We start from the raw sequence: 144179 nt of genomic DNA on the forward strand, positions 1-144179 counted from the left end.
AAGGGCATGAATCAGGAAATTCATTCAGAATCTAAATCGACATACAAAAGGGGGATGAGAATAACCAAGGGTGCTTTGCTGGGAAACGCTTGAACATGTTCTGCTAGGTTGGACCCATATGATGGCCTTCTAATCCTAATAATGGGTTGGGAGGCCTGGGGGGTGGAACCACGGGCTTATGGTGCTGATGTGAAGGTTGCAGGGTATGCATATCCCTTTTTGAAGTATTATAACTAACCCTCTTATGTTTCTTTCCCTGAACGTACAAGTGTTGAACTCCCCTAACAAGCGATGCCAGGTGTGGCGATACCTATTTCACCAATACCCTGATGTCGTTTTTATTCAAGAGACTCACTTGCTTCTATTTGACACTAACCTCATGTCACACCCCAAATATACCCCACTCAATCTTGGGCCTGCTCTTCTTCTAAAATTGGGGGGACGGGGTTGCTATCTTTTTTAAACCAGGTTGGCATGCGGAGAATCCTAAAGTCACGACAGACAAAGGCGGAGGTTTATTAAAGCACACATGGCCTGAGGTCAGTGGACCTTAACCTTTGTCAACATGTACGCCCATAATCAAAATCAGGATTCTTTCTACATCTCCACCTCAGGGAACTCCTGCAGGCAGTCGAAACTCCTATTGTCCTTGGGGGAGATTTTAATTTGGTCTGGAACCCAGAAAGGGATCGCACTGCGCAAGCTCACCAAAATGCTTGGGCGATGTCGGCGACACTGCGGAATGCCATCACCAACTCAGGTTTAGTTGATGCCTGGAGACACCTACACCTGGATTCCAGAGACTATTCCTTTTTTCTCTGCATTGGTCATATTCTCGTATAGACTATTATTTCCTTTCCCTCCCCCTGATACATGTGCTGTATAGTCCAGAGATCTCTGATATATCCTTATCAGATCATACGCATGTCCTGATCCCTTTCCAACCCCCCACTTCATGTAAAGAGCCCTTATCTCGATGGAAACTGCCCCCTTAGGTCCTCTGGGACCCTGTGGATGTAACAGTTGTTCAAAAGGAGATTAAGGCCTTCTTTCTTGCTTATACCCTCACTGACACTTCTGAGGACATTGGATGGGATGCTTTCAAATCTACCATCCGAAGGATGATCACGTGTATATCGATCGCCAGAATACGAGACGCTCGGCTGGTCTAAACCACTCTTTCTAGAGATATAAAAACCTTAGAGTGCAAGAACCACTTACAACCGTCCCTTCACTATAAGCAGCTCCTTGCCAAACTACGAGGCCAATTGCGCTTGCATTGCACCAACAAGGCGGAGAGACTCCTACTTACCCTCAAGCAGAAATTCTACACAGGGGGGACAAGGTCGGGCATGTCTGGCACAGTGACTCCAATCACAGACCGCGAGCGGCCACATCTCTAAGCTGAGGCGTCGGATGGCACAAGGGCCATTTTGGAGGCGGATAAAAGCCTGGAATTGGAGAACTTCTACAGGGATCTCTACGCAATAGCTCTGTGTCCTCACAAAGCTGTCTCTGCTTTTCTGAACTCTTGCCCTTGGGATCGGATTGATTCTCACTTTATGAAATTGTTGGAAGACCCCATTACTCATGACGAAATTGCTAAAGCCCTGAAGCAACTCCCAATTGGTGAAAACCCCGGTCCTGATGGTTTGCCAGTCACTTTTTACCAGGTTTTTTACTAGCAACTTTTAGATCAAATGCTCCATCTTTTTTATAGTTTAACAGACAGCTCGAGTCTCACTCCAACAATGTATGAAGCAGAAGTAGTGCTCATTCCTAAGCCAGGTAAAGATCATACCCGACCCGCTTCCTTTCGCCCTATCACTTTATAAAACACCAACGTCAAGATCTACACAAAAATCCTAGAAAACTGTTTGGAGCCCCACCTTTTGGGTCTCATTGATCCCGATCAAGTGGTGTTCATCCGTCATCATCAGGGAGCAGACAACATCTGTTGGATATACCACCTGATGGAAAAAGCAATCTCAGAAATATTCCTGCCTGTCTGGTGTCCCTCGATAAGGAAAAAGCATTGGATCGAGTGGACTGGGGATTTCTTAAAGAAGTCTTACGGAGGATGGGATTGGGACCGGGGATGATCTCCAAATTGAAGGTACCTTATGCGAAACCCACTACCCGTATTCGTTTCAATGGACGTCTCACTGCCCATATTCCCCGCTATCGCGGCACCAGACAGGGGTGCCCGCTATCCCTTTTACTATTTGCCCTAGTTGAGGAATTCCTGGCCATCGCTATTCGTCGAGGCCAGGATGTACGGGGTATCCCCATGGGTGGTTATGTACATAAAGCTTCCTTCTTCGTTGACAGCCTCCTTCCCTCCCTATCCTCTCTACCTACTTCCCTCCCTACTGTAGCTACTCTCCTAATGTCCTTTGAAGATGCGTCGGGATACCGGATCAATCTTGCTAAATCTCATGCCCTTAATCATACTCTTCAGGCCTAGGAAGTCCAGGAATTGCAAGACCTGATCCCGGTACAGTGGATGGATGTGTCAATTCGGTACTTGGGCCTAGACTTGACCTCCACACTCTCAACCTAGACCATGTCCAATTGGCCTAGATATAGTTAAGCCATCCGGTAGGAACTGCACAGATGGAAGGGCCTTCCTCTTGCATGGTTAGGACACATCAATACCAATAAAATGTGTCTTCCCCCTAAAATCTGATATCGCTTTCAAATCCTTCCCACTCCAATACCACAGTCTGATATTCTTGCCCTACTGCAGGACTTTACAAAATTTATATGGGGGAACTCCCAACCAGACTTCTCCAATAAGATCCCAAGGTTGCCTCATGATTGAGGTGGGCTAGCATGCCTCAACCTTTTGGAATACTATTGGGCTTGTCACCTGTGGTTTATATCAGAATGGGTGGTTCGTGAAAATGAAAAGCATTGTTTCCACTTGGACCGGGTGGTATCCTGTAGACATTTGTGGGACTCGGCACGGCTACCGCAAGGGGCCCGCCCCGCAGTGCCTACTAAGCCACCCCTACGAGAACAGTACTAGAGATCAGGGACAAGTTGGCAATACCCCAAAGCCTAAAGATATTTCCCTCCCCTAACACACCTATAGCATGTAATCCCATGTTTCCTCCTGCTCTGCAAACTCAGGCATTTAGTGCATGGACAGAAGGGGAATACCAGACCTTTTTCATGGCAATGACTTCCTTGCATTTGCACTATTTAGGCAAACTTTTCATCTCACACAGGGGACACATATGCAATATTACCAGACACGTCATTGGCTTAGCTCCCAGACTTACGCCCAGAAAGCCACTAGACAGCTTACCACCTTTGAATCTCTGGTACTTAAATTTGAGGGTTCGAAGGGTCTGATTTCTAAAACATACTCCGTCTTACAGCATTCTCAGTGACCCACGCCCCTTGGATATCAGACGCAGTGGGTTGTAGACCTGTAAGAGGATATACCTATATTGGGGTGGGTTTGACTATGGCGGGATATCCCAAGGGTATAACGGAGCATGCCGCAACGCAAGTCAGCATACAAATAATGACGCATACTACGCCCCAACCTGCTTGCATTAGATGTTCCCAAATAATCCCCCGACTTGTTGGAGGTGTCAGAGAGCTAGAGGAGACTTAATTCACATTTGGTGGTCATGTCCTAGTCCCATGATGTTCTGGATGGAGGCCCTCAGTCACATCAAAAAGGTGGTGGGATTTCCTATTCCTCACTCCCCATTAGTCACAATTTTAGGCATTAAACCATTAAAGCTAAATGCTATGACATATACAGAATGGCACTTGATTCTCCATTTGTTAGGAGACGCTAGGCAGTCAATAGCCTTATTTTGGAAGAAGCTGCACCTCCCCCCCCCCCATAGCCACTGGTTTCTTCGATTATGGAATGTTCTAGCCCTAAAATTGCTTTCAGCCCGCATCAACCACATGGATGCAAGATTTGACTGCATTTGGCAGCCACTTATACACTTCGTTACCATGACTAGACACTCCCGGTTGGTCCGCAGAGATTATGAGCCTTGCAGGTATTTGAAGACTGCCTTGCGCCTTTCTCTAAGGGTCGGAAATTGGAATGGCTCACCCAAGTCAGAGGGCCTGTTCTCTTACCCCCAATGACCCTTTAGTTCCCAATTTGGAGTCTAGACCCTCCAAGTGCATCAGTCTTTTTCTCATACCTTCAATGAGGGAATTTCTCTCTTGTTTTCCTTTTGTTTCATTATTTCTATAAAATTGCCGACAGTTTCCTGTTGCTCTCTTAGTCTAAAGAGCTATCTCAGACAATTCCAGTTCTATCCCTTTACGCTCCCCTTGAAACGGGTTTATTGTTAGGATGATTGGGGACATTGAGTAAAGCATGTATTGTTCTCCCTCTATCTCTAGCTATTTCAGACAATTCCAGTTCTATCCCTTTACACTCACCTTGAAACGGGTATATTGTTAGGATGATTGGGGACAGGGAGTAAAGCATGTATTGTTCTCCCTCTACTTTGGCATACTTCACAATAGAAGATTTGGTGATATTTTGCATGATTTCGACTACACGTTTATGTTTGTATTATGATATTTACCATGTAACATGGAATGTGGACTTATTTGGTGCTTCTCTTACAGGGACATGTGTCCTCAATTTTTTTGGCCTTTGCTTCTTTCCTATATTCATTAAACACACTTTACAATAAAAGCTAGGATTGATAAAGCTAAACAGGTTCACAAAGAATATTATAAGGTTTGGGGACTGTGTTAAACTGAATAAATCTAGTATCCTAATGAGTGTACACAGTAGGTTTTCTAAAACAAATGTTTTTGAGCAAATATTCTGCAATTCTGTTTTGTTGAGCAACGGTAAAGTTCGCCATATGAGTTCCTTAGTGGTGTGTAATAAAAAACGGGGCAGGTGTACGATTATGGGGAGAAAACATTTGATTGCTCATTTGATGAGGAAGGAAGCTTCAATTCGATACCCGAAATTGGTAATCCCGCTCAAAGTTCTACACCATAATCTCCATTTGTGGAAAGGAACATCTTAAATGGACAGAAAACAGGAAGGTTTTGAAGAGTTGTAAAGGAACCAATCAAACTAAGATTATACATGTGAATACATTCTTGCTTAACAAATGGTTATTTATGCTTGTGCACATGTAATTCAAATACATCTACAGCATGTACAATATTGTATATTTTTAGGGCTAACAGCAGAAACATGTAATGTTAGATTTATGCTTATGGTTGTGCAGTTTATTGATTTTTTTCTTGTTTTTCAAAGGGGAACATGATTAGTGAACGCAAAAAGAAGAATGCTTACTTGTCATGACAGGCTTAGAATGCTGTCTCCTGGGGGGTGGGGGGGGGGGGGGGGGGGTACGAACATTGTACGGGTAGATAGAGACCGTTAGTGGTGCTTGGGACGTGAAGCAGCAACTGGGCACTGTGCCAGGATCATAAATAAAGTTACATGAAACAGTAACGCTGAGTTGAACTGGTCTTTATAGGATGTTAGCTAAAATAGATGGGAAAATGTAAAACTGATGAATGATCTATGTGTTAGGTTGCTCACAGCTATTACTATGTAGTGCACCCTATGAGTCACCATAATTTTGTGCCAATATTGAGTGTGTTTATAAATATTATACATCACTCTGTATTGGGGCTAGTATAATATTGACTAAGACATTTGTGAATGGTAATATGCAGTGTTATTTGGGCGATTCAAACATGTGACTTTATAATATGCTTATAAAAGTTCGGAACTGCTCAAGATTTTCCCAACAAGATGACTGCTTTAAATTGTAGTTTTTTTTTTATTAACTGTACAATTAATTAAAATCTTTACAGTAAAAGAGAAAGTACAAAGATCGATAATTCTAAAAAAAAAACTTTCTTTCATGTTTAAAAAAAGAGTAGAGGAGTGTACCTATGCTGATTAGGATAATGGTATATAAGGAGAGAACAATATGGGTAGAGAGGAATACAACTCCCACAGTCTTAGTCCCATTGATTAGGAGTTCCCAGCATTTGTATTGGTTCGGATAAGTCTTTACGTTATTGTTACAAGGGCGAGCAGGAGGCTTTTTCGGTGAAACAACGGGTCTGGTTCAGTTCAGCTCGTGTCAGTTCTTGTTATGGTAAGTATCCTGGATGAAGAGATACTCTTGTTACAAGTTTTTAGTGCTAAACTAGTTTGGTGAACAAATTTCACTGATCTCGCTAGGAACATGGTGTTAGTGGTTGACAAGCACAGGGCTGATGCTTCTGAGCATGTTGTTATGCTCTGATTAAGGCAGATCGGGCGCAGCAGTCGCCGACGTTCGCTCTTGAAATGAGGACAGCAGCAAAAAAGGTGCAGCCAGGATTCCCATTTGTACGTGCAAAGCCTGCAGGATATGGAGACCCCTTTTTGGGCCCAAGCGGGGTTGAAATCATCTATCCCGAGCGTGATCAGCCTCATGGATCGAATTTTACTTTGGGCATGTGTTGTGATGGCCTCGCTTAGATATGGTTGTGCTTTGCCCACTGTATAGGAGTTGTTTAGGGGTTCCAGAATAGAGCTTCAACAAATGGATCTATAATCAAGTTCAAAGGAGATTTAATTCACTTGTTTGTTGATAGCTCTCTTCCAAAAATTTAGCGGGATGTCCTGCCGCGATAGATTTTCTTCAACTAACTTAAGGGCTTTGGTTGCTTTTCCAAGCCTAATGTGCCATGTCGATGCTGGGTCTTCAAAGATGGGTCTCAGGTGGTATTTTAGGGAATTAGCCAGGGCCTTTAATGTCCTTAGGTACAGTTTGATGAGCTCCCCCTGGCCGATCACGTCAGGCCTTGCTAGGCCAAGCTCCAATCTCAGCCAGGTTCTCCTTGCAGACTTTGGGATATGTAACACCGACTTATATACCTTAATTTGGGCAGAGGTGAGAAGTGCGTCCAACTTCCCTGGAAATGCCAAGTGCCCGTAAGAGATTGCGGGCAGAAGTTTTGCTCTTAAAGCTATCAAAATTGGGCTAGCAGAGGGGCTGATCAGGTCCCGGTTTAGTTGTCTTAGCAGGTGTATTACCTTATTGGCTTTTGAGGTCAGATGATTGAGATGGACATTTGCTTTAGTCCGTTCCGAGAACCAAACCCCCAGGTAATTGTATAAGGCCACTGAGTGTATTTGAGCGTTCCCCAACTGCCACTGTGCGTGCCGTTTATGACGGAACGATCCGAAGATGATGACCTTGGTTTTCCCTTTGTTGACCGTCCGGCTATTGGCAATGTTGAAACTGTTTAGGGCCATTAGAGCTCTTTGTAAGCCTGTCCTCGTGTGATCCATTATGGCTGTATCGTCGGTGTACTGTAAAAGTGGTAGCCTTATGCTTCCTAGTCTGGGTGCTATTAAACTGGCACCTTTTAGGGCCTTTCCCAAATCTGCGGTGTATAGATTAAATAGGAGGGGGGCCAGCACGCACCCTTGCTTCAGCCCGTTTGCTGTAGATATTTTGCGAGTGACAGTGTGTGTACTTGTTTTAACCCGCACCCAGGTGGCCTCGTAGAGTGCCATTATAGCCTTCAAAAGGTTCGGCGTTATCCCCCATTTTTCTAACTTCCACCAAAGGCGTTTTCTGTCCACTTTGTCAAATGCTGTACTATAGTCCACAAAGCAGCAGAATAGTGGGGGGTGGTTCTTCTGGGTTGCCTTGGCTGAAAGATGTGCTAGCGCCAGGACATTGTCCATTGTAGAGACCTTGGCCCTGAAACCAGTCTGATATGTTGGTATTATTTATTCCTCTTCAGCCCATTTTTCCAGATCACTGAGTAATAGGTGTGCATATGCCTTGGCCTTCAAGTCGAGCAGGGCAATGAGCCTGTAATGCGAAGGCTCAGAGCGGTCGCCTTTTCTGAAGATGGGAAACAGTATGGAGCCCCTCCAAGAGTCGGGGATTATTGTGGTCTGGTAGGTGTAATTAAAGAGTGGAGTTAAAAGTGTCGCCCAGAACTCTGATGCCTGTTTAAAGACCGGCGCTGGAATCCCATTGGGCCCCGTCGCGCCGTCATTCCTCATCCGCTTGATGGTATTGATGACCTGTCTGGTGTTTGTCCAGGTTGATGTAGTTGTGAAGGCGGCGACCGGGGAGCTATTACCCCTTATATTGTTTCTTGGGGTTGAGGTGGCTGTTTCTAGCGGGAGGCAAGGCTGTTGGACTTTCTTGGTTAGCTCCGCCTTTTCCGTTGTTGGGGGTTCATGGCTGGGGGCTGTTTCGTATAGCTGTTTCACATATTGGATCCAGACTTTTTCAGCTAACCCGTTTTCCCTCATTGGCCCTCGGTTACTCAGCTGATTGATGAAACTCCAGAGTCGAGCAGGGTTCTTTTGTTTGAGAAGAAGGAAGACTTTTAGCCATTTGCTTTCTGTATCCATTTTTTTTTGTTCCCATAACTTCTTCCTTAAGGAGGTTCTCAGTTCCGATATTGAGGGCCCTTCTGCTTGGCGGCCACCTCTTTTCTTTACTGCGTGGGCCTTGCGCAGGAGTCGTTTAAGTTCCCGGATATCCTGGGGGCACGTTTTCTGATTCTTGAAGGGCACTTTTGTCGTAGAATTTTGTGATTTAGGATTGCCGAGTTTATTTTGTAGGTCCTCGATGATTTGCACCCATCCTGTTGTGGGGGGACCAAGTGTGAGCAGACTCCCTTGCTGTGTCTTAAATTATATCTCTTTTTCTTTTTTATAATTATGTACCATACTGGTCAACAATAGCCTCACTATATAATATTTTCATCATACTGCACATTAAGAAAACAATGAGTTGTTACTTGCTAATCTCGAGTAAGGGGCCATACAGTGCTAATATACTTTTATATTTGCTGGATATTACTAAATATACATTATATCTTATTATGGATTAAAATAAACTAGGTGCGGTGACCAACTTTGGCTTGAATTACCATTGATGAACCATACCACAATTATGGATGGCTCATCACCATCTTATTAACAAGGTACTTCTATTAAGATATAGGTGGCTGCATGTGTAAACAAAAGAGTAATATTTAAAAAATATACTAATAGAAGATGGTGCTCTTCATTACAGACCAAATCCTGTGACTTTGTTTCCAGAAAAGATACAGTGTATCATAAACAAGAATCCAACATATACTATCAAGGCAATAAATCCCCCAATCTTGATATGATGATAACTCATAATGATGATAATGATTTATGCTTCTTAGCCCCTTCAGAATAGAAATCTAATAAGTATTTATCTTGAAAACGTATAAGAAATATGAGATATTGCCAAAACTTAATAACTTCTGTGTTTCCAGTAAATACTAATAAGTATGTTTACTAATTATTCAAAATAACATACCAACTTCACCAGCTAAGCAAGCATGGAATTCAAACATATAGAGCTCAAGAATTAGAGTGTTTGGATGCTGCTGGCAGAGCGGATTTGATTTAATTGGACCTCTCTGCCGCCTTCAACACAGTACCACACTCCCAGCTTCTTGCCAGCCTTTCCAACATCGGTATTTCAGGCCGAGCATGGAATTGGCTTTTTTTTTTTTGCTGAGTTTTATATAGCGCGAACTAGACCCGAACCGAATCGGGTGTCAGAGCGCTTTACATAGCACCAGTTATGTTACATGAGGACACACTTTCATATTAGGCACGGAGCGATTAAGTGATTTGCTCAGAATCACAGGAGGTTTTGGCGTCTTTACTGAGACTCGAACCCAGATCCCCAGGTCCGAGGTCGAGCGCCCTAGCCGTTAGGCCAACTCCTCATTCCTAGAAGATCAGTCACAGGAAATATGGTTTCCCCCCTCCTCTTCGGTCCAGCAAAAGGTGTCTACAGGAGTACCACAGGGATCTACCTTAAGTCCTCTGCTGTTTAATATTTATGTCACCTCATTGATTCATCTTGCTGAGAAGCTGGGAGCAAAGATCATCGCTTATACAGATGACACCCAGCTCCTCTTCACCTGGAGGGAGGCAGAAGCATCTCTGGTCCAGGCCAAAGCCTGTCTAATGACAATTTTCGAATGGCTGGCCTTGGCCCAGTTGAAGTCCAAGGAAGAGAAGTCAGAGGTTCTTCAATATCGGTCCTCTCCTCCACCATTTAGGCAAGCCCTCTGGCCGACAAACTGCCCATTACCTAGCTCTGTGGGTAAGCCTGTAAAAAAAAGGTTTTTGGTTTGATGAGGACCTTATGTTCTCCACACAAATTAAAAAAATTGGCTGGACAATGTTTCGATACACTGAAGACTCTCAGGAAGTATCTGCCCATGCTACCAAGGGCAGCCAAGTAAATGCTCACAAGGGCACTAATTCTGTTGCACCTAGACTATGCCAACGCACTGTATATAGGCCTGCCAGACTTCCAGCTGAGGAAGTAGCAAGTTGTACAAAATGCAGCAACCAGAGCTCTTTTAAACATCTCTGGAAGAACGAGTGTGAAGCATCATTTACAAGACCTACACTGGCTTCCCATGGCCCAACGGGTCAAATTTAAGGCCCTCACCCTGGCCCATGCAGCCGTCGATGGTCTGGGTCCACCGTATTTGAGGAAACGCTTCCACTTCTTTGTGCCACAAAGCCTGCTGCCCTCTGCCTATAAGCGGTTGGCAGTGATCCCTCGGTTCCGTCTGGTACGAATGGGGGGCAGCTCCCTCTCTTTCAAGGCGGCTCGAGCCTGGAACTCTCTGCCCAACACACTACGGAACACTACTAACAAAAGGCTGTTCAGGAAACTTCTAAAATCTTGGCTGTTTGCATAAAAGTGTTGCTTTGTCCAGCTCCTTTCATCTATCAATTGGCTTCCGCACCGGGACACTCTTGAGTAGCCGTGCGCGTTATAAATGATATTAGAACATTGGAATGTTGGGAGCTACATTGAAAACAATAGAGTGCTCTGGGCTTATAATGGCTGGTATAAGCCTGGAGCTCCAACATTCCAATGTTTCTTTGTTCACAGCTCTGGCTGTGAATAAAGGCTTCAGGGAACCTGAGGGGATTCCAATCCCCCACGCTCCCAAAAGGCTTTGTTTTTTTTGTTAGAACATTCTGTCCTCTAGTGACAGAATGTTCTAATAGCCTTATAGCCCTTGGTAGATGGGCTATACCGCTATTAAAGTCCCTCTCCCTTGTTAAAGGCCCTCGCCTTCGGCTCGGGGCCTTTAACGCTGGAGAGGGCCTTTAATAGCCGGTATGGCCCTCTATGGCGGGCTATAAGGCTATATTAACATAACATCACATAACATAACATGAAAGCTTTTTGGACAATACATTTATTCAAGCAGTCCAGTAGAGAATGGACCTTATTGTTTAAAGTCTGTGTATATGTATATGTATAGCACTGTATAATAATGTTTGTATATTTGTTTGTGCTTTAATGGAGCATTGTAAATATTGTGATTTTAAATATGTATTTATTATCTATGTTTTGTAGCCCTGAAGAAGTCCCGAGATGGGTCAAAAAGCGCTGGCTACTTTTGCAAGTCTTAATCTTTTAAAAGAAGAAAGAATTTGAAAACCTATAAAGGTGTCTCCACGGATATAATTCTGATCAAATCGAATGTGATACCTTGACTTTCATGCTCTATTGAAATTGCTGGATAAAAGTGGGTGCTGATCATACTTTTATTGATACATGTGTGTATTCGTTTCACTATTTGAGGCTTTTCCCCCAGATCTTTGCACCACTTCGATACTATCCCTATAACATAACAGGTGCAGTATTTTAAGTCTAAAGTCTCTTTGTAAATCTTTTTCTATGTGTAAGGGATTGGTCACTGAATGATGGAATGGCAAGAGGATTGATGGATAGATGGTTGAAAGGTTGGATCTATGGATGAACAACAAAATGGACCAATGAGTGAAAGGAATGTTAGTGGATTGATAGACTATAAAAAAGGCGTTAAGGATCAACGAATGGAAGGTTCGGAGGAAGAACGGATGTATTGGGAAATGTACAGGTGAAGCTCCCTAATATAGTAAGTGTTGGGCCAACTGTTTCTCTAATTCGGTGTCGGTGTTTTTAGTTCAAAGTTGGGAATATTTTACTTTTCTGCCACTCCCTTCCTTGTCTATATCCCAGAACAGGTACGGTATGAGCAGCTGTAGCAGGTTCCTAAGAAAAATCATGTCTGTGAGACTGTACGAGAACGTCTTGAATTGGAGAATTGACGCCGCAGCAGACATTTTTGGATTAACTGACTGCAGAAGTTGGCTGCCCTATATATGTCCGTCACTGTGCACACCCACAACGACGTCATGCCTGGCTGCATTCTGGCCGAAATGTTCAGAATGTAGGTGAATGGAGCTCTTTTCATAAAACAATGTCCTACGATATACAAACTTTCTTAATGGTTTCATTGAATAATTACAGAAGGAAAATGTATGCTATTTCATATTATAAAGACAGATTGAAAGATCTTAAAATTACTTTTTTTCTCTTACGGGTTAGCATTACAGTGTTTTAATTATGTCTGTATTGGTGTGTGTCCTGGAGGCTACGTTGCAATAAAAATTTGAACAGCATGTTAAAACTAATATGAAACATGCCCATATGTTTATTCTGAAATTCGTATCCGAGGTCCTATTTAATTTTCAATACACATGTTTGTTCCAGCTTTGATCAGTGTGGGGTTCAATTAAGAAGCATAGATCCATGTTCAGGTCCATAAAGAAACCCGCAATGACTTAAAAGCTAAAATTAGCAAAATGTATGTCACCGTATGGTACAGTAATTCGTGGCTCGACATGGTACACATAAGGCAGTGCGGGTATTTGTTAGTTACAGCAGCCGGCAGGATGGAATTCGTTGCCACGTTGTAAAAATAATTACTTTTGGCAACACGTATGATAAATGGCAAGCCATTATTTACTACTTCTGTCTTCACGGTAATAAAGTTAATCTCTCTGAGCTTGTTTTACATTATGTAATTATTGAATCATATTATAGTTCTGGAGCATAAGAGAAACAATATGCAAAGCAGTAACCCTTGTAGGCGCCCGTCGCATGACTCTATTTAAATTAACTTGAGTTTCACATAATTTACAAGCAATCGGAAAAGAACGGAACTATTACTTTATTTTCAATTTCGTCCCTTTTTTAGAGGCCCTTCTCTAATATATATACGAAACCGGTGCCAGAAATAGAGGAGCTATTAAAGAAATGGAAGTATAGGAATGAGGTGAAGGCTACACAGAACTATTTGCCCACCATGGGAGACGCAAATCATTTATTTGTCCAGTTTTAGACAGAGTGCCCAAGGACAAAGGCCTGTGTCGTGATGGACTATTAAGGTATCTGAAGGGTGCGTTAGCCAGTAGGTAGTTATAATTAGGACCTAGGGCCTTATTTACAAGCCCCTTGCCCCATCGAAGCATCACTGTTTGCGATGCACCGGCGGCGCATTTCACTGCACCATATTTACAAGGGCTGGAATAGCCACCCTGCGTGGGTTTTCCTGTCCTTGTAAATATGGCCCCTTTACACTCAACACTTTGTGTGATAGAAGTATTCCTTGAGTGTTCTCACGTAATTCCCATGGAACCTCACACATTCCCAGATGGACAAGAAATCCCAAACCTGGAAAGGAGTCTGAATGCTGTAAGGATGCCTGCTTCAGGGGGATGATTGTTTATGTGCCGCGCTGCAGCACTTTTTTGTAAATGAGGCCCCTAGTTTCAATAGGGAGAAAGTATTTTCATTGCCAAAAACTTTAATGTCGTTTGCTGAATCCTTGTGAAATTTCCAAAACTAATACGCCAGTCACTTCAGCTTCAGTTTTGAAAGTTTCAGGGCGATCTGTCAAGTGGGAGCAGAGAAAATGGGGGTCCCAAAATGCTTTTTCTCCATGTTAATTTCTGTAGGAAACTTTTGATACGGCTACAGCTCGAACTGCATGGAATGACACCAAATTTGGCAGAAATGTACCACTTGAGGCGTTGCTAGGACAACCATCATGACAGACATCAGCTAGGCGAGCTCGGCCCCATCGAGTCACTGAATCCACCAAAATCCGACTATATAAGAGGTGGATCATCAGCCTGCGGATCCGGCAGAGGAACCCAGACTCCACGACTGGGCGCCCGAGAGGCGGCACATTAGACCACTGTGCGACCTGGCCTGAGCTGGCAGGGAGCGGCCTGGACACCGGAGACCTGAGTTGCAACGTGGTCGCCCAGTAGGCGTGGGCACAAGGCGCCTCTCATGGCCTATCTGGACTCGCCTGAATGGGTCCGATGTGCGCGCGGTCCGGTCGGAGCTCCTGCAGCAGGACTGCAGGAGGAGCAGGACGGCATGGGGTGATCTTGTGGGGTTGCTGCTCCTGTGGGGCAGGATGGCTGTAGGGGAGGCGGGCCCAGCGCAGGCTGCACTACTTCCCGGCAGGCCTCGAGGTTGGCTGCTGGCCCAGGCGGTGATATACAGAGCATCAGCCATGGCCCTCCTCCCCCCTTGGAGCCTTGAGCAGGGGCTCAAGGTACCATACTTGGGGGGGGGCTGTGGCATCGGCCCATCCATTGTGGTCGCATCCAGTTCGCCGGAGTCGTACCCTCCCGACCAGAGGACTCCTGAATGTGACCAGTTAAGATAATCTACCCACATCTACTTGAGGACCGTTGTGCGTGCATAGTCAGTCCGTGGCCCCATTCTGACTACCCGTGCTGGGGCCTAATGCTGTGTCCTGGGAGCTCCTAAATGTCTGCAGCAAGGTAGGCCCGCAGTGCAGGGACAGATTTCTTCATGGCCTGGGGTGCTGAAGGGCGGCCCACCGGGTGTTTGGAGCTGGACTTTGGCCATGTCCTTGGCGGCTGTGTGGCACGGGGCACAATCTGCCTTGAGGTGCCTGGTGCCCATGGCCAACTTCCTCTCTGAGAGCGTGCAGAGGAGCTCCTGCGGTGACATGATCACATAGGGTGGACGCTGGGGGCTGCAGGTTTTGCGAAAGTGGTCACTGCAGGAGGCCCATTTTGCGTCTCCTCCCCTGTGGAGTCGGTCGGGCTACGCCCGGTGCAGCTTGTTGCCTGGGGCAGACTGGTTCTGTGAGGCCTAGTTGCTCTCCTAGACAGATCCTCGGAGTTCCCCGAGAGTGACCTGGCCTTCGTGGGATCCACTGGTGGTGAGGCGCAGGGAGAGTGACATTGGGATCCTGAACAGGACCTTTGTGCACCATGGTGAAAGATAAGCCCACTGGACCTGCCATGATTCAAACCACCATTTATCATTTCACCACTGCCCCGGGTGGCGCCAGAGGTGTGGAAGGTGAGAGCCCTGTTCTGGACAATGCTGCCCTGCTGGCCGCGATCACCCAGGCCCCAGATGCATTGGATGCTATGATCAGCGTGGTGAGCTTGGAGGTTTCATTTTTGCGACAGGACTTCAGGAAGGCCATCAACTGCATTACGGAAACCGAAACCAGGGTCTGTTCAGTGAAAGATACCATTGGAACTCTACAACAAAATGTCAATAAACTCATGGTGGTGACTCAGGAGCTGGCCTCCCGGACGGAAGATGTGGAGGGCTGTTCATGACGAAATAACATCTGCTGAATTTGCTTCCTGGTGGGATGTGAAGGTACCTCCACAGATCACTTCATCAGGCAATGGCTTAAATCCATCATTCCAGATGACTCTTCCTTTATCCCTGCTTTGTGGTGGAGTGGGCCCCCTGGGCGCCGTCTCGTAGCCCCCCACGGAAGAACGCCCCGTTCCGTCATAGCTAAACTATTGAACTATATGGACTGGGAAACCATTCTCCAATTTACCAGGGTGCGCAAAGAGAAGCTGGTCTAGAACTCTCACACCATTATACTTTTCTCCGACTATACTCCGCTAGTCCAGCATCAGCATTAAACCTTCGCCGTGGCTAAGCGCAAGCTTTGTGAGCTTAACATCCAGTATATGTTGTTGTACCCGGCCCACATGCACATTATCTACAAGTCCAAATCTGTGTTCTTCGATGTGCCAGAAGCCATTTTTGCATGGATATACGAGTCTGACTCATCTCAATGTGCCCAGAGACCACGGTCAAAAAAGGCCACCTCCGAGAGGCAGCACAGATCACAATCCAATCGGTGCTCTCAAGCGCAAGAGGATGAGTTCTATCTGCTTGGATGATGCTATGGACTTTCTAGGAACAATACACAATATCTCAACTGGTATTATTTTAAAAAGGCAATTAGACATGTATGCATCAAGCATTACGTGCAGAGACAAGGAGACTCAATCTGCAGTTTTGAAATGTGCTCATGGCATCGTATAATTAAAGAACAAAGAAATAAACAGTATTCAGTTGTAGCAGCACTGTACGCAAATAAATACCAAACAACCCGAATTGGACTTGGTGCCCTAATTGTGTAAGTGATACAGGAAGTGGCGACGCAAGAGACAATTGTGATCAGCAGTAATGGCGCATGGTGTGAAGGTGCTAGAATATATACAGTGAATCAGGTGAACAAGGTGGCTCAACACAATGAATTATAATGCGCTTATCTTGGAAGATTGGACGGATTATTTAACAGAGCCACATTGGGAGATGCGCCAACTATTGCGCTGAACGGTCGACGACGTTTCGATCCTCTTTGGTCAGGATCATCTTCAGGACCGGGTTGTCAGTGAAAACGGTGCTGTACTTGGAGGAAAGGGAGAGGGTAAGGGCAGGGGAAGAAGGGAGGAAGGCGAGCAGTAACGCAAAGGCCTGGAGGGGTGGGTGTGGGGGGAGGGGGAGCCGAAATGGAGGAGCCATGAACAGGACTGAATCCGTGAGTGTGGGGCGGAGGAAGGGGTGGCCGGTGCAGGTCGTGAAGCAACAATACATGAGACCGGTGGAGTCACAGATTGATCTTAGCTGTGGAAAGCTTGACGCTGTAGACACAAGAGACCCAGTTGAGATGCTGGGTGTGTTTGGCGCAAGTTGGACAGAGGGCAATGGCGGCTAGTGGTGTCATCTGGAAAGATAGGAGCAGGCGTGTGGGCCGGGGGAACAAAAAGAGGGGTTGGAGTGATGCAGGTGGAAAGGTGGGCCACAATGTGATGGCTTATGAGCGGAGGTTAAGGTGCCTGTGATGACAGTTAATGCTGGTCTGAAAACGATTGCCAAAAGAACATGGTATTGGGAGGCCTGTACCAGAAAGGACAGCCGGTGCTAGGGGGGTGTGTGTGACCAAAGTAGGTGAGGAAACTGGCGCCAGGTACCTGATGGGTTCCATAGGGGCTCATAGGAATGGTGGGAGGCCGGCGTCTTGGGAGAACCTTAGGGATCCGGGAACAAGGATGGCAGTGAGCAAAAGAACAAAAGTATAGGGGTTAGCTGAGGCAGAGTGGGAATATCATGTTACCTGGCTGCAGGAGTAATTCTCGTAGCGGGTGCCAAATGGCTCTGGACTGTGGGGGATCAACAATTATGCCGGAGTGGCTGGATTCCCTGGGCGATGCCTGGATACTCGGAAACCTAGAACAGTGAATAAAGAGAGCCGGGAGCTTAGGGAAGGCGCCATTCGTGACAGGGCATGGTCGCATGGGGATACGGGGCGGCAGGGGAGGCTTACATTAAGCTGAATGAATGCAGCAGCAGGAAAGGCATGGACTCGCCACGTCTGTGTGCTGAGTACCGTAGGTGGGGAGCCGGTCGTAAAGAAAGCGCAGCCGCTTTGGGGGTGGGTACGTCACGGGGTCACATGATTGTATCGGGGGCGGGGATGTGAGTAGTGAGTGATACGGCCAGGCGGGGCGAAGGAGGAGGGAGGGGAAAAGGAGGTGCAAAGCAAAACCAGGGGAGACATTAGGAACAAAACTTTTAAACTCCGATAACGATTAGCCTATGTAAAATCAAGCAAAATACATTACGTAGATATGGAAAAACAATTACGGTTGCTTGTCACAGTGGGAACAAAGGGCAGAAGCTGAGCAACAGTTATGTTTAAAGACAAATGAATACGAGAGGGTAAAACATACTACTCGGAATGCAACAAGGGAGAGGAATCGTACGGAAAGTGACAGTCAATCATGTTAAATCATTTGGGTAAACAAGATTAAATAAGTAATTAGCTTAGAATGGAGAGTGCATAAGACTGTTGTCCGAACAGGGTATAGGAAGGGTGGTGTATAGGAGGAGTAAGGAGCTCAGAGCAATGAGAATATCCATGAGGGGTGGAGGGCGCAGAAAGGAGAGAGGAGCCAGATTTGTGCTGCAGGCAGCTAGGTGTGACAGTCAACTTAAATGTCTGTGGAGCAACATGATATCAGATAGCAATAGTACTGTTCCATTCATCAATGGTGTTAAGGCCTTGGTTCACTGAGTTGCATAAAATGATCCATTTACATTCACATCTGTTTAGGAGGGTTTTGATATCGCTTCCTCTGGTAGGTGGGGTAAGTTTGTCCATATCGCAGTGGTTCTTCTCCAGATTGTGCGTGACCAAGTGTGCAGGGAGGACTTTACAAGGGATTCATCTTTTGTGTTGAATGATCCTCTGCTTGACCATCTGGGTGGTATGGCCAACATAGATCAGGTTACACGGGCAGCAAATGGCGTAGACAACATTTTGTGACCTGCAGTTGGTGTAGTTTTTGAGTTTGTACGTTTTGTCATTGAATAGTAAATCCTTGGTATTGAGAGTGAGGTCACATACACTGAAGTTTTGGCATTTGTAGTGTCCAATGATTGATGCGATTCCCCAGGAGGCGGTGATGGTATGTTTGTCCGCTGGTTTATCTGGCCATGTGATGGCATGTACGAGGTGCAAGGCCAGATTGTCTCCTTGTTGATGGCAGAAGAGGGGTGGTTCTCTGAATGGTTTGAAGGGGCATAGTAATGTCCAATTGTGTTTGATGATCTTGGAGATTTGGTTACTGCATGGGCTAAATTTGGAGACAAAGGGTATTCTTGCAATTGTTGTCTTTGGTTGGGGTGTAAGGAGATGTTTCTGATGGCAATACCAGGCCCTTTTCTATGCTCTGGTGTTGAGGCGTTTGGGGTAACCCATATTGCTGAGTTTGCTGATGAGGATGTTGGACTCACGAAAGTAGTCTTTGCGCCATTTGCAGTTCCTTCGAATGTGTAAGAATTGGCCATGGGGAGGCCATCACGGAGACCACGTGGATGATAGCTGGTATATTGTAGGAGGGTGTTCCTCTCTGTTGGCTTGCAAAAGAGGCTTGTTCCTAATTTGTCATCCTTGGCATGTATAAGAACATCCAGAAAAGGTAAGACATTGTTTTTGGAGTTGCTGATAAATTTGAGGTGGTTTTGTGATTGAGTGAGCCAATCGATGAAGGGGTTCAATGTTTCTGTGGTACCATTCCAGAGGAGAAGGATGTCATCATTATAGCGACGCCAGAGATTAACATTGCTGAGGAAGGGGCTGTGGGCGGTAAGGATATGTGTCTTTTCCATGTTGTGGACGAAGAGAATAGCAAAGTTTGGGGCAAAGCAAGCGCCCATTGAGACACCCTTGACTTGCAGGTAGAAGGTGTCACGGTAGAGAAAATAATTGTTCTCAAGGGCGATTTGTAAGAGGTCCATGATAAATTCAGCCTGGATTAAGGCGGGTTGGGGTCTGGTTTCAAGGACTGATTTGATAACTTCAAGGCCTTTGCTGTGCGGGATGTTTGTGTATAATGATTCTATGTCAAGTCCTACCATCAGATCCGATGTTGGTATCGAAAGGTCTGTCTTCAATGGTGACAATGAGATCCATGGTATCCCGGATGGAAATATCGGTGGTGGGGACAAACTCTTCAATGATGGCATCAATATACTTGCCCAGCGGCTCAAGAATAGACCGGCAACCAGAGACGATGGGGCAGCCTGGGGGGTTGATGCTGTCTTTGTGGATCTTGGGGAGTACATATAGTACAGGAGTCTGCAGGTGTTGGTTTTTAAGGAAATTGTATTCCTTTTGGGATATGATATTCAAGGATCTGGCTTGCCCTGTGTTTTGTTGTATTTTGGTCCTGATGTACGGTAAGGGGTCCTTGGTAAGAGGACAGTAGTGATTGCAATTGGCTAGTTGTCGTTTGATTTCTTGATCATATTTGTCAATTCCCATGACCACTATTCTACCGCCTTTGTTCGCAGGTTTGATTATACGTTCGGGATTGTTCTTCAGTGTAAGTAAAGCTTGTTTCTGTGCAAGAGGTAGGTTGTAGGGCAGGTATTCAAATTGGGATTTGAGGTTTGCAACGTCCTGCGTGACCTAGCGTTCGAAGGCCAATATTTCCGGTGGCATGGTAGATGAAGGTGGGGGGAAGGTAGAGGCTGGGTGGAACCGAGGTCCAGAAGGTTGGGTGGACTCAGGTTTAATGGCGAAGAGTTGTTTGAGTCGAATCAGGCGGAAGAACATCAGTAAACTAGATTGGAGTTCCAGAGAATTGGTATGTTCCGTAGGCACAAACCTCAAGCCCTGGAAAGGAGTTGGGTCTCATCATGGGTGAGGATATGATTCGAGACGTTGAATATTGGTATTGACTGGATGTCCAGGGTGGAAGTAGCCAGGGTGGTGAAGGTGGAATGAGTGTCACCTTGAGTGGTTATTGTTGTGGACCCCATTGGTAAAACCTGTTGCGGGTTTGTTTTTCCCCTGCGAATTGAGGTTGGTATTGTCGGCTCATGGGTGGTCGTGTTTGTGGTTGCCCGTGTCCGCAGCTGCGTCCTAAAAAACCTTGTGGTAGTAATGGCTCTGGTCTGTTCGTTGCTTGTGATGTACTTGGTCGTTCGCCTATGTCAGTGTCCTCAATTGAGGTGTTTGATGAGTCAGAGAATGTAATTTGTTGGTTATTACGATATCTGCCCCAGTTGTGAGCTCTTGGTAGGATGTAGGGGGTGTTATAAAATTCGTTGCTATGGACTTTCTGACACGATCTTTGGTCATGGACATTTTTATTTTCAAAGAATATGGTCCACTCCGGGTTCATTGGTTAGTCATAAACCAACGCCCCCTCCACACCCTGAACAATTCTGTTTGAGGACAAAAGGAATTTGGGGAACCAGTGACAATGGCTGTCTGGGGTTCCCATTTGGGACCCCAGAAGTTCTATTGCAGCAACAGATACTTCAGGTTTAGGGGGGTATAGGGGTGGGGGCTGTTGCTACCATGGTTTTTATGTACAAACGTTTCCACGGTTCATGTACAGGCACACAGCCACAGCTGCTCCTTCGCACAGGCCTTACTGCTAGCATCCCCTTTGATAAGGAGGTGTCCACACATACTATTAATGCTCACATGGAAGGGCTGACCATGTGTTCTGACCGACTTTTTCGGCCCTCCTTTGAGGGAGGATGATTGGATGTGACTCTAGTCTATTATCATTCTAGTGCAAGGATTAGAAATATAGACAGGGCCTATTCATAAGGCACAGTAATGCACTTTCATACCCTTTTCCTTAGATCAGGGCTCATAAACTTATGTTAGGGGATAGATTAATTAGTATTAGTGATATATCCGTCCTTTTGCAAGGATGTTAGTATACCTTCTATGGAGTTATGCTTATTTCGGGCCTTGTAGGCCTCAAACGGGAGAGACTCCATCTTGCTTTCTGCCCCGGCAGCTTGAGATGCTTCTAGGTCAAGTGTAATGTTTTAGTTTCAAAGTGTTGTTCGCTTGGAGAGAACCGGCTCAGGCTGGCCCTTATCGAAAGACTGTATTTTTCTCCACTCTGAAGACACAACATCAGGCCGGCCTGCTGGGAACGTGTCCTTGGTACGGTGAGGTACAAGAATTTGGTGGGCGGCAGGTTACTGGCCGTAACTTTCCATGAAAGGACAAGCTTCCATATTAGCGAAAGCATGAGGCAGTGAGTCAGTCAGTTTGTAGGCGGCAGCTAGCCGTTAGCATCAATGCCATTAATTATTTCCAGGCAGACAGTCGCCATTTTGAAGTCCGAGAAAGATCAAGAAGCTTATACTCTCTTATAAAGATCGGAATTATTTCAGTTGGAGCAGCTGGCGAGCTTTGACCTATAAGATCAGAGCATTCCAAATGAAGCAGTTAGTCAGGAGAACGACTACCAGAGTGGCCGAAACTGATTTATAAGATTGAAGCCGAGAAGTGAAGACTGTCCGTGAGTGAGAGGAGAGAGGAGTAGCGCAGAACAGCCAGAGAGAGAAAGCAGCTAATGAAAGGAAGGTTCCAGTGACTTGGAGGGAAGCAGAGAAGCCAGAGCATAGCGGTGCAGACGTGTACCCGTGACTGCTGAAGGGTGAATTTAAGACGAGCCAAGGCACAGACGAGAAGGGAACCTAGATGACTGCGGAACCCCGACTTCACGTTAATAAGGTGAAATCTGCTCTTATTCTATAGTGTGCACATTCTAACCTTTCACTTTCCTTTGCAGCATATATATATATGTTATAGTGTAGCATTGTGTTTTTATGATCATTGTAATAAAGTACCCCAGTTCTCCGTGAACCAGCATGTGCCTCGTATTCTTGTTCAATCAGGGTAACCTGTTCTTCTAGTCAGGCATTGTTTTCATGAACGGATGTAATTCCCGGTCAGGTAAGAAGTGACTGAACAATGAGGGAGAGAGGGACCCCTCGATGTAAGGAATAGATTGCACATCTTCTAATTTGGTAAGTTGTGGTATAATTCCTAATATTGTAGTATCATATCCCGAGTAGCCAATGAGAGATTCCTTCAAAAGGTATTCATAGGAAAGTGATCGTCGTTGGTAAGCGGCGTTAATGAGAGCACCAGGTGGGAGCCTGGTGTGTAGGTCCGCCGGATTGTGGACCGGGCTGTGAGGAAGAGAGCACTAGGGCTGCAGACTAGTGTGTAGGCACGCAGGATTGCGATTTGCCTCTAAATCTATTGATCGGGCTTCTTTGGATGCTCGTCCGGAGGTTTCTGCGCATCCGGTTTTTCGACGCAAATTACAGCAAGCTCCTGGTAATCCAATTGGTATTCCTTTGGATAGTTTAGAAGACTTTACTCAACAGGAAGTTAGTGACATTTTGCAACGATTTCGACAACGGCCTGATGAGGCCTTACTTACTTGGATGGTGCGCCTTTATGAACTGGGTGCTGCAGGTATTATGTTAGATGCTGGAGATGCCTTGAAATTTTGCTCTTTGAGTTCCGATTGTACTGTACAAGATCATTTTCGGAATTTTAATGGTGCTGGCCAAATTAGTCTACTCCAGTTAGCGACTGATGGCTGTAACCATAAATACCCTACTGAATCTGATTGGCCTGTCACTGACAAGCCGTGGTACACTTTGCGCGATGCGCGCAGCGATTGAAAGAGGAAGTGATGAAAACTGCGATTTTTCTCAGTACTGCTGACAGGTTGTTGGATGGTTTATTGACATCTTCTGTGCGGAATCGCATTATCCGTTCTTCCCCTGTTGCTTATAAGCAGGTTATGATGACTTTGTTGATCAATCAAACTGGCAATGCTTTATCTATGGTGCTTGAATCTGTCCGTCAGCTTGGTGAGTTGGGTGACTGGTTTCTCCGTGAACCAGCATGTGCCTCGTATTCTTGTTCAATCAGGGTAACCTGTTCTTCTAGTCAGGCATTGTTTTCATGAACGGATGTAATTCCCGGTCAGGTAAGAAGTGACTGAACAATGAGGGAGAGAGGGACCCCTCGATGTAAGGAATAGATTGCACATCTTCTAATTTGGTAAGTTGTGGTATAATTCCTAATATTGTAGTATCATATCCCGAGTAGCCAATGAGAGATTCCTTCAAAAGGTATTCATAGGAAAGTGATCGTCGTTGGTAAGCGGCGTAAATGAGAGCACCAGGTGGGAGCCTGGTGTGTAGGTCTGCCGGATTGTGGACAGGGCTGTGAGTAAGAGAGCACCAGGTGGGAGCCTGGTGTGTAGGTCCGCCGGATTGTGGACCGGGCTGTGAGTAAGAGACCACCAGGTGGGAGCCAGGTGTGTAGGTCCGCCAGATTGTGGACCGGGCTGTGAGAAAGAGAGCACTAGGGCTGCAGACTAGTGTGTAGGCACGCAGGATTGTGACTTGCCGAGCGAGCACTGACTGTGGTCAGTGTGTAATGGTAACTAATCAGAACTGCCCTAGGGTAGACTAGTCTGGGCCTAAGTCGCCGTGAGACTAACTGGTATGAGTGGGATATTGTAGAAAACCTATGCATGCATATTGCTAATTCCCCATCCTTAGGTACAAGACATATATATATATATATATATATATATATATATATATATATATATATATATATATATATATATATATATATATATATATATATATATATATATATATATATATATATATATATATATATATATATATATATATATATATATATATATATATATATATATATTACCTACTGGCTATCGCCAGTAGGTATATATAGTTAGGATTAATTCCCTATGGGATTTTTGAAAATTCTATGTCTAATAACTTGCCGTTTGTGGACGGAATCGGCTGAAATTTTCAGGAAAATGGCACATTTTGTTTCTGAGCAGCCCCTGAAAATTTGGTGGGGTTTCGTCAAGGGGGGGCTGAGAAAAAAAGGGGGTCCCAAAACGCGTTTTTAACATTGAGTTTTCCATAGGGCGGTTGGACTCCCTTTTAGCTCGAACGGCTGAATGGATTTGCACGAAACTTGGCAAAATTGTAGGGACTGTTAGCCCGATGTGCCTTTGCTAGGTCTCAATATATGTGCTTCAGTGGATTTTGAGAAATTAACGTTTAAATCAAGATATATATCTGTAACAGCGCTCCGGTCCGCTTACTTTTCGCGTTTCGGAACTTTGCGCGCAGAAAGCTGATTGGCTCTCCGGTGTCTGTCAACATTCTAAACAGTCCGGAGCGGCCGCCATCTTGTCTCTCGGTAGGATCAAGAGAGAAGAAGAGGTGAAAAACGAAGGGGGAATTTAATGAAAGGGGGCAAGGTATCCCCCTCTTGACCCCCTAGGAATGTTGTTGGGGTTATTAAAGGGTCCCGTGGGGAAAAGAAAAAAAAATGATTTTTCACGGTAGAAGCGCTTCACGGGCCGCGAACTGGGCCGCAAACTGGTAGCGAAACGGGAATTCGCCATTTTGTGCTTCGTTAATTAAATTACTAGGTATAAGGGGGTGCGGGAGACGTATCCTAATCCCCTATGTTTCCTGAGGGTGGCTGAGGAGGCTGATATATGTTGATACATCTCTTCCAGCGGCTGTGCGTGAGCTTTTTTTTTTTTTGCTGCGTGACAGTCTGGAGCGGCCGCCATCTTGTCTCTCGGTAGGATCGAGAGAGAAGAAGAGGTGAAAAACGAAGGGGGAATTTAATGAAAGGGGGCAAGGTATCCCCCTCTTGACCCCCTAGGAATGTTGTTGGGGTTAATAAAGGGTCCCGTGGGGAAAAGAAAAAAAAAATGATTTTTCACGGTAGAAGCGCTTCACGGGCCGCGAACTGGGCCGCAAACTGGTAGCGAAACGGGAATTCGCCATTTTGTGCTTCGTTAATTAAATTACTTTAAATTACTAGGTATAAGGGGGTGCGGGAGATGTATCCTAATCCCCTATGTTTCCTGAGGGTGGCTGAGGAGGCTGATATATGTTGATACATCTCTTCCAGCGGCTGCGCCATCTTGCCTTTTTTCCAATGCCACAATTTTGTCGTGCACGGCAGCCATTTTAGATGCCAGGCTGGTCCCAGGCTATCACCTACCCCTGCGGATGTAGTTTATGGCCCCAGCTGTAGAGAATTCAGACATGCCAACCCTCCCGATTCAGGCGTGAGACTACTGATTTCAGTGCTAGTCTCCCGCCTCCCGATTTCTGCAAGCAAAAACCCGGGGGCATATTACGAACAACTAGCGATAATTTTTGTCTCTAACTTGTTTAGAGACAAAAATTATCGCCGCACATCGGCGATTTTTATCGCAGATAAACCTTGCTATTATCGCAGAAAAGTCAGCGATATTCATGTATTATCGAGCAAATGCTCTTAGCCATGTTATCCACCTCCCATTGGATAACATGGCTAATAACTGCTCAGGGCAGGTGTTAGATTTTGGAGATATTCGCGCTTAGCCCGAATATCTCCAAAAGTTGGTAATAGGAGATAGCGATGTTAGGGACTGTTTCCAGTCGCTAACATCATGGCACGCCACTTTGCATGTCATTAGTGATAAGTATCACTGACATGCAAAGCGGGGCCCAAGATGGTCGCTATCTCCTTTTAGCTGTCACTGAACGGGCCTCCCCAGGTGGCGGCCATCCAGCTGAGTTGCGCCCGCTCTTGCGGCTACAGCGTCTCGCTCACCATGTTGTTGAGTTGCTCCCACTCTTGCAGTGCAGCGATAGGCGGCTGCCACATGACTCTCAAAATGGCGGACGGCTCCTCGGTTTTGGGCCTGGTCCACTGAAATGGCCCTGGGACACCTTGGAACTCGGACGCTTGCCTGCTAGGGCTTGGGCTCCATTCTCGAAAAGCGTCCCCTCAGCCGTGAAGATTCTACAAAAGTCTTGGGGGCCCCCGACTCCCGCAGGCTTCCGGTGGGGAGCGGCTGCCATGATTGCTCGCGGAATGACCAGGACGGAGCCACGAGATGGTGGTGCTCTCATGCTGACGCCAGCTTCAGTCTGAATGATCCAGAAACAAGGTGGGGCTTTCATCGTTTGGGAAAAAAAAATGTTCTAAACCAATGAAAAGTGTTATTTTTAGGTCATATGACCAAGCCTTCCATCTTTAGGAAACCAAAAGTAAAATGAACCAATGAAAAGTTTTATAAACAAGTCACATGACCTGTTATGCGGCATAGGGCTACAAAAAGCGTAGAAAATCCGTTGGCACGTGAGGCGGCGTCAGTAGCGGACCGATGTGCGAATAGGCCGAAGGCAGCACAACGCGCCGAGATCCGGATGGCACCGAGGTGGTGTCCAGCAAATTGCCGCACTGGTGTGGCCATCCTACAATGCTGCGCTGAAAGACGGCGTGTCCAGCTGAGTTGCGGTCACTGTTGCGGTACAGTGACTCGAACGCGCCGAGATCCGGATGGCACCGAGGTGGTGTCCAGCAAATTGCCGCACTGGTGTGGCCATCCTACAATGCTGCGCCGAAAGACGGCGTGTCCAGCTGAGTTGCGGTCACTGTTGCGGTACAGTGACTCGAACGCGCCGAGATCCGGATGGCACCGAGGTGGTGTCCAGCAAATTGCCGCACTGGTGTGGCCATCCTTCAATGCTGCGCCGAAAGACGGCGTGTCCAGCTGAGTTGCGGTCACTCTTGCGGTACAGTGAGTCGAACGCGCCGAGATCTGGATGGCCCCGATGTTGTGTCCAGCAAGTTGCCGCACTGGTGTGGCCATCCTACAATGCTGCGCCGAAAGTCGGCGTGGGGTGCCCCGTTGGCTTATGAGGTGATGTCAGTAGTGGACCGATGTGTGAATAGGTCGGAACCAGCACAAGGCGCCAAGATCCGAATGGCAAGTTCTGGATGTTGAGTGCCATAGTTGAGAGTTCTGAGCAGTGCTTGTAAGACTATCTGAAGTTTATTATAAGAATCAGAGTAAGTTGAAGACTGTCTGAAGCTTATTTGCACCTTTTGCAGCTTCACTATTGCCCAAGGAGGTGTCCAGCAAATTGCTGCACTGGTGTGGCCATCCTACAATGCTGCGCCGAAAGACGGCGTGTTCAGCTGAGTTCCGGTCACTCTTGCGGTACAGTGACTCGAACGCGCCGAGATCCGGATGGCACCAAGGTCGTGTCCAGCAAGTTGCCGCACTGGTGTGGCCATCCTACAATGCTGCGCCGAAAGTCAGTGTGGGGTGCCCCGTTGGCTTATGAGGTGATGTCAGTAGTGGACCGATGTGTGAATAGGTCGGAACCAGCACAAGGCGCCAAGATCCGAATGGCAAGTCCTGGATGTTGAGTGCCTCAGTTGAGAGTTCTGAGCAGTGCTTGTAAGACTGTCTGAAGCTTATTTGCACCTGCTGCAGCTTCACTATTGCCCTGGTGTGGCCAAAGGTCGCACATGACATAGGCGGCCGGCTCCCGAGGTCCGGCGGAACTTTTTTCCTTTTCCTTTCTGCTTCTTTTCCTACAATCCGTTTCATCTGAAGACACGACCAGGTCCCTGAATGTGTGCAGGGGGACGCTATTGATTGAATGAAAATGGCGGCTTGACACAAAGCTGACTCAAGCGTTACTGTTGATGCTATACAGACAAAAATTGGTTTTCAGTTTGTACATTCTTCAGGTTTTTTTTTTCCATCCAAGTCTGATTGAGAGTTTGTAGAAAAAGGGCTTCAGATTTTCCACATACTACTCTTCAACATTCTTCCTAAATGTAACAATGTGAAACTCACTAGGAGAACGGCTGTTTCTGTTTCCTTTCAAAATGCTGCCAACAATATTTTCTGAATGGAAGACACCATCTTGTAGCATAAAGGGCCGAAAGGGGTTCTGGTCTGGCTGATGGTTGGTGGAGACATTTTGACTATATCTTGGACCTGCCCGGCCTCGCCCAAAATGGCGCCGGTATAAATGGGACTCGTAACTCCTTGCCCGCAAATGTATATCTAGAAAATGTTATTGTAAGTGGCCCTGTCTTATTTTAATTACAAAATGTACGTCCACCGATTCCGCAACTGTTAGACACCTTTGTTCTTGCAACTTAATGGCCCGCTCGTTACGTTCTTCTACAGTGTAAATGTCTCCTCTTCATATACGATTTCAGTTTGCTCCGTGGCCGGCCCACGTGGTTATAGGCCCGTATTTGTATACTGACATTTTCACAATAAAGGTTTTTAAAACAAAACACGGTAGTAGTATTTACATTGGTAAAGTTTTTACTTTTAGTCACTGTTTTCGAATCAGTAAAAGGCAAGTGAAATAAAGCAGTCCAATTACATGACGGATAAAAGGTATAATATGTAGGAACGCAGTAAAGATAAATGGTCAAGGGCAGTTGTGTTTTTCATGTCTGCAACATAAAGTGATCGATAAGAATCTGATAATCAGGCGTATCGGCGACTAAGACAGCAGGCGGAATCTCTTTTACTCAACGGCTCCGTCATGGAAGGAAGAAACGCCCTTTTTCTCGAAAAAGGAATATATTTTACTTGCAAGACAGTTGTAAATTTTCCGGGAAAGTACATTAGCCTGGAATATTATAACATATGTTTGAAAAAAAAATATTGTTCGAAAACAATAAAAAGCGTAATTTTTAGGTCATATGACCAAGCTTTTCATCATTAAATTAACAAAAGTAAAATGAATCAATGAAAAGTTTTATTAACAAGTCACATGACCTGTTATGCTTACGTTACGCGCTGCGCGCCGCGCCTCGGATCACTTCCGGGTGCGCTAACGCGGCGTGTCATATAACGCATTACGCGACAACGTAGGTCAAGAATATAGTCAAAATGTCTCCACCAACCAGCGTTCGGAACACAACCCCTTTCAGCAGTCCAAAAAGTTCTGTTAAATGACAACAGAGGGGACAGGCAACAAGAACCATCAGTCAAAGAGGGGAGGGCAAGTTCTTCTCTTCCGGGTCATGTTGGGGCGCTACCAGAACTGATCGAATTGGTAGTCTACAGTGTTTCTGGATGTTTCAGACTAAAGCTGGCGTCAGCATGAGAGCACCACCATCTCGTGGCTCCGTCGTGGTCATTCCGCGAGCAATCATGGCAGCCGCTCCCCACCGGATGCCTGCGGGAGTCGGGGGCCCCCAAGACTTTTGTAGAATCTTCACGGCTGAGGGGACGCTTTTCGAGAATGGAGCCCAAGCCCTAGCAGGCAAGCGTCCGAGTTCCAAGGTGTCCCAGGGCCATTTCAGTGGACCAAACCCAAAACCGAGGAGCCGTCCGCCATTTTGAGAGTCCTGTGGCAGCCGCCTATCGCTGCACCGCAAGAGCGGGAGCAAGTCAACTACATGATGAGCGAGACGCTGTAGTCGCAAGAGCGGGCGGTAAACAGCTGAATGGCGGAAGAGGCACAGTGTAGCAAAAGCGGGCGGAATGGCAACTGAAACGGTAAAGGGGCGCCCCACTACAGCGTGTCTTCAGGTCAAACGGATTGTGGGACAAGGTTCAGAATTGAAGAGTCATCAAAAGGCAAAAAGTTCCGCCGGACCCCGGGAGCCGGCCGCCTATGTCGGGGGCGATCTCAGGCTACACCAGTGCTATAAGACTTGGGGAGGGTGTCGGAGCCAAGCGTCTTCTCCGAGTCCATGGCCATCACACCGCCCCTCAGGGGCTTCCGTCAAGCTGTTTAGGAAGGTAACATATCACATTGTTTTCTAATGCAGTCAGGTCCACAAACGACACTCATTTACTTTGAGAATAGTGAAGCTGCAGTAGGTGGAAATAAGCTTCAGACAGTGTTACAAGCACTGCTCAGAACTCTTAACTATGGCACCCAACATCCAGAACTTATGCCATTTGAGAATGGCAGTGACATCGAAGCAACTCAGGGACCAAAACCATTAACGTACTTTCACATATGAAAATCTTACTTGGGGAGGGGGCAGGAGCGAAGCGCCCCCTCCCAGTCAGCGCCACCACACCGTATGTTGAAAATTTGAAGCCATCGTTCTACAAAGTCAACCAAACTTGGATTGAAAAATCTAGAAAAATGTACAAACTGAAAACCAGTTTTGGTCTGCATAGCATCAGTAGCAACGCTTGAGTCAGCTTTGTGTCAAGCCGCCATTTTGATTCAACAAAGCACAGGCTTTGAAAAAGGTTCAAACTCAGAACTCTGAACTATGGCACCCAACATCCAGGAGCTTGCCATCCGGATCTTGGAGCCTTGTGCTGCTTTCGACCTATTCACACATCGGTCCACTACTGACATCATCTTATAAACCAACGTTATGTAAATAGTTTTTTAATAAAATGTTTTACCCTGTTTCTTTGCTGGTGTGTTGTCTATATTTTTAATATTTGCATAGGGTTTGTCGTTATTTTGTGCGGGATGGGTGATGGAGCCGAGCTGTCTTGCAGCCCTCATGGTGTGGAGCTCAGTTCATCTCACTATTTTCGTATTTCTCATGAAGGGTTGTTCCTAATATTTCTATTTTAGCGAGGTCAAAAAGAGATCCAATTAGTGGCCTACTGATTTTGCTCGATTACTTTTATTTTTTTACACGATTTTTCACTATCTGCAAAGACTAAACAGAGTATTGCGACTTTGTGCTTGTTTGTAAATAGAGAATGATCCAAAGAGAACCAATTCTAAAACAGTAAATGCTTGGACAACAATCAATCAAATGGAGAGACAAGCAGGCACGACGGATTACAACGGGGGCAAAGGCTTGCGTTAACTACCGTTCACTATCTGCAAAGAGAGAGTACTACTAAGACAAAAGAGGGGAGGGGGGGGGTGCAGCGTTCAAAGCACATCAGCGTGCATAAATACGAAAATGTTTTTATCTATCACGTACTTGACATTTTAAAGCTTTTCATATTTGCTATTAAAAAACCAATGAAATTCACAGAAAAAACCATAGGTTATAGTGGATATATAGTTAGGGATTTGCATTTACAAAACCTTGAAAATTCAATGAAAAAACCATTGGTTTTAGGCCATATATAGTTAGGGATTTGCATTTACAAAACCTTATTTTACTCGCATAAAACCATTGAAATTCCATATATAGTTATAAGCGCTAACTATATATCGCGCACCCGCAATCCACTGCTGATAATGTCACATATTACATCATTCATGACATGGTCAGTGACATCACTGATGACATCACTGATGACATCTCAAATGACATCACTGATGACATCACTGATGACAACACCCAGTGACTGTATGTTTCTGTAAAGTTAAAATATGTCTTACATATTGAAGAATGAGTGGATGTATAAGTGTCTGGATGAAGGATTTAGTAGGTGCATGACTGACTGTATGAGTGAGTGATTAAATGTGTCTCACTGAGTGCATGGGTTAGTGACTAAACTGTCTTAATTTGTGCATCATTATGTCTGTTGTTCTGTAAACTGTTGCATGTGTTGATAAGTAGCTATATGAGTAACTATATGGGTTATTGATTGGTTGCCCAAGTATTTGTATGGGAGACTGAGTGTGTGTGTGGGTGGCTGGGAGGTGTATGACTCTGTGCATAGATGTGTGAGCAGTTGATTCACTAGATGTATGGTTTCAAAAGTGCATGTGGAAACAGCTGTATGGGCGGTTGACTGTGTGCATGAGTGTATTGGTGAGTGAATGGATATCTCAGTGCTACATGTCAAAGTAAGTACATATGTAAAACACAGTACATGTGAGAGTTGACATATATAAATAACTGTGCATAAGAGCCAGTGAATGTGTGAGTGGCTGTATGGATCATTGTGAACTTGTATCAGGGATTGTATAAGAGAGTAAATATGTGTTAGTATATGTTTGAATAAGTAAAGTTTGTATAACTGTATAGTTGAGGAAATGGAGGTGTGATTGATTCTTTGCATGACTAACTAGGTGTGTGAGTAACTCCATGGATGAGTGACAGTCTGTGAGTGTCTGTTTACACTGATTGTATCTAAAGTTATATTAGAGTCTGAAGAGGTTCATCGTATTATCACATGAATGATATCATCAGTGATGTGATCAGTAATGTCAAATGAGATGTCATCAGTGATGTCATCAGTGATGTCATTTGAGATGTCATCAGTGATGTCATTTGAGATGTCATCAGTGATGTCATCAGTGATGTCACTGACCATGTCATGAATGATGTAATATGTGACATTATCAGCAGTGGATTGCGGGTGCGCGATATATAGTTAGCGCTTATAACTATATATGGAATTTCAATGGTTTTATGCGAGTAAAATAAGGTTTTGTAAATGCAAATCCCTAACTATATATGGCCTAAAACCAATGGTTTTTTCATTGAATTTTCAAGGTTTTGTAAATGCAAATTCCTAACTATATATCCACTATAACCTATGGTTTTTTTCTGTGAATATATATATATATATCTATTATGAATACGTTCTAAGGAGGGAGGTGATTACGTTCCGGCTGGGTTGGGGGTGCTCTGAGGAGCTGATCCTATCTGGTCCGAGAATCCGGCCGTTACACCATGATGACCTGGAATGTGTGGGGGTCCTGGACAGGATCAAATGCAACACTGTCCTGCAACAGGCCATACGTCTTGAGGTAGATGTACTCCTCCTTCAGGAGACCCATTTGATCGGCAATAAAGCCCCTTGTCTCACACGCTTTGGATTCAACCAGATATATCACTGTCCAAGGGTCCAATGGGACAGCTTTTCTTATACACCATTGAGGTCCATTTCTCATGTCTAAAGCATGGTCAGAGATCCGGTGAGCATTACATCATCGTGCAGGCGCATTACACAGGAAAGCACTATCAATGGACAGCGTCTATGCCCCAGCAACCCTGGGTCAATTGTTTGTGGACAGGGCTACGAGCCTGTGGGGGGAACGCCCAGGGGACATGTCTGTGATGGGGGATGATTGGAATGCTATTATGCACCTATTGACTGATGGCGGGAGACAGGCCCAGGCCCACACACTGGAGACTCTAAATTACATCAGCTGGTCACAAACTTGGGGTGGGCAGACACATGGCAAACGTACCACCCCACAGACCTAGGCTTCACATATTTCTCAGCAGTGCACGGATCCCTTTCCAGATTGGACAGTCTATCTGTTTCTCCCTCGTATGTTTATTCACAGGGCCTCAGCTGTCTCCATTCTGCCCCAGGCCTGTCGGACCACTCTACTATCACTTGAAAGCTGCTCATAGGTCCCCATAGACTCCCCTTCAGATGGCGCATTTCACCTGGCATTTGCTTGACCCAACATATCACGTTGTCATCCGGCAAGGATCACAAACTATTTAGAATCAAATGCCACCACTGCCCTTAAACCCACAATCCAAGGGATAGATATTAGTAATTGTACAAGGGAAAAGAGCCGCTGCCTAATGCAGGTGGTTGAGCTAGAAAATTGCCAGTGAGAACTGGAGACCAGAGTGGGGGAGAGCAGGGACCCCGAGGCAAAGTGCTGCTTTCTCCTCATCAATCAATCAATCAATCAATCAATCAATCAATCAATCAGTGAACTTGTAAAGTGTGCTATTTACCCGTGAGGTCTCAAGGCGCTGCAGGGGGGGGGCTGCTACTGCTCGAAAAGCCAGGTCTTGAGGGGCCTTCTGAAGGTGAGCAGGTCTTGGGTCTGCCGTAGATGGGTGGGGAGGGTGTTCCAGGTTTTGCCGGCGAGTAAGGAGAAGGATCTGCTACCTGAGGTCGTTCTTTGTGTGCGCGGGACGGCAGCTAGGGCGAGGCTGGCGGAGCGGAGCTGGCGGGCGGGGTTTTGAAAGTTGAGTCTGTCATTCAGGTAGGTTGGTCCGGTGTTGTGGAGTGCTTTTTGTGCGTGGGTGAGGAGTTTGAAGGTGATCCTCTTGTTGACGGAAGCCAGTGCAGGTCTCTTAGGTGGGAGGTGATGTGGCTGCGGCGGGCCGACGTTGAGGATCAGTCGGGCTGGAGTTCTGGACTTTTTGGTTCCGTCCAGAGGTGTCAGGGAACAACACCCAAAGACCCCGGAGTTCCACCTGCCTTGGTGCACAAATGAACAGAAACACGGGCTTCTCGATGGTGGCGTCAAAGACCAAAGGTTTATTACTGCAGGGACACAGAAGTCACAGAAACTACACATGGGCAGTAACTAGGAGCCTGTTCAAATTGTACAAAGAGGGTTGCTCCTTATATACTGATTTTTGGCCTTCAGGCGAATTCTTCACATGTTGGTACATTCCCAAAACCTTTGTGTCACAAACAATAAATATTTGGCGTACACAGGAACCGTTGATAAAATCTGATACAAAACATCTACGGAGAGGGGTTCTCACTAGTTCATCACAATCCCTTGTCAATATTGCATTCAAGAGCCGGACCGCCTCATCGTAAATTTCGTTACCTCCCCCTAATAAAGATTCAGAAAGAAAGAAACGGAGCCAGGTGTGGAAGATAGAAAAGCAGGATAAGAGATGTTTGTGGGTTGTAAATGGGCAAGGCTACCGGCTTCGGCCACCTAATCGTGATCAGGACAATGGACACGAGAACCAGTTCAGGTGGGCTGGCCTCGGGCAGAGGAGGCAACCTTTGTTGAGTCATGTAGCTACAGCGTGATCTGGTTTAAGGTGCACGTGTCATGAGAGAGGTGAATCTCCGGCTAAGGCTACGTGTCCTTAATCGAAATGAAGTGATCAGAGGTTATTGCGTATGTGAGGGCAAGAAACACAAAATGGCGGCCATGATCTAAGATGGATGCCGTGGGTAGATCAGAAATGTGTTTGTAAAAGGAGTGCTCTTGCTCGTAGCATAGCGAAAACACCAGGATATGCTAAATGGATCATTTGCGGTTCGCTGATACCAATATTATGCATTTCCGACAATATTGAAAACACGGGTTCAAATCGTCACGGAACCTCAGACCCTCCTTTTGCCCTTACATAGGCAATTACTCAGTCTATGTCAGAGTCTAGTTCTATGCTCATCAGGTCAGTGACATGCTGTTGTATCATCATCCTTTCTCGTGCCTTTTCTCCAAACGCAGGTGATTTCCCAAAACAGGTTGCAGCACAAAGACTACACAAAGCGGGACCACACTGGATAATCAGGCAGCATGAGAAGAGGAATACTAAGATGACACCAATGATCATTAGAACCTTCCATCCCCACGCTGAGATCAGAGTCCAAAACCACTCCATGAAGGACCAGTTTCCCTTGTCTACGTGTATAGAGTCGGAAATCTTGTGTAGCTTAGAGATCGCCTCATAGACTGTTGGAGCATTATTAGGAATAAAGACACAGCAGCTCGATTGGATCATTCTGCATACCCCACCTCGGTCTGCAAGGATAACGTCTAGAACCATACGGTTCTGTAACGTCATGAGTCTATCCGCCTGAAGCTCAGCGGTCAAATTGCTAAGGGCACCAGCAGTTTCGGTAATAGTAGATTCAACTACCCGTGTTAGCTGACGTATGTTTCTACTATTGGCCATAGGCCCCCAGAACGGAAGGAAGCCTTTGAAAAAGTCTCCAGCTTCCTGACCAGCGGTATCTTCCTTGCTGAAGACACCTCTCGCTACTCTGGTTCTGTGGTAATCAGATGAAGCAGTGTATGTTGGGGGCAACAATCGAGCAATATAACATGAACCTGAAAAGTCGGCAGGCAACCATGTATACGCTCTATCTTGACAGATGAAGTAGGTACCCCTAGCAGTAAGGAAGGCAGGGGAAGAGTTAGCCGGAAACACATAAGTCTCAACGCACTCACTCCTCCCTAGCTGAGCTCTTGGATTTCTCCCATTACCTTGCAAACAGACCTGACCTCGGTGAGGTACGACCCAGATTGGAGTTGAGCTTTTACGCTTGCTTTCTCCTAAACTAAGGCGATACTCTGAAGTATTCCAAGTTAAATACACTCGCAGTTCGTCTCTAGGGTATGATGGAGTATTATTGACGTCCTTGATCATGTCAATAATTCCCTGGACTAAAGCTTTGTTGGCAGAGTTATATTTAGTGGAACGTGGGGGGCGCGGAGGATAGGTTTCAAGGGCATAAGCAAAGATGGTTTGTAGGGCCTGAAATGATCCATTGTAGCTGAAAGGCAAAACCAGATAAGGAATACCTTTATCCATAGTGTGGGGTATCAAGCCACACACCCAGCAGTCTGTAGTGTTAACTACCAGTTGGTGTTGGTGCAAGAGCTGTACAAAAGTGTTGTTAATGAACTCTGAGCGTCCGGCTTGCTCATGTTCCGGAAACGAATGAAAAGAGTGTATTGAGGAAACAGTAGAAGTAACAGGATTAAGGGGAGGTACTGTAGTTACTGGTTCATAAATCAAACTTATACCAAAAACGATTCCACCCACCAACGTTATCAAAACAATTAGAATTGTAATGGCACATTGCGTCAAAAAGCATTTGCTATGAAGAATTCTGTAAAGTCTGTTTCTGCGAACGTAAATCACATTTTCTCGTTGCAGCGCAGGAAGCTCCATCTTCTACAATCCGCTCGCGACCACTGATGATGTGTACGTAGATGAAAATGCCTCTATCAGCCCTGGGAGTTCCCAGAACCAACAGAAAGATCGACCTTGTGTCAGACCCCTGCAAATCCAACTAGGCACACAGCCACGACCCTACGGCTACCCAGACGGCAAGGCAATTTTAAAATAACAAAACAATAGCAAACTTCCTGGCTGAATACAAAAGTTCAAAATTTCAAAACATCACAATATGCAGTTGCCTGCTTTATTTGTCCATTTTACGGTTTCGTAAATTATATCTTTGCTTCGCAGGTACTGTCTGATCGGCAAATAGCGTTTCACTGGTAGCGGTTGCAGTGTTCAAGTTCGCAGATGGCAGAGTTTCTTCTGATGCAGGAGACAAATGTTCAGTGTTCGAAGGAGTCTTTTCTGAAGGAGAGTCAGAGCTTGGAGTGTCAGTGATTAATTCGGCATCGCTGAAAGGGATGAATTTTGGTGTGCTTTCAAATTCGGAGGAACCAATTCCCTTCTTCACCCAGTCGTCGTAAGGAAGCGGCAAAGGGACACGCTTAACATGGGATGCGTGCACCCAATGCTTGCGTCCAGCTACACGAACTGCTGTTCTTGTTGCAAGCAGGACTTGGAAGGGGCCGACGAATCTCGGCTGAAGGTTCTTCGTCCTCGCGAAGTTTCTAATGACTACTAGGTCTCCTGGTTTCAGCTGATGCCCTGGACTCTCCGGAGGCTTTGGTAAAGCATCGAAAACCTGTTGATGAATAAGACTCAATTTAGCAGTCAAGTCGTAAAGATAGTCTATCAACATAGGATATTCTAGAGAACAAAATTCCTTAGGCCTTGGCACACCCCAGATATTTGCCGGGCGGCCAAAGACTATCTCGTAAGGGCTAAGCCCTACTCTAGAATGTACAGTTGCTCTCGTTGATAACAAAGCCAAAGGAAGTGCGTCTGGCCAGGCTAAACCTGTGGATGCTTGTATTTTAGCTAATTTCAGCTTGAGGGTGCCATTGTAACCCTCCACTAAACCAGCAGACTGGGGATGATTTGCACTGTGAAACTTCTGTTTCAAACCTAGGCCGGCACACACACTCTGCATAACTTTCCCTATAAACTCACTTCCGTTATCTGACCATACAATCCGTGGCATTCCATACCTAGGGAAATATTCTTTGAGAAGGATCTTGGCAGTTGATAGGGCAGTATTGTCCTTTAGTGGGTATGCTTCGATCCACCTGGAAAAAGCACAGACTACCACCAGGACATATTTCAAATTATTACAGCGATCCATGTGAATGAAGTCTAACTGAATCACTTCAAAGGGGCAGGAAGGAGGAGCGAAGTGACCAGCAGGAGTTGGAGTTCCCTTGCCAGGATTATGCATCAGGCATACCATACAATTTTTCACCACTCTCTCTGCACACTTACTGATCCCATCATTCTTCCAGACTGGAGCCAACATCTTACAGATTCCTTTAGAACTTATATGCGCTACTCCATGCGCCATCGTCACCACTGCAAGCACATACGCGTCAGGCAACATCCAACGTTGCTGTTCTGTCAAATCAATCCAACACCCATTTGAATCTAACTTGCCCGTACTCTCTCTCCATACACGTTTCTCTTCCTCAGTTGCTTCTTTCTGAATCTCTTTCACACTTTCCATTGTATCCTCACACATTCCAGATTCAGCAATCCATCTTGCAGACGTAGCAACATACATTCTGCTCATTATGTCTCTAGCTGTCTGTTTAGCGATTTCATCAGCAAAAGCATTTGCTCGACCAACATCCTCCGTGATTGCTTTATGAGCACTGCACTTCACAATCGCAACTTCAGTCGGCAAGGTTAGAGATTCCAACAAGTCGTTAACTAGCTGACCATGTTGAATCTTAGTCCCATGGGACGTAATGAAACCTCTTTCTCTCCACAAACGGCCAAAACTATGGGCCACGCCAAATGCGTACTGACTATCTGTAAAAACATTCACTCTCTTTCCCTTAGCTAAAACACACGCTCTGGTTAAAGCTATTAATTCTGCAGCTTGGGCAGAATTCTGACTCACTCTTGCAGTCTCCACAATCGTTTTCAAAGTCGTTACTGCGTAAGCAGCGGTCACATCACCATTCTCCAATTTAAAGCATGACCCATCCACATACAATGTACCATCTGGATCTGATAATGGAGTATCCTTCAAGTCAATTCGTCCTTTTGTCTCTTCCTCCGTTTTAAAACAACAATCATGTGACTCGGAATCACTCGACTCTTGATCAGTCGGCAACAGTGTTGCTGGATTCAATACATTACATCTTTTGATCTGAATATGACTCGCTAGTAATGTCAGCTCGTAACCAGATAGTCTCGCACTGGTAAGGTGTTGTGTCTTGGTTCGGTTCATGAGTGTATCCACCGCATGAGGAACCATGACCACTAGCATGTTGTTCATCACCAAACCAGCAGATTGTCGAATGGAAGCCGCAGCTGCCGCTGTAGCTCTCAAACAACTTGGTAACGCTCTAGCTACCGGATCTAATGTTGATGAAAAATACGCACAAGGGCGTTGTTTATCACCAAATTTCTGTGTCAGAACACTCAACGCGCAACCTTCTCTCTCGTGAACGTAGAGCGTGAATGGCTTACTGTAATCAGGTGTACCCAATACAGGAGCTGAACACAATGCTTTTCGTAACTCAGAAAAACTCTCTTGACATTCATCAGACCATGGTACCGGACTCGGGACATTTTTCCCAGTCAAAGCTACCAATGGTTTCGCTAAAAGAGAAAAATTTGGGATCCACTGCCTACAGTAAGAGGTAATACCTAAAAAGGCACGTACTTCTCTCTGTGTGCGTGGAACACTCATTTGCGTGATTGCTTTTATTCTCTCTGGGGTCAACTTCCTTCCCTCCTTTGACAAGAGATGACCTAGGTAGGTCACTTCTTGGCAGCAGTATTGCATCTTAGAAGGTGATACCTTGTGATTCAAATTAGACAAGTGATGTAATAACGAAACCGTAGCTGCTTTGCAAGTTTCCTTGTCATCAGCAGCCACTAGAAGATCATCTACATACTGTACTAGAGCAGAACTTGGAGGAAGGACAAAGGAATCTAACTGGCTTTTTAATGCTTGACTGTAAATAGATGGGCTCTCACAGTAGCCCTGTGGAGCACGTTTAAATCTGAAACTGCGACCTCCTAGACAGAAGCCAAAAATATCTCTGCTTTCCTCGGCTATCGGAATGCTGAAGAAGGCATTCTTCAAGTCGATAACTGAAAACCAAGTGGCTGTAGCAGGAATCAATGTTAACAAGGCAGTAATGTCTGGAACCACAGGAAACTGTGGAACTACAATCTTATTAACTTCTCTAAGGTCAATAACAAACCTGTATACTGGAGGCTTTGTGGGATCAGTTCGTTTCAAAATCGGTAATACAGGACTATTACAAACGTTTCCTCTAGTTTCTTCAACCACACCTTTCTTAATCAAATCTTGCACAATTAATAAAAGTGCACGCTCACCTTCACTAGATATTTTGTATTGCGGAATTCTTGGAAATTTCACATTGGCTTTCAAAGTTACTACATATGGTGGTATTTCTAAAAGGCCTACATCATTAGGACCAGTCGCCCAAAGAGAATCAGGGAGTGAATGCAGCTCTGGCGGGAGTGCATTCATTGACAAGTACATCGGAGAGGTGATTCTTTTACCCAACGTAAGTTGTATTCCTTCCGGAGAACAGTACAATGTCGCATATAGTCGTTTTAACAAGTCTAAACCAAGCAGATTTTCATTACAACCCGTCGTCAAAATCAAAGGTGCTTTCAATTGACACGGTCCAACAGAAATAGGCAAAGGACCAGATATAGGGTTGTAAACAGGGGCGCCTGAAAAACCTACAGAAACATTTGTTGAGCCAGACAAAGGTGCGCCAGGGAGTTTCGCATGAATGATAGAAGTTTTTGCGGCACCAGTATCCAACAGAAACGGTTCGACTACACCTGATGTTGCTACTGCGACATAAGGCCCACTCTGATCTACTGGAACTGATACTACTCCCTCTCTCTGTCCATGGCTGTCCTAGTACCCATTTTGCTGAAATCCTTCATCCACTTCACAATAGTCTTCAACAAGATATTGTTGAGATCTATTTTGCTGGGCTGACTGTCCATTTCGTTGATCAAAGTGATTGGAAGGACGATCATTTGTCTGTGGAGGCATAGCACCTCGCCCTCGACCTCTAGAATTCTGCACAAAACCACCACGACCTCTTTGAGCTGCTGCTGCATTATTTTGCGCTAAGACCGGACATTCATTCTTGTAGTGACCCTCTTTCTTACAGTACGCACACTGGTTCCACTGATATTGAGGCCTCGGTGAACTATAATCTGTCCTCTGATACGAACCCTGTTGCATATTAGTCTGATTTGTGCGAGGCGGATACGCCTGTTGCAAAAGAACTTTAGTCTTTAAATCTTTTGTTTTCTTGTCTGATTTCTCCTTTTCCTCTTTATCCCTATTTTCATAATATTGTGCAGTTGCAAGTATTTGCGCAGTTGTAGAAACAGCCCACGCACTCTCTGAATCCTTTAATTTATTGCATAACTCAGGTAGCAAATTATGCACAAATTTATCGACAAACAGTCTCTGTCCTCCTTCTGTGCTCATATCCTGACCACTATGATCTACAAAAGTCTCTTCGAACCTCGTGAAGAAGTCGGAGACACTTTCGTCTTTCTTCTGCTTGCATGCGGATAACTTATCCCAATTAACACGCAATGCGGGCATCAGAGTCTTCATTAAGTCAATTATCCTACCCGGAAGATTAGCAATTAGGGGTTCAGGTTTTGCACCACCCGTTTGCTGACCATCCGCTGCAGTGATAGCTGCCCAATCACCACCTAAGGCAACCTGATGATCTTCTCTACGAATTTTGGCCCAGACTGGTTGCGGAACTACATTTCCAAATAACATATCAATGTCTGCTAAGTTCATTATACAAGCCTCAACCGTCTGTGTTAATTCCTTGTAATATCCAGCAGGATTCTTACGCGGATCTGGCAATGCCTGTTTCACTGCTAGCACTTCGGCTCGCTTCCACGGAATGTGTATCCACACTCTCTGGAATTGTGCCGGAGCGGCAGCAATACCATTAATAGCATCAGCTTGCACAGCATCGCGCCAAATCGGAGGAACCTCCCTCATTGGATATTGGCGACTCAGCTTCGTCTTACCTTTCTCTAAATCTCTCGGTGAACGAAGAGATGGATCATTCCTAAAACTTAAGATCAGTTCCATTGCTTCTTCTATATTTTCACCTACTATCATACCAGCAGCAAACTCCTTCTGAACCTTAATTAAGTCTTCTAAATCCGATTCAATATCATCTTCCTCTATTTCCTCACGTAACAATGAGCACATCTCGTCAAAGACGTACCGTTGCGTTGGTTCCTTCCACTGCATAAATGTATCTAACACATCTTTCGTACTATATCTCCTACTCTTCGAAATCCATCTGAGAGCCGTGGAATCTAAAATTCCCCGTTCCTCAGTGCTTGGATGCTGACTACGTCTCTGAACAGAGTCAGAAGTAGGAGTCCTAATTAAAGTTTTATAGAAAGGAGACAGCATATTAGACACAGAATCAGTGATTCTTCGACGAACAGAAAGTGGAGTCAACACACTCGCAGACGTAGAAAACACAGTGGAAGTAGGAACAGATAGCGGGGCAGTAGGAGTATCGAGAAAAATAGTTTGTGAGGCAGTAGGTGTAAGCGAGACAGATACAGGTATAGAAGTCGGCAATCCAGGAAGAGGAGGTGCCGTAGGAACATTCACATTAACCACAGGAGGTACAGGAACTTGATTCTGAGGGGCAGGAGCAGGAATACCAGGTTGTCCAGCAACCGGTAATTGAACATTTGGTACAAGTGGAGCCGTAGCACCTTGTGCATACGGTGGAGGTGACCGTAACAGATAAGACAACAGAGGATCGTTTTCGGGGTCCTCTAGTATCTTAGCCGTTTTCGATGGCAAGGCAGGATAGCACTTGTCGATCGCTAAATTATGCTCTCTAATGGCCACCTCTATGGCCTTCTCACACTCGTTATCTTGCAGCTGTTTAGTTGCTTGCTCTAGAGTCAACTCTTCTTTCTCTTTCTGTTCTTTCTTTAATCTCTTCATTTCTCTCTGTTTGGATTCTTTTCGCCAGTAACGGAAAGAATCAAACATTGCCGGCCGGGCTTTCTTCCTAAACAATTTCACTTCTAAATTATCAAGAATTTCGGGTTCAAAACTACCATGCAGTGGCCAACTAAGGACACCGTCTTTCTCAGTGTAGCGGACCCACACCTCATTATAGGATATAGGACCCACACCATGTTTACAATATAAATCATATAGGGGAGTCCCAATCGGAGGAACCAGACACGAGTCCTCCAATCGTGAGTCACTGGTGCAACCAAAGCACGACAACATACAATTTCTCCGACTTACCATTTTTCAGTCCGGAACACAAAACAAACAAAACACAAAACAAATATGTGCACTTGAACCAAGAACTTTAAGGCCTACCAAAACGAACTGATGTATCGATACCCAAACTAAACCAAATAGATTATCGTGACCAGAACAACCAGTGATAATCTTACGAAACCAAACCAAACCAAGAACCAAAAAGGATTTTGACAACCCTTACGAAGTAACCAACTAGCAACCACTAAATACTTAACTGAGGCACTGAAGACGTCACCAAGGAGAAACCCGTCACGTTTCGCTGTACTAAGGACTGCACCTCGGGTCCAAGACAGGGCGACGGTCAAGGCAACGGCCCACTGCAGCCGTCCTGAACGGGAACCCTCGTGGAAGAGAACTTCGGGCCACTTTTGCGATATGCCGGGATCGATGAAGTGGGGCGCCTCCCTCAGGAATCTTCACACGAAGCCTCTCGAACTCTTCAGGCTTTTGGACCGGTACCGAATGACGTCGAGCCCCACGTTGGGCGCCAATTGGAGTTCTGGACTTTTTGGTTCCGTCCAGAGGTGTCAGGGAACAACACCCAAAGACCCCGGAGTTCCACCTGCCTTGGTGCACAAATGAACAGAAACACGGGCTTCTCGATGGTGGCGTCAAAGACCAAAGGTTTATTACTGCAGGGACACAGAAGTCACAGAAACTACACATGGGCAGTAACTAGGAGCCTGTTCAAATTGTACAAAGAGGGTTGCTCCTTATATACTGATTTTTGGCCTTCAGGCGAATTCTTCACATGTTGGTACATTCCCAAAACCTTTGTGTCACAAACAATAAATATTTGGCGTACACAGGAACCGTTGATAAAATCTGATACAAAACATCTACGGAGAGGGGTTCTCACTAGTTCATCACAATCCCTTGTCAATATTGCATTCAAGAGCCGGACCGCCTCATCGTAAATTTCGTTACCTCCCCCTAATAAAGATTCAGAAAGAAAGAAACGGAGCCAGGTGTGGAAGATAGAAAAGCAGGATAAGAGATGTTTGTGGGTTGTAAATGGGCAAGGCTACCGGCTTCGGCCACCTAATCGTGATCAGGACAATGGACACGAGAACCAGTTCAGGTGGGCTGGCCTCGGGCAGAGGAGGCAACCTTTGTTGAGTCATGTAGCTACAGCGTGATCTGGTTTAAGGTGCACGTGTCATGAGAGAGGTGAATCTCCGGCTAAGGCTACGTGTCCTTAATCGAAATGAAGTGATCAGAGGTTATTGCGTATGTGAGGGCAAGAAACACAAAATGGCGGCCATGATCTAAGATGGATGCCGTGGGTAGATCAGAAATGTGTTTGTAAAAGGAGTGCTCTTGCTCGTAGCATAGCGAAAACACCAGGATATGCTAAATGGATCATTTGCGGTTCGCTGATACCAATATTATGCATTTCCGACAATATTGAAAACACGGGTTCAAATCGTCACGGAACCTCAGGGCTGAGGCATTTTGGATGCATTGTAGTCATCACAGGTGTTTGGCCGGGATTCCTGCATAGAGTGCGTTGCCATAGTCCAGCCTGCTGCTGACGAGGGCTTGGGTCACTGTTCTTCTTGTTTCGGTTGGGATCCACTTGTAGATCCTGCGAAGCATGCAGAGGGTGTTGTAGCAGGATGAGGAGATGCCGTTGATTTGCTTCGACATGGAGAGTGAGGAGTCGAGGATGAATCCTAGGTTGCCTGCATGGTCCGTGGGTGTTGGAGCTGCTCCCAGTGTGGTCGGCCACCAGGAGTCGTCCCAAGCAGAGGGTGTGGGACCTAGGATGAGGACCTCCATTTTGTCCGAGTTCAGTTTCAGATGGCTGCTCCTCATCCACTCAACTACGGCCTTCATTCCCTCGTGGAGGTTGGTTTTGGTGGTGTGCGGTTCCTTGGTGAGGGAGAGGATGAGCTGGTTGTCATTGGCATAGGATATGATGTTCAGGTGGTGGTGGTGGGCCACTTGTGCGAGGGGGGCCATGCAGATGTTGAGCAGGGTCGGGCTGAGGGATGAGCCCTGGGGTATGCCGCAAATGATGTCGGGAGGCGGACTCTCGGGGTTCTGCCGGAGAAGAAGGATGTGGTAAAGTTCAGGGCCTTCTTCTGGATTCGTGCTTCTTGGAGACGTGTTCTTAGTGTGTGGTGGCAAACCGTGTCGAAGGCGACCGACAGGTCCAGGAGGATGAGGCTGAAGTTTCGCCGTTGTCTAGCTGGCATCTGATGTCGTTTGTGGGGGCGATAAGGGCAGTCTCAGTGCTGTGGTTGCATCTGAATTTGTACTGGGATGGGTCTAGGATGTTGTCCTCAAGGTGTCGGGTCAGTTGCATGTTGGCGATTTTCTCGATGACCTTTGGCGGGAAGGGGAGCAGGGAGATGGGCCGCAAGTTCTTGAGGTCTTTGGGATCCGCCTTGGGCTTCTTGAGAAGTGCGTTGATTTCGGCGTGCTTCCAGCTTTCCGGGAATGTTGCTGTGTCGAAGGAGATGTTGATGATCTTCCGCAGTTGGGGTGCGATGTTTGCTTCAGCTTTGTTGAAAACGTGGTGTGGGCAGGGGTCTGACGGAGCTCCTGAGTGGATGGAGTTCATGACCTTGCGTGTCTCTTCGTTGTTGACGTGGGACCAGGAGGTCAGCTGGTCGGTGCAGGTGGCATTCGGGGTGTGGACTGTTGCAGTCAGGGCGGATAAGGAGTTGAAGCTCTTGCGGTGGAAGAAAGTGGCCAGTAAGTCACACAGATGTTGCGAAGGCGGGATGTCATTGGTGTTGGTGCTGGGGTTTCAAGAGTTCCTTCACTATGTTGAAAAGTTCTTTGCTGTCGTGTGCGTTGTTGTCCAGTCAGGTTTTGAAGGATGATCCCATGGCTGTTCTGATGAGTTGGTGATGTCTGCGGATGGTGTCCTTGTGGGCTGCTTGGCTGTCTGGTGTACGGTCTTGGAGTCATTTCTTCTCCAGTTTGCGGCATGTTCTTTTGGAGATCTGGAGTTCTTGAGTGAACCAGGCGGCTTTCTGGCTGGGGTGCTAGATGGAGGGTTTCTTGATCGGGGCGAGGGTGTTGGCGCAGTCATCGATCCACTGTCTGAAGTTTCAGGCGGCGGCGTCTGTGTTGGTGGGGTCGGTGGGTGGGTTCTGGTCGAGGGTGGAGGCCAGCTGGTCTTCGGTAATTTTGCTCTAGCAGCGGCGAGGCAGCTGTTGGGTGCGGTGGTGCGTGGTTGGTTTCTTGAAGGCGAAGTGGATGCAACGGTGGTCAGTCCAGTGGAGTTCGGTGGTGTGGTTGAAGGCGACGTGGGTGCTTGTGGAGAAGACGGGGTCGAGCGTGTGTCCGGCGGCATGGGTGGGTTCGGTAACGAGTTGTTGGAGGGCGAGGTTGGTGAGGTTGTCAATCAGGGCAGTGGAGTTGGCGTTGTTGTTGTTGTTCTCGAGGTGGAAGTTCAGGTCCCAGAGGAGGATGCAGTCCGTGGTGTAGTGCATGGGTGCTGGCGAGGTCGGCGACGGAGAGCTAAAGAGGGCCCGGGGTCCGGGAGGTCTGAAGATGAGTGTTCCTCTGAGGGTGGTGTTGGGGTCGGTGTGGATCTTGAATTGAAGGTGTTCGGTGGATTTGAGGGAGTTGTCTGTGAGGGTGTGGATCTGGAGGGTGGACTTGTGGACAATGGCTATTCCTCCTCCCATCCCATTGGTGCGGTCTCTGCGGGAGATCTTGTAGCCATCCGGGATGGCTGGGGCGATGTCCGGTGCTGAGGAGTCGTTCCACCAGGTCTCGGTCAGGAAGGCAATGTCTGGGGTGGTGGTGTCGAGCAGGTCCCAGAGCTCGATGGCGTGTTTGGGTGCATAGCGGGTGTTGAGGAGTATGCAGCGGAGGTGGTTGGGTCCAACAACACTTACATCTGTTGCTGACTGATGAATCCTGTGATATTTGATTGGCAACCCAATCTAGAATTTATCAATGGGGAGACAAATCGAGAAAGTTGCTTCACCGCCTGTGCCAGGCGGCGCATGCACCTACCCTGGTGCCGGTGTTGCGAGCCACTGAGGGTGCTCTCTGCACTTCCCCTAACTCGGTTGCTCAGGTATTTACAGAATACTATACATTCCTCTATTCCAAATGGGAGACCATCTCATCGGACCAGATATGAGAGTTTCTGAGAGATATCCCACCCAGGGCCCTACCAGATCATGTCTGTGACCAACTCGATGCTCCAATCACCTTGAAGGAGCTGGGTATGGCCCTAACGGGTATACATCCAGGTTGTGCACCGGGTGCCAATGGGTTCCAGAGTGACTTCCTACAATCTCATATGACCCTCCTGGTCCCTCAACACCTAAATGTACTGCAAGAAGCCCTGGAGCCACATATTATCCCTCCAGACTGGTGCCATGCTGAGATAGTAGTTTTCCACAAACCAGATGTCCACCGGAGGAGCAATCCTCAAACTTCCCCATTTCTCTTCTAAACTTTGAGGTGAATCTGTTGGGCAAAATTCTTGCAAATGGCCTCTGTACACTGCCTCTGTACACATATCCATGAGTTAATCCATCCCGATCAGGTGGGCTTTATGGCTGGCAGATCTAAAAGGCACATTATAAGGCGAGTTCATAACGCCATTGCAAAGGACCCTGAACTTGGATGCCCTACAGCCCTCCTGATGGCTAATATTTATAAGGCATTTGATTTGTTGAGCTGGGACTATCTCATCTAGTTTCTCTGAGCTCTCAAATTCGGACAACGTTTCCTTGCCTATGTACAGCTTCTCTTTACCGATTTCCCAGCCTCCGTCTGAGTAGCTAGTGCACGGTCTTGGCAGTTCCCAATTCGCAGGAGCACAAGACAGTGCTGTCCACTTTCCCCACTGCTATTTGCCATAGCCATAGAACACCTGGCCACATGGGTGAGGCGGAACCCCCTGGTGTGGGGATTTGACTGGTCAGTCGACAGAATTGCATTATATGCAGACAACGTGTTGTTTTTTCCCACAGACCTGGGATTCTTCGGCCTAAGAATCCTTCAAATTCTCTGTGTGCTCGGGTAAACATTGGGTCTGGGTACTAATCCATTGAAGTCGGTGCTGTTCCAGGGGAGAGAAACATTGTCCACGCAATTAATCCACACCACATAGGGGTTTCAATACCTTAGCGTATTTATCTCTCCTAATCCGCTAATATCATGGTCTCATAACATTCATCCACCTCTTTCCTGTATTCCTAATCCCAAGGACATGGATCACCCCCATAGTGTAGCAATCTCTGCTCCCTCTTACCCAGGTCTAATCCCAACAACCTGGATCGCCCCCATAGCATAGATATGTTGGATACCTACTCGGTTCGGTTCAAAATCTTTATTCAATTCATACAATGAATCATAAAAGTACAAAGTTAAAAAGCATGATACACAATTTAAAAATGAACCACTATAGTTATACATTTAAAAAAAAAAGTAATTGAAAGTTATTTTTTTTAAATGACCATTTCTCACTTATCAGAATATAAGAGCAATTGATAGTGGGACCCACATTTTGTCCCCTACTATTAGCAAGTAATTTTACACACAATGTTAATTACAAATCATACAGCTTATATAAACATTCCCATGGCAGAATACAGGTCTATGGCTAAATTATCCGTAGCGTTTCCTGATCTGAAGTGATACTCTTATGAAGTTTAACATGGCACAACAAACTTCAACAGATGATAGCGATAACAGATAGTCGTAACCTTCTTTATAAGTATATGGCTGCCGCCCCTTCAGGATGGGTTTAATAAATCTAATCCTTGGCTCCTGATAAAGAGAACAGAAGAGGACAAGGTGTATGGTGCTTTGATTAACTCTGTTATTGCAAGGACAAGGGGGCAGCCTCTCACACCATCCCCCTTGTTTGGGAAAAGCAAACAAAAAATGAAGGATATCTAGCCTAAACCTTGTAAGATAAAACTGCCATTGCGTATTGGTTGTAAAAGTTAAATAGAACTGATGCTGAGACTTAACATGAACAGTTACATCACCCAAGCATGATGTGTTTAAAAATTCCCAATAACTTGCTTTTATTTGGGCTTTTATGTTTCCCTGAATTTCTTTCGGGTCATTATAAAGATGACCCAGACCTATCTTGTGCAACATATTGCTGACATATGACAACCAAGGGATCTGCTTTGCATTGTCTAGGGTCATACAGTCATGAAGAATTTCTTTGGTGAGCTGGAGCTCGTTGGATAACCATATTTTTCCCCACAATAATAGGGGCGACAGACGAACAATATCAGTCACATTGGTCATACCCATTTCACTGTGGCAAAAACTGTTTGACGAGCCAGATGGGATCGATAAAACCCACTTTAGGAATTTATTTTCCATCACCTGTATTACAGCGGGGTTTTCAGTCCCCCATACCCCAGCCCCGTAAGTGGCCACAGATAAACATTTTGATATATAGAGGGTTTTGAGGTGCGCTACGGGTTTTTGGCCCAACTTACTGCAAAAACGGAAAAGGCCCTCTATGGACCGGCTGGCACTATGAGCTCGGGCCTTCATTAATGGGGCCCAACTTAGTTTATTATTAAACAGATTTCCAAGGTAATTAAAATTGTCCACCTTTTCAATGGTATTCACTACAAATGTCCTGATTTTCGACCCTTTTGGACCACAGGCCATTATAAAGGATTTTGTCAAATTAACCTTCAGGTCCAGGTCCAGCATGAAGGTATAAAACGCGTCTAAACACACCTACATACTATTTCCTGTGAGAGTCATTAAAACAGTATCATCTGCATAAGAGAGCATAGGAATGCTCTTACCATTTATTTTTGGGAAATCGCAACAGTGGTCCAGCAAGTACTTTTCTAATCCGTTTGTGTATACTAAAAACAGAAAAGGTGCCAAAATGCATCCTTGACGCACCCCCTCGGTTGATGGAATGGAATTTGTCATTTCCCCTCCAGGTCCAAACCTTATGGACACGGTTGTGGCTGCGTGTAGTCTACGGAGTAGTGTGGCCAGGAGTTCCTCAAAGCCCATGTCATTCATCATCTGCCACAACTTATTTCTGCAAACAGTGTCAAAGGCACTTGACAAGTCCATGAAGGCAAGGTATATTGCAGACTTCCTTGCCTTCATGTACTTGCCAATAATTAGTGCCAAATTCAGACACTGCTCGACTGTGCCCTTTCCTCTCCTAAAACCGTACTGGGAATTCACAATTAGGCCAACAGAATCTGCCCATGTCTCTAGTCTGGCCAAAACAACCCTTCCCAGTATTTTACATGATGCATCTAATAAGGATATAGGGCGGTAGCATCGGGGATCACACCTATCGCCCTTCTTGAAAATCGGCACCACCACTGCCTCCTTCCAGGACACAGGAATACGTCCAACAACAGCGGCCTTAAACACATTTAATAACACAGGAGCCCATACCTCAATATTGTGTTTAAAAAAGTCGAAAGGGACAGCGTCAGGGCCTGGGGCTTTTAATGATATGCCTTTCCTTAATGCTTCCTCAACCTCTTCCAATGTAAGCGAAGAACTAAGGGCCAAAGCTGTAGATGGAATCACCAAATCCCCTGTATTATCCAGTATTTCCATAGTTTGTAGGGATTTTGGATTAAAAAATTTGCCATAGTGGGATTCCCATGATTCACTAGTGACCTGCATCACTATGGATTCCTTGGCATCACTCTTAAATAAGGGGCGGTTTAATACCCCCCAGAAGAGCCTGCTATCTTTTAGCTCAGAGGTCTTCTCTAGATCTTCCCAGGCACTGTTTTTTAAGTCCTACTTCCTCTTTGCAATAGCCTCCTTATAGGCCCTTCTACTTGTTCTTATCAGTTCTCTGTTCCTTGGTTTTTGTTGTAGGGCCACTCTTAAGGATTTATGTGAGGCGGAGCACACAGAATCGAACCATCTAAAGCCCCTTTGACCCTTTAGACTTTCTCTCCCCGCTTGTTTTTTAAGGTGCTCAGCCACATACCCACATAGTTTTTCGAAACTCTCAATGACCTTTTCAGGATCAGATACCGGGAGTAAACACGATTCAATTTCGGTTTTACAGGTGTTAAGGATCTCTGCCTCTAGGCCAGCCGCATCTATTTTCCCCCACTTTAGGGTGATGCCCGGATTCTTGTTATATTTTATGGGGTGTTCCCAAACCAGCAGTTTTTTACTTGCAGGAATACACAAGGACAGCATTAAAGGATTGTGGTCACTTGCAGCATTTGCTACTACCTCAAGCCTATTAACAAATTGGAGAAAACTGCTAGACACAAATACAAAATCAATAGTGCTCATCACACCTCTTGTTCCCTGAAAGGTTGGTATTGGTAGTGAAGTTGAGGCAACCCAGGGTTCCACCATACATAAGTCATTTAAAACGATGATATTATTTAAGGCGTCTCCCTGGGGCGTGTGCTTAAAATGCATTAAAGGCTGTTCGTTTAGATCTTCTAAACCACACACATTTGAACCACCAAATCTACACATCGAACAATTAAAGTCACCAACCCAGATAACAGACAGTAGAGGTCGTTCACTACGCGCCTTACATATTGCTTCCTCCAAACTCTGAATTTTCGATACATCATTCCCATCAAAAACATTGTGGTACCAATTGATCAACAACAAAGGGTCAGGGAACAGGTTTTCCAACAAGAGCAACTGATACCAGGGAGTATCTACTATCTTGGAAGTTGTCAAATTCTGCAGTTTAATAGATAGTGCTGTCATTATCCATCCCCTAGCCCTCCCAGCTGGTGAGGGAACCGCCAGAACATTAAAAGATTGAAAACCCTCAATGTCCTGAGCCGTCCGGCTCCACGTCTCCTGTAGGCACAGAATATCCTGGCTACCCACATAATCCAGCCAGGCTTCATCCTCCAGTCTGCCCGCAAGATCTGCGATATTCCACGAAATTAAGCGCAGTCTAGATTCCCCTAAATTTTCCCCCATAAATTCTGTTGGAGTTACACAGTCTTGCCCTGACGAAGATGATTTAATCTCACATCCTGGGTTACCATTGTCCTCAATGTTCAGAGAGCTAGTAGGCTGAGCATCACAGTCAGCGGCAGCTACCACTGAATTTTCCTTCTGCATTTCACCCATATTTCCCCCCATAGCCAGATGGGTCTGACACGAAAGAGGAAGGGCCCGGCCCGTCCTTATATGTCCTGGGACGCCTTAGACTGCCCGCCCTTTGCCCGGGCTTTGCCCCGCGCGCTCCCGCGCGCTCCTGTGCGCTCCTGCGCAGCGGTAAACGATGTCAAAGTTATAGAGAGGGTAACGCACTGGGGGCGGGGCTTGCACGGAGAGCGGGCCAGGTGTGCACTATTGGCCAGGCAGGGACTCCTGGTAGTTGGAGTCCCTGCAGTCGCTCGCAGCCCTGCAGCTCTTCCCCTTTGCTCCACACCAGCTCCAAAACCAGAGTCCTAAGGAGCCCAGAAGTCCTCGCACACGAAGCGGGACCCGCGCAGCGGGTCCGGCGAGGAGTAGAGTCCAAAACAGCAGCAAGCTCTCAGGGCGAGAGTCCAGGTCACAGAGCCCACGCAGGATGAAGGGCGATCCTGAAACACAAAGCGTCCCACCAGAGCAGGAAGCAGGTAGAGTTTTCAAAGGTCCGTTCGCTGGGGGCGGGGCTTGCAGGGAGAGCGGGCCAGGTGTGCACTATTGACCAGGCTGGGACTCCTGGTAGTTGGAGTCCCTGCTGTCGCTCGCAGCCCTGCAGCTCTTCCCCTTTGCTCCACACCAGCTCCAAAACCAGAGTCCTATGGAGCCCAGAAGTCCTCGCACACGAAGCGGGACCCGCGCAGCGGTTCCGGCGAGGGGTAGAATCCAAAACAGCAGCAAGCTCTCAGGGCGAGAGTCCAGGTCACAGAGCCCACGGAGGATGAAGGGCGATCCTGAAACACAAAGACACACCTCTAAAATATGTGTCTAAAAGAAATTCTGCAACACTATAGGTACAGAAACAATGTGACGGAAAACAGTGATGAAGGCATGTATGCTATAGATTATTGTGATGGTTGTTTGGTTTGGTATGCAAAAGGTAACTTAACAAACAAACAAATCTACTTAGCTGTTGTCTACCTAATCAAACGTTGGCGTTGTGCAACAGAGTTACTTAAACAATATCACTGTTGCAAATACTTTTTCAATGCTGTAAAGCTTTCAATATCCAATATTTCGAAACTACCTGAAAATGTTAAATGAAGAAATTGAACTAGAGGAAATAATTGCTACTGAGATAGCAAAGGATAGTTCCCAAAGCAACCAGAGTTCCAGAGCTCTCACTCAAGACCCTCATAGACAGCCAAAAATTTAAAGTGAAGCCATAGGGATGAGTGAGGTGCAGACAGTAATGCAACAAGGAAGAAAAGAAAATGTTGACTTTGAATAGTTAGTGCACCAAATCAATTATGAGCATAAAGAGATATACATAGAAGTGAAAACAAAAATAGACCATGGATTTCTCAATGAAAACAATCAATGTAAATATTTAAGTTGTAAGCCGATTCTTTTATATGTTAGCGGACAAACTCGGACTGGGAAAAGCTTTTTATTATAAGTTCTAACCACTTGTCCAACAGAGAATTACAGAGTCCATGTTGTCATGTGTATTAACAGCACCTACTGCACACAATATCAAAGGAATGACATTGCATTGCCTAGTTATGCGGCCTGTCGAACACAATAATAAACAGGAATTCCAAAAGTTATCTGATGAAGCTTGTCATTATTTTCCAGAGTTTTGAAGAAATTGAAACTTTTATTCATTGATGAGGTGAGCATGGTTTCAAACGTAATGCACACCTTTGTGCATTTGAGAATACAACAGATATTGAAGACTGAGTATGAAGTACTATTTGGAGGTAAACATGTAATTGTTTTTGGTGATTTATTGTAACTTACCCCGTCAAAGGACAGCCTGTTTTTAATACACTTTTACATGAAGATACTCAAAATTCTTTAGTAAGTGTTAGAAATGTAAATGTTTGGTTGAATTTCGAATACAGAGAATAAATTAGAAACATGTGGCAAGTATTTGATATACAATGTGGGAAATATTGTGAAGGAAATCAGAGTACACATACTGTCAAAAGAAGGAAAGAGTTGTTTGCGAACCAGAGCTAATGTTGAATTTATTAAACAACAAAAACCTATTGTCTGTTTAATGCCTACTCTTCAAGAATGAAATTCTTTCAATGAACAATTACTACAACTAGAGAGAGAACAAATATTGGATCTGAGAGCAATTGACCAAATGGTACACCAAGGAGTGACAATACTGTTGACTGAAAACTACATTCAAAACTGAGTTATTTGGAAAAGTCCATTTCCAAAACTGCAGGATTATAATAATTGATTTCATTTTGCATTCAAATAAAAATGAGGTTGAATACTTAGCTGTCAAGTTTGATGAACTTGAAGGTGTAGAGCAGATAGCAAGGTCTGTTGTATGTGTCTTACGTGCAAAGAATTGTATGTTCACAGAAAACTGTTACCAATATCTCTAGCATATGCTATAACAATGCACGTCTCAGGTGTAAGTGTAGAGGCACAGCATTTATTACCATTAGTAGCACCGCATTTAAGGAAGGTATGTCACAGGTTTGAAATGTGTCTTGTTTGTGTCTAATAGAGTTTGATGACAGTAAATTAAATGCTGACTCCAATTGTGTGATTGAGCATAACTATTTGAGAATCCTCTATGATCCTTATTTAGGACATTATCCAATTTACGAAAAGCCTAAAATATTACAAAAATACAAATGTAAATACCAATGATTTGCCCCCCAAATCGTTTTTTGAATAACATTTTAGTAACACAGTGCAAGACCTATGTACAAGCATTCAATTTCACTACTGAAACCTCACTGTTTCACAAAATACAAATCCCCTATCTTGCAAATATACATAGCAAGCATTATCAAAAAGCAAGACAGAAACCAATAGCAAAGAAACTCAGGGTCTTATTTATGAAGGCCTTGCAACACCGGTGCGTCACTTTTTTCCCATGTTAAAAGTGAGGCACTGGCGCCACAAGGCAATCATAAATAAGGCCCAAATGTAAATACCATTGATTTTCCCCCAAAATCGTTTTTTGAATAACATTTTAGAAACACAGCGCAAGACCTATGTACAAGCATTCAATTTCACTACTGAAACCTCACTGTTTCACAAAATACAAATCCTCTATCTTGCAAATGTTCATAGCAAGCATTATCAAAAAGCAAGACAGAAATCAACAGCAAAGAAACTCAGGAACTTATTTATGAAGGCCTTCTACCACTGGTGCATCACTTTTTTCCCATGTTAAAAGTGACGCTCCAGCGCCACAAGGCAATCATAAATAAGGCCCAAATGTAAATACCATTGATTTGCCACCAAAATCGTTTTTGGAATAACATTTAAAAAACACAGCGCAGGACCTAGGTACAAGCATTCAATTTCACTACTGAAACCTCACTGTTTCACAAAATACAAATACCCTATCTTACAAATGTTCATAGCAAGCATTATCAAAAAGCAAGACACAAACCAATAGCAAAGAAACTCAGGGCCTTATTTGTGAAGGCCTTGCACCACCGGTGCGTCACTTTTTTCCCATGTTAAAAGTGACACACCGGCGCCACAAGGCAATCATAAATAACACCCAAATGTAAATACCATTGATTTGCCCCCAAAATCGTTTTTTGAATAACATTTTACAAACACAGTGCAGGTCCTATGTACAAGCATTTAATTTCACTACTGAAACCTCACTGTTTCACAAAAGACAATTCCTCTATCTTGCATATTTTAATATCAAGCATTTCCAAAAAACATGCCACAAACCAACAAGAAAAAATCTCTGTCTGCTTCCTAATTTTAGGTAACGCAGGTGACATAATTCTAAAACATTCAAATATATTTCTTTACAGAGGCAGACACTATTAATTGCTTCTCAAAAAAATAAAAGCCATTCTTATACCACAAAATCGTTTTTTAAATACCTTTTTACAAACACAGCACAAGTCCTATGTACAAGCATGCAATTTTACTACTGAAACTTCACTATCTGCTTCCAAATCTTCTCCATAGAGCAAATAAGTCTCGATCTAAATTAAATGAATCATTACTTACCTTTACAAATGCTTTGGGAGATTAAGAACAGTGTCAGAGACACACACCAATTTTTCTTTAGCAGAGCAAAAGGTGTGCACTCAATACACTGAAACCAAGACTGGCAGACAAAACCTCTAATTCTACACACATATGCCTCATTTCAACCAATCAAAACTCTTCCCTCACTTTTTTCAAACCAACACCCTACCCCCTCTCAGACCTTTCTATCTGTTACCATAGCAACTACTTCCTAACTGAACTCTTAGGTTCAAAAGTTTATTCTACAATGTTGAAAATTAAGTCAGCAAGGATGTTTGACCTCTCAATACACCAGCTTATCCAGGGCATTATTGCTTTTAGTATCTTTTTCTTAACCATTCAAATTGCTACTTTCACACAACACAACCATGCACCCTAACTTTCAGTTTTCAACTATCTGAATCCACCAATCATTGCTTGTGATTCAAGAGCAGAGAAACTCCACAATTATTTTTTGTTGTAAACTCCTACTGTTCCAACTGCCATTTCATTCCCACACTTCATCTGACTGCACCAGAACCTTCTCTCATCATGTATTCTGTGTGGATTATTGGACATAGCTATATCCACTGGGCTCAAAGGTATGCAGCTAGCACAAACTTCACAACCTTGATTTATCAAATGTGGAAACCAAATGGATTGGCCAGAGAGGATTGAGATGTTACCAATTGATACCATTGGTGAAAACCTTTTTGCATCTGTCAAACCCTGACCTCTTAATAGTGCACTGTGGTCGAAATGACTTGGGCACTATGACTGGGGTTGGTCTGGAAATGCTTTTAAAGGACACCTTTGATCAATTGATGAAACTTTTCCTCCAAACTGCCTTGGTATATTCTAATATATGCCAAAAACAGAAATGGAACTGGTCCAACCAATTTTGTCCACAATTTGAGAAAGCACAGAAACATGTGAATAAATCTGTTTCTGCTTACATGAGAGACTATTGAATGGGTTCAATTTACAACAATAACTTGCGTTACAACATGCCAGACATCTACAGTGCACTTCTCAGATGAGGGGAATAGAATATTCCTCCTGAATTTAAGACTGTGCATTGGAACCTACTTGTAGGTACTTAAATCAGCCACAGAACCCAAAAGCTATTTTCAGGGCTACCCTACCTCTGATCACTCATAATGATTTTCTTTTTCTAACTTTTTTCACTATTTTTCACCAAAGTACGCTCCCCGGTACGCTTCCCGGTGCGCGTACCGGGCACTCCCCCCGCGAATTGAAAAAAATATATATATATTTTTTGGGCCTATATGAGCCTCCTAAGCCCCCCTCAGAAAACCTAGGGGGTCAGGGGCAGTCTACCGTGCCGCCTTCTACCCATTCCCAACGTTGTTTGTCCTCCATCTTGTGTCTCAATTGTACCGAAACACAAAATGGAGGACTCCCGAAACGCTGTCGGTGCGCGTACCGGGGCGCGCACTGGTAAGCTCTCCCTAAAAAAAGGTGGGAAAGTAATTTACAGAAAAACCACTGGAGACACTTTCATCAAATATAGAATAGGCCCTACTACATAGCAGTCCCTACCATTTACCCAAATTTGGTGGAATTCCATTGAGACATTTAGGCTGTAGGCCTGTCTAAATATCCTGAGGTAAATTACATGACAAAAACACATATGAAGTGTTAGAATTTACAACCAATTAAAAAGTTACTTTCATTTTCTACGATTATTTCCTGACATTTGATTGGTTATGTACATGAATATATATAAAAAAAGAGAGGGAAACACAGCCATTTTGACTACTACTTCCTGAAGTACATTTGAAAAGGAATTACACTGAGAACTTCAACTGCTTTCTCAAAGGTAAGTTGTTATTTTGGGAAGTGAAGTATGTTGTGCACTTTAATTTAATTTGAGGAAAACTATTCTGATAGTTATATAATATCCCTCTGTAATAGTTATAGATTGAGATAGGCCTCTCTGTTATAGTTATGGATTGAGTTAGGCTTCTCTTGTATAATTATACATTTACTTAGGCTTTATCACATACACTTTTTTATATTTCTAATTCCAGCCTGATACCATACACTGCCCTAAGATAACTTCACTGTTAAAAAATCAAAACTACCTGTCTGAACTTAAACCCAACAGTGCCCTATCTCTACTGATATATTTATTTTTTATGCAATTTGCAGCAACAAAATGGAAGGAGAACAGAATATTTCTTTTGAAATTGTTTTGGACAACAACCCTGAAGAAAAAATTACTGAGAATGATAACTTTGATTTTATGGAAGAGTCTCTGAACCATGAATTAGTTCAGTGTGTGGAATCAATAGAATCACAGAATGAAAATGAGGACATTCCAGACAATATATTGTTAGAAGTTTTATTAAATTATGAAAAAGAATCAGAAGAATAAATTTATATTTAATAATCAAAAATTGTTCGAGACATTATTCATTTTTACATGTAATTCATCAAGTAGTTCCAAAATGTTTATAATATAAAGTGAGACTTATAGTATACTGTGCAACTTTTTTGTGTTACATAGTAAGTATGCTCATAGTTACTTCCTTTCTCCCACTATATAATCTCCAATGTGTATTTAACATCTCTTTATCATCTCCTGCCTGCATGTTGTTTCTGCTTTCCTGACAGACTATGGTATGAATTCCATATACCACAATAACTTCTGTAACAACATGCAAGATATCTACAAAGGAGATGGTGTATATTAAATTTTAGACTCTGCATTGGTACCTACATTATGGTACTTAATAAAAAAACAACAACAAAAAGAACAATTAATAAACATACAATTTTTGAAAAGTCTGTCATTCTTTTTACCCCATGGTACGCTCCCCGGTGTGCGTACCGGGTGCTCCCCCCACGCAAAACGAATAATATTTGTTTGCCCCGCGGGGCCCTTTTATAGCCCCCACATCAAACCTAGGGAGTCAGGGGGGTCTATCCCTGCCCCCTTATGGTAATTTCCCCCTTTGTTTTGGCCACCTCTTGTGTCTCGATCCTACCGAGACACAAGATGGCGGCCGCTCCGGACTTTTTCGAATGTTTACAGACACCCGAGAGCCAATCAGCTTTCCGTGCGCAAGTCGCGTGGCGCGCCCGGTGTGCGTACCGGGGCGCGTACCGGGGCGCTGCTTTAGATATATATATTTTTTTGAACCTACATTACTCAAAATCCACTGGAGCACATATCTTGAGACATAGCAAAGGCACATCGGGCTACCAGTCCCTACAATTTTGCCAAGTTTGGTGGAAATCCATTCAGCCGTTTGGGCTAAAAGTGAGTTTGACCGCCCTATGGAAATTAACATGGGGAAAACATGTTTTGGGACCCCCCTTTTATCTCGGACCCCTCTTGACGAATCCCCCCCAAACTTTCAGGGAAGGACTGGAGCTTGACGAGGCAAATTTGAGGAAATGTTCAGGCAGATTCATCATTCGGCGCCAAAGTTATTCCAAATTGAATTTTGAGATTTTGCATTGAAAAAAATCCTAACTATAACTACCTACTGGCGACCGCCAGTAGGTAATATATATGTGTGTGTGTGTGTGTGTATATTACCTACTGGCAGTCGCCAGTAGGTAATTATAGTTAGGACCTATTATGCATAGGAAATCTGTAACATTATATTGCCAATAACTTTGGCGCAAATTGATGAAGCTTCTCAAAATTTTCCAAACTTTTGGCCAGCTCAGTTACGCTGCTTCCCTGACAGTTTGGGGGTGATTGGCCAAGCGGGTTCTGAGAAAAAAGGGGATGCCAAAACATGTTTTCCCCATGCAATTTCCCCTAGGACCTTTAGCCACGGCTACAGCTGAATGGAATTACACGAAATTTGGAAAAGAGGTAGTCCTCAGATTTGCGCCTTTGGCTTAAATGGTGTTAATCTGTTAAGTAGTTCCTGAGAAAATTATGGTTAAAGTCATAAATATATATATATGGGTGCAGTGGATCCGCGGATTGTGTGAGGATTGTCAACGTACCATAAGCGCACCGTCCTGATCACGCTCTCATGCTAATTGGCTGTCAAGCGATTGTAAACATTCGAAACCAGGAACTGTTGGCAGCCATTTTGTGCCTCTGTAGAAGCGAGGCTGAGGAAGTCAGTGGAATATGTGTGCAAAACGCAGAAAGGGGGCAGGGTAGAAATAATTTTACCCTCTGGACCTGTTTAGGGGGTCCCAGAAGGACCCACAGGGCCCACATTCTTTTCTTTGAAACCGGCAGGTGCGTGGAGGGTGCGTGGACTGTGCCGTAAAATGAATAAAATAAAACAGAGTTTTTTATAATAATTCATCTTCGGGGGGTTAAATACCGGGGCAAAATTATTACATTTTATGTGTGGCCCAAAGAGGCTGTCACCGCCCAATGCTAAAAAGGAAAAAATGGTGGGGGGAGGTGTCGATAGTTCTCAAAGCCGTGGGGACCATTACCCCTCTGGGGTTTATGTATTGTGGAAGGGGGACTACGTAGCCCCCCTCCTGGAGCACTTGAGGGCCCCGTTACCCACCTGGGCTAAAAATAAATCATGGCTAGGGATGGGGGGCTGTAAGGTCTCCAAAGCCCCGGGGACCACCACTCCCCGGGACCTTATGTATTGTTCGATGGCCGGCTTTTGCAGTGTCCTGGGATGCCCACCCCAACCTCTCATAGCAAGGAAATCTGTTCTCTCTTTCAAAATCTAAATCAGATTTCTTTTCCACATGGGGAGCTACAAGTTAGTAGCTCCTCATGTGGAAAAGTAATGCTGGCTCCCAAATGCGTAGAAGTTGTGCACCAAAGGCGTTGGAGTCGCGCACACTAAAGATTATGAGTTGTGCATCCAGCGCGTGCACACCAGGGGGCCACACTAAGCTCTCTGTGCAACTTTTACTTTTCCCGTTAAAAAATAGCCCCTATCAGTACTTTCGAATATTCCCGGGAATTGTATCCCCAGGTCTTATAAAAAATGTTGGGGACCGTGAGGGGAGCCACTATGCCTCCACGGTTCGCCGGCTTCCCATGTTCTCCGGGAGCTGGCATTGCTTTTCCCTAAGGGGAGATGCTAACTTGCATGTGGAAATGCAATCTGCTTTGGATTTTGAAAGTAAGAACAGATGTTACTGTTCTTTCTTTCAAAATGCAAACTAAGGGGGTCATTATGATGGCGGATTCCCCGCATACTCCGGGCCGGCGGAAGCCACCGCCGGCCCGGAGTATGCGGGGAATCCGCCGAGAAGACCTGAAAGACCCACCGCCAAATTAGGATGGCTGGTGGGTCTCACAATCTGTCCTCCACTTTTCCGCCGCGGTCGGAAGGCGACCACGGCGGAAAAGCAGTAACATGGCTGGCGGTGTCTATCAGACACCGCCAGCCATATTAAGATGTGGGGAAAGTAATGCTTTTCCGCCGTGGAAAAGCATACGGACATTCACTTTGGGGGCTGCTGTGGGCCCCCTGGGTGAAGGTTGCGTGGGGGGTGCACATGGGGGGTACCTATGGTACCCCCTTGCCTTTGCGTGCACGAAGCGGCAGGCACCGCGCAGTGCCTGCCGCTTTGTGCATGCAAATGCACTGCTTTCATTTTTTACATTGCGGCGGGTGCTGCTTCAAGCAGCACCGGCCGCAATGTAAAACATACAGGATGTGACCGCCAGGGTGGCGGTCACATCCTAATTGCCATGGAGGGACCGCCGCTGCCCATGCGGACGGTCCCTCCTACTCAGGGGTGGCGGACGGACGCAAGTCCATCCGCCATCCTAATTGACCCCTTAGTTTTCTATGGGAGGGCGGGAGCCATGAGACTCCCGCCCTCTTAAAGCAAATAGCAGTGTCCCTGTGGTAGGCACCCCGGCACACTGCAGGAACCGTCCCTGGGCGTGGCGGTTCCCAGGGCCCTCGAGGGCACAAGGTGGAGGGCCATGCAGCCTTCTTCCCACAAAACACAAGTCCCCGGGGGTGGTTGTTCACGGGGCTTGAGGGGCGTCATTGAGGCCCACACACTTCTAATTCTGTAGGGGGGTCTTGGACATGAAAGTGGTGCAAGGGGGTTGTAAATCTGGTACACAGTGTTCTGTTTTACTTTGCTTTACTTTTTGTCTTGTAGAGGATTCAGGGTAAATATAACCATTTTTGTACAGCCAGTACCTTTCAACCCTACTCCCAAATGGCTTTCTGCCTGTTACCATAGTACCAGTTCATGGAACACTTACGTGAGCACAGAGGATAGAAGTTCACCACACTATGTTGCTAATGGAAAAAGTTACTCTGCTGGAGTTTTAAAACATTTCCATAGGAACCATTAGTCGCAGCTATCGACTCTGGTAAAGATCTGGTAAAGAGTTAGCCTCAGAATTATACTTCAAATTATAAACATAATTTCTAATCGGGACCGCAACCCATCCCCACAAAAAAAAGACGTATACACTTTTTTCATTAACTTTTATTAAAACAACAATTAATAACTGGAAACGTAACTTAAAGATAACAATACAATAAATAACTAGAAACATAACTTTAACATAACAATATAAGAAACAAAATGTGATATGGACTCCAATAGAAGTATGGTAGGTAATCTGCAAAACAAAAAAGAAAATTAGTGTTTAAAATTAGATCAATGTGACTAAATGAGGGCAAACATTACAAGTCAAAGTAATACTTGACAATATTTCCTTATTTTTACGTGTGCAGTGTGCCTGATACATTTCACTTGTCTTATAGGCCCACGTTCAAGAGGTGTCTGTATGGAAGTGGCTACTGCGTCAGATCAACAGGTCTTTAAAATGATTCAGAGATGAGACAGAATTAGGTGAAAGATCAAGTCATTATGAAGGACAATATTCTTTAGGGCTTATTTATAAGACTTTTGCGCCACTTTTGTGTTACTTTTCTCATGTTGAAAGTGAAGCAAAAGTGGCTTAAGGGGCTTGTAAATAAGCTCTTTAATTTCTAATGCATTTAATCGGAGGCATTGTATATCTTGGCTGCTCTGCTTACCTTGTGTAAACACTGTGGCCAACAGAGTTCATAACTCGTACTCAGCTAAGGTTGTACACGGCAGAGTGGACAGCAGCATTCATAACTTTACAAGAGAAATGATGTGAGAGAGTGAGAAAGAGAAAGAGAGAAAAAACAACATTAAAACGTGGGAGAGAGAAAGTTATAGATGGATCAGTTAATACTGGAGAAAATACTTGTAGCTCACCTTTTGCCTCTGTTGTGTTTCCAAGAACGTGCTGTTTCATAGTGCACCCTCCAGTTTAGTGATCTGAAAGATAGTAGGCGCAGCGGGACCCGCGCAGCGGGTCCGGCAAGTTGTAGAGTCTTCCCGGTTCCACAAAAATCCAATGACGACAGGCAGCAAGAATGAGGGAGCCTCCATGCAGTGCTCCAGCAGATCCAATGAACAAGGTTTTCCGCTAAGTGGTGGAAACAGAGCAGCTTTAACCAAAGTCAGGGGGCGTGACCGGCAGGGAGAGCGGCCACAGGTGTAGCACGCAGGGACTTCTGGGCAATGGAGTCCCTGCTAGGCTGCTCGCAGCCCTGCCGGATGTGCAAAGGGGTTCAAGGATGTTCAGCTCCCCTCCCAACGCCCCACAGAGTCTGTAGGCACAGCGGGACCCGCGCAGCGGGTCCGGCAAGTTGTAGAGTCTTCCCGGTTCCACAAAAATCCAACGACGACAGGCAGCAAGAATGACTGAGCCTCCACGCAGTGCTCCAGCAGATCCAATGAACAAGGTTTCCCGCTAAGTGGTGGAAACAGAGCAGCTTTAACCAAAGTCAGGGGGCGTGACCGGCAGGGAGAGCGGCCACAGGTGTAGCACGCAGGGACTCCTGGGCAATGGAGTCCCTGCTAGGCTGCTCGCAGCCCTGCCGGTGTTAAAAGGGGTTGAAGGATGTTCAGCTCCCCTCCCAACGCCCCACAGAGTCTGTAGGCGCAGCGGGACCCGCACAGCGGGTCCGGCAAGTTGTAGAGTCTTCCCGGTTCCACAAAAATCCAACGACAACAGGCAGCAAGAATGAGGGAGCCTCCACGCAGTGCTCCAGCAGATCCAATGAACAATAGTATATAGAGTTAGTAATAGCATAGTACATACAAATGACATGTATAATGTAACAATATTTTCTTATTTTTATGTCTGCAGTGTGCCTGATATATTTCACTTGTCTTATAGGCCCGTGTTCAAGGGGTGTCTGTATGGAAGTTCCTACTGCGTCAGATTTACATTACAGATCAACATGTCTTTAAAATATTCAGATATGAGACAGAATTAGGTGAGAGATCAAGTAATTATGCAGGACAATATTCTTTAGGGCTTATTTACAAGACTGTTGCACCACTTTTGTGTTACTTTTCTCATGTTGAAAGTGACCAAAGTGGGGCAAGGGGGTTGTAAATAAGGTCTTTTAATTCTAATGCATTTATTCAGAGGGATTGTATATGTAGGCCACTCTGCTTACCTTGTGTAAACACTGTGACCAACAGAGTTCACAACTTGAACTCAGCTTTGGTTCTACACGTCAGAGTGGACAGCAGCATCCATAACATTAAAAGAGAGAGAGAAACGATGTGAGAGAGAGTGAGAGAGAGAAAGAGAGAAAAACAACATTAAAAGTGTGAGAGAATGAGGGATAAAAAGCTGATTTCCCTTGTGTTAGTGGTATGGGTCGTACATATATATTGTGTTAGCATGATGTATCTACATATTCCTAGTATAGAGGTATGCATAGTGCTTAATCTATAACTTCTTTTGCTAGTTAGTAAGGGTATATGCTGTTTGTGTGTTCTGTTTGCATTGAGTAGGCCGAAAACTGTACAGACGCCATCTTTTCTTGACTGCGTTAGACACGAACAGTGATCACGTGTTGCCTTCCAATAGTTGTCAGGCCTTAGCTTTGTTGATATGATGGAAACAGCTGAATACACTCTAATCTCTCCCTGTGCTTGAACTCAAGGTCGCATCTGGCTTTGGGTGCAATAAGCGCATTCCTGAAGGTGCCGTGCTTGCACTCCTAGGTACCAAGACGAAAGGGAGTCCCCCCTCCGGACCCTTCCAATAATACCTAAAGCAGAGCTTTGTACTAACCATGTGTGCCATATATGGTCCTTTCCGAGGGCCAAGAGCCAAGTAGTGTTTTTCCATGTAAGGTGACTTCATGTACCAGCCTAAAGTATATATGTATCATTTTGAGTGTAAGCCAGCAGTCTTCTCAATGCACCGTGAGGGGTGAGGATTGGAGAGGCTCCTCTATAGAGTATTTTGTATAATAAACGATTGAACTTTCTACACTGCCAACTGACTGGTTGATTTGGTATATTGGTATTGGGCTATTGGTAAGTATAGTTTTTTAAACAAAAAGAATCCATAAGGAAAAAGGGGGAAGAAAGTGTCCCTACGATGGTTGGGAACACCCTGGTTATTTTTGATACCCCTCACCCAATAACAGGCCCCTTAGTGTCATCCTTCATCATTGGGGTCCTCGCACCCCTCTACGGGATGCGGCATGCTGTGACCTACGGTTGCGTGGGAGCACTTATGGTGGCTATGTGTGGTGCGAGTGAGAGCACCACACATACACCGGCGTAAGGGGCAGCGAAGAGGGATTCTCCTCATAGACTTGCAGCAAGGAAGCGCGAGGGTCCCCTACGTTCACACGGTCTCATGGAGTAGTATACTCCTGATAAAACAGTCAGCTAAATACCGGTTATCCAGTAGGTACATTGTATTACCTGCACTTGTAATTTTCACTTTTTTAGTATAAACATTCTGAAAAAAGTAGAGAAACGTGAGTAAGGTGGGGATTTGTGTACCCCAGTCCTGAAGAAGGTGTTTTTACACCGAAACATGTTGACACACACATAAGAGGTGGCGCACATAGGTTACGCCAATACCTCCTCTCTCACCTTTTTATTAGTACAGCCTGGGGGTCAAATAAAGTTTTTGTTACCCCACGTGCCAGGCACTTTTTAAACATCACTCACTACCGAACCCTACCACTGCACTCACATAAAAATTCCCTCACTCGCACCACACATAGCCACCATAAGTGCTCCCACGCAACCGTAGGTGGCAGCACGCCGCATCCCGTAGAGGGGTGCGAGGACCCGAATGATGAAGCATGACACCAAGGGGCCTGTTGGTGTGTGAGGGGTATCAAAAACAACCAGGGTGTTCCCAACCATCGTAGGGACACTTTCTTCCCCCTTTTTCCTTATGGATTCTTTTTGTTTAAAAAACTAATCTAGGGAGATCAAATCCATTTAAGATAATTCTCTCCCTCCCCCTTTTGTTAACATTTTTATTGGTAAGTATAGCCTTTATGTTATTTTCTATTACGTCAGTTGGTGACTCTGGTGGGACTCCGCGTTGGGGTCGGCCTCCCGTAACCGGGCAGAAAGGACAATGAAAGTGGAGCTCTGGTCAAGTGGGTGGACTGACCAGAGATTCTGACTTACTCCGCTCTCGTGATCAGGGAGCCCAAGCTGCTAGTGACCCCTTGCCGGAGTCCTACGGGCTTAACCCAGGAGCTGACCGTTTTGGTCTTCAGGAGCTGGCAGTGGAGAACACGCAATCATACCTGCGTGCACCAGGTGAGTGAATTGTTTTTGGTGTCTTTTGGAATGTGCTGTTGAGCAGTACCTTTGGAAACAGTTAACTGTATTTGATTTGGTGGTTGGTAAACCACGGGTAACTTTGGGGTCTGACGGGGCAGTGTTGTGGCTGCATGGGTAGACACTCCAAGGACTTGTTTGGTGAAATAATAGAGATACCGATCTGACACCTTGGTGTGACACGCGTGGTGTGCACCCGGTCGGACTGCTCTCGGAAAATGCCTGTGGTTGTACCTGGGTAGCCATCGGGACATATCTGGAGCGACGCTAAGGCAGTGGGCTTAGTCAGAATAGTCCCGAGGGTGAACCGGGGAGATTGCAGGATGGTCTGTAGGTCGGTCTGTGGTAAATCCCTGTCTAACGGTCTCTTGATAGTCTTCGGACTGCCTGCCTGTGGTATCTGTTGGTCTGAAATCTATGCTGATTGGTTCTCCATAAACGGGAGTCGACGGGCTCCGTTTTTTTGGTATTGAAAAAGACATGTTGCTTTGAAAAATTTACCTTTTGAATATGTTTATGTTTTTTTGTCTTGTTTGAGGTTTTTGATTGGTGAGTGGGATATGAGAATGTATGAGCATGGCCATGTCTGAAAGATCGCTTTTTTGAAATGAGATTGGATTGTTGGTGAATAAGTATGTAATTTTTTAGTAAACTGTGTTTTGGATGCTGTTGTCGCCGAAAGGGCGCACAATTGGATCAAAGTCAACCTGCCCCGCCTGAGGGTAGCCTAAGTTATGATATGTATGTTAAACATGGTCTTTCACCTATTTTGTTTAATACATTATGGCACAAGTATACCAAAGATAATGTAGAATTACAGTGGCCTTTAACCCTGTCTTTTGATGAGAAAAGAATTAATTACCTACTAGATCGATTATTTTCTAAACGAAGTCGACAAACGATGTTCGACTCTTTGAATATATGGTAGAAGGAAACAAAACGAAGACGTATTAGGGAGGAGAAGTTATGCAAAATAAAAGCAGGTCAGACAATTACCCAAAAAGCCATAGCGTATGATAAAGAGCAGACTGAGAAAAATATTGGGTGTGCAGATAGACAACACAGGTTGCAGGTGGATAAAAGTTATTTAACTAGGACCGGATCAGAGGATGAGATAGAGGATTTGTTAGATGCACATCAACCTCCCCCTTATGCCCCACAACGCATATATCCTGCAGTCCCTTTAACTCCAGGTTCGGCTCCAGTGTCCTCGGCTTCCTTTGTGGCTCCTGTCTCTGCCCCTATGGGAACTTCATCCATCTTGTCTCCTCCGAGATTAGGATCAGCTACTTTATTACCAAACACCTTGTCCCCTTCCCCCGTGTCTGCAGTAGTTTTGGCTTCCGCTTCTCCAACTTGGACTTCTCAGTCTTCGAGCACGACCCCCACCCTAGCCGATCAGACACCCTGTCGCTGTCCTGGGGGTCTAGATGTGCGGTGATTGTATACTTGATCAGCGGTAGGATTAGAAGAGAAACAGATGATTGCGAATCTAGCGTCCCAATGGATGCGGAACCCTGTGAATACTATTACCGATATATGGAGTACCCTGCGAGATTATGAGCCTGTTATGCAACAATTCGCTCTGGAGCATATGGCTACATGTTTTATTTCCTCGTGGGAACAGTGCTTTCCGGATGGAAGAGCCCCACAAGCAATGTATGATATTTTGGATCGGACTCATAAATTTGAATCAGGTTTGGAAGATGTGTACCGGAATGTATTGATTCTGTGATTCCTAATTTTGATTCCCAGTATCCTATGAGGGAGGTTCATCCTATTCATCATCCCGAAAAACCAGAGTTACAGGGTGATCAAAATCAGGTAACTAGAGCTCATGTGGAGGCACGATTTCAGGAGCAATGGGTCTACACTCCGTGGAAAAGGAGTGAGGTCCTTTCCCTGAAAGCACTACTCCCCGATCCTCGTAAAAACCCTACTACCTATTATAAGGAACTCACAGAGGCTACTACTTCAGCTGTCATGACCTTAGCTGACATTGAGTTATTTTTTGGCCTACTGGTCCCTGTTGATGTATGGCATCAGGTGCACCATCAGGATCATTTAGCAGAATTGGGAGGGACTTGGGATCAGTTTAAGGATTGGGATAAGGATCGCAAGCCTGGTGATAAACCTAGACCTGAAGTATTGGCTTTGCCAGCCCGAATTATTATGTATATGCACACCTTGATTCCGCCTCGGAAGGTAGATTGGGATACATTGACAGCGTGTAAAAGAAAAAGGAAGAGAGTGTTTCAGATTTCTTTACCAGATTTGAGGGGGTATTCATTGACTTTAGTGGACAGGATTTGTCGGTGGAAGCTGGTGTGTGATTATTTGTTAATCGTTTTCTGACCAATTTGTGACCTGAGATCTCTGCACGGCTATAGGCCACCCAGAGTACTTGGACCACTTCCACCCGGATGTATGACGTTACAACGCATACTTTTACTCCGCATACCATTACAACGCGGTATTCACAACGCATACCATTACAACGCATAGCGCTTTGGGGTGCTGGATAGTGGTAAGTATGATTTACTATTCTAACTCCAGTCCCCGTGGACCCTAGGGAAGGTGTTGGATAGTAAATTAAACTTACCTCTTATCCTAGAGCGCCCCCCAGCGCTATGCGTTGTAATGGTATGCGTTGTAATGCCTGCGTTGTAGTGGTAGTGCATTGTAAAAAATGCGTTGTAACAGGTGCATACCCTTCCACCCCCTCGATTATCTTGAGTATGGCTCAGTATTATGAGCATAGGGAAAATAAGAGCAAGGATCTTAAGACACGAGTATTGTTACAACAAGTTATGAGGGGACGAGGCGGAGATCGAGGTGGAAGAGTGTTTGTTCCGAGAGGGGCAGGATCTGGACGAGGAGGAGGCCCAGCTGTTGCTTTAGGAATAAACCAGTGCTCGTTCTGTAAACAAGAAAGGCCATGGAGAGCTCAGTGTCCATTGTTACTGGCTACGGGGCAGTAAGAGGAAGAGGTCGAGGTGGTGCGAATCGAAGTGATATGCGAAGAGAAGAAGCATCGCATGGTGAGTCGGAAAATAATTACTTTGATAATCTGAGAGGAAGGCAGTACTATAACGAAGATTATGTGTTCGCGAGGGCTGATGAGTATGGTTATACATAGGACAGCCAAGGACAGTGTAGGGGCCATGTGTCAGTACCCGTCGATCAGCAGGGACCCTATGTGAAAGGGCAGTTGATGAGGGCTTCTGAAAACTTCCTAGTTGATACGGGTGCAATGAATAGCTTGATTTCCTGTTCACTGGTCCCGGGGGCTGCTTTGTCTGGGCAAAACAACATTTCAGTGGGATTTTCTGGAATCCCGGTATAGAACCCCATCTCTAAACCTGTTCCGTTTATGATTGGCCCGGTCACTGTGGACTCTCCATTTTTGTTAACTTCACATTGAGGGGAAAGTTTGTTAGGATTGGATTTGCTAAAGAAATTACATACAAAAATTAATTGTTCTCCTGATGGTGTTTATTTGACTATACAATGACCGGGTAAAAATACCCGACAATGTTTCATTAAAAATGAGCCCCTTCCTCCGAAGTTCACTGCTATACCATGGACTCTATGGGCAACGGGAATACGGATGTCGGTTTATTAAAAATTCCACCTGTTTCTGTCACATTAAAACCAAATGCTTGTTTACCCCGCATACCTCAGTAGAAGATTTCACCGGCTGGTGAAAAGGCTCCGCTGGCTATTATTCAGGATCTGATTGATATGCGTGTGGTGGAAGAAACAGCTGCAAACGTGTGTAATAGTCCGATATTACAGATTTTGAAAAAGGCCCCGGTTGGGAATATTGTTGATCATGTTGATACCTATCGTTTTGTAATTTATCTACGAGAAATTAACAAGATAGTGGTGCTGCAGTATCCGGTGGTTTCTGATATCACTACTGCTCAAACCATGATCCCTTGCACTGCAAAGTATTTCTCGGTTATTTATCTGAAGAATGCTTTCTTCAGCATTCCGATCCATCCTGATAGCCGTCATATTTTCAGCTTCACCTTATCTGGACGCAGCTTTCGATTTTTTTTCCGCGTACCCCAGGGGTACACTGAGAGTACTAGCATTTATAGCCAAGCTTTAAAAACAGTATAAGACAAATTGACCCTACCCCCTGGCAACGTACTCCTCCAGCATGTGGATGATCTGTTGGTGGCTTCCGATACTGAGAATGGCTGCAAGGAATCCACTGTTAAATTATTATCTCATATGGCAGCCAATGGTAATAAGGTGTCCCTCTCCAAATTTCAATATTGTCGACAGGAGGTGACCTTCCTGGATCATCTACTGTCGAAAGAGGGGAAGAGACTAACCCCTGAGCGTGTGACTGCCATTTCTTACATGTATGTACTTCGTACTCAGCGTGATGTTTGTGCATTTCTTGGCATAACCTCTTACTGTCGGCAATGGATTCCTAATCTTTCCCTTCTTACTAAACCTCTCTTGTACTTAACCGCTGAAGATGTGCAAGAACCCCTACCTTGGACTAAATAATGTCAGAAAGCTTTTGACTCTTTGAAATCTGCGCTTTGTTCGGCACCCGTCTTGGGTACTCCTGACTACCGAAAACCTTTTGTGCTCTACGTACATGAGGTGGACGGTTGTTTGCTTTCAGTGTTAAAACAAGGCTTTGGTGGTAAGCAAAGACCGTGTGCCTATTTCTCGGTGGTGTTGGATAACGTCGCCAGAGCGCTTCCTAGCTGTCTGAGGACTACTGCCGCTGTTGCGGTTGCTATTCGACAGTCAGAGGGGCTCGTGCTAAATACTGACCTCACAGTGATGGTACCCCGCACACTATGGACACATTATTGAATCAAACAAAGACTCAGCACCTTACAAGTGCTCGTCTTACTGGATATGAATTGACTTTATTTGCACCCCATATTAAAATTAAGCGGTGTGCCACTTTGAATCCTGCCACGTTGCTAGCCCTCCCTTCGGATGAAACGATAAATGACATACATAATTGTATATTTCGGACCGAAGAAGAGACGAAGGGAGAGGTAGATCTCACAGACATTCCTTTATCTGACCCCCAAGGGGAATTGTATGTCCATGGCTCTTGATTCAAGTTACCAGATGGCAAGACAACAGCTGTATATGCGATTATGACCCTCTGCACAGTAGTTGAGACTTCTCGAGTACCCTATCAGTCAGCACAAGCAGCTGAGTAAGTGGCATTACTTCGAGCTTGTGAATTAAGTGAAGGATTGAGAGTAAATATTTAAACAGATAGCCAATACTCCTTTGGCGTGGCCCATAGGTTTGGTCGCCTATGGGCAGAGAGAGGTATTCTCACTTCTCATGGTCAAAGAATACAACATGGTCCCTTGATTTTACAATTACTCACAGCTTTAACATTACCAGAGAAGGTAGCTGTAGTTAAATGCAGCGCACATAAAGCAGTGGTAGATGCACTGGGTGAAGGGAATGCTTTTGCAGATCAGGAAGCAAAAGAAACTGCAAAATTCAAAATGTCATCCATGTGTTTGACCACTTCTGCTAGGTGGGTGGCGGAGACTGGAAACCAGGAAGACCGTTACCCAGGCACTCGTCACCAGCCGACTGGACTACGGGAACACCCTCTACGCCGGAACCGCAGCCAAACTTCAAAAAAGACTCCAACTCATCCAGAACGCCTCCGCACAACTCATCCTGGACATCCCCCGACACAGCCACATCACCGGACACCTGAGAGACCTGCACTGGTTCCCCGTCAGCAAGAGAATCACGTTCAGACTCCTCACCCATGCACACAAGGCTCTCCACGACCTGGGCCCAATTACCTCAACGACCGCCTGACCTTCTACACGCCCACCTGCCAGCTACGATCGACCAGCCAAGCCCTCGCCACCGTACGACGCATCCGCAGAGCCACCGGCCGAGGAAGATCCTTCTCCTACCTGGCAGCCAAGACTTGGAATTCCCTCCCCATCCACCTTCGGCTGACCCAAGACCATCTCTCCTTCAGGAAGCAGCTCAAGACCTGGCTGTTCAAGCAGTAACGTACCCCTCTCCCCCAGCGCCTTGAGACCCTTCCGGGTGAGAAGCACGCTCTACAAATGTCGTGATTGATTGATTGATTGATTGAATATTTGATAACACTATGGAAAGTGTCTGAGAAATACTAAAGGAAGCTACCCATGCCGAATTCGCTCGTTGGGAAAGGGAAGTGGGGAGATTAGACGAAAATGATTGCTGGGTTTATTTGACTGAAAAACAGAGATGGTTGTTACCTAACACATTGGTGAACGCTGTAGTGACCATGCACCATGGCCCATGGCCCAGTGCACATTGATATGAAAGGCATTTACGCACTTTTGGACCCTGTGTGAAATAATCCTAACATTTCTAAAACTGCTGCCAATTTGGTCCAATATTGCATGATTTGTTTGCAACACAATCCTTGGGGGAGGGAACCAGTCCTCAGTGGAAACTGTGCACCACCATCCTTGCCTTTTGAGGTGCTCCAAATGGATTATATCCAGTTGGACCGTGTTAATAATCTGAAATATGTTTTGGTTGTGGTATGTGCCTTTAGTAAATGGGTGGAGGCCTATCCAACCAAGAAAACACTGCCTTGACAACAGCAAAAGCTTTGATAAAAGAGTTTTTCCCGCGCTACGGATTACCCCGGGTGATGTGGACAGATAACGGGGGACACTATAATGCAGAGCTTATCAGTCATCTTAGTAATGGGTTGCAGATTAAGCAGAAGTTTCATGCAGCCCGACACCCCCAATCTGCAGGATTGGTTGGGAAATACAATGGAATGTCTCTCATAAAAAATTGTGGAAATCGATTGATGCTTCCCCCTTTTCCTTTGACCCCCCCCCATAGACGGTACATTAAGGCAACCCACGATTGCTGTAAACCCTTGTCCCTGAAGAATGCCCTATACCGTGAGTCATTCATAGTCGCTAGCAAGATGAGAGCCTAGGCCGAATATACGATGAATATGCAAATATATAAGTGTAATCAGTGACCGTCACTTGTCTTAGTTTCTTTCTGTATTGACCTTATATTGTTTTCATTTGGTATTGCTTTGCTTTGTGTTTATCATAATCAGTATCTTGTATGGAATGACATGCATTTATTGTCCTTATTGTATTTTATTGCACCTTATTGTATTGTCCTTTATTTTTCAAATAAAAATGATTTGAATAAAAAAAATGGCCAAGATTCAAGAAGGTACTGAGCTGAAATGGCCCGATGCCCTACCATTAGCTTAGATGTTCTTACGATTTACCCCTATTCTTGGTCTGGTCTGTCCCCGTATGAGGTGATCTTTGGGCGACCAGCCAATGTTTGGGGTGTCCCGAGACTCAAATCTTTCTGTGATATTGATTACCCTATGATGACGGATTATTTGTATGCTTTGACTAAAGATCTCTGTTCCATTCATCAACAGGTATCAGCAGTGTTGCAGCCCCTGCCGGAGGGTCCCGGACATCGCTTGGAACAAGGAGAGTGGGTCCTGGTCCGAAATTATCAGTGGAAATCCAGTTTGGACCCTTGCTTGTCGAAGCCCTACCAAATTCTCCTGGCTACACGAACAGCGGTGAAGGTGGATGGCAAGCGACATTAGATACATGTCTCACATCTGAAGAAGGTGCCCCTCCCGCTTCCTCATGACCAGCGAGATAAGGAAGGAATCTTGACCCAGGAGAGTGAACGAGCCCCTTGTTTTGTCCCTTTTATGATGCCCTGGAAATCGGAGAAGGAGTACCGAGCTCGGGAGGGGTTATGGCATCTGAGTCAGCAATTGCCCTGGATTCTGTTGCTCTTGCTATTGATCAACGAGTCCATGATATTCCTATTGCAGAGAATGCACCTTCCTCTGTTTTGTTCTCTGATCAGGAAACGCCTGGCCATGCTCAATAAAACCTGCGGCCCAGAAAACAACGGGGTACGTCAGATGAAGATGGCGGGAGATAGGGAAAGACTTGAGTAATAGGGTTTGTTAGAAACCTTTCTGGGGTACTGAGTGGGAAACTGGACTAAACACGTAGAGAGCTTGGAACATTTTCGGTTGCTCTCTTCAGAAAGAAAAAAGGAGTTTCTTGAGGAACGGGCCCAGGTTGTGTATTCTTCAACAACTGTGGGAAGACACAGCTCCAACGCGCGGATTTGTTGTTTGGTTTCTTTTGATGAACGATAGGATCCTGCCTGTGAGGCTCTAGACGGACCAACGAAAGAAGAACCTTCTGGCAGGTTGGACTGCATTGCCCGAGTTTAGTTTTGGACTTTTAGCCAGTATGTATCCCTTTGCCCATTTTGTGCCTGAGGAGGAACGACCTTTTGTGCCCCGTCATTGCCCCGCTTATATTCCAGTTTTTTCTAGTTGGATAGCTTTTGTAGTTACAATTAAAATGTTATTGATTATATTGCTGAGTGTTTTTGTATACTTAGTGTTTCGTCATCCTATGTCTACTATTCTGAGAGCAACGACCCCATCCCCGGTACGTTATTTCTATACCTTGGCCCCACACAAAGAAAGGCATCGTCAAACTTATACTAAAAATGTGATTGTAGAAATGCTTCATCAAACGCACAGTGCAACGAATGCCATCAATTGTTGGATTTGTGGCCTTTTGCCCTCCGTAATGCATCATCATGATTTGTTTATTTCTTTGCCATTGTCGTATTTAGGAAGTTGTGAGGCCTGGTTTAAATTGTTCTCCATGATGTACATGCACTATACTGTAGATATTACTCGTTATTCCGAAAGGGACTACGAGATGATTTTAGCATACATAGAAACACACCAAGGCTTTGGCCCAGAGGGAAATAATGGAGAAGGGACATTAGACCCAAAAGCTTGTATGAATATGTACACCGAGTATGAAAATGTTACTTGGCTCATAAATAAGATCTTGGATTTTTCAGAATTTAATTTCACTCAGTTTTTCCGGTAATTTAAGGAAAGAAATGTCACAGATGAGAAGGCAGTTCCAAAACCCATACCGAATAGTACTTCAGCCTTTTGTGTTCAGGGAGCAGGACAAATATTAGTAGGAGAAAGCCAGTGTTACTATACTTATCGACTGCGAACTTTCAGTAGCCCTCCATTATTGACCCCTCCTAATGTATATTTTGTGTGTGGAGAAAATGCATATACCTGGCTCCCTCGTAGTTTGGCCGGTCGTTGTTATCTATCTTTCCTATATCTTCCAGTGTATATAGTGCCTGCTAATTATCATAAGGACCACCGATTAGAAAAGCGAGGGCTGCCCCTCATTAGAAAGTCGAGAGAATTAGACACCACTGATATAGATCAAACGGACACTGTGGAGCAACATTTCATTGATATCATGAAGGGAGTATTTCCTATCTGGAGACCCATTATTACCAGTAAGGAAGTAAGGTGTCTGTCCAGAGTGGTTGAAAGGGTGAGCAATACCACTTCAGGTATATTAACCAATTTAACTGTAGAGCTTCAGAACAGAATGGTTCTAGACGTTATCTTGACTGATCGAGGAGGAGCATGCCGTGTGATCAGCAGTTCCTGTTGCGTATACATCTCTGACCCCGCCCCTTCTGTTCATTTTATCTATTTAAAAGCAACACCGCATAGCCTCTGAAGTACATGCAGGCACAGGTACCTGGTCTTTGTCTGGTTCTGGGGCCTGTTATCCACTTGGGGATGGAAGATTTTGATGATATTGGCGGGCATAGCTGGTGTCATATTTACTTGCGGTCTAGTTATGCATTGTGGGCCAGCTTGTTGTTCTTATTGTGCCTCTTCCATAACCACTCCTTCCCCAGCGGCTGAAAAAGGCACAATTAGTGCAACAAGAGATAGAAGATCTAATGCAGATGGATGAAGGGATATTTGAGGACTTTAAGTTAGCTACGTCATGCTAAAAGGGCGGTTCTGAGGGATAAAAAGCTGATTTCCCTTATGTTAGTGGTATGGGTCGCACATATATATTGTGTTAGCATGATGTAGCTACATATTCCTAGTATAGAGGTATGCATAGTGCTTAATCTATAACTTCTTTTGCTAGTTAGTAAGGGTATATGCTGTTTGTGTCTTCTTTTTGCATCGAGTAGGCAGAAAATTGTACAGAGGCCATCTTTTCTTGTCTGCGTTAGACACGAACAGTGATCACATGCTGCCTTCCAATAGTTGTCAGGCCTTAGCTTTGTTGATATGCTGGAGACAGCTGAATACACGCTATTCTCTCCCTGTGCTTGAACTCAAGGTCGCATCTGGCTTTGGGAGCAATAAGCGCCTTCCTGAAGGCGCCATGCTTGCACTCCTAGGCACCAAGACGAAAGGGAGTCCCCCCTCCTGACCCTTCCAATAATAACTAAAGCAGAGCTTTGTACTAACCATGTGTGCCATATATGGTCCTTTCCGAGGGCCAAGAGCCAAGTAGTGTTTTTCCATGTACGGTGACTTTATGTACCAGCCTAAAGTATATATGTATCGTTTTGAGTGTAAGCCAGCAGTTTTCTCCATGCACCGTGAGGGGTGAGGATGGGAGAGGCTCCTCTATAGAGTATTTTGTATAATAAACGATTGAACTTTCTACACTGCCAACTGACTAGTTGATTTGGTAAATTGGTATTGGGCTATTGGTAAGTATAGCCTTTATGTTATTTTCTATCACGTCAAGAGAGAAAGTTATAGATGGAGCAATTAATACTGGAGAAAATACTTGTAGCTCACCTTTTGCCTCCGTTGTGTGTCCAAGCACGTGCTGGTTCACAGTGCACCCTACAGTTTAGTGATCTGAAAGATAGTATATAGAGTTAGTAATAGCATAGTACATACAAATGCACACGTATATTTTTGGTTTATTTATTTGTACACTCAGGATACTATATTACAACAAGTTCTACTGTAAGGAGGTGTCTGTGCACTGTTTTATTCCAAATTAGTATGTCCCATGCATTCCCACCGCATATCGGTGAGTTCTCAATATTGGGTATCTAGACTGTTGCACCCCATTAACTTGTAGAGTCCGGAGGTGAGTGTTTTTTTTGGAAAGTCAGAGGCAGATTTAGAAGCTCCTTGCGCAACTTTTCTCATGTGGAAAGTGACACAAAAGTGGTGCAAGGGCCTCGTAAATCTGCCCCTCAGACTGTTGTAACCTATCTATTCTCACTGCTCGGAGGTAATTGTACATTCCTATGCAGTGAAGCTGCTGCACACTACCCATTTTCTCCTTTTACTGATGACTTGTGGTTGTTTTGGAAACAAGCTTCTTTGCTCACCTTGTGCCATTGGCCTGATTCAAAGAGGGTGCACTACGTGTCGAAGCAGCTTTCTCAGAAGTTGTTACGATGGCCACGCATCGTCGCAGAATCCTTGTACGTTGAGTTTTAGAGGTGTTGGGGGGACGCCAATTTGTGAAACACAACCTGTAAGTTTAAAAGGAAGTTAAAATTGTGTGTAATTTTTTTATCAAAGGAGAGAGGAAGTGAGAGAGTGACTGCAAAGAATATTCGCAGCTCAACTTTCTGTCACCAGTGTGTTTTTCACCACGTGCTGGGACATAATGCACCCTGAAGCTCTACATCTAAAAGATAGTAAAAGAAAGAGGTTATGATTAGTAATTGTTACTATCTTAATGTGGAGTTAAATAACATCACCCTTTCAAACACGTTCCCTCTCCTATTTAAAAGAACTATTTGTATAGTTTATATTCCAGACATTTGAGTGATTATAAAAACGTTCCCGCTATTGGAAAAAAATATATATTAATGGAATAAGATTCGGAATATAGGACTGCGTTTGTCTAAATCGCTGCGTCGGTTTTTTGTATCCAGTCTGCTGCAGCCCATCGACTGCCTCCGATGCGCACTAAGGCCTCACTGCTCACCTTTTCATGGACAGGATACCTTCTATATTATGCAGTCCCACTCTGCCACCAAGAAGTCTCACATTTGGTGCTGAGTCTTGATATCGGTAAGGCTAACGACATACTCGCGCTCCCATCATCATCATCATTGCAGGTTCTTTACTTCTCTGTCTTTCCGGTACCACTAACTCAATGACCAAAGAGACCACGCACGTAGTGGTGGGCACACTGTTCGGTGGTTCGGGCCTACATGAGGCATCCAAACCACCAGGACGGGCCATCACAGCGTTTGCGATGGGAGCAACTCTAAAATGGCGTAGAGCACGTGCACCCCGTCTTTTTTATTGGTATGGTCACATGTGTAGTGACGGATGTGTTGGATGGGTGTGGTGTGAGCGTAAACCAGCCATGAGGGAGTGTGTGTGCCGTTCTGACAGCTAAACCCGGAACTAAGAAATCACTACAATGGAAATCTGGGCCATGTAGCGTTGTTGTGTTTTCCTGGTAGCGTAAGTGTAGTGGGCTCTGAAGCATGATTCTGGAGCTATGGGCGTGGTCCCGTCGTGAGCTGCATGAGAAAGTAAGTTATTTGGGTGTCCGTTTTGTAGTGCTGACATCACCCGGGTCTTAAACGCAAATGTGTCATTATATCTGTAAAGTTCCACAACTTGGCAAACATGAAAGGTATGGGGTATTACTGACTGTATATTTGTTCATAGTTGCACCCATAAAAGATGGTGGACATGACGCATTTCTGTGATTATGAATGTTTGTTGTATGTTCAGTGGAGTGTTGTAGCTATAGTAATACAAGGCTGTGAAATGTTTAAATTGTAGTTTTTGGCACATGAAGGGCAGCTAATTTATATACGTATGTGATCATTCAGGTACACTGTACAACTTGATGCTGAAAACCAGTGCTCGAGTCTCGGAGTTGCATGCACATCTTGTTATTGTAGAGTAATGATGTAATGTATGCGTGCCTGAAAATGTATTGTAAATATGGTGCTCATGTAAATAGCTGGTATAGTTTTGGGTTGATTTTGCGCTGTATAAATATACTTTTTTTTTAAAAAGAGGGATAGCCCACACTGACTGTCACAGGTAAGTTGGTTGCATACGCTATTTATAGCACAATATAAAGTGGTAGGGCGGAGGAGCAGCATTTTACAAACACAATAAATACACAGACAGATAGATAGTTGAAGTGGGTACACGCATGTGTGCTCGACTCCATTTAATTACCCTGTTGTTGGTAACAAGTAGAATAGTAATTATGATATCACAGAGATTTAATCATAACGGTTTATGACTTCTGTTGTACAAAGGTAGGAACATTGTATATGAAATAATGTACAGAACATTCTATCGTAAAGGGTTCATGAATAGGTGCGGTTTGTGTGGAGCCTTTGATGATGAGTGGTTTAGGCAGACCACACTGGTAAAAATGTGTTTTGACTAATGAATTTGGCCTTAACAAGGACATGTGGCAATTATTTACGGTGTACTGAGTTAGTGGTACGTGTGGTGGTTATCGTGTGCTCACCCTGCGATGATGCGTGGTCTGAGCGGGCTGTACTCAATCAATTCACTGTTGCATACTGGACTATATGAACTCTGAGGGGGAAAAAAAATAACTAGCATCGATAGTTAATAATTGCTCTGTAAACAAGGTCTACTTACTGCCCCCACAACAAATTAAATGATTGCATTTCACGTAGTGCATTCTAACTTTCTCAAAATGGGGACGTATGTCTGGTGGTGATGTTGAAGGTAATGTCCCAGAGGTACTTGATATTGCCGGTGGTGGAGGTACATTTTACCACAATTGTCTACATTCTTTGTTATCTTAGTTCACAGAATGCAACGATTGAAGGAGCTTGTGCACACTAGCAGTGCAACAACACTATTTTTTTCGAAGCGTTAAATTAATCGAGGCTGAATTTAACTCTGTCTGTAGTGTAGATAAAAATGTAAATTCAAGTTGTGAACCCTACTGTGCTCAGTGTATATGGAAGCTAGTAGTCAGAACAGTTATAGAACAATGCTTTTTTCACTTTTTGTAAAACAAAATCTGAATACATACAGTATAATTGTCACTGCATTAAGCAAATCAAGATTGAATTTCATACTGTCTATAGTGTCGATGCCAAGGTCAATTGAAGTTGTAAACCCTGCTGTCCGCAGTGTACATCTTAGGGTGGAGTGCATTATCAGCAAACATAGTGGAAGTGGAAGATCGAACATGTATGCAGCGTGCATTTGATTATTCAACTAAATCTATAAGTGATATAAAAAAACTAGAAGGTAGTTGTGTAGGATGTGATAGGTGTTATACTTATTTTGGTTTCCACTGAGTTAGTGGTACCTGAAATAACAAGGTTCTGTGGAGCCTGCGATGATGTGTGGACTGGGCAGACGTACTGATAGTAATGTTTTTTGTCTTGTAAATTCTGGCTTAGTATGGGCAAGTGGCAATTTTGTTTAGGTTTGAGGGAGGTTCCTTTATATGGTTCTGCACTTTATACATAATAAATGAAGAATCAGTTAATTTCTGCCTGAATACGGCCATGTGGTGATAAATTATGGTATACTGAGTTATTAGAACTTTTGGGACTGAGGGTATATGTAACCTGCGATGATGCGTGGTCTTGATAGGCCGCACTGGGGATAATTTATTTACTACATAAATTTGCCTTAATAAAGACTTGTGGTGATTATTTGTGGTGCCTTGAGTTAGTGGTATGTCTGGTGTTTTGCGTGTACTAATCATGCGATGATGCGTGGTCTGAACGGGCTGCACTCAAAGAATTTAATGTTGCATACTGGATTGTATGTATTTTGAGGGGAAAAAAGTGCTATTGATGGTTATGAATACTTCAGAAACAAAATTATCAGACTCAGATGATTCTTCCAGTGGTGTAGCAATTTTTGGCTCCAAAAAAAGAAATTCAGGTTTCCAATGAAGAAAAAGTGAGGTTCAAATTGTGACCTATGCTATCCACAGTGTAGACTATCATTAAGTGTACCTTTGCACTTGCAGTGTGAAATCAATTATTCAAGAAAATGTATATGTGATATAAAAAAAGTTGTTAAATGAAGCATAATAAAGGGATATTGTATAGGTTTTGATAAATGTTATACTTAGTTTGGTATTGTAGTCTGCAAATAATAAATCAACAGTGTAATTAATTGTAAGCTCTGATGACCGCAGTGTTGGCAGGAGGCAGCGGTTAGCAAGAGCCCACGACTACATGACATTGATTAGAGCTGCACAGTATTAGTATTTTAGTGTATGTGCACGCAGCGATGATAAGTGGTGGAACGAGTTAGTGGCACCTGAAGCACTAAGTTCTGTGGAGTCTGCGATGATGCGTGGTCCAAGCAGGACGCACTGGTAGCCAAGTCTTTAAAATCAAGTTTTCTAATAAATATTGGTTGTTCATTAACAGAAGTAAGTTGAAGTATATCTCCAAAAACTATGATATATTTTCTTCTAAATAAGTCATCTCATTCAATATGGTCACATGATGATGGTTTCTGGTGCACTGAGTTAGTAGTGCCTTTGGCGCTGAGCTTCTAGTGTACCCTGCGATGATGCGTGGTCAGTGGGGGTGGGGAGGCACAGTAATTGAAGTAATGTCTTTTGTCAATTGAATTCTGTATGAATTCCATTTAAAAGTGACAGTATGCCTCACTGTGACATAAAACTGTTCATCCTACTTTGCGATGATTTATGGTGCACTGAGTTAGTAGTATCTTTGGGACTGAGCTTTTACGTACCCTGCAATAATGAGTGGTAAAGGGGGGGCCGCATTCTGGCCAATGTCTTTTCTCTATTGAATTCTGCTTAAATCTGGCTACGTGGCGATGAATTATGGTGCACTGAGTTAGTAGTACCTTTGGGAATGAGTGTGTACGTAACCTGCATGATGCGTAGTCTGGGCAGGCCACACTGGGAGCAATAACTTTGCCTAGTGAATTCTGCTTTAACAAGGCCACGGGGAGATGACTGATGGTGCAGTGAGTTAGTGGGACCTAAAGAACTCAGCATGTGTGCACCATGCAATGATTTGTGGTTCGGGCGGGTCGCACTGGTACAATGTGTTTTGGCTATTGGAATGCTTCTTGTACAATCACCATTCCACCTGAATCGTTGACCCTTCCAATGTAAATCGAAGGCAGTTGTCAACACAGATATCGACGAATGATTTTTGTGAATTATGTAAAAAAAATCTGAACATATACAGTAGAATTGGCTCTAAATTACATAAATCAAGGCTGCATCCACTTCTGTTCATAGTGTAGATGGACAGTTGAATTCAAGTTGTGAACCCTGCTGTCAGCAAAGTAAATTTTGGCAAGCGTCCACAGAAACATCGACTAATACTTTTATTGAGCAGATAAAACCAAGTAAAAAATCATTACAAAATCACAATCAATAGGAGGAAATGGCATTATATAATAAGAAAGTGAAATATAAAAGGAGCAAAAACCCCCAAGGGGGAATATAAGCAATATACTAAGGGAAAAAGCATTTTTTAGGATTTTTTGGAGATGGAAAAGGAGAGAGAAGAGGAAAGAAGAAAGAAAAAGGAAAAAGGAGTGAAAGAAAGACAAGAAAAGAAAGGGGGAAGAGAGTAGGAGGATAGAAAGAAGGGAGAAGAAGTAGAAAAAGGAGAAAAGGCATATTAGGGTGAGCGTCTGGAAAGAAAATCAGTTAAGGGTAACCATAACAAATCTCTTGACTAATATTTTTTTGACACATACGTTAACAATATCTGATGACACAGTAGAATTGTCTCTGTCTTCAATAAATCGAGAATTAATTCAATGTTGATTGAAGTGCTTCACCACTTCTGTTATCAAGTGGTGAACTTTGTTGATCGCAGTGTAGACTTGAAGGTAATACTTAGTACAGACATAGATCAACATTTTTTTTGGCATCCATTATTAAAATTGAGTCTTCCTTTCATAAATCAAGGCTAACTTGCATGCTGTCCGTAATTGTTTCTGTATTAAATCAATGAAAGCTAAATTTCCTACTGTTCAAACTGCAACAAAATCCGAGTACATAGTGCAATTGTCTCTGTTTTAAATAAATCAAGACAGAATTCAATGTTTTCTGTAGTGCTGATGCGCAACTGGTATCAAGTTGTCAACTCTACTGACCGCAGAATAGATTTAAGGCAGTTCTCAGCACAGAAACTGAAGACAAATTTAGATCCAAAGCAGAATTCAAGTTGTGAACCCTATCTGCAGTGTCGATGAAAACCACTAATTGATACTGACATAGGTCTGCAGCGGTGAGGCGCTGAGTTTGCAATCAGCCTGTATCGAGGAGGCACACGGTCATGGCGTCAGCCACATGGTAGGGTGCGGACCTTCACTGCGGCGCAGTCTCTTCTCTTTGCAGAAGTGAACCACGCCCAAGGCGTAGGCTAAGTATTTATGGTCTTACGTTGAGGTTGTTTACGTTGGACTAGCCCACTCGGCTTCTGTTTCAAAGGGGGGGGTGAACACAGGTACATGACCGTATATTCCCCAGTGTCTGAGATAATATGGTTGCGTCCACTATTCAGTACACTACACGTATCAATGGTATATCTACACACTGAAAAGTTTTTCATTTCTATAGTGAATTGTGTATAGTATTTCACTGGAAGTCCTAGCGTTGTGTACATTATTGTTGATGTTCGAGTTCTTTCCCTTATACATACTTGTTTGCCACATCTCTGTAGATTGAGCTAGTGTACTCTTGAGGAGATATATTATTTTGGAAAGGTCTGTAGTACTGTTTTAGTCTGCCTCTGAGATAGTAGGGGGGAGAGGTCCGTGGATATGGTTTGGTGAATGTGGCGCTGGGTATTTTGATTTTATTGGGTGTGGGAAGTGTATGGTTAGAGTTATAGTTTATTGCTGTTTAAACATGGGTGTGAATGGTATGTAATTCAGACAGTACATATTTGACGTTCTTACAGTACTTAAATGTTGATGTTAATTTGTTAGTGGTAAGTCGAACTATTGCCTGATTTTTTAGGTAGCATTGCAGATTTGGTTACTTGTTGAAAATATCGGAAAGTGGTCAACATTAAAAGTAGGAATAGTCATTTAAAAAACCTTCACAATTCACTGAAAAAACCATAGGTTTCAAGCAGGTTATAGTTAGGAATTAGCATTTAAAAAACTTTTGAAATTCACTGAAAAAAACATAGGTTTCAAGCAGGTTATAGTTAGGAATTAACATTTAAAAAAACGTAGGAATTCACCAAAAAAAACATAGGTTTCAGGGGTGTTATAGTTAGCTGGACATTTCACACATACAAAACCATTGAAATTGAAAATGAGGTAATTGAAATTTTATGGTCAATTGTGTCCCCTAACGTGTACCCCAACGACTCCATGTACGAGTTTCAAGTACATGCAATTTCCCTCCACGACCGGATTTGAAGACGCAAATACATTTGCGTCCAACGTTAACATGTCCTCTATCAGATCCACCATGAATGGATTGATAATTCAGTTCCTAAGTATGCCGTGCCACCGTCTTTACATGGTGCACTTTCACGTTTTTCCTGGCTCTGCCGAGCTAGGCCCTGATTTATGTCTTCAAACCATTTCTGTCTCTGCCTCAGAAAGCTGCAGCATGGAGATACATCCCTGACTTCTGCCTTACTTCCTGCCAAGCTAACAGTGCCCGGCTCAGCCTGGTCTGCCTGCCAAAAACAGTATTTTACCTTCAAGCTATCAGCGTAGCCAGCTCAGCTCCTCGAAAATACATTCCTGTCTAGTGATTTAGGTAAACATATCCCCGGCTGCAGAGCAAAGAGCAAGTCTCCCTGTCTCCGTGCAAGTAATTTACAGTTCCCGTTACCCTGGTAGGCCCTGGCTCCGTGCATTGCACCTAGACACGCATACATTTAGTATAGAGTAGCCTCTGCCCGAGAGACCTTTTACTCTAGATTAAACATCCTCCAAATATTAGATATCAGATATGTTATAGGGACAGGTCGAGCTGACATGCCAGACTTCTGTCTCTTCTACTAGTCCTAAAAGTCAGACCCTTAGCTTCCTAAAGACGTACGTCAATCACACGTCATATTAGCTGCGCGCGCATTCAGGTCACAGGTTTCAGCTGACTTTGCAAGAATTTATTAAGCATACACCCACTTGTGACACTTTTCTGTGACGTTTCTAGTTCACGCCTCTGTGCACACCCATGTTCACGCCTTTTTGCTACGCACATGTGTTCTTATCATATACATTTCACTTGTCACGCCTACTGTATTCAATGCTATTGTGTCATTTTCCTATATATGTCATGTACTGTGAATAAATCGTTGACATCTTTCCTGCCATCATTGGATACCCGAACCCTTGTATTGATGGAATAGATTTCCATGACTCGAGTCATCATTTATGATTAAAGCCCTTATGACTCTGACACCACGGACTCTGCCTCTCATTTGATTGAGCTATTTCTTTACTTGCCCGAAATTATCTGGCAAACTCGTATACGGTAAAATATTTACCACATAATTTGGCGCCCGAATAGGGACCCCTCCCCCACCCCACGCGCCGGTGATGCGTCGCAGGCTTTGCCCCCGACTACAGCTGTGACGGACCCCATGCGCATCTGCAGGTTTTCCTGTATCTCCCTCAGGCCTACAGAGGTGACGGAGACTGCGGTCGACATCCAGACGAGGCGGTGAGGAGTGCGGAGGATCCCGACCAGAGCCCAGCCGAGAGAGCAGTGTCCGAGGTATCAAGAGGCCCACCAGTAGTGTCGAGGCACATGCGTAGTGCGCAGCAGCAGCAGTGACGTCGGAGCAGGTCCAGTCCAGTCGAGTTTCCGAGGCCTTCCGTTCCGTGCTTCCCGGTGAGTACCGTTGCTGGGGACGCATCAAGACGGGTGCATTAATTTGTGTCCGGTCAAGACGGGTTTGGGTACACAGATCCGGTCTGCACTGTTTTAGCAGTGTATCTGTACTGTTTAGCAGTGCATCTAGTATACCGTTATCCAGTTATTGTTGTTCGTTTCGAAATGTTTCAATGTGTTTTAATGTCGTGGTATGAGTGATTGTTTGCATTTTTCTTACTGTGTTTATTTAGCGTGTGTAGTGTTCAGACCAAGGTAGTAATGCCTTTGTTTTCAAAGTTACGACAGATAGGAACTAGGAAAGGCATACTGGAAGAAGCAGTTCCCATCCCACTCAGGGACACTCCTGGACATTTTATGTACCACAAGCATGGCTTAGATGCCATACTATACTTAGACTTGTGGGTGGATTATACGAAAGACTTAGCAGAGAATCAGAGATGGCCCGTTACAGGGACATGGGATGCCGAGTGCATCATGAGAGTAGAGGAAGCGTTATGGAAAAAGAAAGCCAGACAGTCACAGAAAGATGCCATTGAACTATGGCGTAAAGAATCACATAGACGGACAGAGAAAGCACTCAGAAAAGCAAAGAAAAGTAGAGAGGATTCCGAAAAAGCCAAAGAAAAAGAGCTACTAGAAGAAGGAGAACGAGTCAGAATAGAGCAACACGAAAGACAGAGTAATGCCATTATGACAGGACTGTATCCAGTCCTGGCCGAGGGCCTGCCCAAGGCGACCCTGGAAATACCGAAAGATCTGCCCCCTCCATTGGTTCCGACTAAAGTACGTCACAAGACTGCAGCGGACATTTTCCTTTCTTCCTATTTAGACGACGTAGCTCCCGCATATACTAACGTACCCATCACTGTACCCGTACCACCTGTACCCCCTGCTGATCATCTGCCCCCAGGTCCGCAACAGCAGACCCCTCCCGCACCACTTCCTGCACCTGTTGTCACTTCCCCTATTGTTCTCCCTGATATTCATCCGCTTAATCCTTTTGGGCCCGGCACTGGTCAGGGTCCAACCCCGTTACAGATACCGACTCTACAGCCAGGTTATGCTCATGCCTCCGCCTCAGGAGGTGCTACAGGAGGTTATCGCACCCCGCCACAGTTACAACGAATGACAATGAGAGAACTAGCAATGCAGCGTACACCTAAGGCTGCCCCAGCCGAAAAGCTTAAAGAACAGCTTACAGATTGCAGATATGATACAGTGCCTGGAAAAACAGGACCTATGTTGTTAGCGTCCCTACATTTAAGACGTGTTACAGATTATTTGGTGTTATTACCAGAAATGCCAAACCATCTAGACAATATATACCATTTTATCAGAACAGGAGAAAGACCGGAGTGTATTAGTGAAGCCATGACACATCAGAAAGTTGAGACACAAGGTTTAATAATGCGATTTTGAGTTAATTGTTTGATAAGGGAACAAGATCAGTCCAGCTTTCCACAAGAAGAGATGAATAGACTGACCAGATGGAGTCAGAATATTGCAGAGGGTAAACATGATAGAGAGAAATGTATCCATGCTATGATTAGAAAGATCCGTAATGAAACAGTAGCAATACATGCCCGTCGTGAATCTGAAAGGCAACTCGAGTCAGATGATAAAGAAACCTCAGATGAGGAAGAACCAGAGAATGCAGCAGAAACCTCGCAACAGGCGAGGGAAGACATGGTGGCATATGTAGGTAGAGAGAAACTACCTAGACAGTATCCTCTTGATAGGCCCTTCGACAGACCCATTCGTTTAGAAAACAAGAAACGTTACCTTTGTCCGATACCAGAACGATGTTCCCTTGAGCATATATTCCAAATTACTGATAAAGTACTGAAAGAAAGGATAGGTTATCACGAACTCAATACCTTACGTGACCAGGAACTAGCCCGGTCCGCAGTACCGTGGGCTGGGGATGACAGTATATATAAAGATGATTCAGTAGTGCAAACCTTTTTAAGCCTCACTCCAGAAGAACAGCGACTAGCTGGTATATACATGACCCAACACCTCATTATACAGTATGAAAACCAAGCATCTGATCCAGGTTCATTATATAGTTTGTTGCAAGACTTGCTCCTGAGAAGATGGAGAGGTCTAGGTACCGATCTAATTGAAACAATTTTAGAACAACGTCACAAGTATAGAACTTTCCTGACTCCACATTTTGTTTCCGTTCCACCCCCAGTCAGGCAACCATATCACTTAGACAAGCAGAATCCTTTACGAGAAGTACATCCAGTCCGGAAACCCGATAACACCCTTGAACGTGTGTTTGTATACACGCCCATAACTAAAATGGAATTATTAGAAATGAAGAAAATAGTGCCCAGTCATGATAAAGACCCTGCAGGTTTCCACCGTGAAATAAAAGACATGTTACTCATGGGAGATTACACCTATCCCGACATTATGAAAATACTGAAAGTATTATTGCCTGCCGGTATTTACGAGAAACTCAAGGAGAAAGAATGGGAGGTGGGAGACAAAAAGATTAATTGGGCTGAATTAGAAACCGAGGAAACTGGTCGAACCCCAGGTTTAGGTCTTGGGGAGAAAACTAAAGTACTACCAGGATTGTTAGTACAGGTCTTGCCAAGGTTATTGGCAACTAAAAAGGAGGATTGGGATGCAATCTCAGCCTGCAAACAGAAACATGACGAAGACACTAGTGATTTTTATTCCCGATTCGAGAAATGTTTTATTATTAATAGTGGCCTGAAAACAAGTAGCGAGTCATACCCACACCTTTTTGTGTCAAAATTAGTTGAGAATTCCCTGCCCCAGGTTAAGAACCGTGTACTGAAAGTCGAGAGCACATGGCAAGCAAATACGCCTTCCCAAATGTTACAAATGTTACAGTACCACCAGAACAGAATTAGGGAAGAACATGATCACGAACAAAGACGTATGAAAGATACGAAAATGAAAGTACTAGTTGCCCAGACAGTTCCAGCTGATGGTCATAAAAGGGGTACGACACGATCCAATAATACAAATTCAGCAGCTCCTGTTAAAGGGACATGCAACTATTGTAAACAGCCAGGCCACTATGTAAACGATTGTGCAGTTCTGCAACACAACATAGCCACAGGTAAAATGAAAGAGAGACCGCGTCCTCCTAGACAGGACCAGGTCCAACAACACGTTCCACAGAATGTCCAGCCTATGCAGGTTCCGCAACAGACCGTAGCAGTACCACAGCCACAACCCATTGCCGCAACACAACATGTTACACAACAGATGTACCAGTATGCACAATCTGACTATCCCGATTACCAGCAATACACATGAAACAGCCTGGAGAGGGAGGTTGGCTTGCCCCTTATCGAGGTTCCTGTAGATCAAGAAGGTCCTTATGTACACAGTCAGGTATTAGGGAAGGATAGAAAATTTTTGATTGACACAGGGGCAAGCAGAACGACCATCAGTCATAACGAGGTTCCAGGGGCATCCCTCTCAGGCTCACAGAATGTTTCCCTTGGATATTCAGGAAAGCCTATAGTCAATGAAGTATCGAAACCTGTTCCCCTAGCTGTTGGTCCATTGTCTCGTACTACAGACTTATTGCTCACGAAATCATGTCCAGAAAACTTGCTCGGTATTAAGACCCTGAAAGCTCTAGGAGCTGTAATTTGTTGTTCTCCGGAAGGAGTAAGGTTGTTTCTTCGTGATTTCAAGGGACATTATGTATTGAGAGATTTTGACCCCAGGCTACAGAATGTTCCTGCACATTTATGGGCAAAAGGCCCCACTGATGTAGGTTGTATGCACATTACTCCATATCGTGTCACACTCAAGCCAGGAGTAGTACTACCACGTGTCAGACAATACAAGTTACCACCAGATGCTGTAGTGGCTTTACTGAAAATCATTGACGAGCTCATTGCACAAGGAGTGGTTGTAGAAACCGACTCCAATATTTGTAATTCCCCTATCATTCCAATTCTTAAACGTACAGATCCAAATGCACCTCCTGTTTATCGATTAGTCATCGATTTGCGAGAATTGAATAAATGCATTGTACCACAGTATCCTGTGGTCCCAGATATTTCATCCCTATTGACAGCTATTGATTCTGAAGCGACGTTCTTTACTGTAATAGACCTCAAGAACGCCTTCTTTAGTGTCCCCATTGATCCGGAAAGCCAATACCTTTTCGGATTCTGTTTAAATGGCCAAAGCTTCAAATTTGCACGCGCACCTCAGGGATTTACAGAAAGCCCCAGCATCTACAGCCAAGCGTTAAAAAGACAACTTGACAGTATTCACATGCCTGCCAACACTGCCCTACTCCAATATGTCGATGATCTATTGATCACCGCCCGTAGTGAACCAGAATGTGAACAAGCATCACTGACGGTTTTGCTTTTCTTGGCGGACAAGGGACACAAGGTGTCACCTTCGAAGCTACAATTCTGTGCCCAGCAAGTGGTGTACCTTGGGCACTTGCTGTCCAAGTGGGGTAGGCAGCTGACACCTGAAAGAATTCAGTTAATTGCACATCTTCCGCAACCTAAGACACAGAAAGAAGTACGAGCCTTTATTGGACTCACTTCCTATTGCAGACAATGGATTCCACAATATGCATTTCTAGCGAAACCACTTATACAGTTAACAACACAGGAGGCAGCGTCTTCGACTGTCCTCCCTTGGACTCAGGAACATACACAAGCTTTTGACGGATTAAAGAAAGCCTTATGTCAAGCACCAGTTTTAGCGACACCATGTTACAGCAAACCATTGACACTTTTTGTTACAGAACGCGATGGCACAGCGTTGTCGGTTCTCACTCAGTTACAAGCAGACAAACACAAACCGTGTGCTTATTTTTCGAGTACATTGGATCCAGTAGCCCAGGCCTTGCCTGCGTGCTTAAAGTCAGTTGCAGCAGCAGCTCTAGCAATCAGACAAAGTGACTCCATTGTATTAGGGCATCAACTGACAGTACAAGTACCACATTCTGTAGAGGTTCTCCTAAACAGGACACAGACACAACACTTGACTGTAGCACGATTGACAGGTTATGAATTGACATTATTCCAACCACACATAGAAATCAGACATTGTAATACACTGAATCCTGCTACACTTTTACCATCGAGCACATTAGATCCTACTCCACATGACTGCGTAGAGGTAGTTGACACAGTTACGAAACCTAGACAAGACTTGACAGATGTTGCATTACCCGATCCAGACCTGACACTTTATGTGGATGGTTCATGTTTAAGAACAAGTACAGGAGAGCTAGTGGCCGCATATGCAGTGACCACTGAAACTGATGTCATAGAAACACATCGCATTGACACCCTGTCAGCCCAAGCAGCAGAGCTCATTGCTCTGACTCAAGCCTGTATACGAGCCAAGGACTAGAAAGTAAACATATACACAGATTCACGTTATGCATTCGGAGTCGTTCACGACTTTGGTGTCCTCTGGCAAGAAAGAGGTTTCTTGACCTCTCACGGAGCCAAGATTCAGCATGGCCCCCTCATTCAAGCCCTATTGGATGCAATACATCTGCCTACAGCCATAGCCATCATGAAGTGCAAGGCACATACAAAAGTCACAGACAAAATTTCTCAGGGCAACGACTTTGCAGACCGCATAGCGAAACATACAGCACTGACTCATACTCAAACAATGGACATGCCAAAGACAGATGTAACTTCACCAACACACTGTATGACAGTCAAGGACCCCACACAAGATGTCATTGATATACAGACACATGCCACTCCAGATGAAATAAAGAAATGGGCTGAACAAGGAGGGGTCCAGACAGATCAAGGATGGATGACGAAGGGAAAGACCACATGGTTTCTCCCCGACGCTATGGTTCAGGTTATCATCAACACAGCACACAGTCCAGCACACTTAGGAGAAAAAGCCATGTTAGACAGTTTACAGAACCTCTGGTTCAACAAGCATTTACGTGCAGCAGCCAAACAGAAAGTACGTACCTGCATGATCTGTTGTCAGTTCAACCCAGGAAAAGGTGTTCCCATAGAGCAAGGTGGATTTCATCCTCCCGACTATCCTTTTGAAGTCCTCCAGATGGATTATATCCAGATGGAACGATGCCGAGGATTCAAGTATGTCCTCGTAGTCGTATGTGCCCTATCCCGATGGACAGAAGCATATCCCGTCCCAGATTACACTGCCCCGACCACTGCCAAGCAGTTGGTTCGTGAGTTTTTCCCTCGATACGGTTTGCCCCGTGTCGTGTATTCAGATAACGGTCAGCCATTCTCTTCCGAACTTATGAAACAGGTCTTGCTTCTATTGGGGTACCAGTGGAAGTTTCACTGTGTCCGACATCCAGAGGCAGCAGGTCTCGTGGAGCGACACAATCAGACTCTGAAAACTCGCCTTGCTAAAGTGTGTAAAGAGAAAGGCGTAGATTGGATAGTAGCATTGCCAGTTGCTCTTTTTTATATGAGAATGGTGGCCCATTCTTGAACAGGGCTATCCCCGTATGAGGTGGTCTTCGGTAGACCTCCTAATATGTGGGGGACGCCTCTGCCGCGAAAAATTACCGATGTTGATAGTACTATGCTGACAGATTACCTTGCTTCCTTGATGTCTGCACTACAATCATGTCGTTCACAGGTCGCGGCAGCCTTCCCAGACAACACCGAGGTGAAGCCACATGAACTGGTCCCGGGTGATGTTGTGGTCGTTCGGAACTTTGACAGGTCCAGCCCTTTGGAGCCCCGCTGGAAGGAGCCGAAGATCGTTTTGTTAACAACCAGGACTGCTGTAAAACTGGAGGGGCGCAAGGGTTGGGTGCATTCCAGTCACGTTAAGAGATTCCATGGACTTCCGCCAAAATCTGAATCCCAGAACTCCCACGTACCAGTGACTGATACCAAACTCCCCCTTCTAGAGAAAACTCCCCAAGAGGAGTACAGACAGAAATTGAGGTCTAGTAAGTCAGACAGTTTAATTGTTTAAGTCCCCCTCGGGTGAAGCGGTTAGGCAGTTTCTGACAATGTACAAGTTAGACCCGAATAGAGAGAGAGATAGACAGGAGACCAAGAAACGAACGTATTGTAAAAGTCTCCGGAGCAGATGCGTCTGCACATTACTTATTATGTTTTTTCTGAGTCTTACGATTATTGCTATGAGTTGGATGTTATACATGTATTTTCCGATTGCACATTCCTTTTCTAATGACACTGCAGAGCACACGTTTAGTGCTCTTCCTCCACATGAATTGTCTTATCGAATTGCACTGCGCAACAATACATTCATTCGTATGTTACACCATTCACACCAGATCAACAATGCTACTAATTGTTGGATATGTGGCCGACTCCCTCCCTATCAGAACTACAAGGGAGCTCTGCCCCTCTTTCCTTACCCGTTTACACATAATGGTTCCGGTGGTGCATGGTTTAGTATAATATCTTCTTTAGACGCTGAATCAAGGGTTTCCCAAGGCAATTGGATACGGGGAAATCTGAACACAGTCATGAACAAAGCATGTTTCCCAAATGAGGAGGGTCTTCCGCAAATGACAGGGACAGATCTAGAAAATGAAGTGTATGGATTAGGCAATTTTACACTTAACCTCATGATTCTAAATGTTCAATCAGAAACCAGTCCAGACTTGCCATCCATATCAGTTCTACCAGCGAAAGGTGTATTATTTGTCAGAAAGAATGGTTCAGTACATCTAGGTCACAGTGACTGCACTACTGTGGTCGAATTCAGTGATAAAGGCAAGTCTACATTCAAAGCTTCCTGACATTCCTATTTCATTTGTGGTCAGACAGCCTATGTCCGTTTACCTCCAGACTGGGATGGTACCTGTTTCATTGCATTCTTATTGCCACCAGTATTCCTAGCCCCATCTGACTATCACAGGAATTCCCACCTTAATATTGTTAGACACAAGAGAGACCTCCCAATAGTTGATCAGACTGAAACTACATGGGAACAATATACAGATTTCAATAAAGGATTCTTTCCTTATTTAGGTACTGTCTCTAATAGTAAACTGATACGCAAATTAACCAGAATTCTTGAAGCAGTAGTGAATGAGACTACTTCAGCTTTGGGCAACTTAACAGAGGAGCAGTCTGCTATAAGACTTGTCGTTCTTCAGAACCGCCTTGTCCTTGACGTCATCCTGGCCGATAGGGGCGGAGCTTGTAGAGTCATCGGATCCAGTTGCTGCGTGTTTATTCCAAATAACGCGCCATCTGTCTATAAAGCTATTACCCGACTTCACGAAATTGCCCATCTGATACACCAGAATCCAGGCTCATGGACTTGGTCCGGTTGGCTCTGGGGTGTAATCACAGCCTGGGGATGGAAGCTACTGTCATTCCTAGGAGTCATATTGGCCATAGTATTCAGTTGTTGTTTGTGTCTGCAATGTGGGCCAGCGATTTGCGGCTTGTGTGCCACAGCTTGTGTTCCCCAGTCAAGTTCACGTTCCCATTCCAGAAGAAAGAAAGAAGAGCAAATGATGTTATATGAACAGATTGATGGTCTCATGAACATTGACATATCATGAAGGGTCCGTAGGGGACAAGGAGGGAATGAGGTAATTGAAATTTTATGGTCAATTGTGTCCCCTAACGTGTACCCCAACGACTCCATGTACGAGTTTCAAGTACATGTAATTTCCCTCCACGACCGGATTTGAAGACGCAAATACATTTGCGTCCAACGTTAACATGTCCTCTATCAGATCCACCATGAATGGATTGATAATTCAGTTCCTAAGTATGCCGTGCCACCGTCTTTACATGGTGCACTTTCACGTTTTTCCTGGCTCTGCCGAGCTACGCCCTGATTTATGTCTTCAAACCATTTCTGTCTCTGCCTCTGAAAGCTGCAGCATGGAGATACATCCCTGACTTCTGCCTTACTTCCTGCCAAGCTAACGGTGCCCGGCTCAGCCTGGTCTGCCTGCCAAAAACAGTATTTTACCTTCAAGCTATCAGCGTAGCCAGCTCAGCTCCTCGAAAACACATTCCTGTCTAGTGATTTAGGTAAACATATCCCCGGCTGCAGAGCAAAGAGCAAGTCTCCCTGTCTCCGTGCAAGTAATTTACAGTTCCCGTTACCCTGGTAGGCCCTGGCTCCGTGCATTGCACCTAGACACGCATACATTCAGTATAGAGTAGCCTCTGCCCGAGAGACCTTTTACTCTAGATTAAACATCCTCCAAATATTAGATATCAGATATGTTATAGGGACAGGTCGATCTGACATGCCAGACTTCTGTCTCTTCTACTAGTGCTAAAAGTCAGACCCTTAGCTTCCTAAAGATGTACGTCAATCACACGTCATATTAGCTGCGCGCGCATTCAGGTCACAGGTTTCAGCTGACTTTGCAAGAATTTTCTAAGCATACACCCACTTGTGACACTTTTCTGTGACGTTTCTAGTTCACGCCTCTGTGCACACCCATGTTCACGCCTTTTTGCTACGCACATGTGTTCTTATCATATACATTTCACTTGACACGTCTACTGTATTCAATGCTATTGTGTCATTTTCCTATATATGTCATGTACTGTGAATAAATCGTTGACATCTTTCCTGCCATCATTGCATACCCGAACCCTTGTATTGATGGAATAGATTTCCATGATTTGAGTCATCATTTATGATTAAAGCCCTTATGACTCTGACACCACGGACTCTGCCTCTCATTTGATTGAGCTATTTCTTTACTTGTCCGAAATTATCTGGCAAACTCGTATACGGTAAAATATTTACCACAGGAGATATATTATTTTGGAAAGGTCTGTAGTACTGTTTTAGTCTGCCGCTGAGATAGTAGGGGGGAGAGGTCCGTGGATATGGTTTGGTGAATGTGGCGCTGGGTATTTTGATTTTATTGGGTGTGGGAAGTGTATAGTTAGAGTTATAGTTTATTGCTGTTTAAACATTAGTGTGAATGGTATGTAATTCAGACAGTACATATTTGACGTTCTTACAGTACTTAAATGTTGATGTTAATTTGTTAGTGGTAAGTCGAACTATTGCCTGATTTTTTAGGTAGCATTGCAGATTTGGTTACTTGTTGAAAATATCGGAAAGTGGTCAACATTATAAGTAGGAATAGTCATTTAAAAAACCTTCAAAATTCACTGAAAAAACCATAGGTTTCAAGCAGGTTATAGTTAGGAATTAGCATTTAAAAAACTTTTGAAATTCACTGAAAAAAACATAGGTTTCAAGCAGGTTATAGTTAGGAATTAACATTTAAAAAAACGTAGGAATTCACCAAAAAAACCATAGGTTTCAGGGGTGTTATAGTTAGCTGGACATTTCACACATACAAAACCATTGAAATTCCTCCGGTATAGTTGGTTGTACTAACTGTAACTCTTGCACCCGCAATCCACCGGTGATAATGTGACATATTACATCATTCCTATGGTTTTCTATATTGGTTCAAAATCATCGAATGGAGATCTTTATTTCATTATGAATTTTCATTTTATTGCATGACTGCACAAAGCCAAGCGTTAATTATTATTAGGAATGTTTTTTATGAACTTGCAGCTATGACGCTAAATAGCATGTGTGATGAAAACAGTGGAACCATAGAGTCTGTTTTCCAGCTCCATTGTAATTATGTCCTCTCGAACCTTGGTCCTACTACACTTTCTACCATTGTGCACTTTAAATTGGTGTTTTTTTAAATGTATGCCTTTGGCTAACGAGAAAGACCGCCTGGTCGAAACGCGTCGCCAATAAACACCTTGTTTATACACGGGTCACTGGAGTGCAAGTCTGTTTGTTCCTCGTGCAACCCAATCGAGAAACCTTTTGCCGATTTACTTCCGGGATCTGACACCCAGGACTCGCACCAACCCCGCCTGGACAGGAGCGGACACGTCGGAAACCTTCTCCCAAACCGGCCTTTGCCAGGTCCTGCTCTGTCCGCCGAGAAGAGAACATTGCTGTGAGACGCCGCGGTTGGGAAAAGTGCTGGTAAGTGTAGGGCTGGGATGCGTGTTCCGGAGGGTGCACGCTACTAAGCCTGATCGCGAACCGGCATGTAACTAGCTCGCCCGGCTCTTCACTCTGCAGTTAAATTCCACATTTTTGGCAGGGGTACCGCACTATCGATTGAGGATACAGCGCGGCGGTGACTGTCTCTTTCCGTGTGATTTCACTCAAAGACGCATATTGGAAGGAACCACTCTCTTGGAAGCATGACAAGAGGTAAACAGGGGGGCGGCAGCGGCAGCCGATACCGCAGCAACTGGTGAACAAACTACCAGAAACCGCCAAGCTGGGAGGGCAGACGAGGCCAGATCCCTATTCTGTGAAACAGAGAGCACAGCAGTAAATCTCAGGGAGGCTGAAACGGCATTATCACCAGCTTACACTAGCCTCAAACACATGTTATTCCAATACGAGAAACTCCTGAAAAAGGAGATCAACCGATGGTGGGAGGTGACATCCCTAGACAACTATATCGAGGTGGGCAGAGTACCAAGAGGGCTGCGCATTCTCATTACACCGACCTATCAAAATCCTCATCCCAAACTCATAGAAGACTGGTCTGGGCTCATGGCCGGTACTTGCAAGAATATGCTGAGACTTCTATCCAAATATGCAGGCATTGAACTGGAACAGGTCATTAACACCATCAATGCTGATGGTATTCCCCTCCTGTGCTGGCCCCGATTTATTCCCATTGTTCATGACGAGCTCAGCTCATCATGAGTGTACAAGAGGTGTACCTCATGACGAGCTGAGCTCGTCATGAGCATCGAAGGTGTTAAGGACATAGAAAAACTGAAAGATGCGCTTGATGAAGATGATGCCAAAGATGAAATCAAAAAAGCACTAGAACACCTGGAAAAGAGGCTTGACAAATAGGAGGATGAAATCAAGCAAAAGAAAAAAAGCAAATTCCTACGTAATAAACAGGACTATGCCAGCGGTTGGATCCTGTCCTTTGGCAAAAAATATGATGGAGCTATAAAACAGTTTAAACAATCAGGCGCAAGTACACAGCAACACAACACGACAATATCTGAGTCTGGATCAGAGAATTACTCTGAGTCGGATGAAACAATGGACACCAGCAGCAGGAACATCTTAACCTTCAGACCCCTGGAAGAGTATCTTTTTATACAGTCGGGAATGACACTACAGAGAAGACCACCGGAACAGAGATACGGAAGGGGAAGAGACACAAACGTAAGAGGAGGCCAACGAGGAAGGGGAGGAAGGAAACACAAGAGGAGCAATGTCGCATGGGAGATCAACACGACAGTCCAAGCAACAATGATGGATGAGCTCAATTTGACAATTGTGAACCTTTCTTCTCATACTTTGACTTTGGCTGAGAGATCGGTATTGGAATTGGGCTTGACATTTTGCCCCATGGCCAATTTCGATTACAGCCGGACCAGAATTGATGTTTTCCTTTTTGTACGTAAACTAAAACTCATGAAAATGTTTATGCAAAAGAAAAAGCGTGCCTTAGACCAAAGGGCAAATGAAGCAGGTTGGAGCACACATGCATCAAAGGTGCTAGCGATACAGGATGTGGAGAGTCTGGCATGTGCAATGGAATTATGTGGTGAGGATATTGAGGGTCTGAATGATTCTGAAATGCTTGAACGCATTGGGTTGACACTTGCAGGGAGTGACTTCACAAACTTCAGACAAAAGTCAGCAGTTAACCCCATTACACCACATGACAGTTTGGACACCTTCCACAAAGTTGTAATCAGGGACCTGATGTATGTGTGGAAGGGCAGTACTAACAAGCATGCTCACAACCTGACACCTGAACAAAGGGAGACCCTGGGCACGCTAAATGCAGATCCTAGCTTCATCAAAAAGCCACTTGGCCTGGAAGTTTAATTTGTTTTTTTCCATTGGTTCAAAATCATTGAATGGACATGTTTATTTCATTATGAATTTTCATTTTATTGCATGACTGCACAAAGCCAAGCGTTAATTATAATTAGGAATGTTTTTTATGAACTTCCAGCTATGACGCTAAATAGTATGTGTGATGAAAACAGTGGAACTATAGAGTCTGTTTTCCAGCTCCATTGTAATTCTGTCCACTCGAACCTTGGTCCTACTATACTTTCTACCATTGTGCACTTTAAATTGGTGTTTTCAAATGTATGCCTTTGGCTAATGAGAAAGACCGCCTAGTCAAAACGCGTCGCCAATAAACACCTTGTTTATACAGGGATCACTGGAGTGCGAGTCTGTTTGTTCCTCGTGTAACCCTATCGAGAAACCTTTCGCCGATATATATATATACATATATATATACACATATACATATATATATTAAAAAAGATTTTTAAAAAATACAAAAACAATAATTAAGCAATTTTTTTAAATACAAAAAATATATTTCCAATAATGGGGAGATAAAAAAATAACGTGCATATGCACAATCACAACATATAGGTAACAAAATAGGAAACCTCAAATAATGTAAATATTGTTTTAATGAATTCAGTGAAGTGAATACGTTGATATATATATATATATATATGTTATATTACACAAAATAAAAATATTTTTTTTTAAAACAACAATAATAATTTATCGACAACTTAAAAAGCAAAATGAAGAAACATACCTTAACAATAACATATATCACAATTAATTTAAACAAAATATTTTAAAGTAAAACTTAATAACTTGCATTTTTTTAATTAAATATTCGTTAAAGAAATATACGAAATATTAAAATACATAACAATCAAAATTAAACAACACTAGAAGAAGTATTGGACTAGAAAAGAGTCTGATTAACTAATCTAACTCCAATTTAAACAAATGTAGGGAAACTGTTGGACTTTGGAGGCAGTTAGATTTACTACTTCCACTCAAACATAAGCAAAAGCAGGGAGATTGTTGGACTTTTGTGGTGTTAGATTAATTATTTTCACTTTGATGTTTTAAAAGCAGAGAAAATGTTGGATTATGCAGGTATTGCATTTATTAATCAGACTCCAACATTAGCAAAATCATGGAAAGTGATGAATTTAGGAAGGGCTATATGTACCCTTCCAACTCCTAATCATTTTTAAACAAACATTTAAATACCAACAGCATAAAAACATGCAAACATAGTCAAAATAAAAAGTGTCTGACATATAAAAAATTACATTAAATGTAAAAAACTATTATTAATACAACAATATTTGCCAAATAAAATACATTTAATAATCTCATCTTCCTCCATATTAAAACAATAATAACACTAAAATAATAATTAAGTAAAGCAAATAAAATTAAACCCATCAATAATTATAATTTACATTTTACATATTAAATTAGTAACTACACTAAGTAATCAATTATCAAATAATTAAAAAAACAAAGAATGTACATGACAAATATTCCATGGAAAATTTACATAATTACTTACCAAATACATATTTAATTAAACTAAAATAACAAATTGAAAACATATATAAAATTAAATAATCGACCAGCCTAATCCCCTTTCAAACCCAATGGCCTGCAGAGGAGCGGTGCTTAGTGTTTCTATATTTTTCATATGCACAAATAAGGTGCAATAGAGGCATTGCAATATTGACGCTGCAGAGACTTTAAATTAGACTAACAAGAAATCATGAACATAAACTCTAAAAGAAACGTCTGAATATATTTCGGGGAACTATTTCAAGTGGCAAAAAAAGTCTTCTTCTTTACTCAGCCTGTCAAATCTATAAGCGAAAAGTATAACCTTTCATGAAACCAAGATTTGATTCACTATTCTAGAAGTCGGAATAAGAAGACATGGCGGTGACTTTTCAAAGATATAAAAGTAGCTATCACCTGCCAAATTATTCTGGAAATCTGTCTGTTATCGTGAATTTCATCAGTTGCAAAACAGTTAGGGGCCTCATTTACAAGGAGCTTACTCCACTGCTGTGTCACTTTTTATTTTTTACGCAGCAGCTCTGCAATCAGTGCGCCTCACTGCTACATAGCTACATACTGACACATTGGGTCCAATGCGTCAGTTAGTAGAGCCCTGTGTCACATTATACATGTGCCAAGTATAATGTGTGTAGGGCAGGCATTCCCATGCAAAAAAAGTCACGTAGAAGTGGTGCAGTGAAATTTAAAACAGTTCAATGCGTCACTCTACGACTTGACTGCATCGAAATCCTTCCATCTCCTCAGACCAGGCGGAAGGATTGACGCAGGGCTTTTACATGGAACTCGCTATATGTTCTGACGCCTTGCTGGAGCAACACCAGCAATGCATAACTTTTGTGCCAACAGATGTGTCAGGATTTCTGATGCATCTCTAAAATTCTTGCGCCATCGAGCCCAGTACTGTAAATACCGTGCATCTATCGCTGTAGATGAGTCAGTTTCTTGTAAATGTGTCTTCTAGGGGCGTATTTACAAGCCCCTTGGCCACCTGTGCATCACTTTTAATATGGGAAACAGTGACGTACTGGCAGCGCAAGGTGTTTGTGAATAAGCCCCCTAGTTTTGAAGAGCAAACAACACTCTGATAGTCTAGATCCCTAAAAACATGTTTTCTTTGTAGACTAATTCAATCGTTTTGAGCGATTTTTCATAATTCACAGAACGAATGGCATATTTTACAAAGGACCTATAATGCAATGATCTCGAACAAGTCTTGTCTTTTCGTTTTAGATCGTTTACAATGAAGAGGGTAAGGAAGATCACAATGTTGGAGAAAAAGACTAATGCCCATTAAATGTCAATTATCATATCCATGTTTTCCTTCCTTCTGCGTTTTCTCGAAAACTTCTCTTCAAGGCTGGCCTTAAGTGGTCTCTAAGGACGACTCCGTTGAAAACATTTCGCTAGAAGGCCAGCACTGATGAATCTGAAGGTCGTCATTAGTAAGTTATCGGGAAAACACTAAGCAAGTTTGTAATCTAGGGATTTTAAAAAGCATGACTTGATAAATAATGCAGCAGAACCAGCGACTGAAGATCGGGTAGCTTTATAGATGTGAAAAGATACATTAAATGATGTGTTTCAGCCACGTACAAGGGAGCACGGAGAAACCTGAATAACTAGACAGAATCGTCAGTTTCACCGGGAGTTTAATGCATTTTACACTGTGGAATGCACCACCCGAGATACCTAAAAAAAAGAAGATACTGCATTAAACACTGTGAGGCAGCAGTCAAGGGGCCTCATTTATTAGGCCTTGCGTCAGTTTTGCGCTTCCGATGCGTCACTTTTTGTGACACATCGGAGGCGTAAAACATGCCTCCTGTTGCGCACTATTTACAAAGTGACGCATCTAAGCAGATGCGTCACTTTGTAAACCCCTGCTCTTCATTATACCTGCGTCAGGTATAATGTATGCAGAGGGGGCGTTCCCCCACAAAAAGCCTCGTAATAGTGACGCAGTGAAATCTATGAGATTTCACTGCGTCACTTTTAGGACGCTGTTGCGTCAAAATCTTGCGCCTGCCTCACAGCAGGCATAAGACTGACGCAAGCCCTTTCACATGGGGCTTTCCCCATGTGAAAGGACGCATTGCTGGAGTTGCATCACTTTTGTGACACACCCCAGCAATGCGTCACTTTTGCGCCATACAGATACGTCAGAAAAACTGACGTATCTGTAACTCCTTGCGACATGATGCGTCATACTGTAAATATGACGCATCATTGGTGTCGCAAGGAGGGCGCAATGAAAAGTGACGCATCGCTGTTTTCACGCAGCGATGCGTCACTTTTCATAAATGAGGCCCCTGATGTTTGACAACAGTAAGTCATCAGACAACACTGATGCAGTGGAACAAACAAGAAGTACAACTTCGTCCCTCAATAAAAAACAACTTTGGGATAATATTTGGAAGGATCTCAAACAAGAACAGACCAAATGGTGAGAGGCGACAACATTACAAAAATACATTGATGTAAGCCGGGTGCCACGTGGACTCAGGATTTTCATCACCCTGACATTTACCAATCCTGACCCAGACTTGGTTAATGAATGGGCTGCCAATAACCACAATTGCTCCACCATAATGCTTGGACTGTTAGTGCAATATGCACGAAAGGACCGTGAAAGACATGGCGAAGAGATTCAAATTATAACAACGAAGCTCAAAGCAATATGTGAGCAGCAGGAATTCAAAAAAGAGATGGACAAAATGGATATATGACTGGGTAAAATAGAGTAAGAAATCAAAGCAAAAAAACAAAGGAAGTTCCACCACGATCTGGTGGACATGAAAAAGGACAAATACTAACTTTTGCCAAAGGTATGATCACCTTAGAAGTGCTTCCTCTGAAATAAGAAAAACACCAAAAACAAAAAGTACTGCAACAGAGAGTGGAGGTGCCAGTGGACAGGTGTCACGCAATCAGCAAAAGGATGGAATGGAGAGTGATCATAATGAGAGTGAAATATCCGATATATCCGAACAAAGTGGAGTAAAAGAACAAATTTGAACAGAATTCAACCTGATGGACAAAGGGAGACTCACAGCCCAGAACAAAAAAAGAGTAGGAGGATACCGAGGTCGCAGGCAAAAAGGCAGAGGTGGTGCAAGAGGAAACGTGAAATCACGAGACGATTCAGGAAGCCCTGTGGGAAGTCGAACAAGGGGCCAGAAGAAGGCGAAGTAATGGATCAAAGGACAGTCATCAACCTGTCAGGTCTTAACCTGGATAAAGCTGAGGTAGAAATACTGTCATTGGGTCTCTCCTTCTGCCCATCCTAATTTCAACTACACACAGATTAGAATTGATTTATTTCATTTTACAAGAAAACTGAGATTAAAAAAGTGGTATGCCACAAAAGTACCAGAAAGACCTGTGAACGAAAGAGAAATGCCCGGTAACATTAACATTGGGTACATCAAATTGTTACATATGATGAATGAACTGGAGGGAGACCCAGGATTCATTCAGGATCCAATCATCAATCTCATTAAGGATGATATTAAACTTGATCTCAGTGTTGAAAGTGGTTTTAGACCAAAATCTATCTTTCTACCACAGATTAATAATGATGCGATTGAAGTATTTGAAAAAGGTATGATGCAGGAGTTCCCTAGCCTTTCCAAAAAGAGATAGTACTGTAAGAAAAATATGACTCAAGCACATTCAGAGGCAATAGATAGCTTGAGAAAAGATCAATCTATTGTAATAAATACATTTGACAAAGGGGGGACCGTAGTGATACTCTCGAGGGAAATGTACATTGAAGAAGGCATTAAACAATTGAATGATGTTGACAGATATGAGTTGAGCAATAGGATAAAATATGAGGCATCTAACAAAATGTATCAAATACAATTGAGTGGATGGTGGGAGAAAGGCCTACTTGAATGGGAGGAACATGCTTTTCTGGCCTGTAAGTTCCCCAAACTACCTGTCTTGTACTTATTACCTAAGATTCACAAAGACACCTCTAAACTCCCTGGGAGAACTATCGTCTCCTCAAGAGGAAGTTGCCTTGGGAACCCATCTAGGTATGTGGATTTTTTCCTTCAGCCTCTGGTGCAAGGTCTCCCATTGTTTGTTAAAGGTACAGAACATTTCTTAGGCGGATCAATAACATTGAATGGAAGGATGAGTATTCTCTTTTGTGCCTTGATGTCAATAGTCTCTATCCATGTATCCTGCATGACCTTGGATAGAAAGCATGCAGTAATTTTCTATGAAACAGATTATTATCTTATCTGTTTTATACGTGATGCTTGATATGATGCATACATGTCTTACACAGAACATTTTTACATTTAACCACAAAATCTCAAGGCAGACACTTGGTACAGCAATTGGGACCGGCTTTGCAGGCCTCTACCTTGGCTGGTGGGCAGGTGGTGAACATAACCCTCGCATGTGCATATTCAGCGGAGACCCCAGTCTCCATACTTACCGGCCCCCGCATTCTGCTGTTGCCAAAGGTGGGAAATAATGTCAGCCAACAAAACCTGGTATTATTAGTGGTCGTTGTTGGCCGCAGTTTATTAATAACCAAAGACATATTAATAACACAAACTGGTTTCAAGCAATCTTCCATTTTGCGAACATTACTCATCAATCATAATTATCAATCATAATTGGCATATTACACATTATGACACCCTCTTGTGATAGCGGGTGTCAGTCTCTTTGTGCCCTCCTTAGTTCGAAAATGGGGCTTGTACCCAAACCAGTTTGTTGCCAGTCTATTGGTGCTCCAGTGGTTGGTTGACCACGCCCTTTGCGTGTTGCGGAGGGGAGCTTTCCAGTCGGGAGTTAGGTCCCCAGCTCGCTACCAAATTGCGCCCTGCCGTCCGGCCGGGTCTGGGCCGCGAGTGCCGTCTCCTCCTGTTACTCCCCTCCTTTATGCCGCCACGTCACCCTGCCGTGCGGCATTCAAAAGTGAGTGGCCATCCTCTTACACACCGCCCGCCGGTGTGTTTTCTTAGCCAACCAGTGTAGGATTTCCGCCAACACCCTTTCCCTTATCCAGCACTGCGACTTTTGCTGTTCCTTAGGTGTGGGTGGGTGGGCTTCAGTCGTTGTTGCTGTCGCGCCGTTCTCCCAGCTCCTCGAATGCGATGTGCTTCTGCTGGGAGGGCGGCGTCGCTTAAATCCTCTTGAGCCCTCCATGCAGGTCTCAGGTGAGTCCCCCTGATTGGGGGGTTCAAACAAAGCCAGGGTGACCATTGGGCGTCCTTTGGGGGCGCTCAGATCAACAGGTCACTTCCGGTCGGGTGGCTGGTGCGCACCCTGCTTCCGCTGGTTCCTGTGCGCATCGAAGGGCCCAGAACCAGTTTAACCCCGCTGGTGGCACCACGAGGGTTATGGCGCCGGCCTTCGAGCCTCCCCCACCCTTAGGGCGGGTGCGGCGGCCTCTGCAATAACCCTCGCATGTGCCTATTCAGCGGAGACCCCAGTCTCCATACTTACCGGCACCCGCATTCTGCTGTTGCCAAAGGTGGGAAATAATGTCAGCCAACAAAACCTGGTATTATTAGTGGTCGTTGTTGGCCGCAGTTTATTAATAACCAAAGACATATTAATAACACAAACTGGTTTCAAGCAATCTTCCATTTTGCGAACATTACTCATCAATCATAATTATCAATCATAATTGGCATATTACACATTATGACACCCTCTTGTGATAGCGGGTGTCAGTCTCTTTGTGCCCTCCTTAGTTCGAAAATGGGGCTTGTACCCAAACCAGTTTGTTGCCAGTCTATTGGTGCTCCAGTGGTTGGTTGACCACGCCCTTTGCGTGTTGCGGAGGGGAGCTTTCCAGTCGGGAGTTAGGTCCCCAGCTCGCTACCAAACTGCGCCCTGCCGTCCGGCCGGGTCTGGGCCGCGAGTGCCGTCTCCTCCTGTTACTCCCCTCCTTTATGCCGCCACGTCACCCTGCCGTGCGGCATTCAAAAGTGAGTGGCCATCCTCTTACACACCGCCCGCCGGTGTGTTTTCTTAGCCAACCAGTGTAGGATTTCCGCCACGCCGCAGGGAGGCGCACGTCTCACTGCGGCTCCCCCCCTGCACCTGGTTCGTGGCTCCCACCTTTCTCCATCTTTCCCTTTTTTTTTTTTTTTTTTTTAGTTGCAACCTGCGAGTGACATTGCACCCCACAAGTTATCCCAAAACACCTTCATCCCCTTTTCGGATAGGTGTACCCCGTCTTGCCCATAGAGTTTTGGGCGGCCCGGGTGGATGAGGCCCTGCCGAACTGATTCCAGGCCATTGGCGAGGCAGAACTTGTGCATTGCCACGTTTAGCTTCCTTCTTGCGTTGTCGACGGCCTTGTTGGAATCGGCACCTCTCCAATGTTTCCTGCTGATCATTTCGGACCAGACCACCGTCGTGGGTCCCAGCCACGCAGCTGTCTTGGTGAGATCCCTTTGGATGGCTTGCCCGACTGCTTTTCGCCCTAGCCGGGTCAGGTCATTGCCCCCGAGGTGGATGATCAGGACGTCGGGCAACCAGGCCGAATCTGCCATGAGGCCGTCCAGCGTCGGCAGTAGCTGCTCCCATCTCATACCTGGCTGCCCTATCCACCGGATGTACGTCGCTTTGGGCCTGTTTATGCTGCGGCCCCCTTGCCGCCACCAAGAATCCATCCGGGACACGAATGAGTGCCCCACCACCCAGACCAGCTGCGGGCGTCCCCCTGTCGAGAGAAAGCATTCTGTTAGGTGGCTTTTACTGTGCACCGTGTGCATTTACGAGAGGGCGGGGGGTGTGTTGTCACCCTGCCGTGCGGCATCCCAAGGCAACTCCCTCTCCTTCTCCCCCCCCCCCCCCCCCCCTTCGGGGTTTTCTCTCTCTTTTGTCTTCCTTTTTTTTTTTTTGTGTGTCTTTTCTCTTCCCCCTCTTTTTTTTTTTTTTTTATACGAGGTGAGGGCGTATGTACGACTTGTACGCCCTGGAGCGCCATCTGCCCACTGCCTGGATCCTGTCCTCTGGCATGCCATGCTGCGATGCCGAGGTTGCTGCGCCGATCCTGAAAGAGTGAGAGGCAAACGAAGCCGCCCAATACCCGGCTTTACCAAGGCCTTGGCGCATTATGGCTGTAAACTGGAACTTACTCAGGTTCCTCCCGTCCTTATGTATGAAGAGCGGGCCATCACCAGCTGGTTGAGCCCCCATGTACCTGAACAACCAGCATACCGCGCAGAGCCCCGACTCTGGGATGCAATGGAGACGTATCGTCGTCCCCCTCCTTGCCCTGTCCGTTTTGGACTGCCTCAGCGTTAACTCCACTGCCCTCTCCATTGGTTTAATGTCTCTTGCCTGCAGGCATTGCTGCGCTGGGCCCGACTTGCTGGGGGCTACCAATTCGCTGACACGGAAAGCTCCGAAGAACGCCCTCGTGAAAGCCGCCCTAAATAGCAGCAGCTCGTATTTATCCGATATTAAGCCTGTGAGGGCTCCAAGGAGCTGCCCCAGTTTGGCAAAATCGATGGGGCGCCTGTTGTCCTTCTTTTTACCTTCAACCCTCCTCCAGCCTTTCAAGGCCGTCTTTAGATAGGCCGAGGTAGTGGGGTCCTCGCCTGTGTAAAGCCTCGCAAAATGGGCAATGGCGGACAAGTGCGCCTGGGCCCATGATCTCGTTTTTCTCGACTCGAATGCCCATTGCACGAATTTCTCGACTGCAGTGCGAGTCTTTGCCCTGTCTTCCAGCGATTTTAGGCCCCCAACTCTCATTACTGTGCCCGCGTATGTCCTGTATCTTCTGTTAGCTTCTGCGGTAAGTGATTGCCCTACTAGCCATGATAAGTCTACTCCCCCAGGTCCCAAAGGGACGATGGAAAGGGGGTCATCTCCTTGTCCGCCCCGGGCACCAGTTCTCTGAAACGCTTCATTTGGGACCGTGAGAGAGCTTCTGCTGCTGAGTTCTCTGCCCCTGGCACGTGGCGTGCTTTCAGCTCCAGGTTCCCTTCCAGCTGTAATTTAATTAACCGTCGCATTAGCCTCAGCATGTTCGGGCATCTCGCTGCGCCTCTGTTAATGGCCTGCACCACTCCCATGTTATCTGACCAAAGGGTGAGTTTCAGGTTTTTTATTTTCTCGCTCCAAATGGTCAGTGCCACAATGATCGGGAACAGCTCGAGAAAGGTGATGTTCCTGGTGAGCCCCTGCGCATGCCACTCGTCTGGCCACTGGCTGGCGCACCAGCTGTTCCCCAGGACCGCGCCGAAGCCAAGGCTTCCGGCCGCGTCTGTGTAAAGGGCTATCTGTTCGGCCGTTACCCAACCTGCTCTCCAAATCAGCACCCCGTTGAAATCTTGTAGGAACTCGTCCCACACCCGCAGGTCCTGTTTCACACCTGCGCTCAGCCTGATGTGGTGGTGCTTGTGGGTGACGCCGGCCGTTAGCCCTGTTAGGCGCCTTGAAAATACCCTGGCGGGCGGGTATTACCCGAGCCGCGAAGTTGAGTCTACCTATCACTCTTTGGATCTCCCTCAGGGTGGCCTTGTTCCGACCCCGTAGCTTCGATACTTCCTCGCGAAATTCCTTTACTTTGCCTGGAGGCAGCCTGGCCGTTCCCGCTATAGAGTCCAACTCTATGCCCAGGAACGTGAGACTTGTGGTCGGGCTTGTAGTTTTTTCCTTTGCGAGGGGGACCCCTAGGGACCTGGCTAGCTCCTCGAAGGCTGCCAATGTGCTTGCGCACACTGCGGAACCTGCCGGGCCCGTGAACAGGAAATCGTCTAAGTAGTGCAGTTTCCCACCTTCCTGGTGCCGGTCATGCAGCGCCCATTCTAAGAAAGTGGCGAACTGCTCGAAATATGCGCATGATATCGCGCATCCCATGGGCATGGCTTTGTCAATAAACACGTCCTCGCCCCATTGGAAACCCAGTAAGTGGAAACTGGAAGGGTGGACCGGCAATAGTCGGAACGCGGATTCAATATCGGCCTTCGCCATGAGGGCCCCTCTGCCTGTCGCCTTTACCAGCTCGATTGCGTCGTCGACTGACGCATAGCCCACTGAGCAAGCTTCGGGGTCGATACCGTCGTTCACGGAGGAACCTTCCGGAAACGAAAGGTGGTGTATCAGCCTGAATTGACCTTGTTCTTTCTTGGGGACCACGCCTAGCGGGGAGATGACTATGCCTCCTTGTAATTCCTTTGGGAGAGGGCCCTCAACCCTACCCAATTTCACTTCTTTCTCTATCTTGGCGCTAACCACTTCGGGGTGTTGGCTTGCCGACTTCAGGTTGCTCGCCCCCGCCGAGGGGAGCGGGCCATGGAATGGAATAATAAAGCCTTGCTCGAAGCCCTCTACCAGAGACCTGGCCTCTGCTTTGTTCGGGTATTTGTTTGTTAATCTGCGCAGCTGTTGTGTAATAATGGGGGATCTGGCCAGCTGGCGCCTACAAATGTCCACCAGTCCCCTCTTTTCCCCTGGGTTGGGGCTAACGCTTCTTGCTCTTTTCTCTCTTTTCCCTTTTCGCTTCGTGTTTGGAACCTTTGCATGCGGCGGTGGCATGCTTGCCCCCGCAGCTAGCGCATGCGTGTTGAAACTTACAAGACGAGCCTCATGAGCAGTCCCCCGCCTCGTATCTCCAACAGATCGCCTTAGTTGCGGTCGGGGAGTATGATCTCCCGTTCGACCGCCTTTGATAAGAACCACTCTTCCCTTTTTGGTATGAGCTCCGAAAGGGCTGGTCGCCTTTTCCGGCCCAGGCCCTAACGTCTTTGGCTGTGAGCATCTTGTGGATGAAACCGGAGACATCCTCCTCATTCCACTCCATTTCGGGGTGCCTCTGCATTTTTAATCTAAACCCTTTATCATATTCTAGCCAGGCATCCCCCGGGAACTGCCTCTGTGCTAGGTGGATATTGGCCTCGTACAGCCACAAGTCAGCCGCGCAATGGGGGAACCTCTCCACTATAATGCACGCCATGATTCTGAAGGCGTCTAACCAATTGTCGAAACTGCGCTCTTTTCTGGCCCCACGCCTTTCTCTCCTGTCCTCCTCTTTCCTGTCGCACGTGGTTAAATCGAGTCCCTCTAGCTGTATTTCAAGCAGCGAGAATATGTCTATGAATTCTTTGCGCCATATCCTTTCTTTTACCGCTAGGGGGATGAGACATGCCAAGCCGGTGGCTTTCGTAGTCAGGGACGCCGGGCCGGGGATGGCCTGATGTAATGATCGTTGACTACACCACTCGGAGGTGGGCTACCTGAAACGGGGCCGTACCCCCAACCGGGTAGCGGGGAAATCTGTTCCCCCTGGGCGGACAAGCTTACCTGCTCCTGCACTCTCGTCTGACGGGCCCACCCCGGGTCGACCATATGCCACGTGAGACCTGCCGCTTCCTCCGCGCGCTGCTCCCTAGGCCCTGGTACCCCTTGCCCTGTGCCATTAAGTAGCCCCGGCGCTAGTGATTTTAGACATTCCTTTACGATGTTGCTAATATGCTCACCCTTTTTCTTTTTGCCGGTCGTCTCGCCCTGTTCGCTGCCCTCTGGACTCGGTGGAAGAGGTTTCTGCCGCACTTTCCTCGGAGGGTTCCTCTTCGATGTTCTCTTCATCGGCGTGTTTTTCAGCTTCTTGGGTGCGGAAGGCCCTGGTTCTTCGTCCTCCTGTTCCACCGGTCTGTTCTCTTTCCCTTTGCCCAGGTGAGGGTGAAGCCAGTCATCGCCGTGGATGGCCGATAACTCGCGGATCTTCATCAGTACCTCCGCCATCTCGTCCGGCTGGCCTTCCGACATGTCGAGAGTCTCTGCGCACTTGTGTGTGGCTTCTTAGTTTCTCGCGCCTGCGTCAGGCCGTCTGCTGGGGGCACAGCTGACTGCGTGTGCTTATCCCGTGCCCTGAGCTTGCCGCGGTTTTTACCTGTTGTTGCTTCGGGGGAGCTGGCACGGCGCGCCGCGCTCCGTGAGGCGTCCTCGGTGCTGATGACCTGGATCTTCCGCCGGAGCCTCGCCGTCTTCCTGCTTCGTCCTTCGCCGCGTCGCCTCTCTTCCTTCAGTCGTTGTTGCTGTCGCGCCGTTCTCCCAGCTCCTCGAATGCGATGTGCTTCTGCTGGGAGGGCGGCGTCGCTTAAATCCTCTTGAGCCCTCCATGCAGGTCTCAGGTGAGTCCCCCTGATTGGGGGGTTCAAACAAAGCCAGGGTGACCATTGGGCGTCCTTTGGGGGCGCTCAGGTCAACAGGTCACTTCCGGTCGGGTGGCTGGTGCGCACCCTGCTTCCGCTGGTTCCTGTACGCATCGAAGCGCCCAGAACCAGTTTACCCCCGCTGGTGGCACCACGAGGGTTATGGCGCCGGCCTTCGAGCCTCCCCCACCCTTCGGGCGGGTGCGGCGGCCTCTGCAAATCTAGATCTATTTACCCAAAAGGTCATAATGTGGTTCCAGATACAGAGATTATATTTTTTGTATCTGGAATGGCAATGGGAATGAGGCCAATCATTTTGTTAATGTCTTAAATAATTAGGCATTAAATCTTACATTCACAAGCCAACTTGCCAAAGATAATATCGAATTTTCAGACCTTTTGCTAATGGTAAATGAGAACAAGTTGGACACATACCTCTATCGCAAAGAGACAGCAAGCAATAGCTTACTGCATGCCCGGAGCTGTCATCAAAAGAGTTTAATTCTAAGTATCCCTTTGGAGGAATTACTTCGAGCCAAACCGAACTGTAGCTCGTAGGAGGGCTTCAGGATTGAAGAAATCCAAATGATAAAAAGGTTTATGCCGAGAGGGTATACCCGCCCCATGATCAAAAAGGCGAGTCAGGAAGATGAAAAACAGACAGGAACAGAGTTGCTGTTAAAATACTTTAAGTAGGGAGTCAGAACAAAAGATCAGGTTCATCACCACATTTCATGGTCAGGTCAGACAAGTAAGAAAGGGGTTGGAGAAGTTCTGGCAAGTACTGAGGACACAAGTAACTTTTTAAGTCATTCCTCATCTGGAACCATTGGTTTTTAATCACTGTGTTGAGCCTCCACATTTTTCATGAGTGTACAGCTTGCTTATATATTTCCGCAAGAGTACACGAGCAATAAGAGCACATAAACTGTGCATGTGTGGGGGATTAGTTAACTCGAGTTTTTGCACATGCGCGGTACGTTGAAGCACCTAAGCATGCGCATTGACGTAATTTACCTAATAGGAAGTCCCGGATAGGGTACACGCCCAGCGCACCTGACCCCTGTGATCTGATTATATAGGTACTGGGGAGTGCAACGGCATTTCCTGGCCGACACAATGATGGGGTAGGTGTGGAGGAGGCAACACCCAATCTAAGATGTGAGTCGACCCTTCTAAGAGACTCTGGTACCGTGACCTTCGAGCGCTCTATATTGGTTGTCCCGTTTCTGTTTGTTAACTCCTGTTGAACTGTTATTTTCACAGCCCGCTTAATAGGGGGAGTCCATTGCCTGGTGCCAGCGGATCGTTTTCCTTAGCACAGCGAGGTGAGAACGTATTAACAAGGCTTTTCTAGTACCATCATATAGAGTGGTTGAGACATTTTGTTACAGAATATAGGGGTACACATTGGGTCCCACATTACCCCCGCATCTTAATATGTTGTATGCGAGGATCCTGCATCCAGTTTTCTGGCCCTACTCATATGCAGTTATCTATGCTTTACTGGCTCAGGCATATTCAATTTCCTGGTGTGAACTTGTGTCTCATGCGCCTGCTATCTTTGATAATTTCATGTCTTGGATGTGCACACAGTGGTGGCACATTATGTGGCATCCAGGTGTTCCTGGTGCTTAAAGTTAATTTAAATTTAAATTAAATGTATATCCTATTTTGTTCTTTTCTAGGTACTGACCAGGAGCGGTTACAAACATGCAGCTGTAGCCAGACGTTGGGTATACAGGTTACTGTCCGCCCTGATCGATTATGAGGGTATTTTTAATTCGTTCATCACGTGCACTATACATTTTATATTTCTGGTCCTGACGAAGTGCCAATGACCCTTAAGGCGACGCAGGCGTGAAACATGTTGACCTATGTCTTTTTATACCCAGGCATAGTGTGCCACTGGGGCTATATTTTATTTAGCAGTTGAGTCTGCTCAGGGTACATGATTAAAACACATGCTGCATGGCTACCCATTATGAATTTCACTTTACACCTGCACGCACCTTTTATTACCCTCACTTGACCCACCACCCCACACACCCGCATGCACCATCCGGCAGTCCTATAAAAGATCTCCGATAAAGAGACCCTTCGGGGGAGCCATAGGGAATTGCAGCACCGGCCCTACGAGGAGCAACTGCCTGATGATGAAGCATGACACCTTTCGAGGTGTGTGAGGGCAACAGAGGACCCAAAATGGTTTCCCTGTTTTCTGTGGGTCCCCTTACCTAGGGATTCTGTTTCTTCTTTCCTTTTTATTTCCTTTTTCACATATGGGTGACTTTAGCACCCTCATGCATTGGTGACTTTTTGCACCCTGCATTAGGAACGGTGTCCCCTTTTTTGAAAATCAAGTACTGAGGAGAGACAAGGATTTATCCAGTTGTGTGGATGAATATCCACAAATTACATTCAGAAAAGTTAAATATTTAAAAGATAACATGTGTAGAGCCCTTACCACACCAGCAGCTTAGGCAACAGGCATACAAGGATTCTATGTTTGCAGTAGCTGCAAATTCAGCAGAAACTGCAAAGAAATGAAACTATCATCTGATTGCAAACCATATAGAATCAGCAAATGTCTGTCCTGTAACACAGACCATGTGGTGTATGCTCTTAGATGCCTGTGCGAAAATGTCTACATTTAGAGCACAATTCACAAAGCGAAGAAGGGAATTCTTGAGCATCTTCATGCCATTAAAAAACAGTAGCCCATTGTCAGGCACTTCAAGACACACCATAACCAAAACAGTAGCCTCCTATCTTTTTGTGTACTAGATACTATTTTGACCCAAGAACAAGGGGGCGACAGGGTTCAATATTTGAGGTGCCTGGAATAAAAACTGATAATACAGTACCACACATTTGACCCTACAGGTCACAATGGGGATGAATAATTTCCAGTCCACTTAGGCAGATTCTGTTCATTTTTAGTATTAAATACCAGTTATTGAACTAATTGAGATGTTTCAACTTTACCATTGTTTTTCTATTATGCTACTCACTTTTGTTGTATGAATGAATCCTTTAACATGACCATTTATCAAATGATTTCACAGATTTTCTGTACAATGGTTGATGAGTGGAAGGCATGGGAGCTACTAATATCTTTCAAAAATAAGGGACAATGAATGATAGCCCTTTGACGACTGTTTACCAGTTACAACAGTCGATTAAGCCCACTGAGGCAGTACTTACCCAGATTATGAGTCTATCGATTTTCTGGACTAGAGTTTATTGATTTGTTGGACGAGCTAACTAGTCAGACTATTGGATTAGTATGTGGCGAAGCCCATTGGAGCAGTACTAATTTGGGCACATCACAAATGAGATCCAATCGATAAACAGATGAGAAGTTTGCTAATATTAGCGATGGTTGGATCAATAAGAGCCCACTGGGGTGGTTAAGATATGTTGATCGCTACCGTGAAGATCACCGTCCACAGCGGGATCTTTTTTCATTACATGGGTCTCTCCAACGCAGTAGCTCTTAATGTAAACCATATACTTCGAGCAGTTTTTGGTTGTCTATCTTTAGAAGAATGGACAATAAATCTAGCCCAAAACGGTATTCATTTAGTGACAGGCAGCGAACAATCGAAAGACCGATAGTTGTACATTTGCAGTCGAACTTTCATTTTTCGTACTTGTTAACCGATCACAATATTCAATGTTGTTATGTCAGCAGCTAGAAATTGTCAGTAAAATGAAACTGATTTATGAAATGTTTATCAAGTGAATGAACTCGATGCAAACTCAAAGTCTGTTCACTATGGTGATAATGGAAAGGGGCGACCACTCGGTCCCCCCGAACGTATGGTCGGGTGCCCCGATCCCCCCGGGAAACCATTTTGGGCGGGAGGCGTGTCACGGCTGGTATGCCCGAAGCGGCGTAGCCGGGGCGCGCCTTTTCCCGCCCAAGAGGGGTTGTCCTAGACACCTACACCGTTGGCCACGCCCTGTAGGCGGTCGGAGGAGGGTCCACGCCCTCCCAAAGAGGAATAAAAGGAGCAACAACCCAAGGAAGCATCCTCTTGTTCCTGTGCTTGGAAGCTGCACCTCTTCGTTGCACGTGAGCCTGTGACGGAACAAGAGCCAATTTTGACCCACCCACCAGCCCCTGATGACAGCGATTGGTATTGCAATAAAGTCGATGAACGTGGATATTATCTCTTTTTCAGGTTGTTTCTAATAAAGTTTGGCCTGTTTTTGATGTGCAATAAAATGGTTGCTCTTTTAGCATGAACTCAGGCGAGTATCGCAGCTGTGTTGAAAGAGGTGTATTGTAGAAGTAGAAGTTTATACTTGAAATGCCTAGTATAACTGTTTATTTCATTCTCATTAGGTTAAACAATGTCGTATTTATTTTTTGGTCGGGCGGTAAGGTCATGATCGGTGAGCAGTAATTGGAAGATCCCTAGAGGTGGGGCGCCACCCATTATGGATGGGAGCGCCTGGGGGGAGGCGGCCATTGGCCCCTCACACAGGGAGGCGGTACCCTTCTAAGGATGGGACCGTCGAAAGGGAAGGCGGTCAAGGCCCCTCCCTGGGGTGGAGGGGCTACGGGCCCCTCCTTGGAATTTCCCGGGGCCAGGACATCCGCGACGGCGGATGTGGTAAGTAGTGTGGGGTGGGAGGGGGGTCTACGCTACCTTCTAGACACCTCACACGAGTCCTCGGACGACCACCAAGATGGCGTCGAGTAAATATGGGGGCCCCGTTAAGACAAGGGAAATTGGAAGTTGGCACAGAGGTACAGTCCTCTGTGCGCCCGCCCCTCACAAGTAAGGGGGGGAGTTCTGGTATTAGGGATCTGACACCGGTTACGACCTTGCCGTTTGCCCGTAATGTTAGGATGTACAATTTGAATTTTGAGAAATGCATTTACAGGATGTTTTAGAATCGGCTAGGAGAACCTTTGTATTAGAGATATGTTAAGGTTAGCCAATAAACATCGTAATGTATAAATGAAATTGTACATGATATGAAACTGTTATTTTAATGTTTTCATTTTGTTTCATATTTTAATAAATACGGCCGGGAGGGTAACTCCCTCCCGCCTTCCAAAAGCTCAAGAACTGTTTCCGTCTTCCCATTCTTGGGGATTGTGTTGGGAGGGGGTGACGGGTATCCAGGCCATATGAAAGGTCACATGTTTATTTAAAACCTGTGTGTAACTGCAACAAAGTTACTCATGAGCAAGGAGCGTAGGCTTCAAAATGTGTTGAGTTATTGCCGTACCATTTAAATGCACCGCTTTGCAATATTGGGAGTCTGGGGCATGCTGTTATTGTGATGTGTTAGCAGCATTGTTTGGATTAATAGGGACTCACCACCCTGCCGCGGAACGCCATCGTTGGAGGCTCGGGTAAGAGCGAACTGTTTGCTGCTGGATATATATTTATATAGGAGTATCTGTGTGTGTGTGTGTGTGTTTGTTTTCTTTTATTTTTTTTATTTTTTTTATTTTTATTAAGCAACTCCAATAATAAAAATACAGAATAATCGAGGAAGATACAAATCTTAAGTTCATCAATAAGTTACAAAAATCATATAAATAAACCCGATATTCCATACAATCATTATAAGTCATGTCATCGTTATGAGAGGAAATTAAATCTAAAATATAATACAGTTTATACATTCCTAGTGGACGTACTCCATCTAACCATAGGGGACCAGATCCTAGCCCCATGAATTCTAGCACGCCTACCTCTGGTAGCATATATGGCTTTTTCCTGGTTATAGACACCTAGGAAACGCCCTAACCACATTTGAAAAGTTGGTGGATCAGCCTCTTTCCATCTTGCTGCTAGTATAATTCTATATACTGCTGTGCCTATACATAAACATGATTCCTCTTCTGTGCTTAAGTTTAGAGAGCTGTCATACCCTAGAATATACAGCGTGGAAGATTCCGCCAGTCTATGTCCAAACACTTCTTCCCAGAATTCAGACACCATTCTTCTAAAAGATGTTAATTTATTGCATTTATAAAACATCTGAATTAATGTAGCAGGGCCTCTTCCACACCTCGAACATTCATCATTCGCCCTTTTACCCCAATCACAGAGCTTAGCTGGGGTATAATAAAGATTATAAATGGTCTTGTAAATCTGGGCCCTGAGAATAGAGCTCAGGAGCAACCGTGATGTTAATAATAGGCTCATATCTATATCCACATTTGTGTTATCCAGTTTGTTGGCCCATGCGACTTCGGCTATTAACCCGCATTAAATCTGGTTTTATTGTAGAAAGTAGAGGTTCATAGTTTATTTTACATATATCTTGAATCTTTGTACTTATACAAACCCCAAGATATACTGCTGTTTCTGCTTTTCTGGGGTTGCTAAAGTCTATATTCTCGGTGCATAAGATAATGGTTTTATATTTATTAGGAGAATACCCAGAATAGCTTCCAAACCTATGCGTAATAGCCTTGATTTCAGTGATTGCTTCAGATGGGTCAGGTGTTTATACGGCTACATCATCCGCATAGGCAAGTATTTTAGTATCGAAGGTACCAGAGGTGATTGGTTTAATTGAGGGGGTCTGCATGAGTTTAACAATCAATGGGTTAATATACATCGCAAACAATAGAGGTGAGCATGGGCAGCCTTGCCTTGTTCCTCTTGTTATCCTAACTATCCCAGATTCAATACCCATGACCTGGATCTTAGCTGTTGTTTTTTGGTACATTGCTTTAATAGCCTTAATAAATATAGGTCCACAGTTATTTTGCTCCAATATACTCCAAAGAAACTCCCATGACACCCTGTGGAAGGCTTTCTTGGCATCAAGGAGGATCATCGACATCTGGCCCCCGGTCCCAGCCATGACATCGAAGAGTGAGACCACTCTGCGAGTGTGATCGGTGGTAGACCTGCCGGGGATAAAGCCATGTTGCCAGGGGGAGACCAGATGTTCGATGACCCCTCCCAACCGCTTAGCCAAGATATTTGCATACAACTTAGAGTCAGCGTTTATCAAGAAGATTGGGCGATACGACGATGGAAGGTCCGCTGGTTTGCCTTTTTTTGAAAAAATAATTATGTTGAGTTCTTTCCATAAATTTGGCTTAAGGCCACTCCACTGTATACCAATAAAGAGATCGAGTAGGAAAGGCAGGATTTGTGTTCCCAAAATCTTATATAGCTCTATGGGGATTTTGTCAGGACCGGCTGCTTTTCCTGAAGCAAGATCATAAAGGGCACTCTGCACTTCTGCTAGGGTTATTTATTTTTCCAAATCTTCCCTCATTGTAATATCTAAGGCCTTGTCCCATCCTGTATTAGCTAAAAATTCCCAAGAAATAATCCTGTTTCAGCACTACTGGTTGACTTGTCTTCATGATACAGTTTCTGATAGTATAGTTGGAATACTTCAGCTATGTCTGTTGGGTCAGTATACACAAGGCCCTCTGATTTTATAGCCTTAATGGCGTTATAGGAGATTTTTTGTCTAGTGCGTAGAGTGAGCTGTTTCTAGATCTATTTACCCAAAAGGTCATAATGTGGTTCCAGATACAGAGATGATATTTTTTGTATCTGGAATGGCAATGGGAATGAGGCCAATCATTTTGTTAATGTCTTGAATAATTAGGCATTGAATCTTACATTCACAAGCCAAATTACCAAAGATAAGATCACATTTTCAGACCTTTTGCTAATGGTAAATGAGAACAAGTTGGACACCTATCTCTATTGCAAAGAGACAGCAAGAAATAGCTTACTGCATGCCCGGAGCTGTCATCAAAATAGTTTAATTCTAAGTATCCCCTTGGGGAATTACTTCGAGCCAAACAGAACTGTAGCTCATAGAAGGGCTACAGGATTGAAGAAATACAAATGATAAAAAGGTTTATGCCGAGAGGGTATACCCGCCCCATGATCAAAAAGGCGAGTCAGAAAGATGAAAAACAGACAGGAACAGAGTTGCTGACACCCAGAAATACTTTAAGTAAGGAGTCAGAACAAAAGATCAGATCATCACCACATTTCATGGTCAGGTCAGACAAGTAAGAAAGGGGTTGGAGAAGTTCTGGTAAGTACTGAGGACAGACAAGGATTTATCCAGTTGTGTGGAGGAATATCCACAAATAACATTCAGAAAGGTTAAATCTTTAAAAGATACCATGTGTAGAGCCCTTACCACACCAGCAGTTTAGGCAACAGGCATAAAAGGATTATATAGTTGCAGTAGCTGCAAATTCAGCAGAAACTGCAAAGAAATGAAACTATCATCTGATTGCAAACCGTATAGAATCAGCAAATGTGTGTCCTGTAACACAGACCATGTGGTGTATGCTCTTAGATGCCTGTGCAACAAATTTTAAATTGGCAGCACAATTGACAAAGCGAAGAAGGGAATTCTTGAGCATCTTCAGGCCATTAAAAATGGCGGCAAACAGTACCCCATTGTCAGGCACTTCAAGACACCGTAACCAAAACAGTAGCCTCCTATCTTTTTGTGTACTAGATACTATTTTGACCCAAGAACAAGGGGGCGACAGGGTTCAAGATTTGAGGCGCCTGGAATAAAAACTGATAATACAGTACCACACATTGGACCCTACAGGTCACAATGGGGATGAAGAATTGTTAGTCCACTTAGGAGGAGTCTGTTCATTTTTAGTATTATGTCTGGTTACTGCTAAATGAAACAGTTGTTTTAATAGTTTTAAATACCAGTTATTGAACTAATTGAGATGTTTTAACTTTACCATTGTTTTTTGATTATGCTACTCACTTTTGTTGTATGAATTAATCCTTTAACATGACCATTTATCAATTTGTTCATGCTTTCACAGATTTTCTGTACAATGGTTGACGAGTGGAAGGCATTGGAGCTACTAATATCTTTCAAAAATAAGGGACAATGAATGATAGCCCTTTGACGACTGTTTACCAGTTACAATAGTCGATTAAGCCCATTGAGGCAGTACTTACCCAGATTATGAGTCTATCGATTTTCTGGACTAGAGTCTATTGATTTGTTGGACGAGCTAAATAGTCAGACTATTCGATTAGTATGTGGCGAAGCCCACTGGAGTAGTACTAATTTGGGCACATCACAAATGAGATCCAATCGATAAACAAATGAGCAACTTGCTAATATTAGCGATGGTTGGATCAATAAGAGCCCACTGGGGTGGTTAAGATATGTTGATTGCTACCTTGAAGATCACAGTCCACAGCGGGATCTTTTTTCATTACATGGGTCTCTCTAACGCAGTAGCTCTTAATGTAAACCACGTACTAGGAGCATTTTTTCTGGTTGTCTATCTTTAGAAGACTGGACAAAAAAGCTAGCCCAAAACGTTATTCGTTTAGTGACAGGCAGCGAACAATCAAAAGACCGTTAGTTGTACATTTGCAGTCGAACTTTCATTTTTCGCACTTGTTAACCGATCACAATATTCAATGTTGTTATGTCAGCAGCTAGAAATTGTCAATAAAATGAAACTGAATTATGAAATAATTATCAAGTGAATGAACATGATGGAAACTCAATGTTTTTTCACTATGTTGATAATGAAGGGTCACATGTTTATTTAAAACCTGTGTGTCACTGCAACAAAGTTACTCATGAGCAAGGAGCGTAGGCTTCGAAATGTGTTGAGTTGTTGCCGTACCATTTAAATGCACCGCTTTGCAATATTGGGAGTCTGGGGCATGCTGTTATTGTGATGTGTTTGCAGCACTGTTTGGATTATTAGGGACTCACCACCCTGCCGCGTAACGCCGTCGTTGGAGGCTTGGGTAGGAGCGAACTGTTTGCTGCTGGATATTTATTTATATAGGAGTATCTGTGTGTGTGTGTGTTTGTTTTCTTTTCACTGAAAAAAAAGGTTACAGGACGTTATAGTTAGGCCCTCATTTTGCATGTGCAAAACCATAGAAATTCAGCCATTACTATTACCGGAGGTAACTATAACGTACGCCCTCGCAATGTACTGCCTATCACCTCACATAGAACATCACTCATGATATGGTCAGTGATAAGCCCACGTAGCAAAAAGCCTCTCCACATTTCTTGAACAATCAGACTACTTGGACCCTCATCAAGCAGGTTTCCGCCCAGCCCATTCCACCGAATCAGTGGTACTGCAGTTCTGGACTCTCTGAGGCAGGAAGCAGATGGAAGCCCTCCCCAGGCCCTGGTACTGTTGGATCTCTCTGCCACGTTTGACACAGTCGACCATAACATCCTGATCGACCGTGTCAGAGACGCAGGAATCCAAGGCTCTGCACTGGAATGGATAAACTCCTTTCTCACCAACCGTTACCAAGCTGTCCGCCTGTGAAACTTCACAACCCCTAAGATTAAGAACACGTGTGGCGTTCCCCAGGGCTCGTCTCTTTCCCCACATCTGTTCAATCTATATCTCCTCCCCCTAATTCGTGCACTAAAAGAAAGGAAAGTCCAAACCTTTAACTATGCAGATGACTTCCAACTAATACTACCGATTAACGACTCCTCGGAGACCATCCGTGATTTCCAGGAAACCATGCTGTTCATCCGCGACTGGATGAACAGCAACCACCTCAAATTAAACGCGGACAAAATGGAAGGGATCCTCACAGGAGGTGCACAGAACACTTGGAGCTCTATCTTCTGGCCTAAAGAACTTGGTCAGCCACCCACCCCCTCTGCATCTGCCAAAACCTTAGGAATCATATTTAATAAAGAACTCACCCTGAAAAATCAAATCAGTTCTGTAATCTCCACTTGCTGTTTTCAACTTAGGAAAATAAGAAAAATCTGTAGATTTCTCACCCAGAAAGCAAAAATACAGGCAGTGCTCGCTATGGTGTTATCACACATTGATTACGCCAACTCTCTCTACCTTGGCATCGCGGCCTATCTCACCCACCGCCTCCAAATAGTTCAAAACCAGGCGGCCAGGCTGAATTTCCAAGAAAACAAGCGTCAACATATTACCCCCCTTCTCAAGAAACGACACTGGCTCCCAGTGGCCCAGAGATGCGCTTTCAAGGTAGGCTGCATGATATTCAAATCCCTAAACAGTAAGAGCCCAAAATTCATCAACAGTACGATCAACAGATACGTTCCCACCCGTGTTCTACGTTCCGCCCACATGCACCTTCTGAATACTCCTCCTTTCAGGCTAAAACGTGCTGGAGGGGTTAGGTTTGCCGTCCTAGGCCCCAAGTTCTGGAACTCCCTACCTTTGGAGATCAGATCCTGCCCAAATCTCATGAGTTTCCATAAACTGCTAAAAACGTGGCTATTCAAACAGGCATACTAGTGACATCTTGACACAATCCCCTCAGAGATGCGCCAAGAAACCAACCTGGTGTACACGTGCTATACAAGAAATTTTAACATAACATAACATAACACTGATGACACCCCTGACAATTTTCGGTAGGATCCGCGTATCGAATGCCACTCCCACCAAATATTTTTTTTTAAAGAATGCTTTTTTGGCCCTGCGGGGACTCTATGGGGTATTTCTACCATGCACCCTTTTCTTTTTTTGTTTTACATATTATCTGGGGCTCGGATCAATCCGAATCCCAAGATGGCTGCCAACACTTTGAAGTGTTGGCAGTCAATCAGATCTCAACGTAAGATCGGGAGGGTTCACAGATCCTCAGCGTCCTTACATATACACATTTTGATTGTATTTAATATTTAAAAGAACTACTCAACAAATTTACACCAAATCACAAAAATGCACTTCCCTGTACCAATATCTACCATTTTGCCAAATTTGGTGTAATTCCGTTCAGCAGCTTGGCCTATATTTGTTTAAAAAAAAAAAATCCCCATAGACATAACATGGGGAAAAAGCGTTTGGGGGTCCCTTTCTTTCTCGGTCCCCGCTTGATGGATCGCTCGGAAACTTTCAACACTGTAGCTGAACTCAAAAGGGGAAGGTTTTTGAAGATTTTGTTGGCAGAAAGCTAGATGTTAGTTCAGAAAGCGTGCTTTTTGTGATTTGGTGTAAATCCATTCAGTAGTTTCAGAGATATTTCAATTTAAAAAATATAGATATCTGGTAGCCCAACAGCCTACTGAAACACAAAATGTAATTAAAAAAAAAAGGCGGAAGAGTAGAAACACCCAAACCCTGTAGGCCTCTTGGGAGGTGAGTGTTTTTTTTAATTTCAGCAGGATCAGTGGATCCAGCCTACAATTAAAAAAAAAAAAAGTTGGTCCTGCACTTCGTTTATTGTTGGCCTTTGGGTGGGTCAGGTCCCAGAGGTATGTGTAAATATGTAGGAGCGGGTGCACAGACCCCCTCATAGATATCCTAAAGCACCCAGACCACCACCTCCCCAGGGCATGTTATTAAGGTGGGGTTGCTTTTGCGGCAACCCCTGCACCCTGGGGACTGCTTCATCCCCAGTGCAAGCTTTTAAATAAAGTGATGGTGCCCAAGTGGCCCCGGCCTCCCACAGACTAAATATAACAAAAATGCAGGAAGGCCACATGGCCCCTCCACAGCACCGGGGAGCTCCACCTCCCCAAGGCTAAATGTTATAATGTGCAGGGCTCTGGCCCACCTGCAGCCCTGGAACCACCACTTCCCAGTTGCAAATACTACAACATGTAAAGTGGGGGGGCAAGCAGCCCCCCGCAGCCTCGGGGCTAAAGCAAAGGAAGGAGGGGGCTGGGCAGCACCCCTCCTGGTGCCTAGATGGCACTGAGGACCACCACCCCCAGGACTGGCAACCTCAATGTCCTAGGGTGCCCACCCCAGGACATTGCAGTTTGCTATGGCTTGATGGGAGCACTGCTCCTGCCAAGCCATAGCAAACAGTTCTCCACTTCTGCAAGCAAGAGCAGAAAATGGTCTCTCTGTAAGCAGAACATGTCTGTTTCCCTGCCCGCTGTCAAGTGAGAAGGGAAACAGACAAACTGCATTGATATCCAGGGAGCAGCATGTTAGTAAATCCCTGTGTATCAAAGCAATGCCATCTCCTGCAGGTGGTGGGATGCTAGCATGGACCGCAGGCATTCAGGTTCCCAGCAAACCCCAACATTTAAACATTGGGCACCCTGAGTGGGACAATGGCACTCACACTACAGGTCCCGGGACATAAGGTCCCAGTGGCTGAAAATGGCCCAGGAAGGGGGCCGCACACCCCCCTCCCTTTAAAAAATGTAAAAATAATATCAAAAAGGACTGTACGCAGGAGATGGGGTCCCTGTGGCTGAAAATGGCCCAGGAGGGGGCCTCTTTATTTAAAAAAAATGCAATACAAAAAAAAGAAAGGCAAGGCTCCAGGGATAGAGTATCCGGGGCCTAAACCACCCAGGGAGAGGGCTACACAGCCCCCCTCCCCATTCATAAAATGCCTTGCCCCAGGGGATAGTGTCCCCTGGGTTGATATTGACGCAGCCCCCGTCCCTTTGAAAAAAAATAGCCAAACAAAAAAAAATAGCCTCAGCAACTTGCTGGAAGCAGCAGCTGGCCACCAAGGACACTCAATAGCCAAGGGAGACTTCATACACCTGAGGTCTCAGCAAACATGCATTGTGGGATGTTAGTGATGTCACTGACCATGGCATGAGTGATGTAATATGTGAGGTAATAAGCAGTGCATTGTGGGGGCATTAGTTATATTCAGCTCAGCTAACCATACTTGCTGAATTTCTCTGGTTTTGTACGAGTGTAACCTTAGCCCAATATAACGCCTCTGTAACCTTTGGTTTTTCAGTGAATATATATATATATATATATATATAGGTGTGAACAAGCTCTCGTGTAGAGCGAAACGCGTCACCTTTATTGAATAAATCGTCTTCCCTGTCATCCATTTCTGGATTCCTGATTTTTTCGAGGCTATTGCTGTTTGCTGGGCGTGTGGCTTATGAGGTCTTGACCTTTCGGTTCCGCCATTATTGAACGGGACCAGGACTGCTTGAACGGGACCAGGACTGCTTCTTTATATATAGTCAACAGTATGGTATCAAACACATACAGGCTTTTTTAATTGCAAGGTATGCAAGGCTTGCCAACAAGCAGTCAACAAATCCTGCTACCTCTCGCCATTTGACAGGAGGGAACACAAAATAGACAAGGTGTTAACTTGTAAAACCGAATACGCCGTCTATGTCTTGCTATGTCCTTGTGAACTGCTCTATGTCGGGAGTACCAAACATCCCGTACATTAAAGAATCCTTCAACATCTAAGAGCAATTGACAATCAAGACAATACCTATCCTGTCGCGAGACATTTTAAAGCCAAGCATGACTCTAAGAGCAACAAACTCAGGTACTATGCGGCTTGCCAGGTGCCGCGGAGAATTATAAACAAAGGCGACCCCTCGAAGGCATACTACGCCGAAATGCATTATGCCCAGCAAAACCTGCATTAAAGAGTCTTCCAAAGCCCCTTGGTGTCCTCTGACCTCTTTTCACTTCGAGGGGTCGCCTTTGTTTATAATTCTCCGCGGCACCTGGCAAGCCGCGTACAGAGGACCCATTCTACAAGAGGACTGTGTACTTGCCGGACCCAGTGGCAACACTGTACTTTCTTTCTCCGAGGTATTGGAATGTCGCAGTCCCACCTCACCTACCAGGGCGAGCACACAGCCATCGCTAGCAGCGACTTGTGACTTCACTCGGCAGCAGCCTCACTGGAAACGCTGCTGCATGGTGCGCTCTCATCCTACTGACTGAGGGAGAACGTGAGGGGACCCGAGGAAGACTTTCAGTTACTTTTACAGACTGCATCAAGAATCCCATCGCTTGGTATCACAGCGCTCATCACACAAGGTACTTACCGAACACTGCATCATGGGAGCCGTAGTTTCTATTGCTAAAACTGCAGCTGCTCTGCATTGTGATGAGTCAGCTGACTTCCCATTGGGGGAGGACCGGAACACTTAAAGGGTGATGTGGTGCATTCTCCATTTTGTCAAGGGCGTCTGACGAAGTCATACTACGCCGAAATGCATTATGCCCAGCAAAACCTGCATTAAAGAGTCTTCCAAAGCCCCTTGGTGTCCTCTGACCTCTTTTCACTTCGAGGGGTCGCCTTTGTTTATAATTCTCCGCGGCACCTGGCAAGCCGCGTACAGAGGACCCGTTCTACAAGAGGACTGTGTACTTGCCGGACCCAGTGGCAACACTGTACTTTCTTTCTCCGAGGTATTGGAATGTCGCAGTCCCACCTCACCTACCAGGGCGAGCACACGGCCATCGCTAGCAGCGACTTGTGACTTCACTCGGCAGCAGCCTCACTGGAAACGCTGCTGCATGGCGCGCTCTCATCCGGCTGACTGAGGTAGAACGTGAGAGGACCCGAGGAAGACTTTCAGTTACTTTTACAAACTGCATCAAGAATCCCATCGCTTGGTATCACAGCGCTCATCACACAAGGTACTTACCGAACACTGCATCATGGGAGCCGTAGTTTCTATTGCTAAAACTGCAGCTGCTCTGCATTGTGATGAGTCAGCTGACTTCCCATTGGGGGAGGACCGGAACACTTAAAGGGTGATGTGGTGCATTCTCCATTTTGTCAAGGACGTCTGACGAAGGCATACTACGCCGAAATGTATTATGCCCAGCAAAACCTGCATTAAAGAGTCTTCCAAAGCCCCTTGGTGTCCTCTGACCTCTTTTCACTTCGAGGGGTCGCCTTTGTTTATATATATATATACATATATAGACTGGTTTGCCAATAAACATTGGTGATGTTCTTTTGTATGGCAGTGGTTGGCCACCAATAGGTGGACAATAAATTACAGGGCATGGTTCCGCCCTGCTCACCGGCACCAGCAAACCGTGAGCGCACTGTAATTGGAACTGGTTTGGTAAATCATATACATATGCTAAATAAAATTACATGAAATTTGGCAGGAAGCTAGATTTTGGTTCAGAAAGCATGCTTTTTGTGATTTTGTATAGATCGGTTCAATGCTTTTGAGAAATTAGGGCCGAAAAGTATTTGTAAATCTGGATGGTTGGGTTTGAGGGACTCTTGCAAGAGTCTCTTAAACCCTGTTCCAAAATATAGTGTATTCCAATTGACCCAGAGGGATGATTTTTTATACCCTTTGGTCATGTTGCACTTGTGGGAGCAAGGTTGTGATTGGCTTCCTGCAACGAGGAAAAATATTGCTGGCAGCTATTACAGGAATGGCATATTTAGTTCCCTGTCCTGTGTCTAATTAAAAAAAATATATATGGGGAAAGAGTGTGGATGACAAGACCCCCTAGGCCCTGTAAGGGACTACTCAAAAAATAAATATATATATATATATACATATGTGACTCTGCAGAACTCTTGTGTTGCGACTTTAAAAATTAAGCAAACACCCATCAATATATTTAGTTATGTATTGTTAAGGATAGGAGGTATGCAGTCACAGATGTGCACCAGGGACCATATCTCCCAGGGCATAAAATAAAGGTGATGGAGCTGTGCACCCACTCCCTGTGGTGGTATCTGCCCAAAGGACCCTGCCCCCTAGGACACTCCGGTTACCTGCCCTCGAGAGTGCAGTCATAAGTAGCCTGCACTGTCCCAGGGAGAGATTTCTAATTTTCTCTCAAACAATGAGAGCAGTGGAAAAATGCGGCTCCTGCCTGAGCTTGAGCAAACAGAAGTGCCAAATCCCACAAGCACCCAGTATGGTGTTGACTGGGAAGGCAACCGGGTCCATGGGGGACCTGGGGCTCATCCTATGGTCCCAATGCACTAGTTTGTGGGTGCCCGGGTGGGCAGTGGGGCACCCACTGAAGGCCACAAAGGGATGGGGGTCACTGGGGTTCTTAAGGCTTGGGGAGGGTGGTCGCTTCCTGCCTCCCCTTAATTTAAGAATGAAGGCCCCAGAGGATCGGTTTTCCTGGGCCCACAGTGGCTCCAGAAGAGGGCTGCCTCCTGAGCTAAAAGAATAGGCCCTGGAGTTTGAGGTACCGGGGAGCCACATGTAGCAGCACACACCCCTCTCCTTATAAAAATTAAATATGGGTGTTCCGGGTAGGCACTGGCAAACTCACAGTAACAGTTTCTTTTAAAGTGAATAATAAATGAGCTGCAGTAGCTGCCTACTTAATAGTCACTGCTCCTTTGAAGCAGTGCCTCTTAGTGCAGTGCAAGGTCTTTTTTTATATTATATTGAGCTTGGTGGGGCCTCTGAATTCGACAGGGGCACCACCAAGCATTTGTTTTATGTCTTTGGGGGAGCTGTATGACATTACCATGCATTCATTCACAACACGTGCCTTACCTTGCATCCGTTACAACAAAATGCCTTTACCACGCATTGCATTTACCAAACATATGCCTTTACCATAGGTTACAGGGACATTAGTTAGGTTCACATTTAACACACACAAAACCATAGAAATTTAGCAGTTGTACTTAAACTTATCTGAGCTCTTCTAGTTATACTTACGTTAAGAAGCTATAACTTGTAGCCTAAAGTTACTTTATGACAAAATGTGAAAATGTCCAGTTTCTTCAGATAAGTATATTTAACATTCATTCTGGGAATATGAGTCCCGAGAAAAGTTGAAAAGCTCTGTGCAAGTGCATTGGGCGTACAGGATCAAAGAGACCATATATAGCCGGCAGAGAAAGAAGGCCTATGTTGGTCTGGAACGTGACATGCTGTCGAAAAACATGGAATCACAAAAGTCACAAAATTGCACTTTCATGCTTTTTGATGCTCAGTGAATCAAAGCATCATGTGCAAAAATAGATGCACATGTGGTGTCAGCATGTAACAATAAAAGTAAATTAAATTAAAGTGCCCTCCAACATTACAGTGACATCAACTTCAATATGACTTGCTAGTAAGCATGGGCGAATTTTGCGAATCTCGCGTTCGCGAATTTTGCGGATTTGCGAACTCGCAATCCGCAAAATCCGCGAATTCTCGCGAATTTGCGGATTTTTTTTTTTGTGTTTGCGCGGGTTTCTGCCAGTTCGCGAGGGTTTTTTACAATGTCGCAAATTGCGAACTTACCTGTCGGGTCGCAAGTTTCGCGAACTTGTTGTTTCTACGTGTCCAGCCTGTTTGGGACACTCTTCTTCATCACTGCCACTCTCTGTCACCACTGCCACTCTCTGACTACTCATGCCACCCTCTGGCCCACCCATGCCACCCTCTGTTTCATCACAGCACCCTCTGGTTGTCCAGTCAGTGTACATTATTGTGGCAACGCAAGCACACCTTCCCTGCCTCAAGTGACCTGAATTAATTTGGGGCTGATTAATGTGTCACAGAATATTTTTTTAGCTGGCACCTGCTTCCTTAGTGCTTCCTGATTAGTGATCTTTTGCACTTGCTAAGTGCTTTCATTGTTGCAAAATTAGTTACAACACCTGCCCTGCCCCAACTGACAATAATGCATTAGGGGCTGATTAATGGATTTGAACTTCCAGCCTGGCTCCTGCTTGTCTCCCTTAGCTGTAATTCAGGACCTTTGTGGCATATGTGTAACTATTCTGAGGTTCAGAGCAGGGTCACATAATAGTTTCAACTGGCAACTGAACTTTGGAGGGGCCCCTCAGGAAGCACTACAGGAAATGGCTACTAATGATGAGCCTGAACTTTTGAACCTGGTAAGTAGTTACTTTCAGTTTTGCTAAGATCGTATTTCTGCAATTTTGCACTTATTCGCGGGGCGCGAACTCACGCGAACAGTGCGAACAGTGCGAGCAAAATCCGCTGCTCGCGGATTTGCGGATTTTGCGGGAGATTTGCGAATCTCGCGGATTGCGAATTTACCGAAAATCCGCAAAATCCGCGAGCGAAACGGATTTTCCGCCCATGCTTACTTGCTAGAGAAATAGCGTGCACATAGGAGATCCTGTGTAGGAAGCTGGCTCCCTATATACCTCACCCCTAAATGGCTGCGGACCAGGCCAACTTCAAACTGTCGCCTTTGTGGCAAGGGCGTAAAGTAATTATTGCATTTATTATGCATATGCCCGGCACTCCAAAATCTAAGGAAGACGCTCTTGTTACCACCCCTAAGAGAAGCACAAGTAAAAACCTTTAGGGTGGCTGTAATAAAATGCCTTAGCGGGTCTTGGATACAACGTTCCTGCAAAACTATAAAATTCTTGGCCCACGCTGCCCAAGAGCTGGAAAACAAGGAAACAATTAAAGACGACCCGTGCCAATTGGCCAACTCAAGGCTGGGCCCAGACTCTCTCTCAATCTCTTAATGGATACCCTTCATTTCACTTTTCCGGCATAAAAAAAACAAAACTTCATTCTGAGTTAACAATGTGTTACTTCCATTAAGTTACACTTAACCCCCATGCACTGTATCCCCGTTTAGAATATCCATTTGTTGACTGGCAGCTGCAATGAGACAGTTATCCCTGTGCCCAGTTCCATCTGTGTTTTTCAACTTTACACAGTAACTGCACATTTGAGCAATTTGCTAAGCTTTGTGTTACTTTAATGTATTATCTTTTTATGTGATTTTATGTTGTTTTTATGCTGTTCAAAGATGTAAAGTTTTATCCCATGGTAGTAAGACCCACCCTTTTATGATTTTCACAAATCAAATAAAGTATTACTTACTTGGCTCCCTATATACTTTACTAAAACTAAGTTCACTCTGCAGAGAGTCCATTGGGTCCCAGATTGCTACACAGAGGCAACAGCAGATAATACTAACACTCGATTTGTGGCAGTGTGTGTGAGCAGTTGGTCTTCTCAGAAGGTAGTACTAAGCATTTGTTGTAATCACAGAGGCAATAGATGAGGCACACACTCAAAAAGAACTCCGAGACCTGTTTACAAAAGTAACTCTGATTTTTATATACTTTTTCAGACCCAAGAACTTTGTTCACAGGTAACTATTTTTTTAGTTGTGATTTTTCAAACTTCAGAAAATAGCTAACTGTTGTGCGCAGCTATGCACAATGAAAGTCTATGCAGAAAAACACACCAATGTATATAAAATTGTGCAGTCAGTTCTAGGGTTTCACCAGCCAGGTTTAGGGTAACAGCAGGCCAAAGCTCAGTGTTCCACCTGCAGACGTTGGGAGCATCACGGATGTGGCTGGAAGCAGGTAGCTGAGGTTGTTGGTAGCTGGTGTGCTACGAAGAGGGGTCACAAACAAATAGGCTGCACAGAAGGACTTACAGGTAAATCCGGGGAAACTCAAATGATGAATCGGGTCACGAGGGCCCACCCAAACTGTGGAACTCCCTCCCCTTACGAATCAAAACCTCTGACACCCTGCTGAGCTTCAGAAAGGGCTTAAAGACCTGGCTCTTCTCGAACTCCCACTATCCCTCTGCCTTCACCTTCAATCCCAATCTCAGCGCCAGGAAACCTTCGGTGTCAGTGCGCTTTACAAGTGTAGCCTAACATTAACATTAACAGAACCACAGCTGGTTTGTCGGTACCCAGGCCGGGTGGCAGGGTGCAGTGAAAGTAGGCCAGCAGGGCTCTGTGCATGAAGGCGGGCTTCAAGGTCAGGAGAAAGCAGGTTGTTTAGATGAGTTCCAGACAGCTGGGCTACTCACAAAGTGGGTCTTAGGGGTATCAATGTCCCTCGATGCGTGCTTGCTTCCTGGGCAGTTGGAGTCTAGATTGGACTCTTCATTCAGTGTTGGTTGTAGGTGGTCTGGTACCCCAGGGATAGGCATGGTATGGCTCTGATATATCCTGGTGATTTCACACTCAGTGGGGAGACAGAGCTGACCTTCCAGAGCATGCGTACATCTTGTTGGGTGGCAGCACCGCCAGTCTGACCGGAAGCTGCAAGTTGATAGGCTGGACATTGCAGACTCTGTGCCTGTTATCTACAGGGCAGTAGCTCCTCTACTCCAAGGGAGTTCTCTGGTGATTTTCAAATGGCTTGAGAGCCTCTGGGGTTTGTAGAGCCTTTACAGCAGCAAGATGGGATAGCACACCACGATGGTTGAGTCCCTGAGGCAGCAGGCTGGATTTAGTGCCAAACTTCTGCAGCAGGTCTTTTGTTCTCTAGTCAACAGCTCTTCTTTGTCCATATTCTTCAAAGGTCCATCAAATCTAAAGTTCAGGGGCCAGGGGTGCCACCTAAATACTATGTTTAGGAGTGTTACATGGGAGACAGGTAGTAGCCAATAACCTACCAACTCTTAGGGTGTCTACACCCGCTATGTGATCACTTTCTTTGGGAAGTGGGTACAACACTGACCCTAATTAGCTATTTCCCTCTCAACAAGATGAAAGGTACTGAAAAGTGGGATCCACATCACCTGCCCCATCTTAGCAGTGGTGCTGCTGAATTTCGGCCCACCTTCTAATCTTACTGAATTTCCCACCTGTCCTCCTGTCAAATGTGGAACAGGACAGGTGGTAGGCATCCTAAACTATTTGGAGATGCCTGGGTTGCATTTCAAAGGTCTCAGCTAAAAACCAGGATATTCTCAGTTGAGATCCCATCATTGGCCACGAGAGTGGTTAAAAATCCAGCATTACATACCATAGAGCCAGATCAATCAGAGACACTTTGGTTCATATTGATATTACTCTGACTGAGAAGATTAAGGAGCACAGTCTACAGGGCTTTTTTCCATGTGGGTGCTGTAAAGCCTACAAGTACGGACACATCATGAAAGAGTACCACACCATCAATAGTAGCATTCGCATCACCAAATAATTTTTGATTTGGAGTTCACAACACGTGATTTATGTTCTTGAGTACTCTTGCCAACTGTGATATATACGGAGTACAATATTTCTGCCAATCAAAGAGTCCTTCAACACCTGTTCCTAAATACCCTGTTTCCAGGCAATTTCAGGACAAACACTTCAGTAATCGCACCAAGTTGACTTATTATGCCACTGAACTGATCAGACTTAATCCCAAAGGCAGCGACCACACTTTAAGACTGAGGAAAAGAGAATCTAAAGTGTTCATCAAACTCAAAACGCTGAGCTCGGGTGTTCTCAATCAGGAGGCAGAACTAAGGGACCGATTTTGACGGCGGTCGAATGGTACACCGACAGGCCATCGGTGGTGGTCTGGCCACCAACAGCCCTTCAGTCTGACTGCCGGATTACAATTCCAGCAGTTAGACCCACTACAGTTAGAGGGAAGACCGCCACCTCTGACAGGATCTGTGATCCTGTCAGAGAGGCAGACAGATTTGTATCCCTGAATGGCGGCAGTGCCGAGGCAGGCAATGCTACCGAAATTATAATATCCCTTCCTGACAGCCTTTTCATGGAGGGAAGCCGCCATGAAAAGGCTATCAAAATGGATATGGGGGCTCCAAAAACAGTGCAACCGTCCATCGTGGACCACTGTAAAATGGCCCCCACTAACCCCCATGCACAAAATGGTGCATGTCATGCAGTACACAGATGTGCAAGAAGTGCTCCTTATCACAGCAGTTTATGCTGTGGCCCTTTCTAAATGCCTGCACAGCGGTCCCATCGTAATGTGGCAGTTGGACCGCTGCCTGCTTGTCGGGTGGTCATCATACTTGGCCCCTTGGTATACATTTTTACAATCATTAATTATTTCCATAGAATATTTGATTGCTCGTTTCTGATGTTGGGTACAGTTGCAGTTGAAGCTGTGTGCTTTTCTCTTTTCTCTGCAGGGCATTCAACCACTATTAGCTCTGTCTCATTTTGTGTTTTGTTACATGTGGAAAGGAAGGGGTACTCTTTGGCATCCAAGGGGTTGGGTCCCTGTAGTAATGTTTAGTAATCTTTATAAATTAGTCTCTGTCACAGAACCTAGTCATGTAGTCCAATCTAGAATGTTATGTGAATGCTGTCTTGTTGTCTAGCATTAAAGTAGTTGCTGTGAGCCTTCCTGTGGGTAGGACGCTGTATTACAAGCTTCTTAATAAAGAAGATATCTTTCTCAATTAATTGCATCTGGAGTGCTTTTACACACTTGCAACGATCCTGGGATACTGTTAACTTTCTTCTATCAACACTGAACCTTCTTCTCATCAACTCTCAGCTACCTTTGTTTATTTGAAAGGAATCCAAGTTGGTATCATCAATATTCTACATGATAGCGTCCTAACACACATTTGTTTCTACCTTGTGGGGAGGAAAGGTACTGTTTTCTTTAATATTCAATTAAAAGTATACATTGAAGACTTATTACACTTAACCTAGGCTGTTTGAAATACTGCTCGTATCGCCTACTTCTGAACATTCTCTATTTGTGGCTTTCAAACTGTTTCAGCTCTCATAATTTATTTTCTCCCGTTAAAGCTTTGCCTCGTCTCTGTTCCCTGTTGACACTGCCACTACCGCTTTTGTCCGCCATAAGTGTGGCAGGGTATGCTCAGTCGTGAGTCCCTTGCTCACTTTGCCACTGGATTCAAGCAAGCCGGGGTGAAGACTACTGGAATGACAGAAACCGGTCCTCTGAAGCTTGTTTCCGGTCCAGGGAAGACATGGCTTGGCAGTTTGGGCTGGACTGTTCCCATGAGGCAGAGGGTCAGACTGATTTGCATATAGCCATGTCTGAACTGGGGTGGCAGAGTGGGCTAAAGAACGGTGATGGATTAAACCCAGATCTTTTGACTGGGTGTGAGTGTTTGATTGATTCAGATGTTCCGTCCATCACCACCCCCTTTTGTACCGCTTTTGGCCGCCATAAGTGTGGCAGGGTATGCTCAGATGTGAGTCCCTTGCTCACTTTGCCACTGGATTCAAGCAAGCCGGGCTGAAGACTGCTGGAATGCCAACAACCGGTCCTCGGAAGCTTGTTTCCGGTCCAGGGAAGACATGGCTTGGCAGTTCGGGCTAGACTGTTCCCATGAGGCAGAGGGTCAGACTGATTTGCATATAGCCATGTCTGAACTGGGGTGGCAGAGTAGGCTAAAGAACGGTGATGGATTAAACCCAGATATTTTGACTGGGTGTGAGTGTTTGGTTGATTCAGATGTTCCGTCCATCACCAACCCCTTTTGTACCGCTTTTGGCCGCCATAAGTGTGGCAGGGTATGCTCAGACATGAGTCCCTTGCTCACTTTGCCACTGGATTCAAGCAAGCCGGGCTGAAGACGGCTGGAATGACAGAAACCGGTCCTCGGAATCTTGTTTCCGGTCCAGGGAAGACATGGCTTGGCAGTTCGGGCTGGACTGTTCCCATGAGGCACAGGGTCAGACGGATTTGCATATAGCCATGTCTGAACTGGGGTGGCAGAGTGGGCTAAAGAACGGTGATGGATTAAACCCAGATCTTTTGACTGGGTGTGAGTGTTTGATTGATTCAGATGTTCCGTCCTTCACCACCCCCTTTTGTACCGCTTTTGGCCGCCATAAGTGTGGCAGGGTATGCTCAGACGTGAGTCCCTTGCTCACTTTGCCACTGGATTCAAGCAAGCCGGGCTGAAGACGGCTGGAATGCCAGAAACTGGTCCTCGGAAGATTGTTTCTGGTCCAGGGAAGACATGGCTTGGCAGTTCGGGCTGGACTGTTCCCATGAGGCACAGGGTCAGACTGATTTGCATATAGCCATGTCTGAACTGGGGTGGCAGAGTGGGCTAAAGAACGGTGATGGATTAAACCCAGATCTTTTGACCGGGTGTGAGTGTTTGATTGATTCAGATGTTCCGTCCATCACCACCCCCTTTTGTACCGCTTTTGGCAGCCATAAGTGTGGCAGGGTATGCTCAGACGTGAGTCCCATGCTCACTTTGCCACTGGATTCAAGCAAGCCGGGCTGAAGACGGCTGGAATGCCAGAAACTGGTCCTCGGAAGCTTGTTTCTGGTCCAGGGAAGACATGGCTTGGCAGTTTGGGCTGGACTGTTCCCATGAGGCACAGGGTCAGACTAATTTGCATATAGCCATGTCTGAACTGGGGTGGTAGAGTGGGCTAAAGAACAGTGATGGATTAAACCCAGATCTTTTGACTGGGTCTGACTGTTTGATTGATTGAGATGTTCCGTCCATCACTACCCCCTTTTGTACCGCTTTTGGCCGCCATAAGTGTGGCAGGGTATGCTCAGACGTGAGTTCCTTGCTCACTTTGCCACTGGATTCAAGCAAGCAGGGCTGAAGACGGCTGGAATACCAGAAACCAGTCCTCGGAAGTTTGTTTCCGGTCCAGGGAAGACATGCCTTGGCAGTTCGGGCTGGACTGTTCCCATGAGGCACAGGGTCAGACTGATTTGCATATAGCTATGTCTGAACTGGGGTGGCAGAGTGGGCTAAAGAACGGTGATGGATTAAACCCAGATCTTTTGACTGGGTGTGAGTGTTTGATTGATTCAGATGTTCCGTCCATCACTACCCCCTTTTGTACCGCTTTTGGCTGCCATAAGTGTTGCAGGGTAGGCTCAGACGTGAGTTCCTTGCTCACTTTGCCCCTGGATTCAAGCAAGCCGGGCTGAAGACGGCTGGAATGCCAGAAACCCGTCCTCTGAAGTTTGTTTCCGGTCCAGGAAAGACATGGCTTGGCAGTTCGGGCTGGACTGTTCCCATGAGGCACAGGGTCAGACTGATTTGCATATAGCTATGTCTGAACTGGGGTGGCAGAGTGGGCTAAAGAACGGTGATGGATTAAACCCAGATCTTTTGACTGGGTGTGAGTGTTTGATTGATTCAGATGTTCCGTCCATCACCACACCCTTTTGTACCGCTTTTGGCCGCCATAAGTGTGGCAGGGTATGCTCAGACGTGAGTCCCTTGCTCACTTTGCCACTGGATTCAAGCAAGCCGGGCTGAAGACGGCTGGAATGCCAGAAACCGGTCCTCGGAAGCTTGTTTCCGGACCAGGGAAGACATGGCTTGGCAGTTCAGGCTGGACTGTTCCCATGAGGCACAGGGTCAGACTGATTTGCATATAGCCATGTCTGAACTGGGGTGGCAGAGTGGGCTAAAGAGCGGTGATGGATTAAACCCAGATCTTTTGACTGGGTGTGAGTGTTTGATTGATTCAGATGTTTCGTCCATCACCACCCGCTTTTGGCCGCCATAAGTGTGGCAGGGTATGCTCAGACGTGAGTGCCTTGCTCACTTTGCCACTGGATTCAAGCAAGCCGGGCTGAAGACGGCTGGAATGCCAGAAACCGGTCCTTGGAAGCTTGTTTCCGGTCCAGGGAAGACATGGCTTGGCAGTTCGGGCTAGACTGTTCCCATGAGGCACAGGGTCAGACTGATTTGATATAGCCATATCTGAACTAGGGTGGCAGAGTGGGCTAAAGAACGGTGATGGATTAAACCCAGATCTTTTGACTGGGTGTGAGTGTTTGATTGATTCAGATGTTCCGTCCATCACCACCCCCTTTTGTACCACAGTATAAACCGAGGCATTCTCTCTGGAAGAACTCTTAACAAGCTGGCTTTATTATTTTCAAATTTGGCTCCTGCGCTGAAAGTTTCATGTACTGTCACCTTTTGTAGTGTTTACATAAACTATTGCTTGGTCCTTATTGCACGCGCAGCATGTTCTCCGCACGCGCTGCCTGCCGGTGCATTATGACGTCAGGGTGTTCTACCTGACCACCGGCAGGCTGACAGTTAGAATGACAGTTACTCGCCTATGGCACTTGCTGTCAGACGTACCTTTGGTGTCAGGTGTTTCTTTATACAATAAAGACTTTACTACTTACCGGTATCCTGTCATCTCTACAAGTGGCGACGAGGCGGAGAGCCTGACACCACGAGGAACCCACGAAAAGCCAAATGAAGTTTGCGTTTGGGTACGTCTTGGACTGCAACCACATCGTTGGAATTCCATGTAGAGGAAGAGTTACCCGGCGGAACCGAAGGGTGAACTGCTGACCTTCCGACGTGTGAGATTGACGAGGAAAAAGAAAAACGCATAGCAGAGTTACTGTCCTTGTGAGCAACATTAGCATTCCCTCAGAATCAACAACCTGGAATTTGTGAAGCACAGCGGAAAAGGATAGGGTGAGTCAGAATTACCCTGCTAATGAATTAGCCCTGTGCACGAATGAGGAATCACAGTGCTTCACTTCTCCAGTGTAAATGAAAATAATGAGGAGGTTTGGATGATCGGAGGATGTCTTGGTGATTAGCGAGGGACACCGCCTGCGAGTTTAAGTCCAGTATGCTCCCCACCCTCTTGCCGGTTGTCGGTTGTGGAAGCTAATGGGCAGATCTTGTGAGGAGATTGTCTGCGTGTCAAAAGTTGCCTTCGCTGGCTGAGGCAACGTGTTACAGTCCGAGTCGGCGTGGTAGAAGGGCAGAAAGATAGCGATTGTGTGAAGGAGTGTCTCCGCGTATTCCGCCTTCCTGCGCATCAACACGGAAAGCCCTGAGGAGAAAATCCTGTCAGGCTCGTCTGTGACGTCAATGGAACGCAACGTGAGGCGACGCATGGCGGCCATTTTGAGGAAAAGCGAATGATTAATCGTGTGTGTCATCTGCCGGTGATACGCACACCAATACACTGAAATAGAAAGAGGCTTTTCTTGCATCGGTGAGCAGATTTAAGGGGGAATTACCTGCTTACGTAGGAAATTTGTTTTCACAAAGATTGTTGGCTTGTTGACAAAATCGATGACACGCACATCTAAGTTTGACAATAACAAATAAACGCTGCTCAGTGGGAAGGAAAATTCACATACAGGAAATTACTTATTGTCTACATTGTATGTACTACTACTAAAAAAAGATATTCTTCAGTGGGGAAAGCTTTTGAGAGTGTCCAGAGGTTTGGTGCATTTACAAAAGATTTTATATATATTATTTCTCCAGTATCTTTGAGTGTAATTAACATATATAATGGCTACAGGAAATGTTTGGAATCTATCACCACCACAACCTTTCATACCCTCTACTGGCGATGACGCACTCAAATGGGAAGAGTGGAGGGAGTATTTTGAAAATTATTTATCCACTTTTGAGGGGGAAGAGGAGTTGACCCCAGAGAAAAAAAGAAAATCCTACTTCACTGTTTAGGGGCGAAGGCAATGAAAATATATAATAGAATAAACAAAAAAACTAGGCCTGGAGATGTATATAATAATGCATTAGAACATTTGACCATGTATTTCAAGCTTACTATTTCTATTTCCGTAAACAGATTCAAATTCTTTCAACGCAAGCAAGCACAGGAAGAATCTATAGAAGATTATGTTGCTGCGTTGAAAAACTTAGCACTTACCTGTAGATTTGGGGCATTACATGACAAGCTGATTCGTGACCAGGTCGTTATGAGATCCTCAAATAAACATGTACAGGAGAAATTGTGGGCGAAAGGTGAGTTGCCTTTGGAAGAAGTAGTTGAAATTGTGAAATGTACAGAATTGACAGGGAGATGCGCAAAAGCTGTATTACTAGAGGAGAAATCCTCTGTTGAGGATAAATCTACTGTAGCAAAAGTCATAAGTTCTAGGAAAAGTTATAGTAAGCCAAGTTCTGGATACGAAAAAAGTAAAGATACTGGCCATAAAAATAAGCTTTCAGATGAGAGGAGGTGTTATAGATGCGGCAGTAGATACCATCTAGCCAATGACAGGTCTTGTCCAGCGGTGAGACAAAAATGTTTTAATTGCATTATGGTTGGACATTTTGGTGTTATGTGTCCTAAGAAACAAAAAAACAATAGAAATGTAAAAGCAGTAATTTCAGAGGAAGAAGAAAGATTTACATCTTCTGATGAAGATGATATGAACTTATTTGTGTTAAATGTAGAAGATGGGGTAAACAAAAAAAAGAAACCGATCTGTGACATGAATATTGGCGGGGTTGATATGTCTATTGTGGCAGATTCGGGTTCGCCATATACTATAGTGAATGAGGAAGTATGGATGGAGAAATTTGTACCTGTAATAGGGAAGAAATTGATGAAACCAGATGTTTTCCCCAAATCATTCAATTATCAACCCATTGAAATGTTAGGTTACAGGGAACTTGAGTTCAAATTTAAATCCCGTCAAGCATTTGGCAAACTGTACGTCTCCAAGGTTGGTCCATCCGTGTTAGGATGGATGGATCAGGGAGAATTAGGTATGATTCTAGATCCAAACAGTCCAGATCCTGTCCTCATCTTGCAAACAGAAGAAGAATGTAACAATTTCTACAAAAAAAAGGTATCCTGGGGTATTTTCAGAGAACATTGGGAAGCTTAAAGGTTTCGTCCACGAAATCAAACTTAAGAGGGACGCCATGCCCTGCATACACAAGTCTAGGAACATACCATTTTCCATCATTGGTGAAGTGGAAAATGAACTGAAAAAGTTGCAGAGGGAGGGCATCATTGAACCGGTGGAATCGGCGGAGTGGGTTTCGCCTTTGGTGGTCGCGAAGAAGCCAAATGGCAAGCTTCGTCTATGCATTGATCTTCGCGATCTTAATAAAAACATTCTAGTAGATCAATTTCCTTTGCCAAAGATTAGCGAGATGCTGTCCCTTACTAATGGTGCAAAATGGTTTTCTACAATTGACCTGAGCTCTGCTTACCACCAGGTGGCATTACATCCTAAAAGCAGAAGTCTTACAACATTCGTGACCCCGCTAGGGTGTTTTAGGTTCAAGAGAGTACTTTTTGGGCTGGCCTCTGCTGCGGCCATGTTTCAGAGGTTGATGAGTGAACTCTTCAAAGGAGAAAAAAATCTATTAATTTTCCAAGATGACATCATGGTAACAGGCAAAAGCAGAGGTGAACATGATGCCAAACTAAACAGAGTACTAGGGTTTCTGGAACATCATGGGCTTACAGCAGATCTGCGCAAATGCAAATTTGCTGCTAATAAAGTCACCTATTTAGGGCATGAAATTGATGGAAATGGTATAAGACCTAAAGAAGAGCTGCTGGCAGCAATTAGGGATGCACCTTCACCCAAGAATAAGGATGAGGTCAGAGCATTCTTAGGCCTATCTGAATTTTACGCAAAGTTCGTAAAGGACTTCTCTTCTAAAACCTTACATTTAAGGGAACTCATTAAACAAAAGAATACATTTGAGTGGAATGCTGTGTGTGAAGAGGCGTTTAGAAGGATAAAAGAAGATATTTGTGGTGCCCCACCCCTTCAAGGGTTTAACCCCTCCCTGAGAAGCATAGTTACCACAGATGCGAGCAACAAGGGGTTGGGCGCAGTACTTACGCAGGTCAATGGAGAAGGTAAAGAAGTTACCATTGCTTTTGCCTCTCGATCAATCACGCCTACTGAGGTGAGGTATTATGTGATTGAGAGGGAGGCACTAGCATGTGCGTGGGCATTGAACCACTTCAGACAATACATTTGGGGATACAACATCACCCTTAGAAGCGATCACAAACCTTTGGTAAAAGTGCTGTCCACAAAGGGTCTCCAGGTTGCTTCCCCCAGATTATCAAGGATTTTGATGAAAATGTTAGAGTATAACTATGAGGTTGAATACCTTCCTGGCGTGAGAAACAAGGTGGCGGACTGTCTAAGCCGTCTACCCCTACCTTATGATGAAGAACAGGTTTCAGGTATAGACACTTTCTGTATAGCAAACGTTCTGGAAGAAGTGGATTGTATTTCTGTTGAGGAGTGGACAGAAAAGATGGAAAAAGATGAGATTTTACTTGAAGTAAAAAATACATAAGGGCGGGCTGGCCTGACAAGAGGAAAATACCGGCTCACTTCTTTTTGGGAACTTAGAAATGAACTGTCAGTGGAAAGTGATCTGATTTTAAGGAGTGGGAAGGTGGTTCCACCTAGAGAGTTGCGTTCAAAGCTCCTGGATATTTGCCATGAAGGGCACATTGGAATTGGTAAGACCAAGAGTAGAGTAAGAAATTCATACTGGTGGCCAGGGTATGACTTGGACATTGAAAGAAGTGTAAGAAATTGCACAGCCTGTGAAAATTCGGATAAGACAAAACAAACATTGAGACCACCTCTTCAACCACTGTCTTGTCCTAACATGCCATGGGTCAGACTGGGTATAGATTTATGTGGTCCAATCAGAGAAAAAGGAGAACTGTTGTATCTGATTGTTCTTGTAGATCATTTCTCAAAGTGGCCAGAGGTAGAAGTGGTGCAGGATGCTGATGCAAAAAGTGTCGTTGTTTTTTTGCGCAAACTTTTCCTAAGGGAGGGACTTCCAAAATGCATTGTATCGGACAACGGCCCGCAGTTCATTTCTAATGAGTTCAAAGAGTTTCTGAAGAAACATGGTATAGAGCACAAAACTACGTCTGTCTACCATCCTGCTGGAAATGGCGCCGTAGAAAGATTTAATCGGGTGATTAAAGGCATAATCCAACTGGCAAACCAGAATAACATGTCATGGAGGAAACAAATAATAAAGAATCTTTGGTCATTCCGAGTTACACCATGTGTATCTACAGGCACCAGTCCTTTTGTACTTTTGAGAGGAAGGACTCCAATCACAAAGGATAATATAAGTTGGGCCAAAACAGGAAGAGTTATGTGGTATCCAGAGGAAATACGGGAGAATGTAAGGAGGTCGCAAACCATAAGTAAAAAGTACTATGACAGTAAACATGCTAGTAAAAGAGTTAACATCAAGGAAGGTGACTTTGTGAGAGTTAAAAGTGCTAGGATCACCAGAAAGGGAAAAAACAATACTCTCAACCTATGGAAGTGAAAAAAGTGTTTTGTAATTCAGCCCTTTTAAGCGATGGAAAGTCATGGCATTTTTCTGCTTTGTCTTTATGCAAGGAGGGAGGTGGAGAGTGTGATTACGAATCTGATCTGGAAAACAACAAAGTTTCCTGTTCTCAGGACTACAATTGGATTCTGGACCGTGTTGGAGTTGAGGAGTCTCGACCAGAGGGTAGCAACGTTGTATCTCTTGGTACAAACGAGGTGTTCTCTGAGAGTGAGAACAATTCAGATACCT

The sequence above is a fragment of the Lissotriton vulgaris genome, chromosome 4_1 (assembly GCF_964263255.1).
Source record: "Lissotriton vulgaris chromosome 4_1, aLisVul1.2, whole genome shotgun sequence".
Classification (NCBI taxonomy): Eukaryota; Metazoa; Chordata; class Amphibia; order Caudata; family Salamandridae; genus Lissotriton; species Lissotriton vulgaris.